Here is a 119,910-nt window from a genome sequence, read left to right on the forward strand (position 1 = left end):
AACAACGACAGGCCATGCTCTGTGTTTTTCTCTCTTGTAATATCTTTATCATTTTGCTTTGTTGTGGCTCATAGCTGCACACATAATTCCTCTCCAGGACAGAATGTGAGTGGGTGGGAGGCTGTGGATGTGTTATGAAGGCCTCTTCAGAGAGACAGGCAGTCTTACATCAGGCCCACCGATGCCAGCTCAGATGCTCTATACATTTCCATTCATTAGAGACACAGTGGAGAATGTGGTGTGGTCATGTGGAAGGGGAGGCATGCAGTTGGCAGGTAAAGTCATCTCTTCTAGTTTGTGTACATTTCTGGGGATTGTTCTTGTCTTCTTTATTTTATAGTACTTTTGTGTCTCACTGAATACCCACAAATCACAAGTGTGATAATTGCTTACAATAATCATTAAATTTGAATAAAATCAAATGGAGGCATCCAAATTATAAAAACTAAGTTTGTTTTTTTTGTGGGAGCTTTTTGCCTTTATTAGATAGGGACAGCTGAAGAGAGAAAGGAACACACTGTGTACTGTACTGAGAGGGGGCCCCTATTAATGATTACACTGCCAAACAGCATGCTGGGTACGGCTCACTCTCCGTTGACTGTATACAGGATATTCAGGTGAAGAACAGTGGGTACAGCTCGCTCTCTGTCGCTCGCTACCATTGACTGTATACAGTGCATTCATGAACAGAGGAAGAAAGAGAGACCGGAGATGTAAGTTTGCCATTGTGTTTCGCTAAACTCGAACATTTCAAACATCAGCTATGTAACGTTTATTTTCGGAATGAACCCTTTTGTTCCTGGAAATAGCCTGCTCAAAAATAGCTAGCTGTTAGCAACAACAGCAGCCAGTTGATTAACGTTATCTCATGTCTGCTATTAAATTAAGCGCTATTTTTGCTTGAAATTCACATCCCTAATTGTGTCCTGGGCATCACAATTCAATAGCCCTATCTCTGCCGAATCTGGGAATATAAGACATGTAAAAAAAAAAGGCAAAAGAAGACTTTCAGAATGAACGCTGTTGTTCCTTGAAATAGACTGATCCCAAATAGCTAAGTTAGCTATTAGCAATTACTAGGGCTGTGTTCAGAATAGCATACTAACGTACTATTCATACTAAGTATGACATCAAATTGAGTATATAGTCCGTTCCAACTGCATAGTATTTGAATTTTGTGTATGCAAGAAATTACCGGATGTATACTAGATTAGCAAGAATTTCTGTGTATATTGTTATACATATTCAAAAAATTCGAAAAATGCATTGTGTCTCTTCAGACTGTGCAATGGCTGTTAATATGTCACTTTACGTTTTAATGCTTTTTCAGGCGAATAAGTAACCATTTAGATTACCAATATGTAGTCACTTTATCCAAATAACATGATGAGATGTGAGGGAGCTGCTGGCTGGGTGAGACCGGTCATCAGTCATGTGAGTACTCTTCAGTGTGAACAGTCTGCTGGTAATGGCATACGTCATCGTTCATTTAGGCAGTATACTACAGAGCCCTCTAAAGGTCATGGCGAGAATTTCTTTGAGGACTACTTTTACATTCCCTCGCAATATGTTTTTCATCACCTTGCAATATATTTGGGTTCTCTCACAGTACTTTTCTTCTTCCGTTCCTTTTGAGCCGTATGTCTATTTGTAATGGAAGGTAGTTTGGAGATTCTCAAGTTAATGCATTTAGCAGTGTTTATGGACACCTCACCTTATATGATGTCCATTGCAAATAAGTTAGAAGTTAGAACATTATCAAACTTCTGGGTAGGAGCTGTATGTATAAGGAACATTAATTGTTGCTCCACAGTAACAGCAACAGGCCTGCTACTAAAACCTGTTTCAGCATTGAAGGTTACTTTAATTTGTTTTGTGCAAAGAACAGAGGTCCCTGTGCAAAAACGCAAAAAGCTTTCCAACTTGCGTTGGTCTACATTGCTGATGTATCTTTGCAAGTGGTTCAATGTTGTCTGCTCTTTCTGTGACTCAGCCACAGACTCTGTTTGCAGCATTTCAGTCCAGATCTTGTCTGCTACTTTTTTGACTCGTACAAATACAGCACATTAGGTTGATGAGGTAGATTCAACTGCACATCTGTAATTCCACCTTTGGAGACATCTCCTTTTCCTCAGTGAAACTCCTCTGGGTACAGTACAGTACAGAGTACAGCAACTGTTCACGAATGAAACCGACAGCATCCAGCAGATTACATTACTGGAGAGACCTCTTGATCTAAGAATTTGTTTAAGTTTAGTTTAACTAATTACATAACCATGCATGCCTATTGAGATAGTACTGTATCAGCATACTTAATGCCCAGTTCAAAGTAAAATTCAATGAGCTGATATACTGTGGCGTTGTGCTGGGAGCAGCTGAATGGAAATAGACATACGGCTCAGAAGGAATGGAAGAAGAAAAGTATTGTGAGGTTATGAAAAAATATTGCGAGGTAACGCAAAATTTATTGTGAGAGAACGCAAAACATTGCAAGGGAATACAAAACATTTTGCGAGGTAAAGTAGTAAAAGTAAAGTAAAGTAAAATATATTGCGAGGGAATGCAAAAGTAGTCCTCAAATAAATTCTCGCTGTGACCTTTAAGGGGCTCTGTAGTATGCAGTATGTATGTAGTAGGCAGTATGTTAGTATGCAATTTCGAACACAGTAAACAAAGTTAGGTATAAAAGGTCAAGACAAAGTTTCTATTTTTTTTTTTTTTACTTTCATGCCAATAAAGGCCTTTGAATTGAATTTCTGATGGATTCATTCTGTCTTTTGAATCATCTCACTTAAGTTAAATGCTATATTTATCTATATTTATTAATGTATGTATATATTTATTGCATTGATTTAAACAATTTACTCTTCTGCAAATTTTTTTTTTACCAAGGTTGCATCACCATTCAATAGCCCTGATTCTGCTGAATCTGGGAATATAAGACACTTAAGCCAAAAGAGGCTAGATTTTTGGAATGAATGTGCTGTTCCCAGAATTAGCCTGCAGTGAATTCCAGAAAACGAGTTTAGTGAAAACTCTTGAGTTTGTTAACCCTGAGATGAAGAAAACTCTGGGTTTTCAGTTCCAGAAAGAGTCCGTAGTCCGTATCAAAGCGTGTATCGAACCGCATTAATTAGCGGAGGTTTGTGTGCCCTTTTTTTTTATAAAACTGTGACTCTGTTTGTTAGAGCAGTTCCACTAAAATGTTTCTTGCACATAATGTGTAATCTCTATTTAAATTGTAAAACTCCGTATGAAGCTTTAGACACGTAGGATCAATGAATAATTATTTCTATCACTCATGATGTGATTGGTTGCACTGATGGAACATAATTCTTATAATATTGGAGATTATATGTTAATATTTCTGAGTGAGCAGATCATAGTGCAGCTGCAGAATGTAGTTTGAAAGTGAGTTTGTTAAATAGGCTGCTTATAGTCTGAACATGTTTTAACAGCATTTCAGTGACAATGTTTAAATTTACTATATTTGTTTAAGTAGCTGAAATAAAGCCACTGAATGCTGTTGAGCCAAGATCCAAATAGAAGTCTAAAATTCTACTACTGTATTTTAAATCTACTGTATTTTAACCTCAACACCTTTTCAAATCACCAAACAAATTATTAGGCTACTGCATTCAACTATATTTTTCATATTCAGTTGCTGGCCCCTGTGTTTTGTCCCCATCAGATTAAAGCTGAACAAATATATTTAAAATGTAATATAGTCTACAGCTAAATACATAGTCAGATTCCACCACATTTCCATTAAGGAAATATAAGTCTGGTAAATGATGAATTAATGAACAGAGAATAAAACTTTGTGTTAATTTATTGATACTTTTCCCCGCTCTGGCTCTTTTTTTAACATAAATGTAGACAGTCTGTATATACTTGCATTAATATCTCTATGTCCATTGGATTAAATGGGAGGCTCTGCCTTTTATTTACCTGCTGCCATGGTGAATCGTAATATCGGAGCTCCATTGATGATGGCTTTTTTCAGTCAAGCTTAACTCAGAGTGAACATACTCGGAGGTGATTGAACTAACTCTCAGTTGTTCTGGAACTGAGTTTTCTATCTCAGGGTTCATCAACTCAGAGTTCAGGCTCAGAGTTTGCTAAACCTGCTTTCTGGAATAGACTCCTGGTCATGAATGACTAGGTATATAAAAAAAGCTAGATATAAAAGGTTCAGACAAAGTTTATTTTCTGATTAGGATTCATTGTCTTTTGAATCATTTTACTTCAGTTAAATGCTATATTTATCTGTATTTATTTATATTTATTGCATTGATGAATAACAATTTTTCCTAGTATTTTCTGCTCATTTTGTACCAAGGTTGCCAATATCTCGAGGGCACTGTAAGTTGAAATTCTGAATAATCAGTATGGCTCAATCAGTATGAGTGTTAACACATGAAATGATCGACTTATCACTTGTAAGCAATTTTAAGTGTGATTATAATTGTCAGTTTCATCTTCCATCGTGGAAAGTGGATGATAGTGTGTCATCAGAGTTTAACCAATGACTATGACATCTTATCTTTGTTACAGACCATATTTGCTGATTCTAACATGCCTAAAGATAGCCGTGTCAAGCGGCTAGCTTGATATTGGGCAAACCACAGCCGTGTGCGAGACAAGGACTTGCCGGAGACACGAGCGGAGCGTCAGGCAAGCAATGCTGCACGCAATGCTAACATGAAGGCAGAGGAAACGCTTGAGATGCGAGCATAGCGTCAGGCAAGGGACACCGTGTGCCATCAGGAAGTGCACCGTGTGCGACTAGAGCAGGCGCACCATGACAATCGCAACCTTGCATGGTATGATGATACTGACTTCTTCCGACTTCATTCAACGCAAGCAGCCGCCAGTGGAGATTCTGGCAATTCATCTAGAGGATGAGCAGGTGATCACGTTCAGTGACCAAGGTTCTTCCCAGAACCTCGTGGACTCAGGGTTCCCTGCAACAACACTCACTGCCTTTTTCGATGCCATGACTCAAAATTCCACACGTTGTATCCAGATGTATTTCAGCACTTCACCAGATGGCTGACACAGTTGGGTTGCCTTCAGTCTTCATACTGTTGAGCTGTACTATCTCAGCATCATACTGTCCCGCCTGCCTGGGCCAACATGCTTCCAGCACCTTTGAGGTGTGGGTGATAGGGTCATGGAGACCTATCTGGCAGCCTGTATCACGCATGGCATTGTCATGCCAGGAGGTGAATTCTGTTATGGAGGAAGCTGCAAACACTGCATTTGGTCCGGCAGTGCGTGAGGTATTTGCCAGCATGTTCATGTTCATTCTCAGAGGGCAACACTTGCAGTTCTGGGAAAGGCACAAGCGTGTGCTGTGCGAGGACTTCATGCACGCAGCAGGTGTGAATGAGCCAGATGAAGGCATTGTGAGTCAAGTGCTGCACAAGCTGAAGGACCATGATGAGAGGCATGACTTTACGCTAAGCAAGAACTTCGGCCTCCCTGAGTCTGATCCAGTTCACGTTCAGCCTTGCATTCCCTGCGTCATCCAGCCCGAGACAGAGCACAATATACCGGAGCTTGAGGCTCATATCGCTGAGACAGAGGACCTTCTAAATGACAAACAGCGTGAGTGTGGAACAGGGCCTTGGCAAGATGATCGCAGTTGATGCAAGTGGTGGAACTGGGAAAACAGTCACATTGTCCCACATCCTTGACATAGTCCGAGCACAGGGCAAGGTAGCCCTTGCAACATCTGCAAGTGGCATTGTTGCTACCCTCCTGCCAAAGGGGCCACGCAAGGACTGTCTGTGTGGAGCATAACATAACTAACAACTTAGCATGTGGCTACCAAATTAACAGGTAAACACACCACAACAACAAAATCTCAGTGAACACACATCAGTACATGTATATCGTTATCGTTAACAAAACAGTCCTGTGCTTAGCCAAGTACACTGTTACTCTATGTGAGGCCCAGTTGTTACGATACAGTCTGTCAGGAGGGAAAGAGAGGTGGCTTTGGTGCTGCTGTTAGCTGGTGGTCAGTCTGCTGAAGATGAGCCAAGCTGGGAAGAATTGTGGTTCCACTGTGGAAGCGTCTTTTGCTGTGCAGTATCCGCTTGTAGAGATCGGAGGAAGCCGGTCGCTCCATCTGTGGTTGTCCTTACAGAGTTAACTTGCTTTGTGCTCCTGTTAGCATGTGAAGTTAGCTGGCAGGCCTTGTACAACAGCCGTTGGTGCTAAACCTCGGTTCTGCTGCATGTTTCTCCTCCGACAGATTACATGGCAAAGCCAGGAGAAGAGAGTTCAGGTGGGTGTATGCTAACAAACTACAAACGTGTGTGTACACCTTGCAAATAACTTTGCTATCATTCCTATCTACCAATAGTATGGATAAATGTAAATACAGGCATCTGACAAACACATAAATATTGTAACTAACTAACAACATTAGGTTGTCCTGCATTACAATACCATAATACAGAAAGTTAAAATAAATCAAAAAATAAGCAACACATTTTTGACGAAACTGAAGTTATTTCATATTTTATGGCTACAGTTCAGTATCAAAATAGCGTGACATTGACCACAAACCACATGTAATGCAGGTTTTGCATTAATAAAGGGTGTCACACCCAGCCTTTCCAGTAATCATGGCAGCAGTGATTGTAGCCAGGCGAAGCAATAGCGCATCACAGTACATCATATGTGCACAGATGGCACGGACTGTACAATACCTGATATTCACCCTGAGGGAATGAAACTGAAAAACATAAAATCTACTGCTGTGAGAAGCGAGGACGATGGTTACGCACTGCAACAGTACAGCACAGAGCAGCATTTAGAACATATCTTGAAAAACCTCACTACATAGCCAAGACATCACAGGTACAGTTCTTGGCCTGAACGGGCATGTGCTTTGAATGGGCACGCCCCGAACGGCAATGCACTAGTCTAACTATAAATTAAGGAATCTCTGTATGTCATGGCATTGGCAAGCAGGGAACAGGGAAAGGATCCAAATGAGTGGTTTATTAAGAGCTTACTGATAGATACAGGTAGGCAGACTGGTAGACAGGTACACAGGTTGGTAGGCAGGCAGGTAGGCATGCAAAAACAAGTAGCAGGCAGGCAGGCAGGCAGGATTAAGTCCATAAGTCCGTAAGTCCAAAAGGCAGCCAAGTCTCAGCTCAGTCTTTCTCAACTACCTTAGGAGGTGTCTTCCATTTTGACCTTGGGACTTCCAGCCCATACTCATGGCAGATACTCCTGTATACTATGCCAGCTATGGCGTTCCATGTACACTGTTCCTGCCTGCATCTTACACCCTGCTACTGATCTTGTACTGAGTTCCTGTTCTTGTGCTGCCATGATTAGCACTTATGTGCTGTCCTTTAGTCCAGCCTTTTCCAGACACTGGTAGAATTTCGGTGGTACATGCTGTGCCGGGGCTTGTCTCTCTATGATGGTTCATCCTCCTCCTCCTGATCATCCTCAGGTTTCTGCTGCCTGAGGTATTCACTTAGCCGTTCATCATTGGGGGTCATCTTCCTGATGTACTCCTGGATCTTTGTTGTTTCATCCTGGACAGTGGTTCTGACACTTACAAGTCCTCAGCCTCCCTCGTTCCTCCCTCGTTAGTGTACAGTCTCAGGGTTCTGGATTTGTGGTGAAACCCTTCATGCGTTGTGAGGAGCTTCCTTGTCTTGATATCAGTGGCTTTTATCTCCTCCTTTGGCCAGTTAATTATACCAGCGGGGTATCTGATGACAGGCAAGGTTTATGTGTTGATGGCTTGGATCTTGTTCTTCCCATTCAGCTGACTTTTCAGGACCTGTCTTACTCTGTGTAGGTATTTGGCTGTGGTTGACTTCCTTGCTGCCTCCTCCTGGTTTCCGTTTGCCTAGTTCAACCCCCTCGGTTCTGATCATTCATCTCAGCATAGGATTTATTGGCATCTAGCAGTGAATTTGAAACCAACTGAATACAGCTCGCCCTTTCAAGTGTGTAGGAGACTATATTTTAGACCTTGTAATCCCTTATGAACCCTCTTTTGTCTGTTTCTGAGTCCAGGATGAAAACTAAGGGGGACAGAGCTTTTGCTATCAGGGCCCAGAGGCTCTGGAACAATTTGCCCGAAGAAATGAGGTTGTCTGAGTCAGTGTCATCGTTTAAGTCTCTTCTCAAAACACATTTTTATCGAAAAGCATATCCTGATTTGATACCTGAACTGGCTGTTTATTTTTTTGCTTTTGTGTATTTTTGTCACAGTCTGTCATGTTCTCTCCAGCCACTCCCCTTCACTATGCACTCCCTCACCTGAGCACTGATTCCATGCACCTGTCACCTATCACACACCTGCACTTCAGTCACTCTACTCCCCGATAGAACGCTAGTTCCCCTGAATCATTAAACGCCTAGGACTCCCTTTTCCTGAGCAGACTACCACCAGTACCCAGTACCTCTTCTCTGGCTCCTTCGTGCTCCTGTTCTCCGTGTGTGGCACTCCAGCTCCTGGTCCCGTGTGTCTCTCGTCTTCCGTGTGTATCACTCCAGTCTCCTGGCCCGTGTGGACCGGCTCCTCTGTGCTCCGCCACTCGACTCCAGAACTCTGCCACATCCATTCAAAGGACAGTATACTTCCTTCCATTCACTATCGACGTACTTGTGCTTCAATAAACTATATCATACCCTTCCTTGTGTCTCCGGCCAGTTCTGTCCGTAACAATTTTATGTATTTCATTTATTTCATCATTCACATGGTATTTTATTTCTCTTGTTGTGAAGCACTTGGTACTTTGTTTTGCTAAGTGCTCTATAAATTTTTATTATTTTATATGGTGGCCGCGAAACTCGTGAAGGCCCTATCTAGAGCCAGTATTTGGTTTGTCTGTTCTGGGCTACTGCAGAAACATGGCGGACTTAATGGAAGGGGACTACTCCCTCTGTAGATATAAAGAGCTTATTCTAAGGTATTTGGAAAAAACAATTATTTTCAGGTGATTATACACTAATGAAAACATACTTATGAATATTACATTCCATTTCTGCCATATTCTGCAAATAGAACCCCCTAAATTGTACACACTGGCCTTTTAACTGGCTTAACTTCAAAGCATCTTACAGTTTTCTTCCTGTATGAAAATAATGACATCAAAATGTAATTTACTGACCAACATCGCTGTGTAACTGTTTTTGTAAAAACAGATGTTGGGTGTATGTGTTGGACATTTAAGTGAAATGCAAAGTGTTCTGCTGTGCTGGTGGTAATGTTCTGTCTCCAGAACTGAAGAACAGTTGCTCTGCTGCAGTGTTCGTACTGAGGACACCCATCGTTATCCAAAACACTGTTGTTTTTTGAAGATGAACTACAAGATAAATTGTATACACGCGCTGTATTCTGTCTAAACTGTGCCTTTACATCAGAGTTGTTCACTCACCCCTACTGCCATCCCATGCATAATGTTAGCTTCCAACAGACAAACACATTGGATAAGTGTATTTTTTAAATGCAAATACAGTATATACAAATAAGTATATAAGACCGCATATCAGGTGTGTTTAAATGGCTACAGTGCAATGAAAATGCATTTGCGACTTCCCACTTTCCTATATTTTTGCATATTTGTCACAGAATGAAAGGGGGGGAGGCATAATACAAATACCACCTAGAATTTTTAAAACAGTAGTAATGTAATTGTAGTGTTAATATTAATAAATTATTAATAATAGGAATGACAGCTATAGGAATAATAATGACAGTATTAGTAACAGAGCCAATAACAACAACTGTAGTAGCAGTTGTCGAGCAGGAACATGGGGAATCCAGTCTCTGCAGCTGCAGAAGTAGAAATACCTGCTGAAAGCGAGGAGAGAAACGAGAAAGCACAAAAATACGGGAGAGATAAGATGTCAAGTTAGTAACATGCAGTAATGGGATAAAAATGCATACAGATGGAGAGGGAGAGAGGAGCTCACTGCATCATGGGAAGTCTCCCGGCAGTCTTGGCCTATAGCAGCATAACTAAGGGATGGTTCAGGGCTCACCCAAGTCAGCCCTAACTATAAGCTTTATCAAAGAGGAAAGTCTTAAGCCTATTCTTAAATGTGGAGATGGTGTCTGCCTCCCGAACCCAAATTGGGATCTGATTCCACAGGAAAGGAGCGTCATAACTGAAGGCTCTGGCTCCCATTCTACTTTCGGAGACTCTAGGAACCACAAGTAACCCTGCATCCTAGGAGTGCAGTGTTCTAGTCAGGTAATATGGTATTATGAGATCTTTAAGATATGGATTTTACAGGTAGCCAGTGCAGAGAAGCTAAGCCAGGCTAAGAAACCAGCACATGTGCTGCAGCATTCTGGATCAACTGGAGAGTTTTAAGGGACTCATTTGGGCAGCCTGATAATAAGGAATTGCAATAGTCCAACCTAGAAGTAACATGGACTAGTTTTTTGGCATCATTTTGAGACAGGATGTGCCTGATTTTTCTAACGTTGCTTAGATGAAAGAAGGCAGTGCTTGAAGTTTGTTTCATGTGGGAGTTAAAGGATAAATCCTGATCAAAGATAACTCAGAAGTTCCTTACGGTGGTGCTGGAGGCCAGGGAAATGCCATCTAGAGTAACTATATCTTTGGATAATGTGTCTCGGAGGTGTTTGGGACCAAGTACAATAACTTCAGTTTTGTCTGAGTTTAACATCAGAAAATTGCAGGTCTTTATGTCCTTAAGGCAAGCTTGAAGTTTAGCTGGTTAGTTTCATCTGGCTTGATCAATAAATATAATTGGGTATCATCCGCATAACAATGAAAGTGTATGGAGTGTTTCCTAATAATATTGCCTAGATGAATCAAATATAAGTAGAATAGAATCGGTCCAAGCACAGAACCTTGTGGAACTCTAACTAACTGACTAACTTTGTCTTGCACGGAGGTCTTACCATTAACATGTACAAACTGAGATCGATCTGATAGATAGGATTTAAACCAGCTTAGTGCGGTTCCTGTAATGCCAATTACATGTTCCAGTCTCTGTAATATGATGTGATGGTCAATGGTGTCGAACGCAGCACTAAGATCTATTAAGATAAGTACAGAGACAAGTCCATTTTCTGATGCAATTAGAAGGTCATTTGTAATTTTCACCAGTGCAGTCTCTGTGCTATGATGCACTCTAAATCCTCACTGAAAATCCTCAAATGAATTATTATTTAGAAAGTCACACAACTGATTGGCGTCTGCTTTCTCAAGGATCTTAGAGAGAAAGGGAAAGTTAGATATAGGTCTATAGTTAGCTAAAACCAATGGATCAAGACTGGGCTTTTTAAGAAGCAGTTTAATTACAGCTACTTTAAAGGATTGTGGTACATAGCCTGTTAATAAAGACAGATTGATCATATCCAGACCATAGACCAAAAACCACATGTAATGCAGGTTTTACATTTTAGACACTAAAAGCAAAAGACATTGGTGATGGACTCTCATTTTACTGAGATGAGGTTCATCTGCCTGTGTCGTCCTGCTTTATTTTGTGGCTAATCCTACAGTTTACAAATGAAACTCATGCCAATACACCAATTGCTGCAGAGATCGGGCTTTCCCTCCTGTTTGGCAGCAACACCATGTGTTTTGAGTACCCCTTGCAACTAACTTGGCTATCATTCCTGCCTACCAATAGTATGGAGAAGTAAATACAGGCATTCATTGATTTCAAATATTTCAACTTACAAAGAAATTATGTGTGAATGTTGATAATTAACATGATAATATGATGATTAAACTGTTCATCTGACAAACACATGGTGAAATGCGGTGAAAACATTGTAAATAACAACATTATTAGGTTGTCCTGCATTACAATACCATAAATTCATAATAAGTTAAAAAATAGTTTCAAAGCTACAGAAATTATTTCACATTTTATGGCTACAGCTCAAGATTCAATTCAATTTTATTTATATAACGCCATTCATAACAGAAGTCATTCATCAACAAATCCCACCATGAGCAAGCACTTGGCAACAGTGGCAAGGAAAAACTTCCTTTAAGAGGCAGAAACCTCGGGCAGAACCAGACTCAGGGTGCGCGGCCGGGGTTGAGAGAGAGAGAGAGAGAGAGAGAGAGAGAGAGAGAGAGAGAGAGAGAGAGAGAGAACAGAGAACCTACCTTGGTATAACCATGACAGCATCAGGGAGTTTCAACATGGCAGTGAATGCACTAAAAGTAAAAGCTCAAAGAGCTTTAAATGCAATTAAGAGAAAATTTTAAGCCAATTAAAATTTGGCTTAAAATATTTGATAGTGTCATCCAGCCCATTGCGCTATATCATTGCGAGGTATGGGGTCCATCGCTGTACCCATTGGGTCAGATACATTTTACACTGAAAAACACCAACAAATGTATGTAGAGCAGAATTAGGCAAATACCCACTGATAATTAACATTCAAAAGAGAGCGCTCAAATTTGAATCACCGTAAATCCATACAGTTTACATACTAAACTCTTGCCAGTACACCAATAGCTGTGGGGAGCTTTACTTCCTGCCTTTTAGAACAATCTTCTTGGGGTCTTCTTGGGAAGCCTCACAACATAGCCAAAACAGGTAAAGTTCTTCCATTCCTGAATGGGCACATGCTCCAAACGTCCACGCCCCAAACAGGCATTGCACTAGCCTTAAATAAATTATGATACTAATTATGTCAGCTGTTAATAGCTAAATAATAAAAATGGCTTCAATTATTAGGTGTGGAAAGAATACTAAACATTTAACATTTAAAAAATTAAAGTACTTTCACTTAAAAGTAAAATTACTCGACAAGTGTTGTTACAGGTAAATAAATGAACTACATAAATGATAAAATGGTATATACATTTGAGACTGTTGGGGCTGTTGCTCTGTCATTAGCTTAGCTGTGGTTTAAGGTTTAAGTCGAGTTTAAAGCTGGTTGCTGTGTCCTGTAGAAATCATGTTCAGGTTTAAATTAAACCTGCTGCAGACCTGGTTTAACTGAGGTTTAACTTAAAACTGCCGCAAACCCTGTTTAACTGTTAACAGTTCAGTATGAAAGATTTATGCAGCTCAGATCATTTTATACATTTCTTAAATGTTCTTTTGAAGGCAACACTATAATCAAGGGTCAAACTTATATATTTATGTAATTACAATTAAAGTTTTTTCCTCAGCAAAGATTTGCTAAAAAAAAATGCTACTAGGCCTCTATCAAGCCTCCAGTCCTCCTCCTCTGTGGTCTAGCAAGCCATGTCACATGAATTTCAGATTCATGCTAAATTTGAAACTTTCCCTGATTATTTATGACTGTGCTCCATTGTGGTTGTTTTGGTGTATTAAGGTTTTATGATTACAGTTACTCTGTGGCTCAGTTTGCTATGTGTTATATTTTGGATTTAGAAGAGTGAGGTAATGACTAGAGGTAGATCATGAATCATCATGTAAATCATAATTTGGACACCTGCCTGAAATAACTCATCTGCCATACAGCTCATGGTGATGATCATACAGGAGTGAAAAAAAACAGGCTTTTTGTCTTTCAAGCCGTATCTCTGTGTGTGCCACTGGCTGCCCAACTGGTGTGTTCATAAGGGCTCTATCTTTAGACTGGAGCAGCTAAAACACTCCACTTCAGTGGTTGCCATGGAAATGGGATTGCCGGCCTAACGGCACTAGAGTAGTGCTGGTGAGAACGAGGCTAATGATGAAAATGACTGCTATGAATGAGTGAAGCAGGGTTACTTAGCTCTTTGCATTACTGGTGCTCTGTTGGTGTCTTTATATTGGGTTGTGTTGATCATGTTTAGAAGATCATTTTAATCATATCAAGCTTTTAATCCCAATTTTTAAGCCAACATAGATGAGTGGTCCTAGAGGAATGGAAATCTACAATTCCATGACAACTGGACAACATCTCCTGAGAAAGATCATGTGACACACATGAAATGTCATGGTACAGCTGTACCATTCCTAGTGTTTCTGTCTGTTTGTCCCTTGTTGGCTCTCCTCCTGTGTGTATGTGTGTGTGTGCTGTGGGGCGCGGCCCAGGGAACTGCCAATCAGCAAGTGACACACCTGCTACCCATCTGCTGCTACTCACCTGCTCTCCATCCACAATCACATCTGACAGTATATCTACCCAGCTCTTTTCACCAGTCTTCGCCAGATCGTCAGTTTACCTTAGTGGTATAGCTCCTCGCCTCGTGACTACTTAGAGATATTACCTGCATGTTATCAGAACGCCTGACTAACTCTTTGACTCCCAGTGCCCAGGTTCGCTCGTGTCACCTGCCTCCAAGTTGCCCTCCGGCTTTCCAGGAGGACCTCTCCACAGCTCTCATCTGCTTCCCCTCAGACCGCTGTTCCTGCCACAGCCTGCCTGCTCTCCCCAGCTTCGTGTTGGTCCGCTGTCGGCCTCCTGTCTACCGGCTTCCAGCATTACCTCCACACTCCTGGTTTCTCATTGTGTTTCCTATAAATAAACGGAACACACTACTTCACTTCCACTGTCCTAGTCCTGCTTTTCGGTCCAGCTCCAGTATACCATAACATGAAAGCTAGCTAACAGCTACTGAGTGGACCTTGTGGTGAGATTGTATCACCAACTGCTGTTTCCAAGATCAATACATGAAATCCCAATTTTATGTCCCATTATGGAAGTCTACAAATGAACAAACAAAATTATGGAAACTTAATTTCAGTTAGTTTCTTTATTTATACGGGCAACACACATTAATCAACATCTCTGCAAATGTGTCAGTGTTAGTCAGATGGCTAATTTTCAACTGCAGTCCTTTGGCAAGATGTTCTAAAATCAATAAAGTGTCAAGCAACTACGACACTGCTTACGCAATTTGGCTGCCTCGCGTATTCTATGTCTGTTTGGAGCATCGATTGGGCACATCCCCAGAAATTAACGCAACACGTCTGCAAGATGCACATACGCAAACACTCTACTGTAATCCTCCAGTAATATGCACAGTACATAGGCAAGTATGTGAACAATTCCGTTCACGACGCAGCCAGTTGTCTACGTGAACACATGGTTAAAAAGCAAGTATATCTCTGGCTTAAGACTCTTCTCATCGACTAACGGTTTAGTTGTCTATTAGGGGGGAGCCCTACATATGACATGGGATAAGTTAGCAGCTGATCAACAAAATAATAATAAAGATATCTGATAGCCAATGGTGGGAAGTAACTAAGTACATTTATTCAAGTACTGTATTAAGTAGAATTTCAAGGTACTTTACTTCAAGTACTTGACTATCTATTTTACTTTATACTTCAAATTCACTACTTTACAGAGGGAAATAATTAACTTTTTACTCGACTAAATTTATTTAACAATTATAATTACTAGTTACGTTTCAGATTCAGATTCAGTTTTTACATAGAAGAAAACATGATTAAACCAGCGGTCCCAACCCTTTTGATTACTTACAACAAAGTGGGTCCAAAGAGGTAAAACTCTTCAATATTTCATCAAAAAAAGCAAATATTAGAAGAAAAAAATTCATCCAAATTTGTGAAGCAGACTTTTTTTCTTATTTCCTCTCCTATTAATCATGTCACGACCACTCAGATATATCTTTTGATCCTTTGGACTTAACTAGCTAACTGTATATGAAGTAGCAGGAGTAATGTATAATTCTGCTTACAAACTGATGCATCAATATTAACAATCTAATAGATTAGATTGTTAATATTGTAATAATATGTCAGTCACAAAGGACATTTTACTGCAAAATGAGTGCTTTTACTTAAATACTTTAAGTACAGTTTGCTGATAATACTTCTGTACTTTTACTTTAAATTTAGGACTTTTATTTGTAATGGAATATTTTTACATTGTTGTGATGGTACTTAAATAAAAGTTCAGAGTGCTTCTTCCATCACTGCTGACAGCATATATAATGCTTTTTTTTTGTGCATTCGGAGTGTATACATGTCTGACTTTTTTAGAAGCCAGGTCTTAAGACTTTGTGTGTGAAGGTGTGATAAGTGGAACAATGTTATGACATTACCAACTGAGATATGTCTCAGTTGGTAAGGTATTCCACATTTGAGAAGCGCAGAAAGGCAGGATTGGCTGAAAGAGTTGGTCCTGTAAGAAATTATACAGTCCCCTCTAAGAACAGACCTAGTAGCCTTGGTGTTTGAACTTTTCTGCTTGATAAAAGCACTAAGTGGTGGGGGAGATTTGCCATTAAAAAATATTAAACACCAAGCAGGTATTTTATATGGTTTTTCCAATTAATAATGTCATATTTACTGAGAATATTGCAGTGGTGGTGTGTAGTGGGTTTTCTATCAAACACTTTTAGAGCCTGCTTGTACACAGAAATTATAGAAATATTAAAAAGTTTGAGAGTTATTTTATGTAGTATTTTAACAAGTTACAGTAATCCTACACAGCATTTGAGAGGGTCAATCAGTTCCAGTAATGCTGGGATCAGACTCACAATATCTGCCCCATAATGGCATGACCCGACAGACGTGGGGCATGTAGTTTGTCATTGTAGAAGACAATGCAGCATCTTCTCTCGCCAAGTTTTACAACATCTATGATGTGTTCCATGATGATAGGGTAGGGTAGCTCTTTGTTTAAGCAGTGAAGTATGGATGGGCATATATCTTGTGTCCAAAGTCCTGCAACAGTCGAGTGGATGTTGTCACGGGCCGCATGTGAGAATTCCCTCAGCAGATAGTATGGCCACATTCCCACTGCTAAGAGTTCAATATCAGAACAACACATCCTGGATTTCACGGTAACATGTCCAGGGTAACACCATCTCGAGGTGATAAAAATGTCAAATCCTCCTCCTTTGCTCTTACCATTCAGTTTCCCTCTGTCCACTCAAACCAGTAATTATGTATTAAACATAAGATGCTGCATTCACGATATTCAGGTTGTGCCGTTAAGGGCCGAAAGTTCATCTAGTTTATTCACCAATGATCTTACATTCCGTATGACAATAGATAGCAGGGAGGGTTTAAATCTCCTCGCCCTCTCACTCACTCCTTCACCTTTTGACCAATATGAGCACAGAGCACTCTTCTGTGGCAACTTTACACAATTCTGTCAGAGACACTTACATCAAGGAATCGGCCATGGTTATACACATGGCTATACAGTTAGATTTGGAGGAAATGCTCTGCTGTTTGAGGGAGCTCTCAAAGAATCCAAGCAGCGACGAGGATGCTGCTTCAGTGAACCTGTAACCATTTGACATCATCCATCCAGGTTTGGTGCATTAAACCAAATGAATCACACAGTGTGATGTCACACTTAAATATTGTGTAGTCTGATTCTGGTATAAGCGGATGTTCAGAATGAAAACATCCCTGCATTAAAACAACACAAGGGGCTGCGTTGGTGGGGGGCATGTTGTTTGTTACTGATGAGATGATAGATGGATGAATGATCTATCCAGTTTGAGTAATAGATCCATGAGATTGAAGGCTTATCAGATGCCAAAAAATTGCACAGAGGTTTATAATACTATAAGATAGGATTTTACAGGTCAGTCTGACCACGTCCTGAGCCATCAAGCATTTGGTCTAAGATTTCTACTTTTCAAACTCAACTTACCTGACCCACTGTCCAATATACACCAAAAGGTTCTGTTCTCAGATAAAAAAAGGTAATAAGATATTTGTGGGACCCCATCTTAGTTGATTGTATAAATGATGCAATCAACCTTACACCAGAAAACCCCAAATGGACAAACTAAACCGTTTTTAACAGTGACAGTAAATAACATTAAACATACAGTCATTCTGCCATTCTGAAAACATACTGCCTGAAAAGCAGATCTATGGTAGGCATTCCTTCTCTCTTTTCTGTCTACCAACCATGTATAAATTTGGAGCGGGTAATGTTGCTATGGCAACAGCAACCTCTCCAATTAAAGCTTTTAGGTAGAGCAGTGTTTCAAAAGGAACTCAAGAATAAAGCACCATTTTTTGGCTTCTGCATTAACATGTATGGCCATGTGACAACCGGATAGCTCACAGTGAATGTGCCTTACATAGTTCTTACATTGGAGTGTTTCAGCTGTATTGTTGGTCCAGGATAACTGGAGTTGAGTCACAGAGAATGCCATGCAGACAGAAAGATATATGCCCATCCATACTTCACTGCTCACACTCTTTGAAGCTAAATATGGAGAGGAGTGGTGCACTAATTGTACGTCAGCACTGATGTCTGTGCACGTCCATCATGGGCATGGACAGCTGAACACACACACACACATTTTCAGATAGTGATTCCCCCATGTGCTGCAGACCAAACTGTACTTTTATAGTCTTTAAAAAACAAAACATGGTTATATACTGATACCTGTTGGTCTATTTTTATTTTCATTACCAAAAATGATGGGGCTCTGGCATCCTAAAAACACAATTTTTGCCACACAGCTGTTAAAAAAAGAGACACAGTAAGGACAATAGCTAACTTAAAGGTACCCAGTTTTTGACTACTAGTAGGGCTATGGAGAAATGTTTTTACGAATGGGTCACCATTTTGTATGTGTTGTGCATGTGCATGATAACCACCAGACAACTCCTGGCTATGCTCTTTGGAGAATTTATGGCTCACTGGAAACAGATTTATATTACTTATTACCAGATAAACTTGGCTTCTATGGAAAGATTCGTCCTGTACAATTACAAACAGAGGTTATGGTGACATGTATTACAGTAAATGATAAGGCTGGTGATATTCTGTATTTTTCTTCTTGTCAACTAATTCTATGAAAACCAACAATGAATGTATTCTTCTAACAAGTATTGTGTGTGTATCCAAAGTCTGATATACTGTATATTAGTGGTGGGTCCAGGGGGAGAGATTTTTATGCCATTGTGCAGTGGGTCGGACAACGCAATAGCAAACCAGGAAGAGAGAGAACTTTTTAGGTGTATCCGCTTTCATTCAAATGAATTCAATTCAATTCAATTTTATTTATATAGCGCCAATTCATAACAGAAGTTATCTCATTGCGCTTTTCCTATAGAGCAGGTCTAGACCGTACTCTTTATAATATTAATTACAGAGACCCAACAAATCCCACCATGAGCAAGCATTTGGCAACAGTGGCAAGGAAAAATTTCCTTTAAGAGGGCAGACACCTTGGACAGAACCAGACTCAATGGTGGACGGCCATCCGCCGCTGCCATGTTAGGTTTTAACGGGCGCCATCTTGGAGTTCAGTGAAATTTTGAATATCAAAGCTGTTTTTAAAGATTTACATCAGAAAGTATTAAAAGAACTAACACACTGTTGGTCTTGTGCTGTGTCTAAAAACCATCCCTATTTACTATATAGTGTAGCGTATTTCATATAGTACTGTATTGCATCACTGTCCACCATTTTATCTGAGTGTCTGAATTCATTGCAACATTTATGTTCTATATAGTGCCTTCAAAAACTCCCACAGGGGAATGAGAAAGCAGTGCTTCTGGCATGCACACTACTTTCTGCTAACAATCCCACAATGCAATATGTTGCATTTTATAGATGCAAAAGTTACAGTACTAATACTTCGACTGTCAGTGATGATGCAAAATAATGATGATTCATAAGTGTCCAAAATCTCAATTTGCTGCTCCCTATAAAGTGAAATATTGAGTGTTTATTATGTATGGAGTGAGTCAACAAGGGAATGATCACAGACATGTAGCACTCTTGTCATAGCTACTGTAATAGAATGTTTCCAACTTATTTTTAAATTAAACCTGTACATTAAAACGTGATCTTGAAAATGGGATGAGTAATACAGCAAACCATTTACTAAATAGTCAGATTACACTGGAGGAGTAAGATAGATAGATAAAGCTAAATGAAATAAAGCTGTGGGTGTGGAGGACATCTCTAATGAGGTCCTTAAAGCCCCTAATATATTGAATATTTTACATATCTATGACAAACGTGCTTTCAAAATGGTATTATTTCATCTGTGTGGAACAAATCCAGAATCAAACCCATCCTTAAATCTTCAAAAGCTTCAAGATTGATTGGCTCAATAGAGATCTTTTGGAGTATAAGTTAATTTGCTCTGGTTTTGATGGTAAATTTTCAATGCTATCAAAACCTTGTATAAAGGCCGTTTTTGTATGTTTACAGTTAAATGATTGCAGGACTGGTTGGTTTCGTTCTCCATTTGGGATGAAGGAGGAGGAGATGTGTTCTCCCCACTTTATTTACCCTCTATGTAAATGACTTAGCTCAGGAAATCAAGCAGGCCGATTTAGGTATACCAATTGATAATATGAACTTATTAGTATTGGTATACTTAGTATTCTGTTATATGCTGATGACATTGTGTTGATTGCAGAGAACAAGATTAATTTATGAAAAAATACTGGATATTATGATTTTATAGTGTAGTAAATGGAAACTTGCTATTACTAACAATGAATAAACAGATTATACATTTTAGGAAGCAATGTGAGCAGCAGAGCAAACATACATTTCAGTTCCGTCAATGCCTTTAAAGTACACTAGTTCTTATAAATATCTTGGTTTTGTCTTTAATGACATTATGTGCTTTTCAGAGGGAAGAAAAGCACTGTCAGGGCCAGCAGGAAAAACGTTAGGGTCTGTAATGAATACAATGAAACTGTGTCCTGACCTCGGTTTTTCAACATTTTCAAAACTTTATGATTAAATGGTTGGCTCAATTTTATTTTAGGCTGCAGGAATATTGACTTTTAATGATGCCCCTGAAAGTAATGCTATACAGAGTCGAGCGATGAGGTGCTTTCTTGGGGTGCATAAATAAGTGGGCCATTGAAGGGGACATGGGATGGGTCTCATGTCTTGTAAATCAATCAATCAATCAATCAATCAAACTTTATTTCTATAGCACCTTCCAACAACCGAAACTGAACCAGATCGTAGAGCTCTGCCAGGTCGGGAAATAGTTTGGCTGTGGAACCGCCTGGTCCAGTTGCCAGAGGAAAGACTAACCAAAAAGATTTTTAACTGGGACAGAGCAAGTTACCCTTGGTCAAGAGAGGTCTCTGCAAGATTTTCTCTTTTTTGATTTACATTTTATTTTGAGCAATAATTAGCAGTGTAACATAAATATAGTTAAAGAAAAACTACTAAAGATCCATAAGGAACAATGGAAGGATGAGATCTGGAATAAGCCAAAGTATGTTCAACTCAAAGAGGATTACTAGAGTCTTACAAAAAATTTAATTTACAGAGAGGGTAGAGGTCCCTGTATGCTCAGTTAAGAACAAGTACCTTGCCCCTGGCATTTGAGGTAGGAAAAAATAAAGGCATTCCTGAAGAGCAGTTTGTGTTCTTGGTGTTGTTGAGGATGAATTTCATTGTGTGTTCCATTGTCCCATGTACAGCGATTTGGGGAATCATTTGTATGAAAAAATGCAGTTGATTTGTTTTGGTTGTTTGAGGTTAATATGTTGGCTATTAAATAAAGAAATTTTTGCCTTAGCAAGATTTATAGAAAATGCATTGAAACTAAGACAGAGACCACTATATCCATTATAATATGACCTTATTTGACATGTTTTTCTCTTTCTTTTTGAAATTGTGGAACTATGTGTTGTGACTGATCATGTGGTTTTCCTGGTTGTTGTTGTTGTTGTACAGTGTCTTGTAAGCCCATATGGGCTGGGCACCATAAGGTGCAGGACACTCAAATAAATAAATCAATCAATCAATGTAAAAAGGCTTTCTGTCAAAATTCATGTCGTAATTACTGGGAATCTCTGATTTGTCTAAAAGCAACCAACTTGGTGCTGAATAATATAGAAGGACCAAACAAACTTCAAGGTATTTGAACCTAAGTTTAATGGATATAGTGTTATATTGTCAATGCACAGTATTTTCAACCCTCACAAGTCATCTTGTTCTCCTGTGTTCTCCCGTGTGCACTGACGTAAAGGGGAGCTGCTGTAACAAAGAGTTTCCCTTCGGGGATCAATAAAGTATTTCTGATTCTGATTCTGATCTTGAGTTGTCATATGATGTGAATGTGGCAGTAGTCTTGGTCTTTGAATGGGACTTGTAGACAATAACAAAAAGATAGAATAACACCCGTCTTATCCTGTAAGGTGGTAAGTAAGTGTCTACATGAGAAATGGATGGAAATATATGCAGCATATACCTGTACTGTGTGTGTGTGTGTGTGTGTGTGTGTGTGTGTGTTAGCACATTTGTGTAGCAATTGTTTGGCAGAGGTATTTCAGGCACATGGTTGGTCTCTGTGACAGACTCACAGGGAGCAGATAAAGAGAGAGAGAGGGAGGGAGTCTTCCCAGTCAGTCTGAATCTCTGTCAGCCTACACAATCTCCCGACACAACATCGGGCTCAGTAATGTTGGATACGCTGCGAGAGTGAGCTCTACCTTCCACACACACTGCTATCACCTACTCGAGGATACACACAGCACACACCTGGTGAGTAGACTTGTATCACTGTTACTGATTGCATTTGCCTCTGCCACACTAATGTAGAGCATCTATTTGAAGCTGAGGGCTTTCAAGCGGTAGATACTCTTGTCAGATCAGAGAGATTACTATGTACAGAGAGAGATAAGTCCGTTACCCAGAGGTAACTTGTTGTTACAGGAGCTAAAATGAGCAACGGGGGTCTTTTGATCTATAATCTTTTAATTCCTTTAAGCTGTACGCTGCTTGTAGCCTCCCAGCAGGGGTCTGGCTTTAACTAACAAGTACTTTTACTCACAGATGGACACACACGCAAATAGCAATTGAGGAGCCTATATAGTCACTACATGACATCTCGTCTCATTCTCATCCTCTCACATTTAAAACACAGAAATTAAAATCTTTAAAACTGACAAGCTGACATTGAAATTGCATGTATTTGGGTGTAATTAATGTTAGCCAGTCACCCTATGCCCTTACCGTCCCACTCAGCAACTCCCAGCAACATTTCAGCACACGTGGCAGAGCAGGGGAGGGAAGACACTAATGAAATAGAGAGCTCATTTTCACACCTATCAGCACCTGAAATCAGACTGCTGTTATCTTCATATAAAGTACACTAGTGACTTACTCTTTAATACAGAAATAAATTAATATTTGCTTTAGAGATTTAGTATCATAATCCAGGATTTTGTTCTAGTTAAAGGAATACCTTAACAATATGCTTATTTGCTTTCTTTCTGTGAGTGAGATGTTCAGAGATATCAATCTCATGTCTGTGTGTTCAATACAGAGCTAGAGTCAGGACGTGGTTAGCCTAGCTTAGCATAAAGACTGGAACCAGGGGGAACAGCTACCCTGATTCTGTCCAGAGTTCAAACATACACCCACCTCTAAAGCTCACTAATGAACATGTTGTATCTGTTTGTTTAATCCGTACACAAACAGAAATGTAAAAATTAAGTTTATGGTTTTAGGGGGAGGTCAGTGATGGAACTATTTCTTGGTGCCAACTTTACAGCTGGCTAGCTTTTTCCCCCTGCCTCCAGTCTTTATGCTAAGCTAGGCTAACCACAACTCGCTAACAGAGAAAGATTCAGAGGAGCATTTAGCAGCTAAAGATCCAGATAACTATCTCAGGACTTGGAGGATCAAGACCAAACCAGAGCTAAAAGGAGTGTGAATTTTAGACTTACATTAATCAGGTGGCATCAAACACAACTCCAAATGAATGATAATGTTGCTCTGTGCCTGCTGGATGTGTAAAAAGGCAAACATTTGCTGACACATTAGCATTATAATAACAATAAGAGGCCAAAAACATGTGAGATGGCATGGACACCAATCTTTTCGTATAGCTCTTGGAAAAAAGGGAATATGCATATTTCTATATTGTTTGTGTTTAAAAAATTCCATTTTGGCACATGAAGTCAACTTATTAATGACTGTTAAAAATGACTGAATTCAAGACACTTGTGGTTATTTGGCTGGGAGAAGACAAGTTAGAGGTGATAATACTGTAAATGTTACTTTATTATTAAGTTTCCCCTGGGATGGCATGATGGAACAGTCATTTTTTCTATCTGTCGATAACACTAAATGGACCACATCTGAGTGTTAATCAAAGACCAATATCACCTTGATAAATTGGTGTTTAGCAGAACATGCTGTAGACTAGTGAAGGCATCTGCTGTTAGCCTGTGTGCTGTTAATCCATCAGAGATCAGATTAAGGAAGGAGCAGCAGGGATTATAAATCAGAAGGACCTTGTCTGAATGGCCAGAGAGACAGGGAGGTATTGGGGTCATGTCACTGGGACTAACCATCCAAACTAACCACAGGTAACCAAACTCAAGGTATGAAGAGACAGATGTTGCCTCTTTATGGAGGTAGTCCCGTTGTGTTGGATTATAAAAAACAGACTTTGGTGATTCTTATGTGAGATGAGGTCACAGACTGTGTTTGGATCTGATTCTGAGCACTAAAGACTTTGAGAGGATTATCAACAATTTTTGGCTTCAACAGGACATACTGATGTCCAGCTGTTAAAATCATACCTCTATGGTTTTCTCAGTTAAGTCTCATCAAGAAATATAATAATAATAATAATAATAATAATAATAATAAGGTGATGAAGCATGCTGTGAAGTAGCCTAATATTATTCAGAAGGTAGGGCAGAGCCTAACAGGGTCCAAGGGAGTTTGTGTTACATGACTTTATGTTACTGGTAACTGCACGGCCAATCTAAACCTAAACCCACCAAATACAAACATGCAACATGTCAACTTTGAACCAAAGAGAGCCCACTGTAGGTTTGATGACAGGCATAGAAACAAAAAGAAGTGGTTCATTCAGATGACGTAATATTCTCATAGTCCTGAGACATTAACAGTATGCAATGCAGTCACTGTAACTAAGTGATGCATCACTCATTGTGATACAATAATCCACACATTTCATATCTTCCAAGTCAGTCTGAGGATTAAAACGTTTCTCTAACTTGCTTTTAACCTATATTCAGAAATTCTGATTACTATATTTTGCCATTCATTCAATAATTTTTATTTTGCAGCAGTTTCATATCAAAGCAATGCCTCTAAATGTGGCTAACTGACAATCTGAATACTCAATCACTGTACAGTGCCTCCATGGCCCGAACCATGACCTCAGCGCTATCTGCTTTGTTTTGAATGTAGTGAAAGTCTACAAGCCAAGAAGCTTGGGAAACTGCCCAAACAGCTTGTGCATGCCAATGACTGTACTTTTGGCTAACTAGAGCACTGTAATTACTTCACCAGTGTGGTAATGGCACCCGCAGACCGGTTTTGGCTCCCTTGGCTTTGTCCTCTATTAGCATGTGCCCATGGCATTATTGACTCTTTTCTCATTGGTGTTCCTGCTCGATTAAGGCATTGCATCAGTCCAGGTGGAGCTTCCCAGGTTTACGGGCATAAGAACACTAGATGCTGCTGTCTAATTTATTGTTAAAAACTAGACAGCACCAAAGCCACTGTCAGTTGGCTTTGGCCCATAACACACCTCCAAACGCATCCAAATTGTATCTAAATCCAGTTGAAACCTGGCATCATATATTCAAGGTGTGAATGTGTGACCACATGTTTATCCAACGTGACTGACAGGTGTTAAGAGTTTTCCCACCATCAGTTCTTTTTCAGGAGCAATGTGTCACCTACTTCAAACACACATGCAGACTCTCTCATGCACACAGTGTCAGGTTGGTCCAGCTGTGAGCCAGGCAGTGTCTCTATTTTCAGTAGTGCAGGATCTGGCCTCCATAGTGTCAACAGGTGGACAAGCTAACCAGCAGCATGACCTTCAGTAGCCTCTTCTCCTTCCCACTCCCCTCTGTCACTCAAATTTCAGCCTTTATTTAAAGGTGGGGTATGCGATTCTGGAGAAATCCAATACAATGACAAATATGATACAGCGCGAACAATGACACAGCAAGTAATATAACTAACGTTAGCTAGGTTGCGGGTTTGCAAACTGTCCCTACAGTTGGTGCTGCGAAGCTAACAGCCAGAGAGGATGAGACGGTTTCCCAGAGCCAGCAAACCAGCACCAGACAGCGGTATTCATAAGTCTCCTGCTACTATAGCTAACATCACAACAACAACATATCTTGGCAAACTAGAAAGAAAGCTGAATGTCCATGGGCAAGTCATTTAATGTTACCTGCCACACAAATCATGGCTGGATTGGCTGGAATAGTGTTGTTTGTTTAGTATTTACAGAGCCAGGAGTTTTTTTTCAGCGCACACACAGAAAAGACAGCTAGTGGACCTTGAGGAGATATTTGCTGAATTTGACAAAATGACTTGCATTGGATTAGAATACTTATACGCATACCCCACCTTTAATACTGGAACTGGGTTTTCCCAGCACACGTGCTATGTTTTAATTACTTCACTGTTCAGCCCAAAATGTACATACACAAACAAAATTACATCACTCGGCATGTTGATTGCATGAAAAAACATTTCAGCCAGTGCTTATTCACATGTTTTTAAAATTTTTAGGATGACAGTGGCGTTTATAAGCAGTATCAAACTGTAGCTACAAGAACAATACTTACTTGTATTCATATTTGATACATTTGCTTTATTGTTGTTAATCTCTTAAGGTGAAATGTTGAAAATACATACACAATGACACAAACCTTTTCATTAAAACTACATTGAGGAATTAAGGGTCTGCGATACTGCAAAATCTGGTTTTGATCCAATACCAAGTAATACAGGGCCAGAATTGCCGATGTTGATACCGATGCATTTTATTACTAAAAGTGGCATCATCAATAGGCTAAATCTGAATACATTTTCATGACCACTAAATCATTTGCCAAAGGTTAGCAATAATTGTAAGGTTAGCTGAGTGGTAGAATTTCTACCTGCCACTGGTGTGACCCGGGTTTGATACACACATTGCAGTTCGCGACGTTTTCATTCACATCCATGAAATAGCTCCAAACAATGATCATCTTTCGTTCAGCCATCACTGCAATTATGTGTTGATTAAATTAGTCAGGGTGCATGCCACGGCGTGCTGCGTGACGCGTATATTGTTTGAATGCACACAACACGACAACAGCAGCAAAGAGTAGATGCACTAAGATGTGTTCACAACAACAGAACGTTGTTTGCACAGACAGTTCTACTCTGATGAAACAGAAATGGGTAATGTAGACGAGAGACACTGACCTTTTATGTTATTGATCCTGTTGACATGTACTGTCAATATTCTGTTATCGATCTGCCCACCCCTATGAGGAATGAAGGCTTGTTGAACACACAGGTTAGCCCACTATATCAGTACTATTTTCTTTCTACCTTTAGTTCCTACATGAAACTGCTCACAACAAGGTCTGTGGATGATCTTGAGTAACCGGGTCATGATTTCTGGAAAGAGACATTGCTGTTGAGTTTTTCAAGTGTAGTTTTTTTTGGCACTTTGAGCACCACAAGTCGAGTGCCAAAATATGTATTTTTGATTTTGGGGTGAACTGTTCCTTTAACCATAACAGTGGCAGATCAAAAATGTTTTTTCAAGTTTTGGAAGGCACTTTAATTGATATCATCCTGCTGATAGGGGTAATAGGTCAGAAAACACACATATGTTTCGTTTTGGAGGGCAATGACAAATTACATATTTTGCTGTTTAGTTTGGATGACTTGTTAGTTTATCTGCTTCAACAAGCCCAAACAGGGGGAAATAGGGGTAGGAAATATTTGGGTTTACGGGAAATGTAGTCCTAATTTAGATAAATGCCTACAGGTATTTCAGAAGTTCCCAAATCCAAATACAATATTACTCAAAGCACAAATAATTCTCATACAAATATTTCAACAGTCCGAATTTTTTCAGTGTTCATTTGTTAATTTATAATGGGATGGACAACATAACACTAGTCGTAGTTTTACCTTGTCCAGTGAAGAGCCTTGCTGCTGCAATTCAATTCAATTGTATTTATATAGCGCCAATTGATAACAGAAGTTATCTCATTGCACTTTTCCTATAGAGCAGATCTAGACCATACTCTTTATAATATTAACTAACTTCCCTCTCTTCCCTGCTGCAGGGGAGAGAGGGAAGTTAAGAGGGAAGCATGTAAGACATGGAAAATGCTCCTACTACCAAGTTTAATTTGTCAAATTTGAAAGCAGAATTAGAAATTACTTCTTACCTATGTACGGACATTCAAGAACAGAGGCCCAAGACAATTGGCTACATCACTAGAGACTTTGTTTGACTGTAAGATGAAGAGAATATTTTTGGCCATCCATTTAACACAAGACCGGAAAGGATGGCGGGCTTTCATCGATGGCCTCCACAGGGAATACAAAGGCCTAAATCAAATCAAACAATTTAACATCCTCAAGACAATTTAAAGTAAGCTGAAGACCATGCTCTTCAACTGATTTTAAAGCTGTAGGTGTCATCAGTATATTATTAAAAAGGGAAGTTGTGTTCCAAAAAAAACATACTGCGCTCCCGGCCTATGGATCACCTTGAAATTAAACGGCTGTAAAACCAGATGCCACCGGGTGATCTGGGCGTTGGTATCCTTCTTGCGGTGGAGCCACTGGAGAGGAGCATGGTCTGAACAGAGGGTGAATGGGCGCCCCAGCAGGTTGTACCGCAGAGCCTCGACTGCCCACCAGATGGCCAGGCACTCCTTTTCAATGGTACTGTACCTGGCCTCCCTCTCTGACAGCTTCCGGCTGATGTAAACCACTGGGCGGTCGATCCCTGGCACCTGCTGGGACAAAACGGCCCCCACTCCCCTGTTCGATGCGTCAGACTGCAGAACAAAAGTGAGAGAAAAGTTAGGTGTGTGGAGAAGCGGCTCCCCACAGAGGGCTTGTTTTACCCTCTCGAACGCCAGTTGGCAGTGCACCGTCCACTGGACCGGATCTGAGGCACCTTTTCGGGTGAGATCGGTCAAGGGACTGGTCAGCTCTGCAAAGTTGGGAATGAACCTCCGGTAATAGCCAGCCAGCCCCAAGAACCCCCTCACCTCTTTTTTCGACTTGGATTTTGGGCAGGTGGCAATCGCGGCCGTCTTGTCTACCTGGGCTCGCACCTGCCTTCCACCCATGTGACCCATGTGTCCAGAGATATTTTTCTCTCTCTTTTTATTTCTTCTCTCCTGTGGCTTCCCCTGGCTGGAGCCATCTCATCGCCGCATCCCTTATTTGTTGGGCAAAGACAAAAGGGCATTCGGCATTCCCCAGGCTCAGGCCCCGGAACTGGCGGCAGTGATCCTAACTGGACAATCCCAGTCGATACAGTATCGCCCTCTTGATGTCGGGGAAGCTACAACGCGTAGCCGCCGGAAGAGTGCCGCTGTCTGTGCTTCCCCTGAGAGCAGCGACAGCAACTGTATGTCCCTGCTTGGTGCGTGTGTGAGTTTTTCCTTCTCCCAGGTCCAGCATGCTACTGAGTATTTGGGGAGAGGATAATTAGTCATCGGTTTCCGCTGTGACAATTACCTCTCCCTGATGCTGCTCACCTGAGCCCCTTCCCCACCTCTCCCTCTGCAGCTGATGCTCTCCATGCCCACCTCCACAGACTCATTCTGCAGAAAAATGGCTGTGACTGATATATTTGATGCATCAATGTGTAAGCAATATTTAGCTGCTCGACATGGAGATCGCTTTAACTACTTTATATACAGTTGGCTAGTTTAGACCAGTGGTTCCCAACCTATGGGTCGGCCCCTCCAAAGGGTCTCAAGATAAATCTGAGTCTGGAGATGACTAATGGGAGAGGAAAGAAATAAAAACAAACTTCTGCAACAAAAACTTGTATTAATTTTTTGGACTTCTCTCTAATATTCTGATTTTTTGGTGAACTATTAGATGATTTTACCTCTTCGGGGCCTAAAACAGTTATTGAAATGAAACCATGTGAGAAGTTTAGAGGGGAAATGTCTTTGGTGGAACTTCTAACAACTCATAGACATCTGAACCATGACAAGGATGGCAACTAGACACTGTAAGGAGTCACAAGCCAGAAAGTTTTGAAAATATTGGTTTAATCTTTAATGATGCATTGTATTTATAAGCGTATGTGTTTTTTTTATGTAAAATCTTAATCTGAAAAGTAACCAGTAACTCCAGCTGTCAAATAATTGTAGTGCATTAAAAAGTACCATATTTCCCTCTGAAATATAGTGGAGTAGAAGTATAAAGTATCATAAAATGGAAATACTCAAGTAAAGTACAAGTATCTTAAAATTGTACAGTGCTTGAGAAAATGTTACTTTCTACCACAGAGTAGGACAAAAAGAGGATGGTAAATTATCATAACTGAAACTGATCTATGGAGCACTTTAAGGCCTTACCCTGAATGCTTACTACATAGTCCAACAAAATTATAATGGCATGATTTCCAGAGTCCAAAGAGTGTATTGAGTCATTTGTCAGGACAGGCACGGAGCTGGGGAACTCCGGCGGACAGCCCGGGGACTGGACAGGTGCGGAGCTGGGGAACACAGGCGGATGGCCCGAGGTCTTGATAGGCTTGGAACTGATCTTTAATGCGGTCTGTGATGAAGATCAACCCCATCTAGAGGCCTGGTGGAGTGCCGGTGGCACAGGAGGAAGGTCACTGGAGGCCAGCGGTGAGGATGGAGGCTGGGGCCCTCTAGTGGTCGGCGGCGGTGGCAGGAATCTTCTGGAGGCCCGCAGCGAAGGCAGGGACTCTCTGGAAGCCAGAAGGGGGAACGCCCTGGAAGCCTGCGGCAAAGGCAGGGACCCCCAAGAAGCCTATGGCGAAGGCGGGGACCTTCTGGAGGTCTATGGCGAAGGCGGGGACCCTCTGGGACCTGGCGGCGAAGGCGGGGACCCCGTGGAGGTCTGCGGCGAGGGTGGGAGCCATCTGGAGGCCACTGAACCAGATTAAGGGCGTTGGGGCTGCAGGGCCGGGAGCCGGCGACGGGACAGCAGGACAGGAAACCAGCGACCAGACAGCAGGAACCGGCGTCAGGATGACTGGCTGAGGAGCGAGCTGGACCGGTGGTGTCCGGAAGCCCTCCAGCTGAGAAGGAGGGCACGGCTGCTGCTGTGACCCAGCTGATGATACAGCAGCTTGTTGCGACCCAGCAATTGGTTCTGCAGCGTGCTGTGATCCAACGCGGAGGTGGTTGCGATCCAGCCGGGGAAGGAGGCGACTGCGATCCAGCAGGGAGTCCGGGAGCGGGGAGCTGCTGCCGTCCAGCGGAGAGTCTGGGACCGGAGTTGTTGCCACCCTGCAGGAGTGGCTGTCTGCTGCCAACCTGCAGGGGGTGCTGTCTGCTGCTAAGACGGCTGCAACCAGCAGGGAGTGATGGCGCTGGGACTTGGGGGGGGGCTGTGGCACCGGAACTGGAGACATCAGTGGAGCAGGCGAGCAACAGGTCAGCGGAGCATGCAAGCACCTGGGAGGTGGAGCTTCGGTGCAGGCAGGTAGTGGGTTGATAGATGGAAGACTGGTCGGTAGAGGAGCGGGCTGAGGACTGGCTGACAAATTGATGACTAGCAGCCAAACTCCTTCCTGAGGAGTGTTGCGAACCTGCCCAAAGCGTTGAGGATTGCCTCATCTCGTGCCCATAGGGATCCTGCCTAGCAAAGTGCCGGGCCGACTAGCCGGAGAACTACGAAGGTCACCTTGGATCATTCGGTAGGAAATACAGATTGAAGACCAGCCAAAAATTCCTCACAGTCCTCTGCTGAGCCTCAGAAGGTCCCTGGTTGCGTCATCTCGCGATCCGCCAGAGGTGGTGAAGGATGGGTGAGGAGATATTGTTGGACCATCTCCTCCAGGTCCAGGAAAGGTCCATCGGGGCTCGAGGCTCTCATCCTTTCGGTAGGTCCGACCTTCTGTTACGGAACAGACAGGCAGGGGACACCTGAAATGGATACTGAACGTTCTTTATTGGATGACAGCCCGATAGTACAGATATACAGGTATGTGGATGGGGAAGACTGGAGACAGGAGAAATGCTGGAGACAGAGAAACTGTGGCTGTGATTGGGAGCTAATGTGGAGCAGGAGTGTGATTGGGAACAGGTGTGGATAATTAGTGGGTAGTGGAGCCTGGAGTATCCGTGACGTATACATCCTGACCAACTATACTATCACAGCTTCATTGATTACAATTACCTTGACAAGAATGTTGAAAATTCCATACATAACACCTTACATGGAAGCAGTATGAACTCCATCACCTTTTAGTTGTACTGGACATGAACACAAGTATCCTCTCTGATATACTGAGGAAGCAGGCAGTAATGAGCATGGACAAGATGACATTTACCCGGCTCAGATGCTACTAGCAGTGTGAACACTAGTGTTACGTAAATAAGCATATCCCTTCTTATTTATCACTGGGGATCGTGTTACCCTGTACAGCAGCTTGCCATTTCCCTGCCAGTCAGCTGATCCGGTGTTCAGTCTATGCAGAGCTAAATCTTCTATAAGTGATTACCTTTTTATGGCAGAATACATCAAAGTAGAGTTATGTGTGGTGGATCTAAGGAAAGACAGTAGAATTACACAGGATGACGATGTTGAAACAGATTTCAGATAGTATGGATCAATGGAGGGATGGATGAAGAGATCTTAGAGGACAGACACTCAATTTGCACCAGTTAAAGTGATATGAATCCTAGCTTTTCTAGTCTGTCTATAGCCAAAGCAAGTAGCCTGTCTGTAGTTTCCATGGGTATTTGTAGCTTCCTCAGTTTGGAGGGTATACAGGTTATTATTTGCCATTTTTTGACACAGGTGAGGAAACTCACACCAAGCTAAACCTTGAGAAACCGCAATAATTCAAGTCATACTGGAATGGCACAAATGTTTTTCCATGGCAAGGTAAAATGAGTTGTTTACCTAGATGATGTGTTTAAGTTGTGCTTATTCATGCAAACCACATTAAGAGCCTGCAGATTACAGGCTCTTAATGTGGCCTGTTTCTGCTTGTACTATTACTGTGTACTACTGCTGTACTACTATTCTTCCCTGCAACATCTGCTGAGATTTGCTGATCAAATAGTGTTGAATATGTCCATATATACAAGCTCTAGAAGAAACTTGTAAGTGAACCTTGAATTAAGATTTTCTTTTTGTCAAAATACAATTCAAATGTCAAGAATTACCTTTCACACTATATTTATATATATATATATCTCTAATCCAAAGGATTCTAGTGGCACACTTCAGAGTCCATACTAGTGAGCTGCTGTGTTATGAGACCCAGAATATTACATACTGTAGACCTCATACATGCTGTATATAAGTAAAACCTGAAATAAAAAAAGTATTTTGAGAATTTGGGTCAATGACAAATAAAGACAGTGTTTATGTTTGATCAAAACTGTGAATGGAGAAGGATGTAAACTGTTGTGGACAAACAGTGAAAGAGGAGGTGATAGGTTAGCCTCCTTTAAACCTACCAAGGCATACACTGAGGACCAAGTAAGAGATGTGGTTATTGGAACAATAGTGTCTATACAGGTATAGAAAGGTATTCAGATTATGTATTCAAGACACAAATATACTCAAGGACATGTGATTGTGTTGTGTTTGGTCTCAATCTCACATGTGAATTAATAACAGGATTGCTGCTTTTATTTTAGTTTGTCATTGTTTGTCCCAAAGTCCTGAAGTTCCTAGGGGTTTAATGCCTTCAGATGGCTGAGTGGTCAGAGGTGCCCTACTGGCCTCTTATTTGAACAGCCTTGAATCAGAATCAGAATCAGAATCAGAAATACTTTATTGATCCCCGTAGGGAAACTCTTTGTTACAGTAGCTTGCCTTTACGTCAGTGCACATAGGAGAAAGTACTAGCAAACAATATGATACACTATAAAACACTATAAAAACAGGTCAGAAAATAAATTAAGGTCGGTATAAGTATAAGATAAACTAAGTGTCGAGTACCAAGTGGGTTTACCGGTGGGTTTACCGGTTGATGATGACAGTACAGTATAATAATACAATGTAACCAAATAAGTAATAAGCAGAGGTGCATGTACTGTCGAGAGTAATAGAGGTATATAATATCAATAACAATAAATAAGAAAAACTAACATGGGAAAACTAATATTGCACGGGAGTAGTACACAGAATATTGCACAATTATTCAATTATGGCGGCGATGTAATGATCAATGTCCAGTTTAGTGACCTAGGGTCATATAGACTGACACTTAGAGGGAGGAGTTAAATAGTTTGATGGCCACAGGCAGGAATGACTTCCTGTGGCGCTCTGTGGTGCTTTTTGCTGGGATGAGTCATCCGCTGAAGGTGCTCCTTTGCTTGACCACGGGAGGTGTGTACTTCGCCAGTCCTCCTAGAGATCAAACTTAATCAAACCAGTGCTGATTATTAGTAGCAATATCATACCATTATTAGTAGCAATACCAAACCAATACCCATAGATTAAAACCAGAGATAAAAACAATGTAAAAATGTATTCCACAAGCAAGGAGCAAATAGTGTAAAAAAACTTAAAGTTAATGTCAATATACAAACTGTTGTACTATCGAATCCCCTGAGCTAAAAAAGATAGAGTACGTTGATATTGGATGATTCTGCAAAACCTTGAATTATGTCTCATGCCAACGGTTTTCCTTTTACAATATTTATGCATGGCAATTACAGTATAGGTATTGGTATAGTAAAAGTTAGGGAAAGATTGTGGTTATGACAAACACTTGGTTAAGGTTAGGGAAAGATTGTGAGATAGTAAAAAAAACTAGTGCTCGGCAACGATTAAATATTTTAATCGCATGATTTTCTGGCATTAATTGCAGCATGAGCAAAATTCAATAATGAAATCAAAAGTAGTGTATTGCCTAATTTTATTCTTTCAAAGTACTACTGTATGAACAAAAGTGCAATAACATTTGGTTTGTCAAAACTTTAAACAAATAAAGTAGTTTTTTACAGCAGTTAAAAGTTAGTAGCAGTCAACATTTCTTGGAAATCTTAACTTAAACATTAATGTAATCAAATTAAATATAACATTAACGTATAAATAAAACATTAAAACACTAATGTTTTATTAAATAAAACATTAACGTTTTGTTTAGTTTGTAAAAAAAAAAGAAAAAAAAGAAATTATGTCCAGAACCTCGATCATAACATTATAATAGGCTGAAGTGATGGACACTTAGTTAAGAGTGACAGCAATACCATCTAATTGAAATCATATGTCATTATTTTGCTATAACAATTATTTTGGAAACTTAATGATGCTATTAAAAGTTATTCCTTCAATATCTGTGGCAACTACAGTGGGTTTGGGTTACAGAATGTGTTATAAATGGTTATGGTTCAGTAAAGATGGGACACAATGAATTCAAAGGAGACTGGTTGCAGGGAAAGGTCTTAATGGTCATATTTAAATAATTACAATGTATGAGTGTCATGTTGCACTCTTCTGTTCTTTAAACTTGTTTAACAATTTGTTAGTTACAAGTAAGGTTCTTTTGTTTTCTTTCTTTCCCATACAACTTCTACCTTTTGTTTGGTTTGTCTTTCATATTTTTCCCTATAGTCATTGTGCCATCTATCATCCATCTGACATGTGACACAGACATGTTACTTCTCTCTCTGTCACTCTCCCTGTCAAGGCTGATATACGCAAATCCATATTGTGTGTTATAATGTATTGCAGTAAATTATTGTTGGCAGGCACAGACACTGTTCAGAAGTTTAACTTTCACCCATTATGCAGTTGGCCTTTTACAGTGTATACTTCCAGTCACATTATAGATTTGTGTGAGTCAACACTGTGCCATTGTGCCATTGTAAAATGATAGAAGATAATCACATTGAGTTTCTAAACTAGTTTCTAAACTAGTGTCAAATTCACACAAATACAGCCTTAAAGGATAAAAGGCAAAATTCTATATTTTTCTTAAACCAATAATGAATGTATCCTATTAACAAGTACTGTGTATGTATCCAAAACCTGGTATATCTTATTCCTCTGTGCCATAGAGCTCCATTGTTGTGCAAAACTTATTAAAACACATCAATGAGCCGCACTGTTACACTGCGTGACATGTTCCTTCATTACCATGAACACACACACTGTAATTTATTTTGACTAAATCCCATCCTATGCCAGAAATACTCACTAGAGCACCAAATGTGGATTAATCCACTGCTGAAAATAGTCCACAACAAGCAGTATTTCTTCTTGTTTGATTAACGTTTGATAAAAACTACATGTACATTTGCACATTTGTACATTTGTGTACTGTACAAATGTGTATTGCAATAGCATATTTAGACTGTGGTAGTTACAAGGGCTTCACATTTCTCAAAATAATGCCCTAATTCTTACTGGATTCATGTATGTGCACATAGTGATTTTGACTCAGTCAGGGTATTCGCATATTGTATCTTTTTACCATTTAAAATGTGTTTAGGATCAAACATAGTTGAGGTTGCTGTAGTGTTGTTGCCGATGGAGAAGGACTTTCGTTTGGCCTCAAGGAAGTTCTGGCAAATGAGGGGAAAGTATGGCTTGGCCCAGGCTGTGTTCAGCAGGGGAGGAGAACTGCTGACCCTGACTGAGGATATTGGGGGATCGGAGGGTGTGCTCCAATTATTGGGGATTGCATCACAATGACACCACGGGAAAGGTTATTCCAGGGTGCTGGAAAGGAGACTCCGACCGATTGTCGAACCTCAGATCCACAAGGAGCAATGCGGATACCGTCCTGGCCCTTGAACAGTGGACGAGCTCTTTACCTTTCCAGGGTTGTTGGGGGGTTCATGGGAGTTTGCCCTTCCAGTCTACATGTGTTTTATGGACTTGGACAAGGCTTTTGACCGTGTCCTCCACGAGGTCCTGTCGAGGCACTGCGGGAGTAAGGTCGGGCTACACGTCTCAATTAGACACTGGTCTGGTTTTTATAGAAGTTCTTTGGATGTATAAATCATCTTAAAGCCCACCAGGTTGCTCGCTTGAGCTAGTTCTAATCTGCTTAGATTGCACATACAAATATAAATGTTTAAACTTTTGTCAATAAGGACATGCTACACATTGTAAGATCGGCTAGATTCTCCACAATTCAATTGTTCAGTTCATTTCATGGAAACTATGAAAGTATAATTCATTCGGAAGAGAGACACAAAAAAAGTGGTGACTCTCTACCTTTGGGTCATAAAGTCAGAATATGTTTCTATTTCTCAATTATTTACCGTATGTTCCATCTTTGCTGTGCAAGAGTATTGTGCGAAAGGAATTAAATGCCTGTCCCATATAGACGCCTGTCCCAAATATAGGCAAGTTGAGTTCATTGACTGATGCAAATAAAAGCCTGGGTTATTAATTGAAGTTTTACGGTATTTTTAATTTTATCATTACTGGCCATATCAAATTAACTGTTGCAATATTGACCCCTTATCCTCACCGTACACACACTCACTCACACACACATACACACACACACACGCATGTATACATATATATATATACAGAGATACATGGCACAGACATTGGAACAAGCTGAAATACACATTTTCTCACCAACATACAATAATATAATGTGTTTTTCTAGACTTATGATTCATGCAAAGTGTCTTTGGGTAATGTGTAAGATGCTTCAAATTCTAATTTATTATTAACAATAACAAATAAGTTACAATATTGAACATTTTACTACTGCATTCACATTTACTGTTACATTTGTTATGTCTTTTTAAGTAAAAAATGTCCTTGCTTTGGAGGAATCTGCTCATCTGTTGACAAGGCAGGGTTTTGTACTGACTTTGTAGTGAAAAATGGGCATAGAATTTGAAAGCTCACTTTAGGCTACCTAAGCTCCATAATTGTTACAATATTGTCGACTGTGGCTTAGTGGTAGAGCGGGTCATCCACCAATCGGAAGGTAGGCTTGAAAAATATAGACTTTTGCTACTGAGGTTGGAATTTTGAGTCTACTTGAAAAAATATTTGGATTTTGTCTTGCCTTCTCACATCCACCTCCAGTTTATTGACTGCCATGTACTTTGTCTGTCCTGTAGACCATCATGGAGGAGGCTGACCTGCTGAAGGAGAGGCTCCAGGCAATCACGGTAAGGACCAGTCCTGTGCTTCTGGTAGTAATAGGAGAAAGCTAGGATACAAATAATCTCTGTGTCAATGTCAATAGTTGCTTTGCTGACTTGAACTAGTCCTTTTTTATTATTTTTGGAGATTGTACCTGTTATTAGGAGTGCCTTAACTTAACTTAAACCTTTTCAAATCAACATTTAATGTCTATAGAATCCATGATGGTCAGGCTGAAAGTAGAGGCTCAGATTTGTTCAGATTGGTCTGATTCGTTTTTTATCTGACTGTCCACACACGTCATGAGATCAGATGACGTGTGTGTAGGAAAAATACTTTAATGTTAAATACTGTTAACTAATTACACTCGTTCAATGGGGACACCACCCAAACAGCGAAAACAAAAAAAAGTCTATGTGATCTGATTATTAAAACAAAAACGGTGACGTGCTAGCATAATGCAAGGGCAATTAACCTCTTTAAATTTGAATTAATATATTTTATTCGACACCAACTATTGATCACAGCAAAGCTGAGGTTTTGCCTACTTGTTGAAGAGGGGACGTTCTCGTTGGCTTCCCAAAGGTGTGTGCAGGCAAAACACACATTTAAGTGGCATACACTACTAATAAGTGGCATAAGGTTAAACAACACAGTTTGCTTTACATAATACAGTATAATAGCTACAATATTACCCAGATTTACCATGACGGTATTTATAGCTATTCTGTTCTGTTGTCACTAGATGGCAATCTTGTTACAAGGTAAACAAGAGGTCAATTCTGTCAATTAGAAACTTGCTAATTCTGTGTCCTACAAAAATAAAAATTGGGTTAAATATTGAGAAAATGTTTGCTGATCAATGTTAGTGCAGTTACTGATTGGTTAGATAGCTAATTCACATTAATTCAGACTTTGGAAAGAAAGAATATCACAGTGTTACTTCATCAGGACTACACTTTCAACTTTTATGATAGGCGACTGGCATTTTATCTCAGACCACATCAGGGGGTGAGAAAGATTGTGTTTGTGTGTGTCTTTTCTCTTCTCTTGACTTGATCTCTCGCTAAAATAATCAAAAGATTAATTGTATGGTTCTTCACATCTTGCTGTGAATTTGTTATCTTGAGAAAACATATTTTCTCAGGGTTAAGAAGTTCTTGTCTTGTTTGGCAAGTCAAATTGACACCTTTAACAAATACTCCTGTATTTGGGGAAGTCAGTGTGCAGATCCAGAGGGGTCTCCTGAAAAGGTTTATTCAAAACTTCCCCCGATGGAATTCCACAGAGTTGTAAAGGCAAAGTCAGATCCATGCACAGGCCTGCAGTCGAGTGAGTAGAGGAAGGGGCTCAGCACACAGTCCTGTGGTATGCCAGTGTTGAGTGTGATGGTGGTGGAGCAGTTGTGGTCTGACCTAACAAGCTGAGGTCTGTTTGTCAGGAAGTCAATAATCCAATTGCAAATGGAGATGTTAATGTCCAGGTTTCCAAGTTTGGTGATTAACTTGGAAGGAATGACAGTGTTGAATGCAGAGCTGAAGTCAACAAACAGCATTCATGCATAAGTGTTCTTATTGTCCAAGTGTGTGAGTGCAGTGCCATGGAGACTACATTCTCTGTTGTCCTATTGCTGCAGTACGCAAACTGTTATGGGTCCAGTGTGGATGGGAGGAAGTCGTTCAGTGTTTGTGAATATTGGGGAGACATTCACCCCATTGATTAGATTATATTAGATTCAACTTTATTGTCATTTCACATGTACAAGTACAAGGCAACGGAATGCAGTTTAGGTCTAACCAGAAGTGCAATAAGCAAGTGCAGGATATAAAGTGTGAGCATAAATGCAGGATAGAGCAATATTCTGAAAATATTTTACAAGTGGTACTATGGACATCATTACTATAAACATAAGTATACTGATGGATATGTACAATAATAATTTGGACTGGGCAGAACGGTGGTGCAATGAATATTAAGTAGTGCAAATTATGGACAGAAATAGTTAACAGTACAGTAGATGAGTTATTGCAGTATTCAGTACATAGTACTGGAGTGCAAATGATGCAGTATATGTATAAATAAATAGTCTGGTACTGCGAATGAACATGTGGTACATGTAGCAAAAACAATATAGCAGCAGCAAAAACAATATAACAGCATTTAAAGTTAAGGTGTATGAGGGGACAGTGGAATCAGTGGGGGGCAGAGTTCAGTAGGAAGACAGCTCTGGGAAAAAAGCTGTTTCTCAGTCTGCTGGAGGCACCTGAGGCGCATGCCGGAAGACAGGGGAGAAAACAGTCTCTGGGCAGGGTGAGAGGAGTCCTTAAGAATTCTGCGGGCTCGACGCAGACAGCGTTTCCTCTGGATGTCCTCAATGGCTGGAAGTGGAGTCCCTGTGATGCGCTGGGCAGTTTTCACCACCCGCTTCAGTGCCTTGCACTCTGCAGCAGAGCAGTTCCCATACCAGACTGTGACACAGTTGGTTAGGACGCTCTCTAGATTAGACTAGATTCAACTGCACTCTAGTGTGCAGCAATAGAAGTTCACCAGCATAGCTGAGAACAGTTGGTTCTTCTTCAGTGTCCTCAGTGTGCTACAGGGCGGTAGTCGTTCAGGCTCGTTGGACTCGTGTTTCGGCACTGGCACAATGGAGGTGGATTTAAAGCATGATGGCACAGCTGCTTGGGCGAGGGACAGGTTGAAAATATCTGTAAAGACCCCAGCAAGCTGCTCTGTACATGCCTTGAGTACACAACCAGAGATGCCGATTCTCACTACAACTGCGTTCAGGCTTTTGTAATGTACAGTAACTGCACTGGTTAGTGTAGTAACAACATGTGCGTACATGTTGTACATGTTGTAATCAGAATTAGAATCAGGTTTATTACCAAGTAAGTTTTCACATACAAGGAATTTGCCTTGGTATGTGTGGTAACTGATCTGTTTTCCCCAATGCAGTCTATGAACAAATTAGGTTAATTTGTTGTTATTGTGCAAAAAAAAAGCTTTTTCTTCAATGCTAGAAAAAGGATGTTTTTTTAAATAGAACATAAAAATATGAAAAGAATAAGAATAAGTTCCCTAAAGAATAAGTTCACATTTTCAGGTCTGTCTTAATACAACACTTACTTTCTGTATGTACATTGAAAGACTTATTGGTCACCATAATTGTTCCTTGTCTCCATAGAAGCTGTGAAGATATCCTTTCCTAATATGACTCCAATGTAAGACAGGAGACAAAATCCACAGTCCCCATTCTGTGTTGAAATACATTCTAAAATTTAGCTGAAGCTAACATGAGGCTTCTGCAGTCTGAGACAGACATATCCAGTGGGATCTTCCAAAGTTATAGTCTTTTTTTGGAATAGGGAATTTCGTTCTGAAAAGACTAACATTGGAAGAGACCTACTTAATTAAAATAACTCGTACTGTTGAAGCCTCGTATTAGCTTCAGCTGAACTATAAAATGCATTTTTACACATAACGTGGAATCTCTTACAATGGAATCACATTAGGAAGGAATCGCTTCAGAATCAGAATCAGCTTTATTGGCCAGGTATGTGTAAACATACAAGGAATTTCACTCCGGTTTTTCGTTGCTTTCTGTACATACACAGAAATAGACATAAATACAGCTAAAAACAAGGACAACAGGCTCAACAAGGTAAGAAAACATTAAGCTACTATGTGCAAGATATACAGTGGTGTGAAAAAGTGTTTGCCCCCTTCCTGATTTCTTATTTTTTTATTTATGTTTGTCAGACTTAAATGTTTCAGATCATCAAACAAATTTAAATATTAGACAAAGATAACAGAAGTAAACAGAAAATGCAGTTTTTAAATGAAGGTTGTTATTATTAAGGGAAAACAAAATCCAAACGTACATGGCCCTGTGTGAAAAGTGATGTTGGTTAGGTTTAGGCAACAAAACTACTTGGTTAGGTAGTAGGAAGTCACGTGACATGTAATGTAACGTAACTTAAAAAAACTCAACATTAACTTTTGGTTTCACCCAGGACACAAACCCTGGTCTCCTGGGTGAAAGTCCTATGTTTGACACATCCAACCACCTCACCACCTTCACAGGTGGACTTTCTTGCTCTTTATGTCGCTAGTTATACTACGTCATCTGACTTCCTTTAGGCTTTCTGGCAGCCCTTTGCGTCCCATACATGGATGTATTATTAGAACTGGATACCGGACATCAAAATGGCACCTCTTCATTCCAATGAGAATTGCTCGCCTAGCGCATACACCAAAAAAGTTTTCTAGCTTCCAGGTTTACTTATGCGGCCCACTGAATGTGGGAATGTGCAGTAGTGTTTCGCTCGCTGCCCCTGCCCACGAGTTCCCGCTCAGCCCATTCACTTTACAATGTGATGACGTCAAAGATTTTAAAATCGCTTTTCTCGGCTCGAGGGACATTTTACAAATAAAAAACCTCCATGGATTAAAAATTCAATCAATAAATGCTTTTTTGGCCACTGGGGAGTTTTTTGTTGCAATACCGCGAGTGGCCACTGGAAAAAATTGCAAGGCTGAGCGGCACCAGTTCTTATAACACATCCATGGTCCCATACAAACGCTGTATACAACACAGAGAGGCATGAGAAAACATCGGTATTTGATGCCCTGGGAATGAGAAATGCCTAATAACTGATTAATGAGTATATGATAAAAAAAATAAACAAACAGATGAATAAAGATATCAAATGATGAGGTAAACCTTAAGTTATTGGCAATAGTGAAGCAAAGTATGTGCTCTGATTATTAAAATAAAACTATGAGACGCTAAAGTAATGCTAAGGCAATTAACTTATCTAAAGGGGATTTTTTTTTTCAACATCAGCTCTTTGTCACAGCAAAAAACATGGTTTAGTCTACTGTTTTGGAGTGCTGGCAGAGGTGAGATGTCCTGCTGGCTTTCCGCCGTGGTGTGCAGGGTTAATCCGCTGGGCAGCGGAAGGTACAGGCTGTCTGCTGGTGACTTAGGCTCCGTCATTTAGGAGCACAGCTGCAGGATACGCTCCCAGGTGACTCTGTGAAAGCAGTTGGTCACCGAGTAGACGAGGTCTCCTAGCCGGTCTGGCGGTCTCGTTTCAGGGCCGACGGCAAAAGTCCAGGCCAAAACGCTGCTGGAACAGTTCTCAGTGAGATGCAGGATTCAAAGTTTCTTCGGTTCTAACCTTTGCCGTGTTAGAACACAGATGTTGTCCAGGCTTTTTTCAGAGTCTTTTCTTTCAAAGTTGGCTGGCTTTCAGCAGCTCAGGTACAGCTGAGGTTAAGCCAGGGCAGGCGATTGTCTCCTGGGGTCCAATTTAGCCAGGGTGGCTTCTGTTGAGTCTGTGATGTTGTGGCTTGTCAAATAAAATATCTCTGGCTACACTAACTTTTTCAGCTAGGCTTGAGTTATTCCATGGTCCAGATGAAAACTTTAAAAAGGAAATAACGTGTTATAAAAATCACGAGGCTGAGTGGTAACATTACAAAAATATAAAAGTCAACAACTCTTCAGTTTAATACTGAGGCGCTCAAAGGCTTGCTTAGAAAAAGGTTAAATTGTGAGACATAAAAATAGCATAGTGGTTATAAAGCACTCAGAGAAAATTATTTAACCAACAACTATTTCAGCAGATCATTCAATCAATTTACCTGAGACTCTTAATTAATTTTAACTGTCAAAACACGTATTTTTAGCCCTTCTAATAAGTGACATAAGGCTAAACAATACAGTTTGCTTTACAAAATACAGTATAATAGCTAACAGATTCATAATGGAAATGGTTGCAGAGACTTCTGTCTGTTGGTCAGTAGGTGGCACTTGGCTGCTTCCCCTCCACCACTATATATATATATTATAGTAGATATACCCATATATTGTATGGTCATATTAATGGTGAGCCATTGTGAAACCCTTTAAACAGAAGTGTGCACAACCCACTCAAATGTGGCTCCTATACAGAATTGAGTCAAAACTCAGAGCAGCAACATGCAATGGTTCAATAATGTCTTTCTCGGGCAATTCATTTTCCTCTGTATTGCCATCATTATTATTATTATTATTATTATTATTATCATTATTTGTAATGTGTGTATGTTTCTAGCAATATAACTAATGCATCCTAGTAATTCAGTGCTGTGATATTTAGTCTGAACAGGATGCCATGATACAGCCCTGAAACAGGAGTTGTTTCCAAGCAGAGTCTGAAAATAAAAGGTGTGGGTGTGTAGTTGCAGGATGATAGAGCTGTAGAGGAAAATCTTCAGAGTTCTGGCAGTAGATGCGCAGGTCAGTTCCCCTGACAGAGTGAAAGGAGGCAGCACAGTTTTTCTCTGTGGTAGAAATATGTCAACACAATTCAAGACAAACTGACAGTCATTTAAGACATGGTGTCCATCCCTGGTGTCTGTGTGTGCCAGGGTGGGGACAATGTGATTTACTCTCTGTTCTCTGATTTGTTAATCTTCTTAGTCTGTCCATCACATCCAATATCTCAGACAGCACTGATGGGATTCTGATGAAACCTTGGCATGTATTCATGAGGAAAGACATGTTTACTTAAAGATACAATGCCTGATTTTGTTATACCACCCAACAGCACCCCCTTATCAACTGTGAACTGTGTTGAGTTTCGAAACTGAACACGGGGGACTTCTGTGCTCATGGGGCACTGTTGTGCACTATAATAAAGACAGAATGCAATTAGTGTGAGGGTAAACCAAATCCTAGTCACCTTTAAACTCACACAGCCATTGATTCAACTTACCACATATTGTTATAACTAGGTGTTACCAATAGAAAGAGGACTCAGACGCACGACTCAGAGACACAGGGTTAGTTCAGAAATTCACAGTCTTTACTTGCCAAAAGAGAGTTCGGTACACAGGAGAGAAGTCAGATAACAAGCAAACAGTTCTATAGGGGTAAGGCAAAGACAGGGTCCAAAAACCCAGGAAAGCTAATCAGGGCGGGGGCAGACAATCTCACAGGCGGGAAACAAACAAGGGCAGGAAGTGAAGTGGTCTGAAACAAGAGGAGTGGTGAGTGACAAAATAAAACGGGAACACCAAAGTCTCTATAGATACCAAATTTTTCATACTGAATGTCTGTATCAAATGATCCACAAGACATCTTGAATATTTTTGTTTGGTGAAATGGTGCAGCCAAAAAACACAAGCCAAAACTCTTGGGATTGAATATTTCAGAGTTTAAGCATTTTTGTTGCTTTAATTAAGTGTTGGAACCAATAGATACAGAATATGTAATATCATCACACAGTGGCTTCCTCTGTGTCTTTCTCTTTCTCTAAAAAGAGGTGTGTCATATAATCAGGGACAGTACAGTATTTTAATTTTTTTTGTTTAAAGATGGCACGCCCTACCTATGCATATACCACTGAGAATGCTATTGTTTCTCTGTCTGCTTAAAGAAATAAAATATTTTGATGCAGTCAAATTGTTTTAAATGCAATTGCATAAAGTCAGCATTTGACTGATGGCCACAGACTCACCGCTAGACAGCAGCTTTGATGCAACACAAAAAGAACCACAGATTTACATCTGCAATACATATTAGCTTTTTTGCTAATTCTCCTCCTAAGTGTATTATAATGTCTCCATGGTATCTACAAACATGGACACATCTGGTGTTGCACCTCTGATTGCTGAATGAGCAACCAAACAAGAATCCACTGAGGCAAAAGTGCAGGCTAGTTAGTTAATTAGCTAGCTGTAGCACACAGAACATTTAAAAACGTACATGCAAATATCATCATCAGTCAGTTTGAATACTAAATGGCATAGTCCTTATTTTTCAACATCACTGCTAACCAAATGCTGTCTGAACCAGCCCATGCCTGCTCAGCTTTCAATCAAACATGTACACCCGCCCTTTCAGAGGCTTGAAGGCTAAAGGAATATTTCTGATGTTTTTCCAAATCATTTTTTTCTTCCAGCAATAGAATGTTAATAATAAATTAGAAAAACCAATATACATTATTCTTGTTGCAAAAAGCAACGAGAAAATCTATTTTTTTAAGAGAAAACGGTTTGGCAGGATTGCCAAAGCATTGCAAAGAATTTTAAGGCCCCTGAAATGATCTTAAACTGCCTGTGCTGCCTGGATATTCTAATTCAGAACACTATCATTTTAACTCCAGTCAGCTTCCATGAAGCAAGTCGATGAGGATCCTGTTTAGACATTTCAGACACATATGAAACCCCACCCAGTGGTGTAGTGCAGGGTATATGTAGGTATACGGCATATACCTACTTATTTTTCAGTCGGCATTGTATACCCGCATTATTCAGTAGTTTGCTGCAAGAAAATTTTTTCCCCCTAGGATGACGAAGGCATGGCCCGCCCTACTCTGCCTTTGACTGGCTAGTACTTGTTGCCTTAGTTGATTGGGTTGGTTAGGTTCAGATTTAGACATGATGAGGCAGAGCCGGGTGGCCCTATGCGCTCACTACACAAGTTGCATAGGGCTCTGCAAATTACACAAGGGCCCCGCCTCCCTCTCATGTCAAAGAGAGTGTTTCAGTGTTGCCAACTTGCCGACTTTTTCACTAGATTTAGCAACTTTTCAGACCCTCTTAGCGGCTTTATTTATTTAAAGCGACTAGCGACAAATTTAGCAAATATATTATATTAATTCATTCCCCTGCTGTGGCTCTTCTGCCAAGAGTGTCTCTCTTCCTGTCCTCTTGCAAGGAGCTTCACTCTTTCTCTCCGGATCTCTGGATTAGGATGTTATAGCTTGTAAATATGTAAATATTTTGTTTGTGCTTCTCTTTGGATTAAGATGTTACTACAGGTTGCAAATATGTAAATAGTTAATTTGATCTTGTAAATATTTAAATAGTTTGATCTTCTCCCTCCTCTCTCCCTTTGTAGATTTTTAGTTTATTTTTTACTTCACATACATGAATGAGCGTATAATGTCATTTGTCTTTTGGCAACTTTTGGAGTTAGTACAAGCTACTTAAAGGCCTTAAGTTTATGTGCTAGCTTGCAGTGCATCTCGAGTCTGTCTGTCATGCTAACCTAGCTGGGTGGTGCATTAGGGGTGGGCTATACTGCAAAATTTAGTTTTGATCTGATACTAAGTAATACAATCAATAGGCTAAATCTGAATACATTTTCATGACCACTAAATTATTTGCCAAAATTTAGCAATAATTGTAAGGGTAGCTGAGTGATAGAATTTTCTACCTGCCACCTGTGAGAACCGGGTTTGATACACACATTGCAGTTTGCAACGTTTTCACTCACAGCTATGTAATAGCTCCAAACCATGATTGTCTTTCGTTCAGCCATCACTGCAATTATGTGTTGGATTAAACTAGTCGGGGCACACTCCAGGTGCGTGATGTGTATGTTGTTAGAGTGCACACAACACTACAACAGCAGAGGAGAAGTAAAGAGTACATGCACTGTTTTCACGACAACGAAATGTTGTTTGCTCAGACAGTTCTACAAAACAGTTCTACAAAACAGATCTTCAAAACGAGACGAAGTATCTGTAGTATCGATATTGTGGTATCGATCCGGCCACCCCTACAGTGCACCTCTTGCCAGCCACTTCCAAGGCTGTGTTCTGTGACTCTGTGTCTGACAAAAGTGAGAGTGAAATACAACTATTTATTACGTTTGATATACGCCAACGGTGTTCATAAACTGCAGCTCAGAAAAGACAACCTCATTACGCATGAACATGCGTTCATATGCGTGTGCACGAAATGAAACTTGTGCTTTAAAGCAGCACCCTCTGTGGGGACCAGTCCAGACAATATATGGGCGTGATGTCACTCCTCATAGCATAGGCTCACATAATTTTAAAACAAGAAAATGATTTTCTAGTCTCTCAGTCAGTCACAACTCCGGACTAATGCAAGATGGAAAGCAATGGATTGCCATTGACAAAAGATTACAATAAATATTGAATTTTAAATGTTGGTTAGCTGGGCATACTGGGCAATATGGATGCACATCTCTCAGTAAATAATAACCATCAAGTATTCAGCCAAGCCATAGTATAAATAGTATTGCATATTTGAAAATGTATCAAAGGAAATCTGAGGGAGCAGCAGAAGTTAAGTGACAATGTGCAAATACTACTGTCCCATTTTTGGGTGAACTAAACATGAAAGAATAGTCTGACATGTCACTGTTTAAAACACTGGGCATTTATGCTTTGCTCGACAGGCCGCTTTAAAAAAACATTGGGGCATAAATTAAGAGGATACCCACTTCTCCAGGCACCACTACACCATTGACCCCACCTAACTGATAGCTGAAGGTGGAAAACAAACATGATGAGTAATGAGAGTCAATTGATTGGTAAGCCTCTAATTATCATGGTGCCAGTTGTCTCTATGAAATGGTTTTCATGGTCCAGACATTTCAGCAAACTGACATCACTGAGTTTGACAGAGTCCGACACAGACAGAGACAGGACTATAAATATCAGCAGATGTCAACTGGGAGATCCCCTTTCACTGGGGTTTAGTGCCACACTGATCCAATCTCCCTCCCCGAGTTAAACCTGGCTCAGACTACAGGGGTTTTGGGCTGATTTCTCCCCGATTCACCCCTCCTGACAGAAATCTGGTCTGGGACCTTGGTCGGTACCGATGTTCGGCCCAGATTATATGGGGTTTACAGATCCAGTCTTAAAGCTCTCAAACTGCTCGCAGACTGATTGGGGCCGCTGCGATAATTTCGAACTTTTTTGATATTTCTGAGTTAAAATCTGGATGAGAGAGACATGTCTAACGTGCAGCTGACGGTGTTGCCAAGCAATGATAAACATTCTAGCCCTTGAGGCTAACGTTAGCTAGCATACTACTGTTGACAGACAAAACTGACAGTTAAAATCAACCCCCAAGTTCTCGCTGAAGAATAGACAACCTGTGTTGACCGCGTCTCCCCAGCCATTTTGTCATCCAGACTTGTGCCTTCTGCTTTTGTTTTTTCTCACTGCAAAGCATTACTACAGCGAGTTGTTGCACCACGTCAGTCTCCATTTTGTTTACATCTGCTTCCCCATGACTTCACGTGAGATCATGTGAGGCGGTGCATTGCTCCCTCTGGCGCAATAATCTTAATAATATCCTGTAGTGTGTGATGCGCCATTATTTTCATGCAGTGTGTGCAGGTTTGAGATTAGAGAGAAGAACATCTGTGAAGTTTCTCCTTGCATGATGCAACTCGATTTCAAAATCGGTTAGGATTTTACAACTCCTGTAGTCTGAGCCCGGCTTCAGTGTATTTGTCTGTGACAATCAAACTTTATTTAAGATTATCTTTTCTACAGGATGTGCTTATTAGCAGGGAAAGTTCTAGAGTTTGTAGTGAACAGGTGGACAGACACACACACGCACACAAACAACAGGTAGGTTGGGTCAGGTCATGAAGGTTGTGTTGATTTTTGCTATTTATGGCTGTTGGTGTCCAGCTGTCAGCTCATGGTGGAAGTGTCAGCACATGAAGACAACAGGTGGAATAGTTTCAGTGCTGCTAAATGTATACATGTACAAGTGTATTTGATTTCCCCCCACAGAACAAAAGAAGGATCCAGGAGAACATCGCCAAGAAAAGGAGACAGATTGAAGAGGAGAAATTAAAACTCCAGTACATAAAGGTACTTTCTACTGTAATAACAGCAAGAAAACTAACATCCGGAAGAAAATTTACTGCACCGGATGTGTCAAAATGTGGTTTTAACATCTCATTCCATCTTATAAAGAACAATACACAGTAGAAATGTGTCTCCAGCAGACACTGAACAGAGACTGCAAAGACTCACAGGAGGAACTCTGGGATGAAGGTTTTGTGATTTCATTTACCGTCTCAAAGCTAATAACACTGCAGCAATTTCTGTACAAACTATGAAGCAAGGCCAGACCTTAATTTCACAAATATTAACTGGAGTCCCTGTGCAGTAGCATGTATAACTTCTAATATTGTTTTTATTTCACCTACAGCTATTTCACTCCAACATAAATGAAAGTGTCAGCACTTTCACATATATTACTGTCAGTCAACCTCTTCTGGCAACAACAATTCTCAGCCATTTAAACTCTAACATTTTCATGTGAAATGTAAAGTAACGAGATATTAGTGTGCTCCAAATTGACCATAGAACTGATAATATGGTCACCAGGGGGCAGGAAAAGTCCAAAACAAACTCACAGCAAAGAGGTGTTGATCCAGCTCTCTGGTCATTTCTGACACCGTAGTTGCTGAGGGCTTGTTTTGGACTTTTCCTGCCGCCTGGTGGTCATATAATTGCTTAATGCAGCTTAAAGAAAATACTTAGTTTGAAACATTATCAGTTCAGTGGTTTATTTTGAGTGCATTAGATTAAAGGGTGTTTCTAATATTTTGTTGTGATCCCCTTCATCATAATTCGGGGTTTGGCAATGGGTAATGGTAAAGGGTGTCCAAGCAGCTTGACTGAAATGAGAGACAATGTCACTTAATCATATTACATATATGATGTCAGAGGTTTTATAACCAAAAAAAAAAAAAAAAAAAAATTGTGAAAGATATTTTGGCAATTATTAACACACTAACGCAAATTAAATTTCGTTTTCAATGATAGAGACCTAATACTCATAATTATAGATAAATATTATATTTGCGTCTTTATTACAAGGATCCCGTCCTTTCCTACCTTCAGTAGTGTCTGCAGTCTTCCTCTTAGGCTGCAGTTACAACCTCCGCCAATTAGAGCGTAGGACAGTAACCTGTACGAAGCCTTAAAGGCAAAACCCAGGGCAAAGAAGGTCTGGTCAAGTTGCCTGGTCCAATATGGCAGCGATGTTGACGTGCGATCCAGTGGTCAATGCTATGGTTGTCACCGTGACATAAACAACTTAAAATATGAACAGAACTCTAAAGCCTGTTTGCTGCTATAACTGAGGTGCTTGTGTGTTGGTGTGTTTGACAGAAGAAAGCCCTAAGGGAGCAGTGGCTGATGGATGGTCTGAGTCAGCAGTCGGAGGAGGAACAGGAGGCCATGAGGCTTCAGGCTCATGATGAACAGCAGCAGAGTGATCAGCTGCAGAGCAACATCCTCAGGTAACCTGAAAGCACCTGGAAACCCACAGTATACCCCATAATAGACACAACATGCAGAGATCTGGCAGAACTAACGAATCATGTGGGTGAAGGCATTTATATTTGGTGGAAGCATGTAACGACTGAGTGAAACTTAAGTGATCCCACTGGAAAAAAATGTGTTAATTGCTGCAGAAGCAAATAGTAAGACTTTGGAATCACTCAGGTTAAACTCAAATGCACTATACGAACAGTATGTTCCTCTACCAAAAACTAGAGCATGAAGGACAGTGATAGTAACAAGATCTCATTTTTAAGTTTGTTTCTTTCCATTGATCCAGGAGTTGTTTTGCCCTATTAAACTCTTCTATACTTTCTAGAGGTCCCTGAAATCTCAGAAATCGACAAAAGTAAAAATTAATTCATGAGCAAATAAATACAGTAATTTAAAGTTCCCCTCCAGACACGTTTTAAAGTATGTAAAACATACTCTATGATTAATATTTTGTTTAACATGGTTCTCACAAAATGTTTTTAAAAAAGCACATCTAGTCTTTCTCCCTCATTGAGAAATTCTGGATCTTTATTATTTATTAAGACCCAACAACATAAGTCCTATTACATCACGGTTAGGGAAGGGCCAGAGAAATCTGCTTAACTGAACTTTCAAATCCAAACAGACACATACATGCTCATTTTGAGCGGAAAAAGCTGTTTTTATACACAATATGCGTAATATTGAAAAAAAAAAAAAAAAAAATCACCTTTATTATCATATGCCAACAAGAAAAACTGATTATGTTTACAGAGCAAAAAAAAACTGACCCCCTCATCACAGGTTATAGCCTTAACATAGACTTAAGGATTTTATATGACTGAAGATGTGAAAGTATCTGGTATTTAAGTTTTTGTCAGAAGTAAAAATAAAATCAAAAAACATCCAAAAAAACAAACCAAGAATTTTGTGTTGTTTGACTGATGTGTGACTATCATGGCTGCAAGCCAAATTTCCCTTTAGGGACAATACAGATAAAGAAGTTAGAACATGCTATTTTTTTTTATTTTTTTTTTATTAAAACATTGCAGTTGACAGTTCCTCTTGCTGTTGTCTGGGCCTGAAGAAGCTCTTCCTCTTCAGTGGATAGGTAGCCCTTGTTAATCTACAATTGAAGATAAGTTACAATATTCTTTGGAGAAAAAAAGCTAATGTAAGAAGCTGCCTAACATCAGTTTTATAATCTTAGCCTTAAGATGCTTTTGGAAAAAAGTGTTTGGGAGCACTTGACATGAAGTGCTTTGAACCATCACCCACTCACTGAGACTTGTTTCTACAACCTTAAGACTGGCACTGTGCACATGTTTGTGTGTATGTGGTCTACAGTGGGAAGCAGTGAGGGATTAGGACCAGACTGTTTCACCTGAAATTTGTGTCAGCAGATTGTGTCTCAGTCAAAGCACAGACAGTTAACCTTCTCTTCATTACATAACAGCTACTTAGCCATGGCTTAGTGTCTGTACACACTGACAACAAACTCAAGCTTCCAACCCTCTACATTCATACAAACCACTGCACAGCTGTGAGGAATTATTCTAAACAATATGCTGTGTAGAATGAAGGAAGTGTTGGGATTCAGGTAGGGCTGGTGTGGTTATTAGCATAAATAAAGATATTTATGAATTTTAATACAATTATTATAAAAATTACAGGCACCACCCTGGGATCAGGGACCAATAATCAAATTCTCAAAGATGGCTGTTCACCTAAAAATGTTGATATTTAAGGTACTATTTTACATTAAGGGGGGGGAGACAGTGAAGGGTGGGATCTGAGCACTGACCGCCGCAACCAGCTATTATCACAACATGTACACACAATAACCACAGGCAACTGCTCTTTAAAGATACAATTGCATTTATTTAACCTTACGACTGATTCACAGTCAATAACTTAAGCCAACCACCACTATCGTCTAGTCTAAACACAATAAGCATATATAATATACGTGTGTGGAAATAGAAAAGTGGGGTGCAAAGAAGGTGGCGGCCAAAGCCAAGAAGGACAAGCTTTATTTGTCTTCAAACTAACATACAGCTTAGCTACCACGTTATCTGGACATACACACAGAGAGAGACAGAGAATCTCAAATGTGGCAAAGCGTAGTCGCTGTCCCTTTATCACACAGTAATCCAGCAGTAGACTTTCGTACAACGACCGTGTTACTGGACCTTAGTCTGATTAAGCACAGTTATTAGCTCCCATAGTGGCTAAAGCTAACAGTTAAAAATGGCCCAACAGCGTGGTACCAATACAAAATAAAACGTGCTTAACACAAAGAAAAACACAGCAATTCAAATGCAGTGGCCTGTCACTTTTCCAAAAAGCGAAGCACAATTAACAACAAACCTAGTTTTTTTATTAAAATTAAAACTCACGTGAAAGAGTCTTGTGGTAACGGCAGTTACCGTTGAGAGAGATGTGATGTGCCTCCTTTAGTAAACGGGTTATTGTGGAAATGGCAACGGGCAGTGTGGAGCGCCAGGCTTTATAAAGTTGGTGTCATCATAGCTGTGCACCGAGATTTCATGCGCTGTCTCGCGCGTCTCATCCAATAAGAGTCCATTGTTTAGATTCAACGGAGATCATGCGTTGGGTGCAAACGAGATCTCGTCTCACTTCCACATTCAAGTGGAAATTAACGGTTGTGTCAGCCTGGCGTCCTCGTGTTGCGGCGAGGCCCAACAGAAGGACGTGTCAAATTTCTAAATTTGATCCATTTCTGACTTTGGTAACACTTTCTATGAAGACCACTACAGTTCAACATCATAAAATTGGATACCGGAGCAGCCTCGGGCTAGCTGCTGACCTCCAGGCTGGATACCGTTGCAGACTCGGGCAGACGACCAGGAGCTTGGAGACGGCGGGAGACCGGAGACGAGGCTGGCAGACCTCCGGGCTGGAGGCCAGGGTGGAGCCTGGGGACTCTGGGCTGGAGGCAGGCGGCGAGCAGTCGAGAGGCAAAGCAGACGAGAAGACGAGTTGGGGTTCGGTTAATGACCACCAGTTTGACGGGCTAAACTCCTGGCAGAACAGCGTCAAGAATCGGCCTAGAGAGTGTAGAAACACCTCTTCCCGTTCTGCCAGTGACCCCGCCCAGCGCCGGACCGGTCAACCGGAGCACTATGAAGGCTACCTGTGACCGCTCGGACGGGAACTGAGCCGGGTGCAACAGGAACACTAGGCAGCACTTCATGAGAAACTCTTCATAGTTCCCCACTGCACTGGAAAAAATCCCCAGCTGTAGTAACTCATCCACAGCTTTAAAAGGAGTAGGGAGGCTGAGAATATAGCGTTTGGCCAGACCACTCAGGTGAAGTAAAGGGTTCTCTGGGATTCTGGCCATCATCCTTGTTGCGGTCCGGTCTTCTGTTACGGACAGACCCGGAGACACAGGGAAGATACTGATATGGTTTATTGAAACACGAGGAGAATGAACAGATAATGGATGGAAGTATACTGTACTTTCACTGGAGATCATGGAACTCTGGAGTAGTGTGGCTGAATACAGGTGAGTAGGTTCACACAGGGCTGGGAGTGCCGGAGTGACACACACATAGGAGATGAGAGACACAGGATCTGGAGCTGGAGGGACACACTCACGGGAGACTGAAGACACACGGGATCTGGAGCTGGAGTGACACACACGGAGGACTGGAGTAGCCAGGAGCTGGGATCGAGGTACTGGGTGATCGTTGGAGGTTATTCCTTCTGTGGTTTAGGCCGAGGCGCCGTAGACTCAGGAGACAGGCGCACCATCCTTCGTCTAAACGAGACCAGACCCAGACTGTGGTGAGGAGCTGGGATTTATAGGGGAGTGGAGTGCTGATTGGATGCAGGTGTGTACTAGGTAACAGGTGAAGGGAATCAGTAATCGGGTGAGGGAGTGTAGTGGCTGGAGAGAACATGACAGACTGTGACAAAAGTACATAGCCTGTTAATAAAGACAGGTTGATCACATCCAGTAACAAAGTGCTAACTAAGGGTAAAACGTTTTTAAGCAGTCTAGTTGGAATGGGGTCTAAGAGACAGGTTGATGGCTTAGATGAATTAATCATTGAAGTTAGTTGAAGAAGGTCGATAGGAGCAAAGCGGTCAAAATATATATCATTTTCTAAGGTTCCTGTGTTTGAAGATAAATCGGTACCGGTTGAGGGCAGGACGTGACGAATTTTTTCTTTAATAGTTAAAATGTTATTCTTAAAGAAACTCATGAAGTCGTTACTACTGAGGGCTATAGGAATACATGGTTCAATAGAGCTATGACTCTGTCAGCTTGGCTACAGTACTGAAAAGAAACCTGGAGTTGTTTTTATTTTCCTCTATTAATGATGAGTAGTACGCTGCTCTGGCATTATGGAGGGCTTTCCTGTATGTTTTAAGACTATCTTGCCAGATTAAACAAGATTCTTCCAGGTTCTTGGAACGCCATTTCCTTTCATGATGTTTGCTTTAATTTGCGGGTTTTGGGGTTATACCATGGAGCTAACCTTCTTTGTTTTATTGTCTTCTTTTTTTAGAGGGGCGAATCGAGTGTTGTTTGCAGTGAGCCTGCAGCACTATCAACTAGATGGTCAATTTGGGAGGGGCTGCGATTTGCATAGGAGACCTCTGCTATGTTGAAACATAACACTGAATTAAATGCAGATGGGATCGCTTCCTTGAATTTAGCCATAGCACTCTCAGATAGACATCTAGAGTAGTTTTTACCTAATAGCGTGTAGTCCAGTAATAGCAGTTCAAAAGTTATTAAATAATGGTCCGATAATGAAGGATTTTGTGGAAAGACTATTCAATCAATTTCAATGCTATATACCATAACACAAACCACGATCTTTCCCTAAACCTATCCAAGTTGTATTTGTGTCTAAATCTAACCAAACCTTAACCATTGCCTTGACACAAAATAAAAAAAAATTAAAAATCTGAACTTAACATCCAATTAACTTTGTCCGGATCTTTTAAAAATCTAGTAAATGGACACTAAATTAAGATATTTCTCTTTTTTTGTCAAACTCTTAACTCTTAACCTGCTCTAAGAGGGAGAGCAAATGGACTTCTAATATCCGTTGATGTTAGAGCAGGATTGAACTAAACTCACCCTGTTAGCCGAGCCTTTAGTGCTGCATCCTGGGAGCTCTGTCTGCTGGATCAAAGCTGGCTAACTAAAGTCACACAGGCATTCTGTGGACAAAATCCCTGTCTCAAACAACACATCAACACACAGGATGGGCTCTGAAAGAACCCTGACCCCTCTGTGATTGACAATAGAATACTACCTATAGTGGAAAGATCACTGCTGTTTATAAACACGAACTGCAGATCTCTAGAGGTTTAAGAATTTTAAGAGGTCTATTATCGTCATTGAAAGCCCATTTGTTGCCAACATGGTTACACATTACTTAACATGATGTGCAAATCTTCACTTCACAGCAGAACATTTTATATTCATACAAGTAAGTACAAGGTATGTTTTAAATTGGAAAACTGGAAATTGGAAATACATTATAAGCAAACACAGCAGAATACCATGTTTGGAAAAGAGGCACGGAAGCAAGTGTGTTGTGCTTGCTTCATTAAAAGCCATTCAAGTACTCCCTAGCTGCTGCTGTTAGTTAAGAACTACAAAAAATGCTGTTCAGCTAAGTGCTTGTTCCAGTAATCAACACAGTTCATTACTCTCTTGTACAGCATAGAGAAGGAGATTGAGGCCTTGGAAACACAGGAGCTTAACATCTCTGCCAATGAAGAAGTAGTTCTGAAGCGGTTAAAAGAGGTGGAGAGGACGGCTGAGGACATTATCAAGGTAGGCTCAAATAAACTGGCTGACTTTTAAAACTCTGCTTGCTTACTGACTCTTACATTGCTGTGTGTTGCTTACTGAATAAATCTGCTATAATATGCAACTTTTCACCTCGAGGCAATGAAACATGATGAGATCTATTAATCCTTTAGCTTTTAACAAACATACTTTGCTGATTACTGATGTGAGAATAAAATGAAGTCAAGACTTGGGTCTGTATATAGATATTGTGATGTAGCGCTGCAGCTGCCCACTGCTGCGGTGTTAGGTTGACCTCACAGCCACTAACTCTGTGTCAGCCAATGCCAGTTACAAGCTAACAAAAAACATAAACAAATAAAAGATGCTAACTACACTTACTATTCTGATACATCTGCTAGTCCCCGATTTTGGTGCACAATAGATTCCTCATCTGGGTCTGACTGAGGCTAAAACATGTATGGCTGAATCTCTCTAATGTTTCCTGTAACTCTAACCATCTTGACACACACCGCTCTCTCACCATATATGTATAATAAGAACTTGTCTCTCACCCACATCCATGCTCTCACTGGCACACCAGGTTTATTTGCCAGTGGCATTGTGATTGGCTTTCAAATTTGTAACGTACCAAATCTAGCTTGCCCGGATTAGGTTTGAATCTCAGATTTTAGGGAAGTGTAGAGACATCTGCCCCTTCAGCAGAGGAATGTAAAAACACCTCTCTAGTGACAAACTTTGCAGAGATACAAGTCAGTAAAGTCAAGGTCTGACATTTTAGGAGACTTACAACAAATTTAAAACAAATTTTTGAGTGGAGGGGTACTTTAATGTGCAGCTTCACCAGTAAAATATAATGATTTGTTCCGTAGACAACATTCAATCACCAAACACATCAATTGTAGAGTAACTTAACACCTCCTGAAAAGCTTGTTTTTGCTGACCTCCAGTGGTTTAACTTTTCACCTTGCAGTGATTTAATCCTTAATAGACCTAACACTTGCAGGTTAGGTAAACTGGCAACTCTAAATGGCCTGTAGTTGTGAATGTGAGAGTAAATGGTTGTCTTTCAGTAGGTGTTACTGGGCGTTCAGAAAACAGCTCTGCAACTAAAAAATGCAAGTGGCTGTGTTGGTAGGGCCGATGTTGCTTCTAGTACCGAGACGGTGAAATATGATCTAGGACTGTCAGTTTAAGTAATAGAGTTTGAATGTTTAACAGATGCCAAAACATTGCTGGCAACTGCAGTTTGATGCTGCATCATTAGTGCACCCAAGTTTCAGATTAAAGTGTATAAAATATGATTCTACATCTGTTAATGTTATTATGTGTGTAGTGGTATTGTATGTTCTAAATAATTTGTTTGAGTGGGCATTTATTATTAGTCATGTCTTGATTTAAGTCACCACTTGTGTCCAAATGTGCATTTGTTCTTTTAAACAATAAACTTAAATCACACTTTGTAAAAATAGATTCAGCTCTGATAAATGCTGGAAATTTCGAATACTAGTAGTTTGCTACAACTCAAGAGGTTAATAGTATGAGCTCAGCTCACTGCACATTGTAGCTTTAAGTTCACAGTGTTCTTGGAGGTTATAGAAAGTTCTGACTCTGTCAGATGTGTGGGTTATAAGAAGTAGAATTTGGGTTTTCAACTTAGTAAATAGATTCTAGCGCTTTCTATGAATATTACTACATTGAATTAAAATATCATTGTTTTCTACTCACTCCATGCTGACTGTGGCTGTGAGATGCACTCACTGAGGACTGTGTGGGTGTGCTTTGAGTGAATTAGTTGGCAGGTAAATGGATTGCTCACATGGGCATGCGGCGTACAAGGATTAATATGCATGATTTGCTTTCTGGTTGCTGTCTGTATTTAGACTTAAAGACTGTGAAATAACTGTGACTTTAATGTGACATAGTCATGGACTGCTGATGCTAAACACCATTAATCTGTTGCGCTGCTGTGATGTTGATTTCCTGCTTCTCTCACCACTTTGACCCTCAACTACTCTGTCTTCACATGTAGGAGCTAAATGCAGAGTTCCAGGCAGGTAAACACTTTTGTAGCATTTTGGTATGTTGTGATTGGTTAATTAGTTGCTTAACATTTCTATATACTTTTCTGTAGCATTTTTTTTGTGTGTGTGAAAACTAAAATAATATGTAAGACCAGGCTGTATTAACATATTGATAGATCTAAAATTATTTACCATATATTATTAACTAAACATTAATGTTAGTGATTTAAATAGTCATAATGTTTAATCGATTGTTGACATACTAACCTTTTTATGTTAACAATGTATTTTCTGCCAGCCATTATCACAATTGGAACCCACAATTCTATTTTCCAGACTGTTATACAAAGATAATAAGTAAGCTAAGTAATATTTAGTTTTCTTGAAATACCAATATTTTGTGATTACAATTTAATAATCTGGAGACAACAAATTGTGCTATAATGGCAATGTTGCATTTCTCCTGTGATTTTTGCTCTCATCTCTTCTGAGACTATTCTTTCTCTCAAGACTGAGTAAAATGGCTCCATGAAGAGCCTGACTTGGATAGACTATAAAGAACACATCCCTTGATGAAGTCCTGATGACCACAAAACTCTGTTTCATATCTCTAGATAGTTTGTCCATCCACCCAGCACAAATTATTATTTTTACATCTCTGTTCATGTGTAAAAAATAATCAATGTGTAGCTCAGTGAGACTTAGAGGTATTCATACGTGTAATTTTGAACTTTGGACAGAGCCAGGCAAGCTGTTTCCCTCTGCTTCCAGTGTTTATGCTAAACTAGGCTAACCACATCCTGATTCCAGCTCTGTACAGAACATATAGACATGAAATTGATATCAAAAATACATAACTGGGTCATAATCCACATCATAATAATGGTTTGACACCTTGGTTTAATGAGATCCTTAAATGGTGATTTTTAAAATTTTTACCAAACATGGCTGCTCTTGTATTTCACTGGTCATATTTTTCTCCTGAAATGTGACACATCATGTCCCCTCACTACTTGCAGATATCCCATCCTTCATCCCACTGACACCAGCAAAAAACCCTCCTATACGTGAGTCTGGTAGTGAAGAACCAAAGAAAGGTACAGACATCATATAACTAGTGCATATGCTGAAGAACAGTTTCTTCTTTGCTGATTGATCATACATCTGTCAGGATAATCTGTTGAAAATATGATAAGAGACAAGTGGTACACAATGGGATAGAAAAGAAGTATAATTCAAATTGTGGACAGATTTTAGATGCTCACCGGCAATTTCACAACTCAGTCTCTCAGCTCCATGGTTATGCAGACATCCATTTTGTGCTCTTGAGGCATAGCTGTCTCCTTAAGACTGGCTGTTTAATAAAAATGCCTCCTCCATGCCTCCATTATGCTATTTTAAAAGCTGTAATTTTACTTTTCACCAGGATGCAAATTATGAAGCAATTAGATTTCACTGTACCGAGAACAGAACATTCCCATGCCTACCATTTTTTTAATTTGGCTGTAGTCATACATCAAAGAAAGCAAAGTTTCATGAAAGCGAAAAAGGCTAGAGCACTGATTTGTAGCCTTCAATAATGCAAACAAATTTACGTTTTGTTACCACTGTGTATTCATCAGAGTCAAAATGGGCATGAGGCAGATACACATATAGTCAACCCAGAATATGTGTAAATTTGTCATAAGAGAGTAGGTTGAACAGATTTCAAATCTATTGGATAATGGATCCAAGGGTGGGAGTTGACAGAGCCAATGTCCAAGTGCCACTCCTCATTCACAATAATCACGACATAATCAAAGAATACAGATATACCTTAAAGTTACATTAAAATGAGTATAGAAATATGCATCATCAATTAGAGGAAACAAAATTCAGTTCTTCATTAAGGCCAAAGCATTTAACTATGTTAAGACTATGAATCCAGTATGCCTCTCTGTGAAGCAGCAACTTGACTATGTCACTACCTCTAGGGGGAGGGTGGGATTATTTTCTATTTCCCAGAACTCTAGACTACGTCTACATTGAACTGTCTACATTTTAAAATCCCATTTTTGCGTGAAAGTATTTGTGTCCACATTAACGTTTTCATGTCATTTTTGTAGAGACCTCTGTCCACAGTGAAAAAATCCTAATTTCATGGTTGCTACATAGTCTGACAAAATCAACATGATTACAGGTTAATGGCAACAGCTGTGCTGTATGATTGGCTATATCGATGTTTTAAATGCATGATCACAGAAAGAAGTATTGACTTGACGTTTTCTTAACTTTGCTGCCACATAGCTCCCGCCGGAGACTAGGCTAACAACAACCAGTTACTCTGCTGAGTGACAGCCTGTTATATCTATGTTCACTGTTCTCGTGCTCTCTGTGGTCACCGTCACAACTGTCATATGTGTATGTTTATGTATGTATGTATGTTGTAATTGTATATGTATACCCTATATGTGAATCAGTTAATATTACATATTTTCTAGTTTCATAGTTTCTGTTATAACTAAATGAGAATGAAATAGTAATTTGATCATGGCCCATAAACACTACATGTTAACCAGCAGTCAGTCCCAAGCTGCTGCACTGTGGTGATAAAATAATTATTTGACTGTCAAAATCAGCATAAATCCATGTTAATGACAACAGCTCTGTTGTATATTCCGTTATGTTGGCATTTAAAATAAACAATCACAGAGAAAGTTAGAGGTGACTAAAGATTGTCTTTACTGGCGCACAGCCCCCAACCCTCACTGGGCAGCTTATGATATAATTTTGGAAAAGCTCTGTTTACCCTGAACACATTGAAACACCAATCAACGGCATTTTTAAGATTTACACACTCTAGAGGCCGTTTTGGAAAAGCTGTGTTTTGGGGGGAGAAAAATGCCATTTTTGTCTGGATGGAGGCCTGAAACAGAGAGAAAAAGATGCGCTTGCAAAGTTAACCGGCTTAATGTGGACGTAGTCTTAGAGAAGCGGCATAGCTTTTGCATGATGTCATGCAATAGCATAAACCATGTTTTGTGTGTGTATTGCAGTTTTGTGTTCAGATATGCAAATCTTATAAGGCCTTTTTGTTTGTCCCACATAGACCAAATCACAGACATTTCAGCATATACACAACATGTGCTGCTGCAGTTTATGAAGGATTTTTGTTTATTGTTTGTTTTATGTTTTTTCCACCTGTACGTGGATGTGTAAAGAGGATCCATTATCCTATAGATTTGAAATTCTGTTACTACTTCAGCCTACTATCCAATGACAAATGTACACCTATTCTAGGGTTGACTATATCTGTCCATTTTGAATCTGATGAAGACAGACTAGTGTCAATATATTACTCTGTTTGCAGTATCAAAGGCTGCAAATCAGTCTGTGTGCTCCAGTCCTTTTTCCCTCTGATGTTTGCTGTCCTTAATCTGAGAAGCACCTGACCTCACCTCAGCTGCACAATGCTGGAAGATGCACAAATAACCCATTTTCACCTGGAGAGTTTTCATGTTGGTCAAGACACATGCTTATTTGACGTAGGGCTACAAGTAACAATTATTTTTATTATCAATTAGTCCACCAATTATTTTCTCAAATAATCAGTCCATCTTTTTGTCTATAAAATGTTAGAAATAGTTTAAATACCTGTCACAATTTCCTGAAGCCCAAGGTGACATTTTCAAATAGCTGTTTTTGTCTGAACAGTCTGAAACCCGAATATATTCAGTTCACTATCACATACCACAAAGATTGACTAATCAATAAATTGATCAGTTCTTCTAATATGATGCAGGATATTATGTAATATATAAATGACTTTGTGATTTACATGCCATTACCTTTCACTGATCTCAAATAAATGCAGTATATAAGCAAAGTATTTTAAGTAAAACAGGTTTATGCAAGTTTTCCATGCATGCCTTGTTTTTACCTTTTTTTAAAAGAGTATCATCATCAATAAATGTTCATTGACAAGAAAAGTCATTGAACCTCATTTATTTTCTAGTCTTTTTCCAAAGACCTTCATCTAAGCCTTTTCTTTATTCCAGCTACGTTTGTGATGAAGATTAGTGTGGAGCATGATATGAGAACAGGCAAAAGTCAGGTGGTCTCTAAAGCAGCCATCACCCCAGAAACCATACTGGAGAGGGGATTAAAGGTGTACGATGATGGGCGCAAGTCTGTATATGCACTGCACCCAGATAGAGGCACAATGCACAATGGAGTAGTTGCAGAAATGACACCCACAGAGGTTGAAGAGCTGCTGCATCAGGCCACAGATAAGAATGTGCCCACTGAGGTGCAGTACCATCATCCAGTCTACTCTGTACCCTACACAGGGAGCAGCAGGCCTTCAACGCCCAGGACACCAAATAAAACACCAAGGCAAACCCCAACACCCAGTCCCAGCCCCTTCCAGAGAGCGTTCACATCCAGAGATGGAGCTCAAATCCTCAGAGAAGAAAATCAACGAAGCCAAGACCTGGAGAGACAGAAAACCCCAAGCCTCATCCAACAAGACTCCCTGTCAAGAGTCCAAAGACCTGAAGAAGAAACCAAGCTGCCCTATATCCACATTCCAAGACAATCCAAGAGTGACAGGCTCTTTGGTGCCAAAACTCCACGAGAACTCACCAACAGCAAGACAGATGTGAACAGTCCAAACCCAGCAGCGCTTGTCTCAGTTAAAGCCAGGTCTGAAGGAATGCCAGCACCCATACAGCTGGTCTACAGTGCTGTAGATAGCAGCAGTCCTTCACTAGCTAGCCACAAGTTTGAAGTTGATTCTGATGCCTTGATAGAGAGCTCAGGTGATTTCAACAGATACTCGCCCTTCTGTGCAGAGAGTATTGCCCCTCTGAACCTCGCCAGCACCCTGCCAGAGGAGCTAGAATCAGAATCCGTCACCATGATCTTCATGGGCTATGAGAACGCTGAGGACGAGGCAGAAGAAGACATTCAGGCTGAGCTGGTGATCATAGGCAACAGCGATGATGATGAAGACGAGGCCCAATATGTTAAAAATGAAAGTAAAGGGGAGGAGTGTCTCTCATACCACCCAGAGGGATACAAGAGCAAAGTCTTCCAACCCAAAGTGGGTATAGCCAAGGTTACAGGCTGCAGAGACATTATTGAACATGCCTACACAAAGTGGGATGATTTAGGGCTCCACAAGCCAACGTTCATCCACAAGCCTGGAAAGCACAGTCCCTACCTGCAGGAACAGGGGGTGGATGAGTCTGAAAACACAGGCAGCATCAATATGGAGAAGATGAAGCTCTGTTCAACAGGAAGATAAGACGAAACTTCACTGGTTGCTGACAAACTGGGTTGTTGAAGAAGGAATGTATGAATAGAATTTAGGTGATTTATTTGGTGATTCTTACTTTCTGCCTTTCTTTCTTTGTAGTCCTTCACCATGTTTTTCTATGGTTCATAGGTTTGAACATATCTATATAACATATATATAGCAACAACTTTTCCCCTCGTGTCATTTGTTGCAAAAAGCCTTATCTTGACATGTCTGTGCTTTGCCGTTGTGTCAATCCGTCCTTGTGCCTGGGTGATTTACAAAGATTTATTGCCACCTCCTGGCAAATTAGTTTCATTGCATAGTCACATTAACATGGGCACAGAAACAGTCAAAGAATGACCACTGCAGTTATTGCAATTGGTTTATAGGTTGTACAAATTAGATGTATTAATGGTGAATAAAGTCTTTATTAATGCTTTATAGACTACTATTAAGCCATTTGAACAACTTCTAGGTTGCCAGAGATGGAATCCCTTTTTTGCAGCCATACCCAAACCTCCAACAGTATAAATTGCTTTGTCTCTTTAATTCATCAGGAAGACCCCATAAAAGGACAGCTAGACCAGTTACATTAATGGATAATTGTGGTGGAGGAAGCATTTATTAATGCCCTACTAATGTACATAATGGCAGACCTGATGGCTTATTATAAAGAGAGTAGCCCCTGACCATTTAACTGCAAACCTTATTAAGTTAAATTCATGATTATTAATGCCTGACTCACTTTCTGACTAATCATCAAGTCTGAAAGTGAAAATGCTGACCTCCAGAGAGAGTTTTGAAGTGTCCTTGAATAAGACACTAGGCCATTCTCATTTCTCAGTTTGTACCTCCTTGATTCCTTTCCTTGCCTCCTCTCCTCCAAGAGGAGGATATGCCGTCAATTATGTCAGTTAAATACAACATGTGGCACAGCTGCATCATCTGTCCATTGTTTTGTTATAGCCTACTGCTGTATTTTATTATCCCTGCCACAACATGGCATAATGTGACAAGAATTTACAAATGTCATACTTTGTCTTTTATTTAACACACACACATACAGTATATAGCCTTTATATATTTTATTGTGTGAAGCACTTCAAATGTTTGTATGAAAAGTACTATACAAATAAAGTGACATACAGTATATTATATATATGATTAAATTATATAGGCTACAACATATTATATAGGCCTACACACAAACACACTGACAAAGTCAAATTTATCTAAAATGTAGCCCACAGCCCCAATTGCAACTGTCGTCACAGGACGATACTTTTGCAGACATTGCAGACTACATAATGGGCAATAGACTACTATATGACAACATGAAATAGAGCAAATTAGGGCTGAGAAGTGAATATAATGTGACATTAGCGCCCACCAAGCTTTGTATATTCCAGCTGTATGTCATGCCTCTTGTGTACGATACGTGCCAAAAAGACTTCCGCAAAGGATACACAGGTGCATTCTCGCTCATAGCTCCTCCGGCGATCCTCCTCTCTCCTCACTCCTCGAGTTGCATTTTAGGAATTGCGATGTCCTTCGAGATGGCGCGCTGAGATCGATTTCCAGGTCACAGGCAGGAGGACGGAGAGAGTGGAGACGAGGTGGCACAAAATAGAAAAATGAGAAGAGGCTATTGAACCCCTACCCACTCCTGATGAGCGGGTGATGGCCTCTGCCACCTGTGTATAAATGTGTGTGTGAATGGGTGAATGTTGGCATGTGTTGTGAAGCGCTTTGAGTGATCTGTAGATTAGAAAAGCATTATATAAATGCTAGATTTACCATGAAGTCCATTAATAGATTGTTAATAAATGGAGTTTGGTGCTGCTGCAGCCCTTTGCCAGAGATAGTTATGCTGCAGGATGATATAACTCAGCCAAAGAAATTTTTCACAATCTGGGAAACCAAACGTCATCTTTATTAGTGCTATTAGTGTTATCACCCAAAGTCAGTGTTGGACCTCACTAATGCTCTTCTGGCTGAATGGGAGCAAATCCCTGTAGCCAGGTTCCAAAATCTGGTGTAAAGAGAGATATAGGATTCTATAGCAGCACACTATGCCCATAGTGTCAGAATCACATGTTCAACTATCACATATGAGAGGATGTTCAGGTGTCCACATACTTTGTCATAGTGTAAAAAGCATTAATAACTAATTTATTTACCATTAATAAATTTGTTACAACTTTGTTAGAAACATTTATCTAGCATGGTTTTGTTAAAGTGGTGTCTTTTTTTCAAATGAAGGTGTAAATGATGTCGCAGTGAACAAGACATGGTTTTGTTTTTAATTTCTACTGTAACTGTGTAAACTAACTGACCTGTGTGCTGTTACTTCCTCTGCGATTAAAAAGATTTCCTCTTCAACTAATGGTGACATTGTTGTTTTTGGCAGTGGTACCTATTAACTTCAACTTCTTTTATCAACATACAGTACAAAGACTTGTCCTTCATGAGTCCTTCATGCTAATACAACTAACTGCTGTCATTTCCATTTGATATTAGCTGCCTGTATTCACCACCAAAGCCAGTTCAATTACAAGAACGAGCAATGACACATAAGTCTGCGAATTATTTTAATTATGTTAAGTTAAATTAGATATATATATATTAATTATAACACTTTGAGGGCAGCAACCTAAAGCTCAAACTAAAAATGAAAAATGCATATGAAGAGGTGTACATGTTTCTTGTCTGTATAAAGCTAGGACAGCAGGTTTGCTCTGAATCCCGTGTGCATGGACACAAGGACAGACAGCTGAGTGCACGAATGTTGTTGTTCTGTTCCTCATGTAAAACACTTGTCCTTGGTTGCTTTCTCTTCAGTGGCATTATGAAAAACATGGAGGAGGGTGGAAAAAAAATGAGGTGGTACCTTAGACATCATGCTTAAAGGATACAGTTATATAACAGCAACTTCTTATGCAAACAAAAACCTGAAAAGTGAGAAACCCAGGGCTATCCATTGTTATTATTGTCATTGAAATTCAATATTCACGGTGTATATGTCTTTCCATTTGCTGGAACCACTGTGTGAATATATTTTCGTCCTATTATATATATATTATATATTGCGTCCTCCTCTAACAGGAACGCACATGCCTTGTTAACTGAGAAATCTTTTTTTTGGTTGATAAAATGACTCATATCATGGATTGATTAGAGCCAGTAACACATTGCAGATGTAGTTAGCAGAGTTTTCCTGAACAGCCTTAAAAGGAGAGAGGCAAATCCAGGGGAAAGTGTAACCTCAACCTCTAACGTAGTTTTGATGTGAGGTCTGTGGATTATCCAAGGTAACAACTACATTGTTTCTGGAAAGGGGTGCTGATGTTGACATTTTTAAATGTGATTTTTTAACACTGTGAACAGTACAAGTGACATTTATTTAATCTCCATTGTATTGGGGTGGATATTGGTCCTCCAGACTGAACAACAAAATAGATTTTTTATAATTAAATTTTTGTCATTGCCTTGATAATGCAATTTTACTGTTACAAAATTCTTTCCCTAACCTTAACTACTTCATGGTCTTGTTTGAAAGAAACTAGCATTGACTTCTGGTAGGAGATGGGATGTGAGCACCACAAATGAAATTCCAAAGAAAAATCTCAGAGATAGACAAGGGCTTCTAGTGGGGGGAAAAGTGGGACTGACTACCCGGGCCCCAATGGGGGGAGGGCCCTGTAAAGAAAAGTTTGTTTTTGTTTGCAATTTTTAATTTCTATGTAATTAATGTCATAACTAAAGTTAAATTGGCTAAATAAATCAGTTGAGAGGGGGGAAAAAAGAGAAGAAAAGAAAGAAAGGAAAGAGAAAGAAAGCAAATTGAGAGAAAACAGCTTTGGTCTAATTTTTGTCTAATTAATTTAGGTGAGCACAACACAGTTCAATAAAGCTAATATCAGCAGTTGTTTAGATTGAAGGCAGTAAGCCAGGATTCTAGCTTGGAGCATATTTGCATTGTATGACATAAATTAATAAGTATCATAAATTAATCAGCATCATAGCTACAATGTCATATGACATCATATCTATCAACATTACCTAGCAAAGCTTAACATCATGAAACACATGGCCCTCAGTTTCAGAAACAGCCACTGAGAGTGGAGCAGCAGCAGGTCTTTCATTTGTTACCGAGGACGTGCGACAAGGTGAGCTCATGAAGTGGCTACTAAAAGTTATTGCAAGCAATCATTTGACATTAAGGTGTCGCAGTAAAGACAATTCAGCTTTGGAGCAATATTTAGCCCCTTTCCCAGTAAGCTAGCATGGCATGCTTGGATTGTACATACTGAAATGTATAGGCTAGAACTTATTGGAAAGCTGATTATTTTTATCTTCTTGTTTCTGCAAATATAACATCTCTAGAGAAGTCTTCTTCAGTTGTCTTTTATTATGCAGTATAGTAAGCATTTTATCCATGTAGGGGTTAGAAAACTAAGATGGTATTTTTTAGCTTTGTCTTATACCTTGGGAATGATAAATAAAGAAAATAATGTTCTCTTAAGCATTAAACTCCAAGAAAACCTCATTTAACCATTGTAAAGTATCACACAGGTATGAACAGTTCATTAGTGGCTACGCTAATTACCACTACAGATTGATGTGTACAGTTGTTGGCTCAATTATTTGTAAACAAAAAAAAAAAACTTCAAAAGATGCGTAACAGACATGGATCAAGAGAGGAAGGTGGCCCACAGAGACTGCTTAAGTAGCTGTTTAAGTATAGGGCCCAGAATTTTGTGCTACACCCTTGATGACAGATAGTTTAAAACCTGCAAAAAGAAAATCAAACTTATGTATAGATAACACTAGAGGTAAGCTAGAGAAAATGTTTTTGTTTGTTGGGTGAACTGACCAGGTTGGAGCTGCTTGGAAATCTGCTGGGTTACTTTTTACAGTAGCTCTAAACAGAAGGGAGGTACCAGCTGTTTTTTCTGTATTTTGTAGTTGCTGATATTTTCTTCTTGAGAGTGAGTTGCAATCCGTGAGTAAGAATCAACTACTTTAATCAAATAATTACACTTTAATACTCTAGTTAAGAGGCACCACCTGGTAAACTGGGAAAACAAATTAATTAATTAATTCCGTGATTTAGGAGCCCAGCAGGCCGCTCCCAGGTGACTCCGTGAAAGCAGTTGGTCACCAAGCTGATGAGGTCACCTGGCCGGTCTGGTGGTCTTGTTTCAGAGCCAACGGCAAAGGTCCGGGCCAAGTCGCTGCTGGCACAGTTCTCTCGGAGATGCAGGATTGCAAGTTTTTTTGGTTCTAACCTTTGTTGTGTTAGAACACAGACGTTGTCCAGGATTGCTTTTAAAGTTGGCTGGCTTCCAGCGGCTTGGGGAGGCTTCTGTAGAGTCTGTGATGTTGTGGCTTGTCGAATAAAATATCTCTGGCTACACTAACTTCTTCAGCTAGGCTTGAGTAACAAAAAAAAAAGAAATAACGTGTTGTAACAATCATGAGGCTTAGTGGTAATGTTACAAAAATATAAAAGTCAAAAGAACTAACTCTTCAGTTTAATACTGAGGCATTAAAAAAACTTGCTTGGAAAAAAGTTCAATTGTGAACGGGCTTTAGGCGAGGAAAAGAAAACTACGAAATACGTATTAAAGAAACTAAGGTAACAACCGTTGAGCTCAGACATGAGGGCCAGCCTGGCGCTGATATGTCGTGAAACTAGTTTTGTCTGCTTGCCAAAGGAGGAGGAGTTTCGGGTGTGGAGGACAGCTTTGAAACTTTTAGCACTTCATGTTTCCTGACTGAATTTAATTTAAGTTTTACGTGCAAAATATCACATACTCAAACATCACTATGGCCATACATGATTTGAGACATAAAAAAAGCATAGTGGTTATAAGAAATGACTCAACAAACTATTTCTAGCAGATCATTCAGCCAGTTATCTGAGACTTTTCATTAACTTTAACACTAACATTTTTAATACTACTAATAAGTGGCATAAGGTTAAACAATACAGTTTGCTTAATACAGTATAATAGCTACAATATTATACAGACTCATAATGGCGATGGTTGCAGAGACTTCTGTCTGTTAACAAGAGGTTATCTCCCTGAGTTAATAACTTGCTCATTTCATGTCCTACAAAAATAAAAGTTGGGTTACATATCAAGGAAATGTACTGATTAATCTTAGCTGTTAGAAAGAGTGTTGGTTTGCATGTGTGTATGTGTGACGTGTATGAGCCAGATCAGTACAGTGTGTTGTAATACTTACCTATTTGTACACTATTCTGCGAGAATCTGCCCTAGGTTCAGGTTTTTGTTTTTGCTCATTCATTCATAATATGACCAGTCCACTCAGCCTCTGTTGTTCTACAGAGCTCCACAAATAGCTGGTAATCATTTTAAGAATAACCAGTGGAAACTATGACAGGGATTGTCAAAAATAGCAGAAAGGTCGCGTTCACCTCACTGAAGGTAGAGGTTTGTAATTAAAGGTAGAAGGACCACCATGAGCATTTTAGCAAGATCCAGCATACACCTGTTGGTCATGCGTCACATGTCATGACCAACTGGTGCATGTTCGACTTGGAACACTTAGATTGCTTGCCTGGAAGTGCATTCAATTAGTGATTTAAGCAATTAAGTTAGACACAACATTAATTTATTTGTACTATGTTATTATATTGCTAAAAGCACAGCCCATAATCCCATCTCATTTTTGCCATCATCGTATTTTTTTTGTACACAGTGAACCCACCCGGGCCCCAGGCACAGTGCAGCTGCACTCCTCACACCCTATTCCAGTGTCAAATACTGCTGCAATAGTGGCCTGATGCACTCATCCTGCAGGGGTGGAAAGGAACTATGTAGATTTACTGAAACACTGTAGTCAAGTACAGTTTTATGGTACTTTTTACTCCACTACATCTATTTGACAGCTTCAGCTACCATTTACTTGAGATTAAGATTTTACATTAAAAACATATGATAACCTTATAAAACACAACACACTTTTAAAGATCAGTAGTGATGTGACCCATTATGACAAAGCCGTGTCTAGTTGAAGCCTATTGTCAGGTTTCAGATGTCTTTGAGTTGTCAGCAGTTCCACCAAAGAAACATTTCCCCTCTAAACTTCTCACATGGTTCCATTTAAATAACTGTTTGATACTCAAAAAGGTAAAATTGGAGAAAAAACAAAACAAAACTGTGTATTAGAACTTTGTTTTTCCTCTTTTCTCTCCCATTAATCATCTCACAGTCCCTAAGATTTAACTTGTGACCCTTTGGACGGGCCCTAACCCTAGATTGGGAGTAAACTACCTAACTGTATACAGTATAAAGTAGGTAAAACTAGCTCCATCTCAAGCAGCTACAAAAGTAAAATGTTGTTTACACATTGATGCATCAGTATTAACAATCTAATAATGCCATATATTACTATATTATACATAGTTGTCATTAAAGATGACTGTGCCTTTGCTATCTGGGCCCCTCAACTGTGGAACTCCCTGCCTGGGGATCTCAGGCAGGTAAAATTTGTGTCCTCTTTTAAATGTCTTCTTAAAACTCACTTTTATCTTATGGCTTTTTCTTAACTGATGGTGTTTGTCTATTTAAATTATTTGATCTTGTTTTATATCATATGTTTTGGATCTTATTGCCTTTTATTATTGTTTTTATTGTAAGGCACTATTATTATTATTATTATTATTATTATTACTATATAGAATGATATATCAGTGACAGGAGACATTTTACTGCAGAACCAGTACTTAGGATATTTTTTTGTACATTTTACTGATAAAGTCTGTAGAAAATGATTTCAAATCTAAGAAAAAGTATTTTTAAAGTGGCTATAATCGATATTTTTATAAAAACAATGTTTCAAATAGCAATGTGAAAACTATGTGAAAGGGGTCTGAACCTACAGAGAATTAGCACCTGAATACGCAGCTCCCCTCAGCTTTACGGAGCTTTATAGTCAGATTCAGCTCATCGTTTAGTCCATTGGTTCATAACCTTACTGTTTAGGTTCACTTTAACTGCACTCCTAGCGTTGTTTTTGGCTGCAGCAGGCAAAAAAAAGTAAAATGCCACTGTACACTACTGCTCAGCACCTGTTCAGCAGACAAACACAGTTAGCTACTAGCTGGTGAACATAGTGGAGCATTTAGCAGCTAAAGAGCCAGATTTTTCCCTCAGAAGTTGGTAGAGACCAAAAACAGAGCTAAAAGAGAGTGAATATTGGACTTACATTCACGAAGTGGACACAAACACCACCAAGGTGATGATATGTCAATGTTATGTTTAAAACTTGTTTCTGCTGTTCCAAGTGGACAAAAAAGGTTTAAGTGCATTTAAACATTTACAGTTTTTTACAATTGGTAACACACATTTCTCTAAACCGAGTTCACTTTTTCAAAACGTTCAGACAGTCTGCACAACACCAGTCAATGTGGACTAAACTGTGGATCACTTTTCATTGCTTTACACAAAATGCATGTGGTGTGAGCGTCTGCATCTCAGCTGTTAGCTGAGTTCAAAGTTTGTTACGGCCCTCAGTGCTGCAACTGGATGTAGCAACTTCTTTAATCTGGTATCAGCAATTTAAGTTTGCTAATAGTTTCTTTCTTTAAGAGTTAAGCCTCTGAGTCTATTTTGCTCCGTCGCTCCATCTCTAGATATTTCTCCGTCTCTGCGCCCCGTGACTGATGCGTAAGGAAAAGGGAAACTGCACTCTGGCTCATAGGGGAGCAGCAAGTCAGCAATATAACTGGAAGCTAAACCATGAAGTGCTTTAAAGGTGATTAGTGAAATCTTAAAATCAACTCTAAAACTGACTGTTAACCAGTGAAGGGAGGCTAAAACAGGGCTGATATGATCTTGTCTTCTGGTATTTGTTAGCCGAGCAGCTGTGTTTTGTACCAGCTAAAGGCATGAGATAGTTTTTTGGCTTTCTGGAAAAGACTAGAAAAGCGCTATATAAATACAGTCCATTTACCATTTAGGCTAACAAAGATTATATGAAACATGAATCAACTTCGAGATCAGACCGGGAGAGAAAAGACCAGATTTTTGATTTTGTGTTTATGTATGATATGTCCCAGTGGCAGCATGTATATGCAGAATAACAAGGGGCCAAGGATGGAACCTTGGGGAACACCACAGGTCAGACGGGCCACAGAAGAGGAGGCATACTGAGAAAGATCTGTTTGATATATAAGATTTAAACCAGTCTAGAGCAGTATCCCTGATGCCAACCCAATTTTCAAGGCGATCCAATGGAATAGAATCCTCAACAGGAAATAACCTTCTCTAAAATCTTTGGCAAAAATGGTAATTTAGAAATAAGTCTAAAAAAATTCTTGAGAAGTAGGTGCACTAGTAAGTGATACATATGTTAATGTTATATGTTGTTATAATTTTTTTAGGTCATTATGTAATGAGTGACAAAGTGTTACTGTTGGGAAATAAATGTACTTGATCCTGAGATGTGTTTTGGTTGCATTAGTGCATTTTGGATGTTAGATTAACTGTTGTGCTGAGTTGCATGTCAGCAATGAGAACTGTCTGAACAGTTTTGAAAAAGTATGGAGCAGTATAGAGAAATATGGCACCAATTGTAAAAAACTGTAAAGCATGGCTTTGCCCACCATCAAATTCAAAACACATGATTGATACATAAAATCATTGTCCAATTAATTAACAGGTGTTTTCATACAGGTTCTTTCATGAGACAGAAACTAAATGTATGTGAATGTTTTCTGTTTTAAGCAGCAGGAAAAATTATTTTTCAACTATAACTCTTCAATTAAATATGTAAATGTAGGGGTAACTTCAAAAAAAATACCAATGAGGCTTTTAAAGTCACTCCCTACAAGCAGAGAAAATTAAGCAGGCAGTTCAAATCAATCCCGCTGTGGGATAGAATGTGTGTATGAGCACAAGATGAGCTCCTCTCTGCCTGAATGTGTGTTCATCAGAGAAAGCTCAAGTATTGGCTGACTCCAGTACACCCCCCTTCCACCAGCCATCCAATCAGAGGCAGCAGCAGCCAGCAGAGCTGCCAGTGTGATGTTGCACTCAGAAACAGAGCAGAGCCCTCTGCAGTAGCCCGCCACACTGTCTCAGGTAGGTCCATTAACACACACACAAACACACATCCAAAACTTTGAAAGATTTTCCTGTGTCAGAGTATAGATCCGCACTGCATTATCTGCTGCGACTGCTAAAATGGAAATCACATCACGTGTTTGGTATTCATGTGGACGGAGGGACACTGTAAGCCTTCCAGCAGAGCAGAGTTATTGGGTTGATAATATGTGTATTGACTAGCTACAGTGGTTCGTGTGTATGTGTGTGTGAGCATGAGTTTATTGGATTTAAATAAGCAGTGAGGTTAAACTGTCTTTTATGGAGTGGATAAACGCTTATGTTTTTGATGAGATAATATTTTCAGTTGTAGTTGTCTGAATGTAATGAGTAGGCTTGTTAACTTGTTAATGAGGAGGTTTTTGTTTTGATGAGATTCATAAAAGAGTATGACAGCTTACACATATTCCCATGTGTTTTAGCTTATAGGACATTATTTTATGTATTGCTGGACATCTGTGAAACCATACATCATCATCATCATCTGTTACATGATCATGCTGGTTGTTGCTAGTGTCTTTTTAAGCCAATGCAGACAGGGCACCGTATAGTGCAGTGACATGTCAATCAATCAATCAGTTAATTTTATCCAGTTATAAAGTGCATAAAGGGTGAAGCTAATGTTATTCCATATTTTTCTTATTGTCTACAAATCTCATGAAAAGACACAAAACCGTGTGTTAGTCCATCTCTCATTACTTTCTGACTTCCCTACCCTGTCTGTGGCTCTAAGCTCCAAGCTCATTAGTCGTGTTTCCATGAAATTGTCAAATGAATTTGAAGGGAATTTTTGAAATGTCACAAAAAAAGAAAATACGAATTTGGCGCATTTCCATCAACTGGTTGGGAGCGAATAAACTAGGCTATGCAAAGCATCGTTTTGTCAGACGTTGGCAGTATAGGCTACGTTATGCATGGCTGTAATAAACAGAGTAGAAGAAGTAGAGGTTGCGAACCGGAAACAAAACCAGTTGTTTGCCAACTGCCAATAAACCTCAAAGAAGAAGAAGAAACAAAACCAGTCACCTTGGCCATCTACAAGAAAAAAAGGAGAATGTGGGATATGGGAATATCCGAGAAGACGCGACAGCGGAAACAGCTTCTTCTTCTTCTGTCGGAGCAGAAACAGCTGTCATGTGAATTAAATGTTCGCTACGTCAGAACTTATTCGGAAATGGTGTTTCCTTCTCCCATTAAACGCATTAACTCTTTTTCGAAAAAGGCAAAAACCACCTTAAGTGAGCATAAAAACTTTCTTGCAAAATTAAGGACATTTTTTGGAATTTTGCCGTTTCCAACAAGCTTTTCTAATGCAATACTTCAAAATGTGCATAAAAATATGTTGATAGAAACATGGCTATTGGTTCCTACTGAAGATGTAAATCTTTGATAACAGCTCACAAATATATAGCTTCATTTTCAAAAAAGGCTCAGTATTTTCCAAAAAAAGCTGGCCACTGTAGTTTTTCACAAATGTCACTGAAACACAGGGAAATTGTGCATTTGTCTGGGGACTATTTTCAGTGATGGGTTGAGTCAAAATAAACTACAGTGTGTGTTCATGGTAATGAAGGAACATGTCACCCAGTGCAAAGGTGTGGCTCATTGATGTGTTTTTAATAGTTTTGGACAACAATGGAGAGGAAAATATAGATTATCAATTATCTTATTTTCTACTTAATGAATGCTTTATGCTCATTTCAGTGGTGCTTATTTCTTATTAGACAGTATAAAATTATGGTATTATATTTGCAGTTTAGCCTGCAGCTGTCTTGCACAGTCCGCTGCAATGATTGCATGTGAATTCTTGGTGTAGAGAGGGATGGAGCCAGTGTTTTCAGGGCTTTCACAACCAGAAAATGAAAACTGTTACATGTGTCAGTGCCTGTGTGTATCTGTGACAAAGACTTATACATGTGCACACATATGCACATGCAAAGCATCTGTATGCCTTTTACAGATTTCTATCCCTCTGAGTGAACTTCCACTGATGTCTTTGTCATATTTGTCTCATCAGTAGCTGCATACAAGTGAATGCAGTCAGCGTGCCTGTGTGGGTGTGTGTGTATGTGATTCTGGATGAGGGTGTTAAGAATAACGTTTCTTTCTCACTTTCTGTTGCGTTGAAGACAAAGAAAGCCCTGACTGCCCTCATCTTTTCATTTAGTGTTGACAGGTTGAAATATATTCAGAAGAAATCAGGCAGTATTATAATGGAGGGTAAACACACTCAATGAATTCATAATTTTTAATGGTGGAATACAATTTACCACCTTTGTGTAGCCTCTTGATGGAATAAATTCAGAGCAGAAATTAGTGCTGTTCTCATGTCTGGACAGTCTATTTTCCCTGTATATCACAGGGAAAGGACTTTCACATCCAGTGAAAAAATATATAAAAAGGCTGAAAGAAGCCTTTCCATGTGTATTGCAACATGTTGTATATTTCAAGCTTCCACTGCGGTTACATAAATTCCATACCGCTGATACATGAGGGACTTTATTTCACGCACTGACCCCACATTCTGTAATAATAAAGACACTGACAGTAGACTGTGGTTTGACTGTGTGTCACTTGAAGAGATTTTCTTCACCAGAAAAAAAAATTGTTTGTTCAAACAGTTAAAACAATCTATGCTTACATTTTCCTGACAACAAACCTCTAGCAGCTGTGTAAATGATTAATTTTGTGTGTCAGGAGCAATGATGGAAGACGTGTAACATTGATATTAGTACCAGAAGTGAATGAATGGATGTCAGTCTTTGACCCTGGAGACAACACAGTCAACATTGTTTTTCTTTTAACCATGACCACAATTTTTGTCTAACCCTAACCAAGTAGTTTTATTAACCATGAGTTGGGTCATTAAAAGTGCATCCACACTGAGCTGGTTAAATTTGCAAACCCATATTTTTCACTCTGTTTCAGCCTTCCCTCCTCACTAGTAGAGTGTTTTTCCAAAATGGGCTCCAGAGTGTATAAATCTTAAAATGCTGGCTTGGTTTTTCAGTGTGTACAGAGTTAATGGAGCTTTTACAAAATGATGACGTAAGCTGCGCAGTGAGAACACGTTTACATTCATTGTAGTACCCTGGTTACTGTAAATCCACATATACTGTACATGCAGCAGGTCAGTAATCAGATTCCTCCCCTTCCTCTGACCTTATTTCAGGTTTCCCAAATCCCCTACCCCGATTACAAAAACCAGGTTTCTCATTTACATGACGTTTTAGATATCAGCTTACTGGAGAAAGCCGACTGTAACCTGGTTACTTAATTGCATGTAAATGACTGTTGGATGGACATAGGAACTGGGACTTTCTCTCTCTTCCCTGGTGTAAACCCTTTTGTTTTTGGTTGTGTTTGGTTTCTCTTTAGTTTAATTTCTCTTTTAGTTAAATAAAATAAACCAATTTTAATTTACAACTCATGCTTGGTCTCCTCTCTTCGTCCTAACTTGAGTCTGGTTGTGACAATGACCACAATCGTTCCCTAACCTTAACCAAGTCATTTTAGTTTCTAAAGCCTAAGCATAGCAGGTGGCAGATCAGAAAACACTTGTATGAATCATTTCTATAACAGTAATTTGTAACAGTTTCAGGGGGCAATGACAAACAGTCATTGAATGTGTGTATGAATGTGGGTGAATGTGATATGTAGTGTATGAGTGTCCGTTTTTGAGTGGTCAGAAGTCTAGAAATGTGCTGTACAGTCCATTTACTATTTAAAACTTTATCTGTTAAATAACTTATTAATAACTCAAGTAATTACTTTATTGATTTTTGGAGGAAATTTGGGGATTTGGGGTGCTGTTGGGTTAGATTACATTGATATAAATTTGTTTGCATACATTTTCTGAAGAGAAGAAGCTTGTTGCCTGTAGTCTCAAGAGAATGCTCACTATGATGCATTCAAAGCAATTTTTTCACAAACTTGCCACAAATGCATGAAATAGACATCAAACCAGATGACAGAATGATGATAAAATTGGTCAGTAGTATTGAAGCTAATAATTAAGACCACACATGGACATTCACTCAGACTGTAACATCCTTTCTAATGATTGAATATTAAAATCAAAGCCAGTCAGTCAGAAGCTGTAGGGATTTGGAAGAAATGTACTAGTTTAAGTTTAGTTTGTCATTTTTAAAGATATTGGACACTGTCAAATATTATCTGCAGTTTGGGTAAAAAAAATCCTGGCTCTGTCCATCAGCAATCAAAAACAGTCTTACAGCAGATATAATCATTGATACTACTCATAAGTCTGAGGCTAACAAAACTCACAGGGCTACAAGCGGAACTTGACACTGATAGATTGGCGTTGCATAATGTACTTATTCTGCTCTCAGTCTTATGGGAAGAACTTGACACTTAAAAGAATCAACTTGCACTGATCTGAAACTGCTAGACGGTAGATTTAAGACTGAAGTTGCTGTTGATTAGCTTGGTACACATGCATTTTAATTCATATTTTACAGCAAAGCAAATAATGTCACAAACTAAAGGCACATAGGTAAGTCTCACCACTGTATTTTGAGAGTTTTGATCACACAGTTTGTAATTAAAGGAACAGCAAGTTCAACATTTTGGGAGATGCATTTGTTTGTCTTCTTACTAAGAGTCAGATGAGAAGGTTAATATTATTCTAAGCAAGCATTCTGTATGGACAGGATGTATTTGGCTTAGCTAAGGACACGACTGGAAATGGGACACTGCTAGCCTAGCTGTAAGCAGTGGTGAAAAGCACAGTCCTGACATCACTTGCGTCTGTTCCACTAGCTACTGTAACTCAGTACAATCTCTCATTCAGGGTTTCTTTTATTTGTCTCTGAAAAAATGAAATGTATCCAGGGGTTTACTTTCTATATTCTAACGTAAATGAGTGTCTAGTATATTAGTTAATATTTGAATTTGAGCCCGTCATGATTTTAACAAAGGTAAACAATGATATATTAGCTTTCAATAAACTACAGCTTCCACTCTCGTCTCAAGTCATCTTTCCAACTTCTTAGCGGTAATCTGTTTTATCTAAACTAGGGCTATTCAATTGGTGGCCCATGGGCCACATCCGGCCCAGAAGCAACTTCTTCCGGCATACATAAATCTGATATATGACAAAATAAGTAAACTACATATATATGGAAGTAGTTTATGAGTGAGCCATCTTGCTTCCTTCTCATTTCTGTTGAGAGTTCCACATGCGCAGTACCGATCAGGCAGGATGTTTACAGATGTAGCAACACCGCTAATCATATCTTTCACAAATTAACGTTTTCTCATGTGAGTTCTGACCACGCTTAGTAGCTTTTCAAAATATCTGGTTATTGACAGTCACAAGTAGGGAAGTGCTCTACTGAAAATATTTCTCTGTCAACCCTGAAACGTAAATTTAAAAATTCAATTGCCCTGACTGGCAAGTATTTGGTTATTTTACCACCATCTCCAAAAGCCTGCTTTTTATTACATTCATTTGCATTTGTTTAAAAGTTGTCATTACCAAAAACTTAAAAAAGTTGCTGCTGAAAATGTCTGGTCCATTTACATTTCCTGGTTTTAAAATCTGGCCCAACTGAATATTTAATTGAATAGCTCTGATCTAAACCGTTTCGGCTGTTCCTCCCTGTCCATTCTCATCGCTTCATGGCTTCAGTCTGTCAAGTAGCTAACCTGCGGTGGTCTTGGGCTTGTGAAAAATTATGTTTGCTAGCTAGAAGGAGAAACAATATCAGATTTTTTTTTTTTAAATATGCCATGCCTGGCTATACAAATGGAGTGAATCACATGACATACTACTGAGTAATGTTGTGCTGTAGGGCTGGGATTTTTACAAATTTGCATTATGATGTCATTGAGATTTTGAATGACATTTCCTGAGTTACTTCTCAAACTGAGCCTGGAAGTTCCAGTTTTACTACGGCTCGTTAAGGAAGGTTTACCAGGTTTGCACACTGTCCTAACTCTAAAGCTGTCTACTTTATACATACTCAGTTTGGTTAGCTAGTAAGCTAATCACCAAAACAGCAAAAAGTCCCCTGTGTTATGTTCAGAGTTGATGGAAGGCATATTTTTACTCTTTTGATAGAGCTAGACTTGCAGTTTCTCAAACAAAAGGTGAATGCCACATTCTGATAACAGATTTGCCATAAGCGCAAGTAGGCTCAGTGTCCTTGCAGCAATACCAAAAAGGACATGTGGGAATGATTTGCTGCTTTCAGAGTCCAATGATATGATCATTAATTTTCACAAACACAGTCACATCTGCTGCCTTTTTTTAAATGTATATATAAAAATCATTTAGTACCATATGTGGTCATTCCAGTGTGTTAAACATATGACCAAGATTCTTCAGATTTTTCAGTATGATATGACGAGGTGAACTTTTTTAGTAGGACGTTTGTATTTACCACTTTTTCTACATGACATTAATGCAGCACTGCTCCCCATCACATTTAACAGTCTGCTGATGAGGTGGTGAGGGGGAGGTGGAGAAGGCGAGAGCTGAGCAGTGCACAAAGTGTCATGCCTGTTGATGGTTACCATGGCACTCAGTCTGTCGCATGCACGTGTCCTTGTAGGCGTATGTGTGTGTGTGTGTGTGTGTGTGTGTGTGTGTGTGTGTGTGTGTGTGTGTGTGTGTGTGTGTGTGTTATTGAAAACTTAAACTGGCAAACAAGGGAGAGTGACTGGCCAGTTGTGGATGAAAAGCAATGGAGAAAAATATATTACTGGTCTCTTAATGTGAGCAAGAAACAGTGTTTCTGACATGGCCATGGACAAATTAGCTTGATCATTTTATCATGAACCTGCCTAAACCTGACCTGGAAGAAAGTTGACAATGTTTACAGAATAAATGCCATGCTCATTTATCAACCAAAATCAGTGTTTGAATACATTTGAGGTGAAAAAAGTCCATTGAGATGCTGACTCATGTTTCATCATATAGCCATGATGAAGCTACTAAATAACTTTTATATTTCTTTATGAAGTTCGGAGTTCAGAGAGTCAATTTTATCTATATAGTCCAATCACTGTTAACCTGGACAAGTTTACTTTATTTCAAAAATTTGAAGCAAGTAAATGCCTTAAAGAGTAAAATTGATTTGAACATTAATAGAGTTGAAGTAACAATTTATGTTCAATACAATAAAAGCCTAATTATTTGTGCTTAAATTCTGCGGTAAAATCAACTTTTTGCCCAACTATTCAACTCAGCATTTTAAGTTAAGAAAACTTGAGAAAATGTGTCTTGTTCACTAAGAAAACACACAGTACAGTACATGTATTAAAATTTTATTTATAATGACATAGGAGCAATAAAACACTGTTGTTGATATATACATAAAAAACATTTGATTGATACCATTTCTAACATAAAAAAAAATATTTTATACATTTTGTCAAGGCAGGCCAGCCCTGCACCTGGAAGCAGATTTTTTAGAATTTTAATTTTGGATGTCAGCTCACCTCTACCCAGGTTCAGCATCACCTGTTAAATGATAAACAGTTAACATTTGGAAGTAGTACTCCCATTTTACTAGTGAACCATTTTTTGTTTTGATTTGTTTGCACGATCTGACTGGAATCACTGAGCGTTAATAGTTTAAAATGTAAAATAAAAAATAATTACTCACAGAGCTACGAAGTTAGCAGCACCTTCCCCAAAAATGAAATTACCGGAAGCCCCTGTGAGACCAGGTAGCTGATTTTTGTTGGCACAGTTATCTGAAAGGCAGAGAATACAGAGTGCAGCCCACATTTAGCAAAAATGGTCCACATTAACTTAAGATACCTTCAGTCCCCCCACCAAGAACAACAAGAAAATTGAAGCCACCTTTGTCTGTCGCAGTAAGTAAGCTAACAGTTGACCAGTGAAACCTCAATTCTTAAAACCCGAGCGCCCCCAGTACTGGGGGTAGCAGTGCATCTCATAACAAGCACCATATATAGGCATGATAAACACGAAGCAACATATTCATGCTGCATACCCACATAATGGGAAGGAGCTTGGCTAAAAGCTGATGCGAACCATTTTTACCTAAATTAAACACGTCAAACAGCAAGCAACTGACTGAGCATGTAGCAAAAAGCATTCTCTGCCTACCTGTCTGAAAACATCAATATTAATATCTTTCATTTCACACTATCGACACAAACAGCCCCTCAATTTAACATTGAGACTCCAGAGATTCCAACGGTGCAGAAATAACAAAAAAAAAATCAAACTTACATTTGTACATTTATAACTACGAATGATGTCTTACCTTTGCTGTTTTTGTAATGAAAAGTTGTGTTTGATTGCCTAAATCCAAAAGTAATCACTCTCCAATGTCCCTGCGCCATCTTGAATCCATTTCAACCAGCTTGTATACTTGGAAGGATTATGGAGATGGTGGGCCTTTCTCCTCCATGCAATTGTACGGTCTATGTCTCCATCTGGTGGCTGAATCAAGTACTGTCATCAACAAAAAATAATTTCATTCTGTTTGACTGGCTGAGAGGAATTCATGGATATGTCACACTTGACTCTGGGCCTTTCCATTGTGCATTTATCTGCCTGTATAGTTTGGAGAGCTTCAGTCATATATAAATATTGATCAATATTCATTATGTTTACTATATTTCAATGTTTGTGGGGCATTTATGTTATGTGTAACATGGCTATATGGAAATAAATAGTGTTTTGAAGTAAAAGTCCCAGTAAACAGTCAAAAAGTAAACAGTAAACATGGCCAAAACATGGAGACCGCTTGAGTATATCTTTATAAATTGCATCATAAATGTTGTATTTTAGTGCAGCTTTATCACATTTACAGTTATATTTGTAGTCAAGCAGTAGGAGAATATTGTTATGGTACAATATGGTAACCCTGGACCCAAAAGCACGACTAGCACAGTGGGAGTTGAAGTAGTTAGTTTCAGTTTATTGTAAAATACAATGAGTAACCAAGAGTGTGGAGGTAATCGCTGTGAGCCGGTGGACTGGGTGAAGACAGCAGGCTGGCAAGAGACAGGTGAGAGCAGGCAGGCGGAGCAAGGACAGCGGGCTGATGTGAAGCAGTGGAGATCAGAGGTGAGGTCTTCCTGGAAAGCCGGTGAGTAACTTGGAGGCAGGTGAAAGGAACGAACCCGAACACAGGAAGTCAGAGTTAGTCAGGGTTTCAGATAATATCAAGGTAATTCTTATAGAGTGGTAAGTCAGAGGCCGAAGCGTAATAACACTTGGGTAAACGGACAATCTGGCGAAGACTGGTGAGTTGATATACTGCCAGGTGTTGGTGGATGGAGAGCAGGTGAGCAGCAGCAGATGAGTAGCAGGTGTGTCAGTCTGTGATCGGAGGTTCACCGGCGGCCGCGCCCCGCAACCCACACACACGCAGACAAACACAGGAGGGGAACCAACAGGGGACAAACGGACAGAGACACTAGGAATAGTACAGCTGTACCATGACAAATATATCCAGCTGCATTATTAGACACTGGACCCTTGTTATGATGGTTATATTGCCTCGAAATTTTGATTTTATACTAGGCGAGGATGAAAATCTTGATTTTTTCTTTATTGAAGCTCCATTTACTCTGGAATGGTAATATAAATAGGTTTACTTCATGGATTCATATTCTTTTATCTATCAAAGGAGACCTGATTTATGCATATAGGCCTTATGGTTGAGGAGCTATTGCTTAATTTTGGGTATGTTATTTAGGCATTTTTTCCCTAGAAATAAGGCTAGTGTTTAAGAGGTGTTAAAGATGTTCATCAGGCTTGGATAGAAAGCACATCAAAAAGTTATTCTTTCTTCCTAAAAAATGACAAGACAAATTTTAAAAAGCACCGGTTTGAAGTGGCTAAGGTTAATCACATTACTTAATTATGTTGATATTAATTGTAGAATGCCATTTAGTCTCATTGAAATTCAAACTTAATTTGAAGCAATTTTGAAACTATTTGTCAATTATTTACTCTACTTACCGAATTTCACAATATGAAAAAATAGATGAAGGGAGAAAACGGTGTAGCCTCCTTAACTTTGTTCCACTGCTGAGGAGAGGTCTCATTTAGTGAGATACAGACCTAAGATGTGAACCGAACATGGCGGTTGTTTTCTTTGTCACTAAACAAGCCCTGATCATACGTGAATTAGCCAATTAGAAGCTGGCAAATGCAGTGCTGATGAAGGGGTATGGTCCAGGCTAAACTCAAGTTCAACGCAAAGATGCTAGTGAAAACAATGTTGCCTTCATCATAGTAAAATATATTAAGATTGCTTAATTAATGCAATCAAACTCAATATTTTTAAACAATATTTCCTTGAATTGTAGTAGAAACAAATTTCAGGCTAACAGTGAATATCACAAATCACAAATTTGCCTCAAGGCTCTTAGGTACAAACTAAATTTGCGAGTCATGGGGCGATAGTCTGCCTCTCGCCACAGTGGGAAAAACACTTGTATGATTTGTATGAATTATAATACCTTAATCTGAATGAATTTGGAGTTTAAATATGAAACCAAAATTAACAAAAATTAAATATATAACTTAATGCAAAATTAATATTCTCTTCACCATATTATCATTATCATGGCTGCCAATTTACTGAGAGTTGTTTTAGATTTTTGTTGTTTATTGCCAACTTCTACAGTTTACTAGTTGGTAAGACAATTCTCTCACTCAGCTGCTTCAGGGTCTTGCAGGGTCATTGTTAGCTATATTATTGTTAATATTTTTCAGTTGTTAGGGTCCTCTAATGCGACTACTGACTCTGCTAAACTTAATATATTTTTGCCTGCTGATTTTCAACAGCATGACTTAAAGCTCTACAGTTAAATCATTTTTACTCTTTGGTAACATTTTGGTGGATGAGACTCTCCCACAAATGGAGCAGAACAGAATGAATTACATGGCACTTTTAGAGGTGTTGATTATGCGCCCCTCTTCATGAATAGGTGGCAAACTGAAATTAACAATTTATGACAAGTTTGTCCAGTTTAGAGAGTTTGGTGAATCTGAGTTGGAAAACTTTTACAAACCTCACAGAAGAAGAGAATACAAAAATGTTCTCGCATGAGGCCCAATGACTTGCAGCAAATGATAGAAAGTGTTCACTTTTTCAATATTTAACCAAAACCACCATCTTTCCTGAACATTAATCAAATTGCTTTTGTTGCCCAAACCTAACCACACAGGGGACTCAGGATATGAACCCTAGTGTCTGGTGTCATACGCCTGTGGTTTGTACGCCCACTGTCCACCACCCTACAACTTCTATGCGTATACCAAGCACTCCAAGCACCAAAAACATTGCCAGCAAACACAATCCAGGCAACAATTAAGTGTTATTCCAAAATGTTTAGGAAGAACAAACATTTAGTAGTATAACCATAATTTATAGGAGACAGGGTTGGAATATGAATATTCTATGCATTTCTTGTTTAATCGTTATTTGCTTTTTTTTCATTGATTTGTCATTTCTTGTGTGGAGATTCCCCACCAGTAAGTGTACTGACTCCAGAATTATATGTGGGAAAATAAATCTATGGCATAGTAGAGAATGAGGTGTTGCACACTGAAAAAAGCTGAAACGATGGGTGTTTTCTACATTCAAATATTGCCCGGTGCTGCTGTAAAGTCAGTCTGTACACAGAGCAGCAGTATATTGTTTCATCCTGCTGGAGTAATAAGATGATTATATTGATTTGTGGGCAAATCAAGCATTATCACAACAGCCAATGCAGCTCAAACACTGATGCCAGTCTTTGGTTAGACTCTGCTTAGTCAAATTACATGGAGCGGGCCTGATGAAAGGAATGTGCCTACTGTGGCTGTTCCAAAGAGAGATGAGGAGAAAGAGGAAGGCGAAAGAATTAGAAACTTGGTGGAGAGTGGATGGGCGCTGGCAGTATTTGATGTTTGGAGTCAGCAGCTGTGGGTATCCTGTTAAATACTCTGAGCTTTGGAGTGAAAAGAGCCCACAGGCCCACAGAAAAGAGCTGCTGGCCAAACACTTGGCAGCAGGAGCACATGACATCATCAGCTGCAGGGTGAGGTGGATTCAACCAGAAACTTCCATAGAGTGGGACAGTAACACTGGTACAAACTACCAATGCCCGGTTGTTGGTGTTGATCAAAGAATATTCAGTATTTAGAAAACTAAACATGGCAACACTCAAGAAGGTTACCATATTATTAATGTTCATTAATGACCACAGCTAATTGCAGACAAGCTCTATTATTTTGTATTCAGAACTTTCCTTCACTGCTATGGTTAGTATAGGTACTGTCAATTTTCCCAAGGGTGCCCCACATGTGTATCCATATCCATATATCCCTGTATCCATATATAAAGCCTACAAACTGTGCAAAGGCCGTCACATCACCATGTAATACCTAACACGGCAGCGGCAGATGGCCGCCCACCATTGAGTCTGGTTCTGTCCAAGGCTTCTGCCTCTTAAAGGAAGTTTTTTCTTGCCACTGTCGCCAAATGCTTGCTCATGGTGGGATTTGTTGGGACTGTAAATACAGAGAGGTGGGGGGTGGAGCTGGACTCTCTGTCGGTGGTGTCAGAGAGGAGGATGCTGGCCAAACTACGTGCCATCTTGGACAGTGTCTCCCACCCACTCCATGACATGCTGGTCAAACAAAGGAGTACCTTCAGCGGAAGACTCATCCCCCCAAAAAGCACCACAGAGCGCCACAGGAAGTCATTCCTGCCTGTGGCCATCAAACTCTTTAACTCCTCCCTCTAAGTGTCAGTCTATATGACCCTAAGTCATTAAACTGGACATTGATCATTAACATCACTGCAATACTTGACATAATTGTGCAATATTCTGTGTTAATACTGCTGTGCCATATACTCTTTTCAGTTTAAAATTCCCTATTTATTGATTTTTATTCATACTTTCGTACTATTACTACTGTGCAATATCCACTGTCTCATTATAATCTTAATAAGCTACACTTAACTTGACAGTTCATGCACTATTACTTACTACTTGTATTATTACATTGTCTTATTATACCGTACATACTTTTCATCAACCGGTAAATCCACTTTGTACTTTACACTTATTTTTAATTTTATACTTATACCCACTTGGTACTTAATTTATCTGACCTGTATTATAGTGTATTATATTTTTTGCTTAGTACTTCTATTCCTGTGTGCACTGACGTGATAGTGAGCTGCTGTAACAAAAGAGTTTTCCCTCGGGGATAAATAAAGTATGATTCTGATTCTGAATTTTATAAAGAGTATGGTCTAGACCTGCTCTATAGCAAAAGTGCAATGAGATAACTTCTGTTATGAATTTGCGCTATATAAATAAAATTGAATTGAATTTAATTAATAATAGGTTGATCGGTCAAAACAACCACCTCATCACCAAACACAAAAAGATGACCAAACTATCCCATCTGACATAGAGCAAGAAAAATCAATATCAAAGAAAAGTTTGAAAGTTATTTTGCATGCATTTAACACAACATTCCCTAGAGCCAATTAGGCCAGACGGCTGGATCACATGGTGAACATGCATAACCAACACTCCAAAGGATTGCAGAAAATGTGGGTTGGTATTCTTTGTTGAGTATAGGCTTAAGACTGAGAGTGTGACCTAGCATTTAGTTCCAACTTTCAGAACATGACAGTTTTCACAGGTTACAGAGTCAGTCAGTGCTCAAATGTCACCATACTCAGGCCTGTATATGATAAATTAGCATTATTATTACAATAACCCAATAACCCAAACAATATGTAGACTTGGTGTATTGTCTCTAAATACCCAGTCCTCAGATTCTCTGCATACAGAATTTAGTCATTTGGCACTTGCTCCAGTCAGAAACAGCTCATTTGTGGATAACAAATGAACACCACAACACAGGACTTTGACACCAGTTCATGTCCTACTGTATGTTCCTTGTACTAAAGCTCTGTGCCATAGAGCTCCATTGTTGTCCAAAAACTATTAAAAACAGGGTGAGCTGTGAGCCACACCATTGCACCGGGTGACATGTTCCTTCAGTACTATGAACACAGACACTGTAGTTTATCTGACTCAATCCCATATACACCGTCCTGCTGCCAAAAATACTCAGTAGTGCACCAAATATGGATTAATCCACCACTGAAAATAGTCCCCAACAAATGCACTATTTCTTTACTTCCTCCTGTTTAGGTAACATTTGTTGAAAACTGCAGTGGCCAGCTGTTTTAGAAAATTACTGAGCCTTTGTTTTTTAAATGAGTGAAGAAAAAAGGTTTTCAAGATTTACATCTTCAGTAAGAACCAATGGGCTTGGAGCTGACACAGACAGGGTGGGGAAGTCAGAAAGTATTGAGAGACGGACTGATACATTGTTGTTGGTTTGGGTCTTTTCATAGGAATTAAGAAACAACAAGACAAGTGACAATAAGAAAAATCTAGAATAATGCCAGCTTCTTTCTTTAAAACCAATTTAAAGAATAAGTATAATTAGGATGAGTATTAGTCCAAATACTGTTACATTTGAAAAAAATAATTCAATACTAAAAATGTATACTATAAACATCAAAGAGTTAACCAATCTTGCAAGTTTGATGAAGTAATAATAATATTTACCAGAAGTTTGCTAATTTGCACATTTTATTTATTTACTTGTCTTTTCTTTTTCATTGTATTGTATTGGTCCAGAGTTTGATTTAAATTACTGGGCAATAGGTGTCCACTTTATCTCTGCCTCTTTTTGTTTTCTTACTTGTGTAACTCCATATACCTCCTTGAGGGGGTCATTGTGGAAAAAAGAAAAGTCGAAAAGTTTATCTACCTATAACTAAACCAGGCGAGAGGTATCACTCTGTAAACACTGCTTGTGGATTCTGTAAATTCAGTGTAACTGTGACACTGCCATGTTGGAGCTGTGACATATTACTGATGCAACCTCTGCTTTAAGATTAAAGACACATTTTCTGAATTGAATAGCAACCAGTAGCACCTGCAAATCCCCAAATTCAGCCCATCTCACTGTTGATATTTGTTTACATAAAGGTGTATGTGGCTGAATGGGGCTACAGAAGAGTGCAACTAAAAGTGTGCTCAGATAAAATGCTTAATGAATTTAGATCTTGCTGAAGTCGGGGTATTTTCTGTAGCCACACTTACCCACAGTGAGCCGGAAGGAGCATTCGGGGAGTGTATCTTAAAATTTGAAAGTCAAAGAATGAATGTAGCCAGTGATTGCCCTCACAGGGACTAGTGATAGTAATCTAAATGTCTGTGAGTATGTGTGTGCATGTTTGAACACAGGGATTGTGGGGCTCAGCTAATCATCTTGCAGGGACACTCCAGCAGTGTGTGGGAGGCAGACCCAGCCCCGCAGTCTTACATAAGAACAGATATAATTTCATCTAATTCAGCTGCTTTCGATGTGCTTCCTCTCTTTCTACACATAACCCACTTAGGGAGACATTCACTCAGCACAGCAACAGCAAGGACAAACAACATAGAGACCCCCCACACAAACAAACACACACACACACACACACCACCACCGTCGTCGTCACCACCACCCCCTATCCATCCACAGATACATCTGAAAGTGTTTCTCTGCCTGGCACAGAACATTTCAGTGCTGTGCATGGACAAGTTTAGTGTGCTTATTGCACTTCAAGACTTGTTCAGGAGGATTAGCCAAAGTCACATTGGTGTGATTACATTCACAATAACATCCTGTGTTATTAAGCCAGTCCAGTGTTCTTGTTTGTGGTGTTGATGATGATAATTGTGATGAGTTCTGTATAGACAAAAATTATTATCACAACAGATAAAATCTTCAGTCTGACAATTCAGGGTCTTATTTTGATGGATCACAACAGTGTTTCTGCTGCTTTATTTCACAATAAATATACATATAATCAAGCTATGATGGACTGATTCCTCTAATGTGCTGTGTTACATAGAGTGCAATATTGAAGAAATGTCCAAATAATAGTCCTGGCTTATCATTCAGTGGCTGAGTGCAATTCATCAGCTTCTCTTTACATGACAATATCTTTGCTGGTTATTTGAGAGGGATGTCACACATTCAAAGAATGGACTTGTCATTAGGGAAATTAAAAGACATTTTAAATACAGGGAGACAATGGGAGGAGACAAGGTTAAAGAGACCGCAAATGATGGCAGGGTGTAGTAAGGTGAAGGTGCTATTGATTCCTATGCACAGAAGTGCCCAACTCAGCTATGCATTTAGCAAAGGTACAAACTAACAATTCCCTTTCTCCCTCCCAGAAAATGATAGTCTCTTTTCCTTATTCTCTCTTTTCTCAGAAAGCTACTTTGGTGGATAGAGAGGCAGATGGAAAAGAACTGAAAGAAGGTTGCAGCACAACTGAGAATCACAACTCCTTCTCTGTCACCATGGAAACCACTGAACAATCAGAGCTGGCGATGGACTGTGAAGTGGAGGTCGCTGTGGCTGATTCACCTGAACAGGGAAAGGATTTCAGTGCAGATGATGAGCAAGTTTGTTTAGAGACAGACTCACCAGGGGAGACGGCGATGCTTGGCAAATTATTAACTGACCTGCCAACCGACACAATTGAGATTTACAAGCCTGACTGTTTGGAGGCCAGTGTTTGCACAGCAATGCCTTGTCAGGATCAAAAAGAAGCTTTGATATTAGAACCAGGGCATGACGAGTTCAACAGGAATGAGTCAATCACCTCATCTGTGTCCGACACACTCTCCAGTGCTGACAGTGTTTATGAGAATGAGACCCATCGTAGGAGACAGGACACGCCAGAACAAGATCCTGAGCAAGAACAAGTCCCTGAGCCAGAGCAAGACCCTCAACCAGAACCAGAACTATACCCTGAGCCAGAACAAGACCTTGAACTAGAGCAATACCCTGAGACACAGGAAGACCTTGAGCTGGGGCACTACCCTGAGCCAGAACAAGAACCTGAACCAGACCAGTACCCTGAGCTGGAGCAATATCCTGAGCTAGAGTTATACCCTGAGCCAGAGCCTGAGGCTGAGGATAATGAGCTTAATCCTGAGCATGATGGCTATCAAAATCTGGCTATCAAAATAGACATAGAGGAAGACCCAGAGGCCCATGACATCATATTTGAACCACCCATTACAGAGTCCATATTAGAGCAGTGCATTAGAGAAGAGGCAATGTCAGATGTATCCAATGAGTCATGCCATGACCTTGACCCTGAAGAAATGGACGAATGCCTAAGAGTTGAGATTGCAGCAGCTTCTTCAGATAGTGAGACAGACGAGAAATGGAGAACAATTTTCTCATCTTCTATAAATAAAGAAGATGATGACTCATATTTGGACAGTCTTCAGCTGAGTGCACAGGAGCTCTTTGTGCAGAAAGTTGAGGTGACAGACTTTGAAGAACAAGACAACAACAACTTTGAAGAGGTCCGTTTTGAGGTTCCACAAGTGGAAGAAGTTCTGGAACAACCTGAGGATATCATTTCCTTTCCTACCACTCCACAAGAGGTTACATATAACCCTTTAGGCCTTCAAGGTTTGTCCAAAATCTCTGAAGATGAGAGTGAAAATGGCAGAGATGCCAATCATAACCACACCACCCAACAACAGCACATCAATGCAGATCCAAACAAGAAGATACCTAAAGACTTCTGTGTGATACAGGAGACCAAGAGCAAGAATGTTAGCACAGAGCATGTGGACTTCCAGCTGGCTCGTAAACAGTGGAGGGAAATGGAGGAGCAAACCACGAACAAGATTGTCTTACCTACAACCAAGCAGCCCAGCTTCCATGGCAGCCACAGCTTCATGTACACACCAGTCCGCAACATTGAAAGAACCCAGAAGAAAGCACATGATCTGAAAAACTTGAATCTGGTTGGGGATTATCCTCACACCCAATTCAGCCCTTGCTCAGAGGATTCCGGCCTGGATGATTCCAGTTACAGGTCCCTTTACGATGATCCAGAAACACCAGTTGAAAGGGAGATTCGCATATCAATGGAGAGGGAGGAAAACTTCAAGAGAGAGAGGGGCCTCTCCAGGATGGGCAAATCAACTGACTGTACTCCATCACGAAGTTTCCCCAGATCCATAAGCACTCCACTCACACCATCATTCATCATCACCTCGTCACCCACTAAGGAACCACTAAAACATGAAGTGTCAGCAAACGTTATCATTCTTGACCCTAGCAATGATTTCACCTCAAGCCCCAAACATGACAAAGACAAAGTGGCAGTTCGGTCCGGTGAGTGGCGTTCCGAGGACAGCAGCTCCAACCTCATCATCCTAGAGACATCCAATCTGATTATTCGTAGTGCCTCCGAGTTGTCCCTCAACAAGGCCTGTGAGCAGCCCCAAGAAAAAATGTTCCTGAACAACCCCTTTTTCAAGCTGCGTTCAAGAAGCACAATATCGCTGGTGGATGAAGAGATTAAGATGGTGAAGCAGAGGGAGGATGAGCTGAGGAAAGAGAGGGCAAGTCTGTATGGCAAAGACAGGTTCAATACAGAAAAGATGTTGTCAAATCACATGGACACTTTGGCATTTGACAATTCAGGTATGTCTGCAAAATATTGAGTGAAGAACAATACATTATTTACAACACTCTGTACGCACACTTTTTTCTACTTATCCCTCTTGTGTGTAAACCTTTAAGCTAATGTTGATCTTTGGTCTTTGTTATTAGTCGATGTACCAGTGAAGTGCAAATCCTCTCCATCATCACCAATGAAAACAGCCTACAGGATGGATCGCTGTGCTTTATCCTGTGATCACAGAGTAAGCTCTTGTTGAAACATTTTCTTTTTCAAAATCTTATTTTACAGACACAAAATTTATGAAAATAATTTAATATGCTATATGTTTTGTATTATACCTTGCATGTATTGAGTGTACCCTATTTTAATTTACAAAAAAAGAAACGATTGTGGCAAAATGTAGCTTGGTAATTGAACAGCACTATTACCATGCAAAACTGATTTGCTTATTCCACCTTCAGTCTAATAACCTGAGAGAGGAGGTGGAAGTGAAGGAGGTGGAGGAGGAGGTGGAGGAAGTGCTTTGAAAGCAGGTAAACAATCAGCTGTCTTTCTCAGTTTCCAGAGGTCTACACAGGAGGAAGACGCAAGAGTGCCATGGCTCTTCGTTGGGAGGCAGGCGAGTTTACAAAAAATGACTGAAGAGGAACAAGTCAACAGTTTGCCATATAGTGGATTGTCCGTGTTATACTCATTCTATTTAGATGCAGCTTTGCAGTTGTTTGTTTCATGTTGTGACATAACCTAAACTCTCTGCTTCTGTGATGCTTTGGGCAAAACTAGCAAGACAATGAGACTGTTTGGACAGTTTGGACAAAGTCCATAGAGAACTGATACACACAGTATTGTTTCGTACCATGGACATAGATAATACTTGATTCTGGTCAGAGGGTGTGCATTATTTCAGATACCCACACGGCTCTGACATGTCCTCATCACTTCTGAATCAACACTCATAGCTGGAAGGCTGCTGGTTTCAGCTCTTACGAGATTAGACAAAGAAGATTGACATGACTGACAAAGACATTGCCAACACACATTTTCCATTTAAACCAAATTATGAATAAACAATATCAATATTTTGAACTATTGCAAGTGGCGATGGTATAAATGGGATAATCCTTTCTGATCAGTGCAGATATCAAAAATAACTCAGAGGCAAACCCATATTATCAGATTATGTGTCATGCAATAATTTTCAATAACTGCATGCCTCCTTGTGGATTACCCCTTGCCTATTGAAGAACTGTTTAATAGGTCCAATCCAGAAGCACAGAATCTCAAAGAATTGCCAGAGGAAGAACAAAGATTTTAAAAAGTGTTATTATCTGATCCTGATTTGGCCTTATTTATGAGGATAGTAGTAAAGGATAAGACTATCTTAATATAGTACTCACATGCCATATGTACATTGGTAGAGTTATTGGTCACTGTAATTAGAAAGTTCAGCTGAAACTAATATATGCTTCAGCAGTGTCAGTTAGACAAATCTGTCGAGTGTAGGCTTATTGCTAATATAATACTGCCTGTAGTGTTGTATCTTTGTCTTGTGTTGAAGTCTGTTTCCCCTTTGAATAGTGTTTTCTGCAGCGCTGCCCTGTAAAGTCCTTTTTCCACTGCATGGTACAGCTCGGCTCGACTCGACTCTACTCGCTCTTTTTTGGTTTTCCATTGTGGATAGTACTTGGTACCTGGTACTATTTTTGGTATCACCTTGGTCGAGGTTCCAAGCCAGCTGAGCTGATACTAAAAGGTGACATGAAAGCACTGCAGACCACTGATTGGTCAGAGGGAATCGTCACTAGAAGCGTCACTCACATGACACAAGAAATCCTGCACAAACCCAGCATTTTTAAATAGCCAAGCTACCATCAATAGTGACAGCAATTTTTTTATTCACATGATCCAAATTTTAAAAAATGACCATGCCATGCGGTCAATTGACGAAGTGCAGATGTATCAAGAACACCATCCCTTCGATATCCTCTGTTATAAGAGTAGCGTAGCTCCTTTTTGTGTGCGTAGCGAGTGTGTGGTTGAACGAATAATGCACTGTACTTGTATAGCGCCTTTCTAGTCTTCTGACTACTCAAAGCGCTTCACACTACATATCACATATCCCATTCATACACTGATGGCAGGTGCCAACTGCTCATCAGTCCAAAGAAACTAATCATTCACACACACTTACACACCTAAGGCACAGACCTCAGGAGCAATTTAGGGTTCAGTGTCTTGCCCAAGGACACTTCGACATGTGGGCTTGGGGAAACCGGTATCTAACCACCAAGCTTCCAATTGGTGGACGACCTGTCTACCACTAAGCCGCAGCCGTCCCCGTGCGAGAGAGAGCAAGTGGCAGAGAGTGATGGTGAATGTGAGCAGAGCAAAGGAAAAGGTTAGTAGAGAAGATGTAAGTTTAGTAGTAAATGTACAGTGTAGGTTACAGTTTGTTAGTGAAAAAAGGCTACAGACCAAATTAAAGCTCCTGTATGTTGTTTCCCAACTACTGGAAAAGTGAAGGGGGTTATTGTGTTGTCACGTTTAAGATGATGTCATGCAGTTCAATGCGGCGTCGCTCACCTTCGTTGAGGGGGTACTATCTGCAGTGGAAAACGAAATAGATCAAAGTACCTTGTACCAGAAGCGAGTAGAGTCAAGTCAAGCCGTACCATGCAGTGGAAACACGGCATAAGTTTTGAGATAGGGCTTAATTTAGGTTATCGTTAGATTATGGTTTGATACCACAAATATGACTTGTTGGAGTTAGGGCCAAGGTTGGGTTGAGATTAAAGCTGCATTAACTGATTTTTTTGGTCACTTGGGGGCAGCAGAAGGGGGTTGTCTCCAACTGTTCTTAGAAATATGAAAAAGTTCCGCCAATCCAAAAACACCTATTGACATATTATCACCTTATAAAGTGGTTATGGTGAAAGTGTCAGTAAACAGTTGCCTATTTACACATCCAGCAGAAACAGAGCAACATTATCATCCATTTGAAATCATGTTTGTGTCCACCTGAAGTCCAATATTCAGTATATAGTCACTCTCATTTTAGCTCTAGTTTGGTCTCTACTAACTCCTTAGAGAAATATTTGGCTCTTTAGCTGCTAGATGCTCCACTATGTTCACCAGCTAGTCTCTGATTTTGTCTGTATGCTGTTTGGTGATGGGCAGGTAGTGTACAATCAGTACAAAACAATGAGCTGAAGGATGCTAAAGTGTTCTGTATAGCTGAAGGGAACCACAGAGTTGGTGATAATTTATCGCTATGAGTGACACCTTTCATATTACTCATAGTCATTTGATTCATTGTAAATATAAAAATGATGATTAATGCAACTCTTAGGTAAGGGGAACCACAAATTGATGGGGAAACCGACTTTGACACAACACCAACAACAAATCTGCCTGCAAGAAGTATTTCTCTGCTGCGGATCAGTGAGGAAACACAGACTGGAGGAGACTAGCCTCACATTAGCTTCAGCTGAACATTAGAAGGCATTTTTACACAGAAGGACTGTGGGTTTTGTATCCCATCTTTTACAGTGTAGTCGCACTATGAAGATATTGCTTCATGGCCAGTATGGACTGGAGGAATGATTACAGTGACTTTTTTTAACATACATATGACATGTGACTATTATATTAAGATAGACTTGAATGTGAACCTATCCTTTATATAAAAGATGATAATTTGCTGACAGTAAACTGAAAGTATTTGAAGGCCAGGTTTTTTTTGCTGAGATGCCTGAATGTTAGACACATGTATTGTTGAGTCCACTCTTTGCTAGACCTTTCTTGACATTATAAATGTAAATCAGATTTGAAATCATATTTTGATGTTATTGTATGTCTTGATAAAGCAAATGATACATTGCTCAGTGTATATTAATTGTATTTTCATACTATGCTTTTTTGCTCCAAATTATATTTCAGGTTGAGCTGGATGGGCATAAATCAGCATAATATATAAAATATATTATACCCATACCTGTCACTTGAAAAATATAGTTCACTCAGACAACTCACATAGTGAATGTCAAGATTTTAGTGAGAATAAATATTAATATGCATTTAATTTTTCAGTTATGTCACTTCTTGAGTGATACTTCAGGGCAGAGAACCATTTGATTGTCTGCCTTAACTAGCCCACATTATTCTGTATGACCTACAATAGGACAATCTAATAAGTGCAGGTATTTGTGATCAGTGCTGTCACAGTGTTCTAGAGTATCAATGACACTATGTGGAAAGTGGATGTCCATTGCCTGAAATCTCACATCAGTGCTTTGGAAATTCCAAATAATGAAATAGGTTTCCACAAATGAAAATATTTTATTCTTTATACAATAGCACTATAAATAAATGTTCACTTATATAGAGTGAAGCTACTCACATAAACTTCAATCAAAATTTTGACTTTATTTTCCAACATTCAGCAATTCATTTCTCATTATTTACAAGCCTTGATATTTCCAGCTACTCTGAAAAGCAGCTTCTAAGAGCTTGGTACTTTCTTGAGACCTTAGATTCAATTGACCTTAAACAGCATTGTTTTACATTTTATGTATGCTTCATTGTTAAAGTTACATTTACACTGTTACAAGTTACATTGTTATAGTTTACAAATCTCAAGGATTGCTTGCTGATGATTAAACATTCTGTGAAAAGCCCTTGCCATGGCTTTTTGGGACTTTTTGGGCTCTTTATGACCAAATGTGCGGGGCTTTTCACTTTGTATTCATCATGCAAGTATTTAAGAGATTAATGTGTGCAACAATAAAAGATGTATATGAAGAATGTTTGCTAGCTTTATTTGTTTGGGTACCTGAACGTGCTCTGCCTATGATGAGATTACTTGTGTGCAAAGATGACATTTTAGTGTAAGGGTGGCACTAGAGAAAAGTAGCTGAATCATCCAAAATGAAAAAGGTTCATCCCTCTGGCTATTATAAATGTGCTCAGTAAATTTCACAGGAATCTGGCCAACAGGTTTAGATATTTTTGTGCACAAGTGAAAATTTAGGTCTGATGGTGGTGCTAGGGAAACGATCAGAAGGTCCTCAAAAACATTATGATTTGTCTTGAATCCTCTGGGACCATGAACATCCATAGCTAATTCTAGGATAGTCTGTATATTTTAAATACTATTAGTATGCTATAGTGGAAAGTGGTAATATAGAGACCTGCTCTATAGGAAAAGTGCAATGAGATAACTTCTGTTATGAATTGGCGTTATATAAATAAAATTGAATTGAATTGAAACTGAATTGAAAGCTTGACCTAATCACAGTGCTAGATGGAAGGTCAAGGGGTAATACATTTATTGTTCACAAATAAATGACAAAAACAAATGGCTAATAAGTTTGGTTCTTGCCTTGTTGGACTTCTATTCAGTGTGTCAAACACATTGACGCAGGGCCAGATCACAGAGTTAATATTGGTAGGGATGATGGACAAAACTACAAAAATAAGACCCAAGTTTCCTGAAACCGGAATTATCCTTTAACTGGGCTAACTCAACCCATTGTCAAAACCATGTTAACTAGGTTAAGAATACATTTGGATATTGCCACTACATACACACTACACAGCTGAAAAAGTAAAAGCTAACACTTTATACTAGGGTAACACTTTATAACAGGGTACACATATTCACCATTAAGTAGTTGCTTATTTGCATGCATATCAGTAGCATCTTGGCTCTTTATTAGTCATTATAAAGCCCTTATTAATGCCGACTAGGCCATTAACCAGCCAAGAGTTTTCCCTCAATATATGTCACACTACATTGTGCAAGTAGAGAATAATGGATTTACTAAGTGTGAAGAGGAGGCAACTTTAGAATAGGGAACCTGTGTGGGTTAATAAATGACAAACTACTAGTGAATTAGTTAAGAGCAAGACCTCACTTTAGAATGGGGAACATATTCTGAGTTAGAAAGACTTAATTTAGACTTACTTGGACGCTATTAACACTTGTAGTTTTGAATAGGCCATATTTATTAAGTGTTATTAAGGGAGAATGACGATTCTTGCGATACTACCACCTTATAAGGCCCATACTGAGCAAAGCATATTAAGATCATAATTCATGTACAACAACTTCCTTACTTACTATCAATAAGCAGTAATTAGGAGATTATTGAGGGAAAACTCCTAGTTGTATAAGGCATTACTAAATGCTTTATAATGACTAATAAAGAGCCAACCGGCTACTAATATGCATGCTTATAAGCAACCAGTTATTGGTGAATATGTGTACCCTAATATAAAGTTTTACCAAAGAAAAAATTAATCAATCAAGCAAAAATAGAAAGTGAAGTGTGGTTTCAAGTCTCACCTCTCCATGCTGCTGCCTCCCTAACTAAGCAAACAAAATGTTCTCTTTGTTGTCACTGTTGCTGTTTACTGTGGATACATGTGCAATATTAAGTCACATATATTTGTTGAGTAGAGAATAGAAATATACAAAATGGTACATGTGGTTTTAGTTCAGATGAATCTATTTCAGGAACATTCAGTTCAGAAAACCTGTACATCAGTGTATCACTGCATAAAGAACAGTCTTCCCACTGCTGTCCTCTTAAATGATGGAAGAGTTCATATTAGGTCTGTAATTAAAAGACTAGTGTGGAGGGTTGACATTTCCAAGCTACTTTTCATTCACATTCACACACACCCACATAAATACACCACCCACCTCTGACAAACAAACACACATACACACATACACACATGCACACACACTCTAAAATCATTTTTGGCTTTAGTTATAATGTGTTGGAACAGAACTATTGATTTTGTCGCTGCAGACAGCAGCAGCACTCATCAATAATTGAAACAAACAAGTAATACCAACTGTTTATGCCAGGCATTGAGAACTAATCCACAGCTAACAGGAGAGAAAGTCTTTGCAAATCTTTTACATTGAGTTCAACTTAGATTAACGGAAAATGCAATTCTGTCTGACAAGCACTTAATTTTACAGTCTGACATCATACACCAACATTGGCCTGTAGTACCTCTACTCCTGAGTCTGCAGGAGTGGATTAGTAGCAGCAGGTCTGCCAGCATGATCCACAGCAGCAATCCAGTCGGCACTGCAGGAGACCAGGGGCTGGGTAACAGCAGCGCCTGCTGAGTAGAACCGAGGGACACACACACCGAGAGGACCAGTGTTTGATCTGGAATTTCAATCTCAGTCAGCGTGAAAGAAAAACATTTAGATTATGGGGTACACTATACATTGTGTTACACTGTGCACATTTACAAATTGCTTCATGCAAAAAATTTAAAAACAATATAATATGTAAATATTATATATAATATGTAAACATATATATAATATGTTTTTTTACAAAACATTAAAAGTCAAGTCTGGTGATATTTTATATTCGTCTTATCAACAAATCCCATGTGCAGAGCCAAACCAACAATGAATATATCCTACCAACAAGTATTGTGTGTATCGAAAGCCTGATATATATTATTCCTCTGTGCCATAGAGCTCCATTGTTGTCAAAAATAAATAAAAATAACACATCACACATCAAAAACACAACAGTGAGCCACACTGTTGCACTGGGTGACATGTTCCTTCATTACCATGAACACATACACTGTAGTTTATTTTAATTCAGTCCCACATATACCGTCCAGCTGCCCCAAATACTCACTAGAGCATGAAATGTGGATTAATTCACAGCTGAAAATAGTCCCCAACAAATGCACTATTTCCTCCTGTTTGAGTATTATTTGATAAAAACTACAGTGGTCAGCTGTTTTAGGAAATGACTGAGCCTTTTTTAATATATGTATACAGTATATATACAGTATAAAAAAAAAACTTTGTTCTTCACCCTCCGCGGGTGGTCTCATCCTTCGAGCTCGGGTCCTCTACCAGAGGCCTGGGAGCTTGAGGGTTCTGCGCAGTATCTTTGCTGTTCCTAGTACTGCACTCTTCTGGACCGAGATGTCTGGTGTTCTTCCAGGGATCTGCTGTAGCCACTCCTCCAGTTTGGGGGTCACTGCCCTGAGTGCGCCGATGACCACGGGCACCACTGTTGCTCTCACCTTCCAGGCCTTCTCCAGCTGTTCTCTGAGTCCTTGGTACTTCTCTAGTTTCTCATGTTCCTTTTTCCTGATGTTGCCATCGCTTGGTATTGCCACGTCAAACACAACGGCTTTCCTCTGCTGTTTGTCCACCACCACGATGTCAGGCTGGTTCGCCATTACCATTCTGTCAGTCTGAATCTTGAAGTCCCACAGGATCTTGGCTCGTTCATTCTCTACCACCTTTGGAGGTGTTTCCCACTTTGACCTCGGGGTTTCCAGTCCATACTCAGTGCAGATGTTCCTGTACACTATGCCAGCTACTTGGTTATGGCGCTCCATGTATGCTTTTCCTGCCAGCATCTTACACCCTGCCGTTATGTGCTGGATTGTCTCAGGGGCCTCTTTGCACAGCCTACACCTTGGGTCTTGTCTGGTGTGGTAGATCTGGGCCTCTATTGCTCTGGTGCTCAGGGCCTGCTCCTGTGCAGCCATGATGAGTGCCTGTGTGCTGTCCTTCAGTCCAGCCCGCTCTAGCCATTGGTAGGACTTCTTGATATCAGCCACTTCAGTCATGTTCCGGTGGTACATCCCGCGTAGGGGTTTGTCCTCCCATGGTGGTCCTTCCTCCAGCACGTCTACCTCCTCCTACTCGTTGGAGGTATTTGGCCATTGCTGTCTTCCTTGTTGCCTCTTCGAGGTTGCCATTTGCCTGTGGTATTCCAAGGTACTTGTAACCATCCTCAATGTCTGCTATTGTTCCTTCTGGGAGTGAGACCCCTTCTGTGTGGACTACCTTCCCTCTCTTTGTCACCATTCGACTGCACTTTTCGAGCCCGAATGACATCCCAATGTCAGAGCTGTAGATCCTGGTGGTGTCTCTTAGCGTATAGCTTGATGTCATCCATGTAGAGGAGGTGACTGATGGTGGCCCCGTTCCTGAGTCGGTATCCACAGCCAGTCTTGTTGATTATTTGGCTGAGGGGGTTCAGACCTATGCAGAACAGCAGTGGGGACAGAGCATCTCCTTGGTATATGCCACATTTGATGGATACTTGTGCAAGTGGCTTGCCATTGGCCTCAAGGGTGGTTTTCCACAGCCTCATCGAGTTTGCAATGAAGTCTCTTAGAGTCCTGTTGATGTTGTACATCTCTAAGCATTCAGTGATCCATGTGTGCGGCATTGAGTCATATGCTTTCTTGTAATCAATCCAGGCAGTGCACAGGTTGGTGTGTCAGGTTCTGCAGTCTTGGGTGACTGTTCTGTCAACCAGGAGTTGGTGTTTGGCTCCTCTGGTTCCTCTGCCAATGCCCTTCTGTGCTTTGCTCATGTATTGATCCATGTGTCCACTTATCTTAGCCGCAATGATGCCTGACATGAGCTTCCATGTTGTGGAGAGACAGGTTATTGGCCGGTAGTTGGATGGGACTGTACCCTTTGCGGGATCCTTCAGGATCAGGATTGTGCGCCCTTCAGTAAGCCATTCAGGGTGCGTCCCATCTCTTAGCAGCTGGTTCATTTGTGCTGCTAGGTGCTCATGGAGTGCAGTGAGCTTCTTTAGCCAGTAGGTGTGGATCCTGTCAGGGCCTGGTGCTGTCCAGTTCTTCATACCTGAGACTCTTTCTTGGATGTCTGACGCTGTGATGGTGACTGGATTCTGTTCAGGGAGGTTGCTGTGGTCCTTTCTCAGAGCCGCCAGCCACTGTGCATCGTTGTTGTGTGATGCCTCCCTCTCCCATATACTTTTCCAGTACTGCTCCGTTTCCAGCCTTGGTGGGTCTGCTCTGCTGTTATAGAGCATACACTTTCGCAGGTTGAGTTGCGAACAGCCGGTTTATTCTTCTGGCTTCATTATCTCTCATGTATCTCTTTAGGCGGCTGGCCAAGGCTTGGAACCTTTGTTTGGCAGTTTCAAGTGCTTCAGGTATGGGCATCTGGTTGTACTTCTTGGGTACTTGCTTTCTCATTGCACCTCTCTCAGCCTCTGTCAGTTGGCTTCCTTCTCTCCGGGCCTCCTTGATTTTTGCCTCCAACCTTTGTTTCCATGGTGGGTACTGTCTCTCATGGCTGGCTCTCATGTAGCCAAGCATCTCTAGGATTACTGCTGCTGAGGCGTATATCAGCTCATTGGTTTCAGTGATGGTTGTGGTAGGGATCGCTCTCAATGCTGCATTCACATCTTCTAGGAGACTTTCTGATGGTACTTCACTTAGCCGTTGTAGTTGGCGTCGGGGTTGCCTTGTATTCATCCTCCCCATGATCTTATCTTTCAGGTCAGTCGCTGCCTCGTTCAGCGTGATTTCTCTTGGGGCTTCGTACCCAATCTCTGGTTGGGGAGCTGCTGGTTGCTCCCCTCTGACCTGTAGTCCTGGCTCCCCCTTGCCGTAGCATTTGTGTTGTATCTCGTCAATCTCAAGTTGTGATAGCAGTTGCCGCTTGTGGATGTTGGAACACAGAGCTACTAGTTGCTTCGCTGTAAGCATTGATTGTGGGTTTCGAAGTAACCATTCATCCCACATCCTGTGCATGTAACCCCTCTGACTAGGGTTACTGGAGTAGTAGCATTCCAACAGAGCCTTATTATCGCATCTCGCCCATCTCCGTCTTGTTCCAGTAGCCCATTTGTCGTCTCGATGCCCTGGTTCCCCAACACCTGACGCAGACCTTGTTTGGCCGGGCGGCGTCTGAGCCGGCATGTCATTGTCACTCATCATCATGAGGTAGGCAGCAGCGTGAAGGGTCTTGCCTAAGGACCCACACTGGATGATGGGTCATTGCTCATTGTGCTCCGAGGGGGATTCAAACCCTTGTTCCCCCGTGTGAATGTCCCATGGCCTACCAAATCGAGCTATCCAGCCGTTCCACACTGGATGATGGTCATTGCTCAATGCGCCCCGAACCCGGTCGAAGTCCTGTGACTTACCAATTGAGCTATCCAGCCGCTGTATATATATATATATATATATATATATATATATATATATATATATATATATATATATATATATATATATATATATATATATATTTTATATATATATATTTGTCAACTATTTTTAAAGATTTATGTCTACAGTATGAACCAATGGCCTTGGAGCTGAGAGCCACAGACAGATATAGGGAAGTCAGAAAGTATTATAGACGGACTGTGACAATGCTGGCTGTGGTTTTTTTGTGGGAATTGTTGACAGAAAATTAGGTAGAATAACACCAGCCTTTTTTTGCTACTTAGATTTGTTGTCTAAACAGTGTTTTGCTATAATTGCTATAAACTGCTATAAAACTTTGTGACATTGTGTGCCATGACAAACAAATTACTGCAGTGGAGCATATTCACTACAATATCTACTACAAATGTGGTGTAATTTCACTAGCAGGTGTACCTTACTGGCCATAAGTGATTTACTGATTTAATTGTGCACAATTCATTCTTACAAAATGCCTACAGTAAATAGACCCTGAAAGATTATATCTTCTCCAAAAATCATTTTAAGTGCAACCATGATTCTTGATGTGCAGTGTGGGGTTTAGGAAGCCTGGGTGGGTCACTGGGATTATATTGGAAATTACTGTCATTCCAAACAATTGAATTTTGTCATCATTTATACTCCATGGATTTGTAACAGATCATGGCAAACAAGTCTTCATGTCATCGTCCACATTTTGAGCTGCAGCAGCTTACACCAATCACATGCAATTTCTTCAGAAAAATACTTTCTAATCACTCTTCTTACCAGTGAGTATCTGGCCAACAGCACCTGCTGTGAAGTGCATCCATCTGAAGATGATCCTCTTGCAGATGCAAAGAGACAGAACCTGGTATGATTTCAGATAATGTGGATGGATTTAAAAATCCTAACACTGTTTCTCACAAGACTGAATAAGGACAAATTCCACTTATTTAAGATAGTGATGAGCAAGTCATGGAGTTATAAAAATCTGTTTTGAGGTCCACAGGTCCACAACGCATCAACGAAAACTCACAAGCTTCACAAAATAGCATCATGTCTTGGTGAACCTGCTAGGAGGAGTACGTGAAACTATAAAACGTTTCATTTTCTGTTGCCAGTAGATGGCGCTATGACTGAATATTGGCATGTAGATGTCTTCAGGGTGGGACTCTTATCAAACGTGAAGTTTGGGGCAGATTTGACCACGTACACCGAAGTTACAACAACTTCCTGTGTCATTGCAAAACATCAACAATATCGTTAACGAAAATTCACAAACTTCACAATGAAGCATCATCAAGAGCTTAAGACTTGCTGAACTAATTTGAGGAGGATCAGGTTAACCTGGTAGGAGTAAGAGTACGGGACCATTAACTTCCTGTTGCCATCTTACATCTGCCTCCTAAATTTCATACATCATGTACATCAAACCGCAAGGAGGGGCTTAATTTTTGAAGGGTGACTTCCTGTTGCCAGTAGGTGGAGCTATGACTATAACTCAGTTTGGGGATGTAGATGTGTTCAGGCCTGGACTTATCCAGCATGTGAAATTTGGGGCAGCTGGGACAATGTAAAGTGAAGTTATAACAGCTTTCTGTGTCATGGCGAAGCATCAAAATTAGCCGCGCTCTCACGCCAAGGCATTTTGCCAAAAACTCACAATCTTTATAATGAAGCATCACCAATGTCAAGTCAATTTCTGACGACATTTGAAGTGGATGTACTGAACCTGTTGGCTGGAGTAAATCAATGTGTAAAACATTATTCACATTAACATATGAAGTTTTGTTTAGATCATGTACAGTCGTGTTACAAACCACTTCCTTGTTTCATGATGAAACATCAAAATTCGCCGCCCCATAATGGCCACACCGTTCGACAAAACTCAAGGTTTGAGCAACTTTTCATCGTGACGTTATTTTGATTGCTCTGCGAACATTTGTAATCAATCCGATTAATTCTCTAGGAAGAGTCAGTTAAAGCATGGAGCCCGTAAATCACAAAAAATATAATTGGGTATCATAACAATGTAAGTTTATGGAGTGTTTCCTAATAATATTGCCTAAAGGAAGCATATATAAGGTGAATAGAATTGGTCCAAGCACAGAACCTTGCGAAACTCCATGACTAACTTTGGCATGCATGGAGGATTCATCGTTAACATGTACAAACTGAGATCGATCTGATAGATAGGATTTAAACCAGCTTCGTGTGGTTCCTTTAATTCCAATTAAATGTTGCAGTCTCTCTAATAGGATGTGATGGTCAATGGTGTCGAATGCAGCACTAAGATCTAACAAGACAAGTACAGAGACAAGTCCATTATCTGATGCAATTAGAAGGAAGAAGTAATATAATTTTCACCAGTGCTGTCTGTGCTATGATGCACTGTAGATCCTGACTGAAAATCCTCAAATAAACTATTAAGTAGAAAGTCACACAACTGATTGCAGACTGCTTTCTCAAGAATCTTAAGAAAGAAAGAGAAGATTATAGGTAAGACTGTGGTACATAGCCTGTTAATAAAGGCAGACTGATCATATCTAGTAAAGAAGTGCTAACTAAGGGTAAAACTTCTTTAAGAAGCCTAGTTGGGATGGGGTCTAAGAGACATGGTTTAGATGAAAAAATCGTTGAAGTTAGTTAAAGAAGGTCCATATGTGAAAAGCATTCTAAATATATATCAGGATATACGGCTGTTTCTAAGGTTCCTGTCTTTAAGGATAAATTGTTGCCGGTTGAGGGCAGGACGTGATGAATTTTTTCTCTAATAGTTAAAATTGTATCATTAAAGAAGCTCATGCAGTCATTACTACTTAGGGTTATAGGAATACATGGCTCAATAGAGCTGTGACTCTCTGTCAGCTTGGCTATAGTACTGAAAAGAAACCTGGGGTTGTTCTTATTTTCCTCTATTAATGATGAGTAGTAGGCTGATTTGGCATTACGGAGGGCTTTCCTATAAGAGTATTTTGCCAGCTAGCAAAACTGAATAGTGTGTAAACTGTGGGATTAGCGTGTAAGTCGCTAAAAGAAAGAGAGAGCTATGAGTGCTTGAGCAGAACTAGTGTACGTTTAAATGTAGAGCAGAAAATTAGCCGCTGTAATGAATAATCAAACAAAATTAACTGGGACGAGCTAGAGCAGCAAAAACATGCTACCAGTAACACACAAGCACCAGTGACCGGAAATGAGACAATACGCTTACCGCAGCACTTCAGCACCATTGATGTGGACATCAAGCCCCAACCAAACAAACACACCATGCTACGGGACAGACACCGCTGGCTGCAAAATTATTGTATCAGTCCCAATACTGATTTTTATGGTCCAGAAGATTAGTATGGCTGTTGCCATGGCAAAGGCGACGGCTGAAGCAGCGCAAGCTAGAGCAGCACACAAGCAGAAGGAAATCGAACTTAAAGTAGAGCAAGCCCGCGTTCAAGCTAATCTTGATGCATTAAATGATGAGAAAGAAAAGGATGCAGCCATAGCAGAGGCGAATGCCCTCATGGCTGGTCTACAAGATATGGGTTTTGAAGTATGCAGTAAGGCTAGCAGCCAGGTTCCTCAATCGGTCAAAGACCAGCGAGTTGCCGCTTATGTGTCGGTGCAAGCCAGCCTATGCAGCAGAGATTTATCAGTCAGAAGAGGTAGTGATTATGCTCCGCCAATGCTGCATCCTCCGTATTCCCAACCTAATGATGCTATCTTCTCAATGCCTCACTCACTCAGCGTGCGCCAAAATCAAGCTGCTGCTTCCGCAGACATTATGCCACATGAAGCTCATCAAGCTCCTCAGACCAGTGGAGCGCCGCTACAACAAAGCTACAATCAAGCGCTTAACTCTGTCCCAGTGCTTCAGTGCAGTGGGAGTCGTCTGCAACAGAACATCAAAGTGGATCCCTCAACTCCTGCACGCACACATGCTCACGAGACACCTTATGGAACTAGCTATGACCATTCTACGTCCACTGGAGATCTCATTAAATACCTAGCTCGTAGCAGCCTGGTGACTTCAGGTCTAACCGCATATGATGACCAGCCAATGAACTATTGGGCCTGGAAAACATCATTCCTGAACGCTATCGCCGATCTAGACCTGTCTGATGCAGGAGAACTCGACCTCCTCACCAAGTATCTAGGAAGAGAGTCGACAGAACAAGTAAGAAGAATTAAAACAGTTAACATTAAGGATCCAACAACTGGATTGCGCATGGCATGGGAACGCCTCGAAGAAATATATGGCTCAACAGAGGCCGTCGAACAGGCTTTGTTCAACAAGCTAGAAAACTTTCCAAAGGTTACAACGAAGGATCCACAAAGACTCAGGGATCTAGCCGACTTGTCGGAGCTACAAGCGGCCAAAGAAGACGGCTACCTTGCAGGCTTGTTGTGTTTGGATACCTCCAGAGGCATTAAGCCTATTATCGAGAAACTTCCATACAACATGCAAGAAAAGTGTCTTTACCTTGGCACAAGATACAAACAGGAGCATTTCGTTAGCTTTCCACCTTTCTCCGTGTTAGTAAACTTCATCGCCACGGAAGCAAGGGCTCGCACTGACCCAAGTTTTAACTTCTTCACGCAAGCTCCAGCAGAGAGAAAGAGTAAGTGGGAGAAACCTATTAAAACATCTGTATACGTTCTCAAGACGCAGGTCTCGGGAACTGCCAAGCCCGAGTGTAGAGAAAGTACTGAACGTATTGATCCTAACAAACACTGCCCTCTGCATAGAAAGCCCCACCCTCTGAGGAAATGCAGAGGCTTTCGTGAGAAGAGCATAAGTGATCGCAAACAGCTTTTGAAAGAGCATCACATCTGCTTTCGCTGTTGCTCCTCCACAGACCATCTCGCAAAGAATTGCACCGCTGAGATAAAATGTACGGACTGTGGGAGTGCGGCTCATGTGACAGCACTTCACCCCTACCCACCTACCTGGAGATCTAAGTCGTCCCCTTCCACTTCAGAGGATGGCGGGGAGGAGCACAAAGCAGAAAACCGGGAGGTCAAGTCGACGTGCACTCAAGTATGTGGTGAAGGATTGAGTGCCAGAACATGTGCTAAGATCTGCCTTGTCAGTGTGTTCCTCAATGGCTGCAGGAAGGAGTCCAAGAGAATGTACGCCATACTAGACGAACAGAGCAATCACTCCCTGGCTCGGTCGGAGTTCTTTGAGATTTTTAAGATCTCTGGAAGTTCCTACTCACATACCCTCAAGACCTGTGCAGGGTCTTCAGAGATGTGGTGGGCAAGAAAATAAGCATTCATCTGCCTACACTCTTGGAGTGCTACCAAATCCCTAACGTTCGCACTGAGATTCCTACGCCAGAAGCAGCCGACCATCATGCCCACCTGAAGCGCATCGCTGACAAGATTCCGCCTTTAGATCCGGATGCCAAAATTCTCCTCTTACTGGGCAGAGACATCTTACAAGTACATAAGGTCCAAGAACAGATAAGTGGCCCAGGAGATGCACCGTTTGCGCAAAGGCTTGATCTAGGATGGGTCATCGTTGGCGATGTGTGCCTTGGAGGTGCTCACAGAACGCAAGAGGTGAGAAGCTACAAAACAGCCATCTTAGAGAACGGTCGTACGAGTTATCTTCAACCATGCAACAACCAGATCAGAGTGAAAGAGGTATTTGGTCAAGCGTCTAGACCTCAGCATCATCCAGCACCAACCTCCATCCGTGGTTCAATGACAGTGGAGACTGTTTAGGGCAAACCGTCTTCGCTTGTTCTCCCGATGACCATAGACTCACTCCATCCATGGAGGATTTAGAGTTTCTGAAGATAATGGAAGCTGAGTACTATCAAGACAGTTTCAAAAATTGGGTTGCACCTTTACCCTTTCGGTCGCCGAGACAGCGTCTTCCTAACAACAGGAAGCATGTTGTCGACCGTCTTATCTCGCTCCAGCGCTCATTGGAAAAACGACCACAGATGAAAGCCGATTTTCTAGGGTTTATGGAGAAGATGTTCAAGAAGGCACACGCTGAAGTCGCCCCGCCAGTACAGCCTGGACAAGAGTGTTGGTACTTACCTTTGTTTGGTGTGTATCATCCAAGGAAACCAGATAGGATTCGTGTGGTCTTCGACAGCAGTGCATCATATGAAGGAGTGTCGCTCACCGATATCTTGCTCACTGGTCCCGGCCTTAATAATAGCTTGCTAGGTGTTCTTATGAGGTTTAGGAAGGAACAGGTGGCGATCACTGCCGACATCGAGCACATGTTCCACTGCTTTCTCGTCGTGGAGGACCACCGTGATTTTGTGACAGAAGTGATACAGATGTCAATCAAGCTAAGAGAAATCAATGGCCTAAAGGCATTATCACAAAAACCTTTCCAGGAGAAGATGGATTGGTTCGGAAAGTTCAAGTGGAAATTGTTAAGGATGGAACCAGAAAGACCTTTTCTCGGCCTGTTACAGAAGTGGTTTTGCTTTTTTCTCCAAAGACCAATTCTGTTAATTAATGTGGGCTCTTTAAAGACCCCAAGCGGGGAGTGTCATGCCGCTTTAGAAAAAAAAGTATTTTTTATTTTGTCTCAGCAGTACAGTGCGATCTGTTTATTTCTGTAACTATAGTAACGTAATACCGGCGCACGTCTTGAATCAGGAAGTAGATAGCCGTGCGGTAGTCAGTTACAGCAGTGTGCGAGCTCTACCGGTCATCCGTTCTCATGCGATCGCTTTCTCCTCTTTTGCTAAAGCAACGTCTGTGAGTATTTCTCATCATATAATATTAGGATAGTGCCTATTTTCATCTTTTGTAAGGTTATTGAGACGGCTAAGTTAGCTTTATGTTTATTACTGCTAATTGTTTACTAGCTCGATTGCGTTTACTATATAGATCACCGCTTTGTAGATAATCTGTGCTGTTTTTTCTGTCACTTTGTATTTGGATTTAATATTAATACATATTACATTTGTATTGCATTACAGTTTCACAATATGCCTAGTAAACTTTATGGAAATGAATCATCTGTGTCCTGGAGTTTCTTGTGAGTGTTTAAGCTGGTCCATGACAATAGAGATATGTATTGATATGTTTTATTTCTCCATCCTGTGTACAAACACTTCCTGGCTGTGATGAAATTATTTACATAATATATCATTTTTGTAATTTTATTTTAACATTCAGAGGAAATCATCATTTCCATCACACCACAAAAAAAGGTGTTTTTTAAACAAAATTATTAACATACCTTGTGTTTTCATACACTGGTGTGCCCAAATGCATAAATGTATTTATTTTTAGGATTTTAAAGATATTATTTTTCAATTGTTTAGATGAAAAATAGCTTTGAATTGTTCCACTAATTTCTTTCAATCAATTTCTTACATGGCACAATCATGAGTTTTCCAATTCTGTAAATTAATTGTAACCATAACTGCACAATTTTCAAAACTACAAGAAATTGTTAGTGTGATTGCGTTATTTTTTATTAATTTTCCTTAAATATGTGTTGTGATGGAGATGACATTGTGTGGTGGAAAAGATTGCATGTGTTGGAACATGACATGTGACAAACAGCATTGGTAAACAATCCCTGACACAAAGTAACATCAATTTTGCAATAGAACTGTGTTATCTTAACTTAAACCATTAATGCACATTAAATCAGATGGCAGAAACTTGCTTCTTTCCTGCTCTCTATGTGCTGAAACTAGAGCTGCAATGATTAGTCGACAAATCGATTAGTCGTTTGACAGAAAAACATTTTGCCAACTATTTTGATAATCAATTAATTGTTAAAGTGATTTTTCATGCAAAAATGGCAGAAAATACAGTTTTCAACCTCTCAAATATGGGGACTTCCTGTTTTTCTCTATTTATATTATATTAAACTGTATATCTTTGGGTTTTGGACTAACTAAACAACATATTTAAAGACATCACCTTGGACTTTTCTGACATTTTATAAACCAAAGGGTTAATCCATTAATCTAGAAAATAAAAGTTGGACTTATCTTTTAAAAAGTAAACAAAAAAGCAAACAAAGACAGTTCAACTTAAGAATGGCAGTCGAACCATAGATTTATACAGCTTGAATTTACATCTGTTTAAAAGGTAATCAATTGAAACTAACATTTATGAAGTTTGAAATTAGTGAGTTGAACTTTTTACAAAGTTTGGCATTTTTTTTAGTTCAAAATGAAACAAACAAAAACTCCTGTCCTCTAAGGTTTTAAATTAAAGTGAGTTAAATTGAATGGTAAAATTAATTTGAAATTTAAATTAAAAAAATTGAATACTGAATATTAAATTAAGCTAAATCAAACTTTTTTAATGTAACAATCCTATTTTACAGTTTAACTTCAGAATGATACAAATAGGGGTTTGCATTCACTAAAAATATTTACTTGGTGGCGGTACTACATCTGAATTTTAATATTGGTATATCTAGGCATAGCCACTTTACTCTCACAGTATGTATCTGTCAAATTTGCATATGGACCAAGGGTGCCTCTATCCTTCATGGTCAAGAACAGAGCATATTTCTACCCAAACTGCAGGATCCAACATCACGTGCCTCTTTGTACTGGTTGAGGCCCTGGGACCAGTCTAAGAACATCTTCTGGCCATACCAGACAATATCATCTTTTATTGGCCAGAAAAACTTATTTTTGCCAACATGACCCATGGTTTTCACCAAAACGCACCTGTCAGAGTCAACATCCTGTATGATGCCTGGGTAATGATCCCCATCATAGGTAAGCCCAAATACTTTCATTTAAATTAGTTGAACTTCTTAAAAGTGTCTCACAGCTGTGTGACAACAGAAATCTCACATGTGCTGGAAGGTATCTTACAGTAGGCCTACATTTTGTTTTACATGAGCTAAAGAATATGAGCAAGACTTATTTATTCATGAAAATGAAGTTAATTTGTGTACCCAGTGGACAACTTCCTTCAAACTTCAACAACACCAGTAACACGACCTTTGGTTATTTCCCTCCAGGTTACTGCAACTGTGAATAATCGTAGAAAGTTGTAGTCATCTGGACACTGTTTTCAGAATCAATCTATCACTCAATATTTACTACGATGGAACACTCCTGGATGAATGAGGGACTACACCGAACTGTGAATAATATCATCACAGTGAAAAAGAGCCATTAAAAAAAATAAAGGATGAGAATGGGATGCTAGAATAGAACTGAATGTTTTTTCTTACACAATAGATGGCTATCTATTGTTATCTATTAGATAACTTTTGATCTTATTTGACTATAAAAGAAAGCAAAGCAGAAGTTGCATTATTTATATCCACTTTATTTTTTAATAACAACTAATTGTGTTGATTATTTTATTTGGTTCACATTCTATGACCCACCTCCATGGTCAGATTGGGAACAAAATTCGTATTGAATGTAAATGTATTGGTCAGTTTGCTCTCAATTGCCATGAGAGAAAGTGCCTTGAGGTGTTTTAGAATCAGCTTAGTCCTCTGTTCATTTTTAATCCTGGACACCACCGGCGGACTGCTAATGTTATCACTGCAGCTAGCAGGATTTTACACTTTTTTTAATAATAAATGTGTTAACTTAAAACATTTTGCACTTGCAGCATCAGCCTCGAGATTTTTTTTCTTTTTCTCTGTGACAGTGTCAGCCTGTATCCAGCCTCCCTCTACTGTCTGTACAAAGATAATATCTTCCATTAAGTCTGCTGCATGTTGGACGTTCTCACTGACTTTCTATTTATCTTTGAAGTACGCCACTTGAAGGCTGTTTCCCTTTGCTATATGTGTTAATATTATGACATTATTCCCCCTTTGAAAGTAACTAAGTACATTTACTCAAGTCCGGTACTTAAGTACATTTTTGAGGTACTTGTACTTTACTTGAGTATTACATGTTATGCTACTTAATACTTCTATTTCACTACATTTCAGAGGGAAATATTGTACTTTTTACTACACTACCTTAGCTGTAGTTACTAGTTATTTTGCAGATAACAAAAACAGATTACATAAAACATATGATACGTTTATAAAATTAAATGCATTATTAAAGATTAAACCAGTGTTTCCAAACCTTTTTGGCTTGTGACCCCTTACAAAAAAGCAGTGTCCAGTTGGGGCCCTGTGTCATGTTTCAGATGTCTATGAGTTGTTAGAAGTTCTACCAAAGATTAGAGAAAACTCCAAAACATGAATATAAATGTGTGTAGCAGAGCTTTGTTTTGTTTGTTTTTTTCCTTACTACCCTATCTCAACATCCCTCAGATTTATTTTGTGACCCTTTGGAGAGCTACTTACACATTTTTGCATCATAAGAATCTTATAATGTCATACAGTATATAATATCACTCACAGCGGGTATTTTTCTGTGGAAAGAGTAATTTTACTTTTGATACCTTGTGTACATTTTGCTGATAATACTTCTGTACTTTTACTTGAATTTTGAATGCAGGACTTTTACTTGTAATGGAGTATTTTTACATTGTTGTATTGGTACTTTTACTTAAGTAAAGGAGCTGAATACTTGTTCCACCACTGGTCATGTCCTTTGGAAGCAGAAAAAACTGTTGTGTAATTGTGTAGTGTAGTGTTATAACACTATCAATCTGCATTCCCTTTCTCATTTACATGATTTACTGTTTTTAAATGAAAAAAAAAAGTTCAATTGCCTTTGGACACTAAAGAAGCAAGGTTCTTCCACTACACGGACAGTGAATTTGAGGGTAAGATAGGCTTTGGTGCCTCAGTGGTAGTGGTATAAAAATACACTGTTGCAGAAAGCTATGTAAGCTGCAAAATCCTGTGTGTCTTGTCATATCTTGTGTACAGTATACAGAGAATGAACTGACATGGTGAAAAGATATTTTTTCCTTTGTAATATGCAGCACTCCTTACATAATCCTTTATACGGAGAGACAGAAAGACTCCTCACTAATTCTAAGGTCCAGTAGATGGCCATAATAATACTCTGCTGCCATCATGTGGCAAAGAGCATCACTTACACCCTCGCCACAGCTATTACACACCATCTGTTGTTGGTGTTTACATGGCAACAGTCTTCCGTTACCTGGTACAGGTGAGAACCAGGCAAGGCAAACAACAGAGCAGAAGAGCTGTGGGGAGGACAACAGAACAAACATGAACACCCTCTTCTCCAGGTACGAGTCAGTGCTTTTATGTTTCACATTATCCAGAGAGACGATAACAATGAGGCAGTTTTAACAGCTCCTCTGTAAGCTGGGGAGCTTTTGGACAGAATGTTAACAAGCTAGTTTATTTCCAGTATGTTATAGTAAAACACATCCTATTTCCAATGTTTTCTCTTGATTTTGTCCAGCAGGGATGTCCAGGTGAAGAGCATGGAGCAGACAGTGAAACATGCTGAGAAGTACCTGGGTGAGATGTGCACCCTGCTAGCCTCCTACACCAGGAAAACAGCCAAGATCAGAGACAAGGCAGACCTCCTGGTGGCTCAGCTCTTTGACTTCTCCAGCACAGAGGACCCAGAGCTCCAGACTGGCCTGAAAAACCTGGCTGAAGACCTGGCCATGGTGCAGGACTACAGACAGGCTCAGGTCAGGGACACTGTAGTTATCCATGCATCAATGTGTTCTATTTTCTGCATCAAACTCTTTAACGTGGTTGTTGTCATGATGAATGCTTTAATGTTGCAGGTAGAGAGACTGGAGACAAGAGTTGTTGCTCCTCTAAAAGCCTATGGAAACATAATCAAAAATAAAATGGTGAGTTTGGATACAGATGTGTACTTCCGATACTGATATATCTGCATGAAGCTGATGTCAGCTGATTACCATATTGGCCCGAATACAAGACGACCCTGATTCTAAGATGACACCCCTTTTCAAACACTTGTTATTTGGAAAACATTTTTGAAGATGCAAAACACTTTTAGATAATTTCCCTGAGATACTATAAATAGACCTTATCCTTCAAGCTTTTTTTTCTTAAAAGTGAAACAGGAAATACTTAAGCAGAACGTAAATCCCACATTTGTGTAGCTAGTCTTATCAGTCACATACTCACGCTCTCTTGTCAGACTCTTGGAAGCGGTCAAACTTATTTTTTCTGACAGGATTTTTCAGACTGTCTGTCTTTTGAGCTCGTCACCATCGTTATTGTTGGCAACTTGACAGATAATTCAGTTCTCTATTTGTTTCTGCAATAAAAATGTCGGAAGATGTTTTAGTTCCTCCGTTACATGAGCCGTCAGAAGCTCTTGAAGGTTGCACTGGGCAAATGAAACACTTTTAGGACTGACTAACTCTAAAGAGACAGATTATAAAAAACAACATTAATGCAACACTATGTAAGAGCAGGTGTTACGCTGGTATTCTCTCCATTCAAAAAGAATATCTGATGTAGAAAATGCATGATTTTCTAGTCCTCGAACACAATACAGACCCCACTTTTTTAAATGCAATTTCCAGAATGAAAAAAAGTTATATTCGGGCACAATCAGCACAACAACATCATGTGTCAATGCCTTCCAAAACTGTCTGGGGCCCTTTACAAAATTTTCAGATCTGCCACTGCCATGCTTTAGGTTTGATTAGGTTTAGGAACAGAAACTGGCTTAACATGGTTAAAAGACACCACTGTTGGTAGAAAACAGGTGGTTTCCTGTGTCATAGTCACAGGCTGTGGTGACCCAGCCATACACCCTGACCTCCTCCCCAGAGGGTTTGCAGCACTACAATGTCACTCTTCATTCACCTTTATTCCTGACAGACAACAGTCATAATTCATATGGCCTCTATAGGCCTTTGTCAGATAAATCTAGTTTAGTAGCCTGGGGTCAGCACACCAATGTCCCTGCCTTTGCCTGCTGCCGTATTGGTAACGCACCCAATCCCTACGTCCACAAGGCCTGGCTCCAGGAAAGGGCCCCAGTCTCCCTAATCTGAGTGATGTAGCTTACTTCCAAAGTTGTCACTCCATAAGGTTACTGGAATCGCTCTTGACCCCTTGCCTGGGAGCAGCCTTGGGTGAGCCTACCAGGAGCTATTGTCCCCAACAACACAGCACTCAGGGTTATGGGGTTACAGTAACCCCTCCAGCATGTTATGGTGGCAATTCTTAGAAGGGAGGTATACATAAGTAATTTTATGCATTTAATCATCCAGTGCTGTCTTTTGTCTTGTGAGGACAGTGTTACACATATACACACTCCGTTAAAAAGACTGACTGGCCTTAGTTTTGTGTGTTGTGTGATTTGACAGTGTATCTACCTTTCAGATAGATCTGAAGAAGTTCAGCACTGATCTGAACAGGGAGCTGAAAGAGTTGCAGAAACTGGAGAAAATCAGACTGCGGAACCCAGCAGATCGACAGAGCATTGTATCCTTTACATACAGACATTTGACTCTTTTCATCACCACGCATTCATGATAAATTTGTTTAATGGGTCAGTCAGTACAAAATCAAGCCATGCAGCCTAACATTGTTCAAACCCACAGAAATTTATTAGAGGCCAAAGACACGTAATCTGATTGTGAAATTTGAAGAAATTACTTTAAAACAAGACATCCTGAATATTTCCATTTGATGGAGCCATACGAATTATGCAGTCATGTCACTTAGTGTAAACATCATGTAGCTTCAATGAAGAGCTGGAACAAGCTGAAACAGAATATCTATACTAGACAGTGTGGAGTAAAATTATTTTTCCAAACGTAAAAACACTTAAGGGAAAATAAAAGTAGAAAGCTAAATGTTGAGGGGTTAATGCAAATGTTTTTTTAGGTAAAATCTTAAACTGAAAAGTAACTAGTCACTACAGCTGTCACATAAATGTAGTAGAGTAAAAAGTACAATATTTCTTTCTGAAATGTAGTGTAGTTTTCATATAAAGTAACAAGTAAAGTGAGTACCTCAAAATTGTATTTAACTACAGTACGGAAGTGAATGTACTTGTAACTGTTAGCTGCTGTTAGCTAGTTAGCTCTGTCCCTGTCAAACTGGCCACCGTCGGTCTCGGAAGTTGTGTTCGGTTCGGTCCCGGACGGGGGAGCAACATCCATGGAACAAAACAGCTAGCAGAGTGGTATTTGAGTCTGCATATTTACGTGTTTCCTGTAAAAACAGGAAGCTAGGGAGGGTCTTGTTGCGGATATTGATTGGCGTTTAGCCAATAGCGCTGAATGTGCGTCCCCACCACAATGAAGCTAGCATCACCGTCTAGCGTCCTGTGAACACGGCCAGACCGGGCCCACTCTATGACCGGGATGAACACAACCTCCGAGACCGACGGTGGCCAGTTTGACAGGGAATACAGTACTGAGGTGGTTTTCTTGCTGGGTTTGACTCCTGGCACCCCGGGCCTGAGTCAGCTAATAGGACGGCTGGCCTGAATGGTTAACTAGTCACTAACTAACTAGCTAACTAGCTGACAGCAGCTAACAGTTACAATTAGCAGCAGTTAGCGGTTATAATAATAATAATAATAATAATAATAATAATAATGGATTAGTTACATTTATATAACGTCAGCACTTTATCTTGATACCCAAAGTGCTTCACAGTGAAGGGGGGAAACTCACCTCAACCACTACCAACGTGGTAAAGTTAGCTAACGTTACTTTAGTAACAAGCAATGCTATGTGTCCATCAGGAGACTCCTTAAATCACCTTGGTACTGTACTCTGTCATCAAACTGGCCTTATAACATTTAATGACATCTTTATGACATGTCCAAATGGGTCCACTTTACTTGAGGTCAAGGGAATTATTCATGACACAATTATAATGGTCTCATGACAGCCAAAGTCAAAACCAACCACCTGTGACAGTATAATGTAATGTTAACACATAAAGCTAAATAGTTTCTTTAAGTTTGATAATTAGGCCTGTTATGGCATTTTTATGACAGGTTATCTAGTTGTCATAAAAAAGACATTTTTGTCCTAGTTAATGTCAAGTTGTCATAACAAAGACATTTTTATCTTGGTTAATGTCAAGTTGTCATAACAAAGACATATAGGATATTGAATTATCACATGCAATTTTTTGCAATTTATATTTTGCAAAACATTTGAAAATATCTCATATCTAAGGTTTGCTATTACAGAGGTAAAGGGGGAAAAACTTTCAAAAGTAAAGTATGCAAAAGTATTTCGTTACATCAACATTATTTTATCAAAATTATGAAGCCATGCCATTTCAAATACACGCACATACAAGAAAATTCTATATTTTGGGATATTTGTCTAGCTGCATGTTGGTGCAGTGGTTAGCTGTTGCTTCACATCAAAAATATGATTTTGGTTCACATCCACCAGCTGGCGGATGGATGTCTTATTTATATAAGGAACAATGACCTAACTTCATATATATCAGCATAAATTTTATATCTTATAAAATAGATATGTTGTACTGTATATGTCTGTAAAAAAAAATATCTTGGTCATAAATAAAAATGACCATTTTACTATAATTTGAAAAATATGTGGTATACAGTATGTATTTGGTATATATGTGACTTATTTTAGTTATGGATATTGGTGAGAGACATACATTGACATACTATATATATTATATATGCAATGTACATATATGTGCTTATATATCTGTTTTTTTGTATGGGACAGTATATGTTATATGACTTTCGCATGTAGTCATTATTAAACACGTTTGCAACTTACAATTGTACACAATTACACTTTAGAATATTTTCTTGACAAGACCTTTCAGTCTCAGGTAATGTAAATGATTATATTAATATTTCATGAATATCATCACATTACCGACCCTTCAAGCAGCTCATACAGACTGTGAGGTAACGCTTTGTGTATTGTATTGTGTGTTAATTGACAGGCAGAAGTAAATGCACAGAAGGCTTCCAACAATGCCCAGCACAGTATCAGACAACTGGAGGAGACCATCACAGACTTCCAGAGACAGAAGCTGGAGGATATCAAAGTCAGCCTCACATATACTGTACACATACATCCTCCAGCAAGAATCAATATCACACTGACAACAACCATTTCTTTGTTTTTTGGCAGAGGATTTTCACAAACTTCATCACAGTGGAGA

At 39.8% G+C, this 119,910-nt stretch overlaps 2 protein-coding genes and 1 long non-coding RNA gene across 8 annotated transcripts in view; all 3 read left to right on the plus strand.

The window, feature by feature from the left end:
* Nucleotides 1-8,108: 8,108 nt before the first annotated feature.
* Nucleotides 8,109-8,683, plus strand: LOC122867006. Its single transcript, XR_006375844.1, has 2 exons — nt 8,109-8,145; nt 8,260-8,683. It is a non-coding gene; the product is annotated as an uncharacterized LOC122867006 (long non-coding RNA).
* A 13,581-nt stretch (nt 8,684-22,264) lies between these two features.
* Nucleotides 22,265-97,676, plus strand: palmdb (palmdelphin b). 4 transcript variants are annotated; one of them, XM_044177084.1, is made up of 8 exons: nt 22,265-22,429; nt 37,969-38,019; nt 49,558-49,638; nt 50,950-51,080; nt 56,806-56,920; nt 90,649-92,893; nt 93,023-93,114; nt 93,432-97,676. In XM_044177084.1, exons 2-8 carry the CDS (start codon nt 37,975-37,977, stop codon nt 93,513-93,515), a joined length of 2,793 nt encoding a protein of 930 aa, XP_044033019.1. In that variant the 5' UTR covers nt 22,265-22,429; nt 37,969-37,974; the 3' UTR covers nt 93,516-97,676. The 4 variants fall into 4 exon arrangements, with proteins under 4 accessions (XP_044033019.1, XP_044033021.1, XP_044033022.1 ...); XM_044177086.1 differs by lacking the exons at nt 90,649-92,893; nt 93,023-93,114; nt 93,432-97,676 and adding exons at nt 58,929-58,953; nt 59,940-60,017; nt 62,958-65,158; XM_044177087.1 differs by lacking the exons at nt 90,649-92,893; nt 93,023-93,114; nt 93,432-97,676 and adding exons at nt 58,929-58,953; nt 59,940-60,017; nt 63,249-65,158.
* A 16,989-nt stretch (nt 97,677-114,665) lies between these two features.
* LOC122866980 (CBY1-interacting BAR domain-containing protein 2-like) overlaps nt 114,666-119,910 on the plus strand; it is a 9,451-nt gene continuing 4,206 nt past the window's right edge. Inside the window, exons 1-7 of one of the 3 annotated variants that reach the window (XM_044177287.1) lie at nt 114,666-115,013; nt 115,193-115,430; nt 115,530-115,598; nt 117,112-117,213; nt 119,566-119,571; nt 119,689-119,793; nt 119,880-119,910. The exon at nt 119,880-119,910 is cut by the window's right edge and continues 83 nt beyond it. In XM_044177287.1, the coding sequence (XP_044033222.1) occupies nt 114,835-115,013; nt 115,193-115,430; nt 115,530-115,598; nt 117,112-117,213; nt 119,566-119,571; nt 119,689-119,793; nt 119,880-119,910 (730 nt within the window). In that variant the 5' untranslated portion in view covers nt 114,666-114,834. The remainder of the gene's footprint in view (nt 115,014-115,192; nt 115,431-115,529; nt 115,599-117,111; nt 117,214-119,565; nt 119,572-119,688; nt 119,794-119,879) is intronic. The other 2 variants (XM_044177285.1, XM_044177286.1) reach the window with 2 other exon arrangements.

This window comes from Siniperca chuatsi, linkage group LG19 (genome assembly GCF_020085105.1).
Source record: "Siniperca chuatsi isolate FFG_IHB_CAS linkage group LG19, ASM2008510v1, whole genome shotgun sequence".
Taxonomy (NCBI): domain Eukaryota; kingdom Metazoa; phylum Chordata; class Actinopteri; order Centrarchiformes; family Sinipercidae; genus Siniperca; species Siniperca chuatsi.

Excerpts from the sequence above, each read along its gene's own strand:
- palmdb (XM_044177084.1), top strand. The coding sequence starts at position 37,975 with ATGGAGGAGGCTGACCTGCTGAAGGAGAGGCTCCAGGCAATCACG. Across the intron at positions 49,639-50,949 it reads TAAAACTCCAGTACATAAAG|AAGAAAGCCCTAAGGGAGCA; the intron begins GTACTTTCTACT and ends TGTGTTTGACAG. Across the intron at positions 93,115-93,431 it reads CTTTATCCTGTGATCACAGA|TTTCCAGAGGTCTACACAGG; the intron begins GTAAGCTCTTGT and ends TGTCTTTCTCAG.